Source organism: Macaca mulatta, chromosome 6 (genome assembly GCF_049350105.2).
Source record: "Macaca mulatta isolate MMU2019108-1 chromosome 6, T2T-MMU8v2.0, whole genome shotgun sequence".
Taxonomy (NCBI): domain Eukaryota; kingdom Metazoa; phylum Chordata; class Mammalia; order Primates; family Cercopithecidae; genus Macaca; species Macaca mulatta.
In genome coordinates, this window is record NC_133411.1 from 182748050 (window position 1) to 182892228 (window position 144179).

General features: G+C 40.1%; 2 protein-coding genes across 4 annotated transcripts; both read left to right on the forward strand.

Moving 5' to 3' along the window:
• The first annotated feature begins 18252 nt into the window (after nt 1-18252).
• CPEB4 (cytoplasmic polyadenylation element binding protein 4) lies at nt 18253-90470 on the forward strand. 3 transcript variants are annotated; one of them, XM_001098122.5, is made up of 10 exons: nt 18253-20769; nt 40647-40728; nt 62069-62119; nt 72858-72881; nt 75121-75294; nt 79551-79640; nt 80005-80123; nt 81995-82109; nt 83225-83406; nt 86058-90470. In XM_001098122.5, exons 1-10 carry the CDS (start codon nt 19645-19647, stop codon nt 86283-86285), a joined length of 2190 nt encoding a protein of 729 aa, XP_001098122.2. In that variant the 5' UTR covers nt 18253-19644; the 3' UTR covers nt 86286-90470. The 3 variants fall into 3 exon arrangements, with proteins under 3 accessions (XP_001098122.2, XP_014996915.1, XP_001097847.3); XM_015141429.3 differs by lacking the exon at nt 72858-72881; XM_001097847.5 differs by lacking the exons at nt 62069-62119; nt 72858-72881.
• Nucleotides 90471-120029: 29559 nt separating this feature from the next.
• Nucleotides 120030-129192, forward strand: C6H5orf47 (chromosome 6 C5orf47 homolog). The gene is made up of 2 exons (XM_078004374.1): nt 120030-120435; nt 129083-129192. The coding sequence occupies exons 1-2, from the start codon at nt 120111-120113 to the stop codon at nt 129190-129192; spliced, it is 435 nt and encodes a 144-aa protein (XP_077860500.1). The 5' UTR covers nt 120030-120110.
• Nucleotides 129193-144179: the final 14987 nt, after the last annotated feature.

Sequence of the window (144179 nt, forward strand, 5' to 3'; positions counted from 1 at the left end):
AAGCGAACAATGAAAATACAGAAGAGGCCTGGGCGTGATGGCTCACGCCTGTAATCCCAGCACTTTGGGAGGCCGAGGTGGGTGGATCACCTGAGTGATCAGGAGTTCGAGACCAGCCTGACCAACATGGTGAAATCCCGTCTCTACTAAAAATATAAAAATTAGCTGGGCATGGTGGCAGACACTTGTAATCCCAGCTACTTGGAAGGCTGAGATGGGAGAATCACTCGAACCCAGGAGGCAGAGGTTGCAGTGAGTGGAGATCACATCATTGCACTCCAGCCTGGGTGACAGAGCAAGACTCTGTCTCAAAAAAGAAAAAAAAAAAAAAAGACAAGACACTAATAGAGCAAAGGAAATATACATAGAGTGGGGAGGGGGCAGGTGGGATCACAGGGGATTTTCACAATATGTTACCACTGGTACTAACTGACCAGAGAGAATGATTACCTGACCCATTGGAATGGACTCCAGCCTTTACATGGGATTTGGTGACTATCAGCTCATGGTAGAATAAGAGAAAGCTTCATGGAGGAGGTAAAGACTGAGCTGAGTTGCAAAGGACATGTTTGTGAGGCAGACATATTTGAGATGTGGCAGTTTCAGGCCAAGGGAAGAGTAAAGGCAGAGAGGCAGGAGAGAAAGTCCATTAGGGGATCTATCAGGACCTCTCCACCTCTGATCCCTCGGAGGCCCAGAGTGGTCAGTAGATATCTGTTGAATTAATAAAAGAATAATGAGTGAATGGATGAAGTGGAGAAAGTGTGGTTGGGAGGCATGGAGGGTGAGGCTGAAGGGCAGCAGGGAGGCAATAAGATAGCTACCATTTATTGCAGTCTGAGATGTGCCAGAACTTTACACAAATTATATTATTCCCTCCTTCCAATCAGGGCTAGCTAAATTGTTTATGTTGGATGAGTGAAGAACCTAGAGCAGTCCCAGGCACAGAGAGAGTATTATATAGGTATTAGTATTACTCCAGAGTTACAGATATGCAAGTTGAAACTCAGAGAAATAAGGTAACAGTTTGTACAGCCAGGTCTTTCTGACCCCAAATCTCATTCTCTTATCCCAAATCCTAGAGGAGAGTAGGGCCATTTAACTTACGTGAATTTCACTATACACATTTTGGGGGTTGGTGGGAAAGGAAATTTTAAGAACATGGGCCATTCTTCTCATCATGATTTATGCCATGGAGTGCATGTGGGGCAGAGTCTGAATCTAAAAAGGTTGCCTTCATTCCTCTCTGTTCCTTTGGGCTTCTCATGGCCAATGTGTGTAGGTGCCCACATGATTTCCATACAACAAGGTTCCTAAATGCAAGCCCACTACTTTACTGGGGCTCAATCAAAGAAACAGTGATGTATCTCAGCCAACCATGGATGTTAAACAATCACTCTTCCTATATCATGCACAGTGATGGACAAGTTAGGAAATTTTTGAAGGTGATTTTTACAATATCACTGCGGTCCATGTTGTCTTTGGAATGTACTAACCCCAGTGCAATTATGCCCAGGGCAGCCTCCAGGTTAGGAATGGCCAGCTAGTCTGTGGGTTAAAGACCCTTGCCTTGGCAGCCATCTTCGTGCTCTTTTGTGCTTGGATTGCCAAGTGTCTTCTGATTCTCAATGGCCAAAGCATCCAGATTTTATCTGAAACCCAAGAGTGGTTTTCTCAGCTATGGGAACATGATGAAGACCAAATAGACTACACTCTGGTATTGTGGATGCCGTCCCTTGGCTTTCCACCACTGTGGTCTTTCTGTAATTAATTTTTGGCTCCCAGAAAGGAAGGCTCCATAACGGAGCTGGAAAGTTCTCTTCTGGGCAAGAAGGAGCTGCTGAGATGAGACCTTTCTCTTGACATCTGAACATCAGAACCTAATCAAGTATGAGGACCGCTGCTTGGACCCATATTTCTAAGGTGACTCAGCCTGACAAGGCGCTAAATAACATCCAAATATTATCCCACAGAGGGAGAAAGAAAGAAAAATAAAATCAGGCTACTTCATCATTTGTCTCTCATGAATGCATCTTATGAATATTTTCCTTTAAAAGACTAATCTGCTGAGGACTTGGAAGAACGTATTTGTGTGCATTCATTAAGTCTCCAACTTAGAGGCACATTCTGCGACTAATTATTTTTTAACTAACTAATCAGCATGTTTCATTCATAAATTGGGATTTATCAGTATAGCACATGAAAGGAGAGAACATATTATTATTTTAATTTGGTTAATATGCAAAAACGTGCTGTGTTTGTAATGACCTGCTTTCACTGAATAGACACAGCCTGGAAATAGTAGCAGCTTCCTCTAATGAGGGTTCTGGCTCCTGGCCCCAGCTGCTCGGCACTAGAAACTCAGTTTGCTCGCTGACCCGTCAGCGTTTGCGCTTCTCTGGTGAGGAGGCAGGAGTGATTTCCTCACAAGCAGAAAAACCAAAGGCCTTGTGTTTGTTCTGCTGATAGAACCAGTTACACCCGCTTTGTTAGTGGGAAGAAAAAGCATGGGGGCGGGGCGGAGAGTGGTGGTTGGAAGGGGTTATCTCACACACACACACACACACACACACACACACACACACACACACACACGCTCCCAGAGGCCCAACTCCACTAATAAGAGATTCCACCATAATCTAGTGATTCTTGTGTCTTCTGACTCTGTTGTGCCCATCATCCACGTACAGCTTGTCTACCATGCAAATACGTCCTCTGTTCTGAAATCCCTTGATAAAGGGATTTATTTACCAGCCTGAACTGGTTATCCCATTTGCTCCTGCAAATGTGTGGTTCCTCCTTGCCTCTGAGCTGTCACACACGCTGGTTTAGAGCCACCGAGCCACGGCCTCAGGTTCCCCCAGCCTGTCGGGAGCCTGTGTTATCTCCCAGACCCCTGCAAACATTCGGCCCAGCTTTGAACCTGAATCATCTTGCCCCCCTGGCCGATGGCATTGCCCTGGCCTCACCTAGAAGGGCAATGTGGGGCATGAGTCACCGCTGGCCTTTCTGTGACACCCTGGAGCAGGGTCCAGCTGCATGTTTTCTGTCCAGCCCTGGTGCCAGCCTGCTGAGGTCTCCACCCAGACACATCCTGATGCGGCACATTTTAGAGCCAGGCACTGCTTTTGTGTTTTAAAGGTGGACACTTCCTCTTCTGTTTTTGTTTTGGTTTGGTTTGGTTTGTTTTTTTTCACTGTAGAAGCTCTTTTTACATTCTGAAAGAAATACGCATGCTCATTGTAGAAGATTTAGAAAAAGCAGAAAGCTATCCATTAAAATTAAATCTACAATCCCATTACCAAGAGACCACCTGCGTGCACACTGACATTTGGGGTGTTTGGTCTTCTCCAAGAGGGACAGTGACCTGGGCTTCCTCTATTTGTGAATCTCTGGGTGTGACGCAATACTAAAACAGAATGAAAACCATTGTGCTGTATTTTAAATGTGTATACTCTTGATATACTGTGCACAGATATACTCTTGCCATTTATCATGTGACTCTTACAACAGTATATCTGTGACTGTGTGAAACAGTGTGTAGAGTATTCCTGTGATGATTGTATAACTGCATTTACAGGTCACATCCAAAGTCTTAATTAGTGAACATGAGACCTGGTCAAATGGCTCTCCTGGATCCCTTCCCATAACCCCATGGGCATTTGTACTTACATCACATTGGAGATCATACTGCCTTCATATTTTTATATTCTGACTTAGTATTATTTTGTTAACCTTTTTACACTTTAATAAAAATTCTTCCACAACAAACTTTTAGTGGGTACTCAGCATTCTACTATGTAAACTTACTACCTAAGCTTTCGCCCATTATTGAACATTTCAAATGGCTCCATTTTTTCACCATTATAAATAATACTGCATTAAACATCTTTCTGTGAAAATCTTTGCAGCCTCTGGGGTTATTTCCTTTGGATGGAGTCCTAAAAGGAAAACGAATGGACCACAGGGTAGGAACATCTAAGAGTATCTTGTTTCATGTTGCTCGATTTGTTTCCAAATAGGTGCTACTGATTTATCCTGAAAGTTAGAACATTTACACTTTTTTAATTAGTCTCTAATTGCACAAGCAATTCACAGGAATACACTCTCCTTGTACAAAATTTAAGAAAGTAAGGCCTAAGTCTCTTTTAACCACCCCCTCTAATCCCTGAGGTAGCCACAGTTTTCAGCTGAACTAAAGTCCTCTAACAATGCATTTATTTAGTTATCTGTGTTCTTATATAAAATTGCATTATCTATAAAGTATTAAAAACTTGCATACTTCTATAACCGTAGAAAACAGTATTTTTCTGTGTGAATTTTTTACATAAATGGTGTCATAATGTATAAGTATTATGTGACTTGTTTTTTGCCTTCTGCTCTCTGTCTTGGAGTTCTTCCTTTGTACATATAAATCTACCTCATGCTGTCTAACTTTCCATATGTTTCCATGGACTACATATAGCCTACATATTTGGATCCTCCCAATTTTTTCACGTTTACAAACAGTGATGCAATATTTACACTTTTACACAAGCGATTTGAATAAGATTTTTCTCTACTTGAAACCAAATGGTAGAATTTCTGGGTCATGGGATATGCACACTTTTAATTTTAATAGATGCCAAATTAGGCTGGGCATGGTGGCTCACACCTGTAATCCCAGCACTTTGGGAGGCTGAGGTGAGCAGATCACTTCAGGTCAGGAGTTCGAGACCTGCCTGGCCAACATGGTGAAACCCTGCCTCTACTAAAAATGCAAAAATTAGCCAGGCATGGTGGTGCGCACCTGTAATCCCAGCTGCTCAGGAGGCTGAGGCAGGAAGATCGCTTGAACCCAGGAGGAGGAGATTGCAGTGAGCCGAGATCGCGCCACTGCACTCCAGCCTGGGCAACAGAGCGAAATTCCATCCAAAAAAAAAAAAAAAAAAACCATAGAGGCCACGTCATAGAGGACATTTTAAATTACTTTTATTAGGATATTCTAGAATGCTGTGGATTGGGGCCTAATTATCAAGGATGTAGTTCTGTGTTCTATTATGTAGGACATCACCCAAAGGTCTTTTCATGTCTGCATTCATTCCCTCCATCTCCATCTGCTGCAGGCCCAGGGTGGCCACTTACCTGGAGTACACAGTCAATGAATGTGGGTTAGGCACGTTCCCCTTCACCCAGCCCCACCCTTTCAGAGCCCCAACCTGACATCTGATTCCCTTCAGCACCTGCCAAGACCCTGCTCATCTTTCTAGATAGAGCTCACATGTCCCATCTTCTTGGAAGCCCTCCCTAGAGTGCAGGCTATGTAAAGCAACCTCTCTTCAGTGTCCCCATGGCACCCTTATTTATTGGCTTGTCATGCTTATTGCGATTTGGAATTTAGTCACCTCTATTCCGTTAAAATGGACAGTCTTGGGCTTTCAATGGTGCAGCATTCGGGTGTCAACTGATGAATGTGGACCACTGACTGAATGACAAATGTGCTCGAATGGCAGTCTGTCGGTTTTCAAAGGGAAGGGACCGAGCACATGCAGTTTTTTTCATAGAGAGCTTAACAGAAAAAAGTCTGCAAAAACATTAGATGGCTAATAATGGACCCTTCATGGTGACCATGATCTTAATAAAAATGATAAACAGTTGGTGAGTAAAGTAAATCACAAACTCTCACACGTACAAAAATTGAGAACCATATTCTCCTCTCTGGAAAGTGTTTATATCACTTCTTGCTTCAATATTTCTTCATGAAATCTAGAAGCTTTTTATACAACTTATTTTTTAAAATGCATCACAGGGAATGATAAACAGCAGCAAGAAAGCCACTCAAATAGTTGGAATATGGTGATTGTATTGTCATAAATCTCTGGGTAGAATCTCAATTATGAAAACAAACGTATGAAAAAAAGACTGGAAATAAATATAACAAAATGTTAATAATGGTTGCTCCAGTGGGACTGGGATGCTGTGCAAATTTCTTTTCTTTTCTTTTTTTTTTTCAAACTTTTGTGATTATTTTACCATGAACATAAATTCATTTTGTATTAATTTTCTATTTTTTTGGAGACAGGTGTCACTGTGTCACTCAGGCTGGAGTGCAGGGGTGTAATCATGGCTCACTGCAGCCTCAACCTCCAGGGTGCAAATGATCCTCCCACTTCAGCCACCTGAGTAGCTGGAACTACAGGCACACCACCATGCCCAGCTAATTTTTGTATTTTTCGTAGAGACTGGGTTTTGCTGTGTTGCTCAAGCTGGTCTCGAACTCCTGGGCTCAAGCGATTCACCTGCCTCGGCCTCCCAAAGTGCTAGGATTTATAGGCTCAAGCCACCATGCCCAGCCATAAATAGAAATAACCAAAAATTTTTTCAGCAATTAATCAAGCTTCTAAAGAGAAAAGTTTACACACTCTGATTTGCATACATATATGACAGGATAAAATAATTCCAAGAGAACTAGTCAAAAATATCAACTCTCAGATTAGATAGTCACTCATTCAGGATTTACTGGGTACCCTGTGACGTGCCAGGGACTATACTGGGGGAAAGGGTATAGCGCTAAACAAGTCAAGTGCTCTTCTCACCCTCAGGAAGCTCATAATTTAGTAAAAGTCACAAACTCAAATATCAACAGATGCCAGGCAGCAAGGGGAAAGCAGTGAAATCCACCAACAGGCCCATTCTCAATATTTCCTAATATTTGCAGGTCTAGGGAAAGAATATAAATGGAAGCCCGCTCAACATAGTCTAAATACTTACAAGCTCTAAATCAAGTTATCAAATTTAATTAATTAATTTTTTTTTTTGAGATGGAGTTTCGCTCTTGTTGCCCAGGCTGGAGTACAATGGCACGATTTCGGCTCACTGCAACCTCCGCCTCCCGGGTTCAAGCAATTCTCCTGCCTCAACCTCCCAAGTAGCTGGGATTACAGGCATGCACCACCATGCCCAGCTAGTTTTATATTTTTAGTAGAGTCAGGGTTTCTCCATGTGGGTCAGGCTGGTCTCGAACTCCTGATCTCAGGTGATCTGCCCACCTCGGCCTCTAAAAGTGCTGGGATTACAGGTGTGAGCCATTGTGCCTGGCCAAATTTAAGTAATCTCTTATCTTGACAAATATACCTTTATAACCACCCGGAAGGTCAAGTTCAAATTTAGAATTCTCCCTTGCCTAAAGATGATGACTTAGGAAAAACTGGTCCCCAGTCTAGGGTCCTCCCTCTTCAACACACCATCTGCTCTTCTTCTCTTCTCATGTTTGACTCCATTTCACACAGCAGGGGGCTTTGCGCAGGTGGGTGGACACTCTGGCCTGCACATCCAAGCATCATCCTCTTCCTCAACAGATAATAATAATAATAATAATAATAATAATAATAATAATAAAAGAGCTTTTCATTGCCACCCCTTGGGTCCCAGGGTGTGCACCCTGGCAGTGCTGGGTGAATTAACCAAGAAAATAGGTCTCTGCAGGCTCCAGAAGCAGGCTCGGCTTATGTGGGCTGGGCATTCAGGGTCTCTTGGTACCTGCAGTATGGTGTAGAAGAGGCAGTGCAGGCCTCTATTGGCTCCTCAGACTTCTTGCAGCATGGAGAAGGTCCAGGGTGGACCCTCTAAAGCAGGCCAAGGGCAGGGGCCCCACTTCTCTGGGCCTTTGGTCAACACCAAAGACTGGATAGAGACTACGGAGAATTGGAGAGCAAACGCCCCATCTTACAACAGCAGCAGCTGCTCAACTCCAGCCCCAAATTATCATACGTAGGAACATGTATCCAGATGGCCACATCTTATACTTTTTGAAGAAAAGACACAAATCTGGGTTTTCTTATGAAATTGCATAATTTTTATATGTTAGCAGGTAATAAGAATAAAAATGTAAATTACTCTGCAGGCCAAACTAAAAATATCTGTGAACCACCTGTCTGTGACTTCTATGGAAGGAAAGCAAACCAAAATTCTGTTTACACGTTGCTTGACCACCATTTAGTTTTGAAAATGATATTCTCCAACTCATTAATGTCATTTGAGCCCATAAGTAAATGATGATGGCTCCATGGCTGTATATACGTTTGAATTTCATGCATATCTTGTTCCCCAGCAGAAATCCAATTTACCTGGCACCTTCCAGTACTGATGTATGTCCCTGTGAGCCATCAGAAAAGATCTGATGTATGGATCCACACATCTGTCTTCCCTGATGCTGACTTTGATCATGCTCTCCTTTCTAACCTTCCATCTTAACCTGCACACAAAGCTCTCACTGCACTGCATGTATCTCTTTACGTGGCTGCTTAAATACCATTATCTCCTTACATGGCTGTTACTTTGAAAATTATCTCCATGTCCCCAGGGCCTACCACAGAGCCCGTCATGTGGTAGACACCTAGTACATTTTGTTTGTTCTGGAACTGAATTCATTGGTGTTTTGTTCTCCACGATGACCCACATCTCCCCAATCACAAATGAATAATAATTATAACTGATAGTTCTTGGACATTTGCTGTGGGCTAGGTGCTATGCTAAGAGCTTTATACATATTACCTCATATAATCCTTTCAACTAACTGCTCAAAAAATTTTATCCTCATTTTCCAGATGCTGAATCTGAGGTTCAGAAAGACAAAAAGACCTGCTCACAAGTCTCTCAGCTGGCAAATGGGAGACGTGGGACTTGAGCCAATCCTGCCTGCTCTGAAAGGTCTGCGTTCTTAACCAGGAAGTCAACGCTTCCCTAAATGTCCTTGAGCTCTTTCGGATAGTACACAGAGGAACTGTCTCTTATTTTGATTTCTAGACATTTGTTCCACTCGATATGCATTTATTTCAGTGTATATTAGGAAAAATAAATAACAGTAACTTCTTATGGCATATATTGATTTTTCATTTACATTAGTAATACAGAATTTTCCTTTTAACATTTACTTAGGTTCTAAAATATTGAGTCCATTTATAAGCAATGTTGAATGAATAATAAATATGATATGTAGTACAATAATACAATACGAATTATGTATCTAAGTATATACAAAGGACTAGGATTTGAAAAATCCTGCCTCAGAAACCACCATATATGGGTTTAAAAGAAACACACACACAATGAAACTAATATTTAAACTCTCACCACTCTCACTTGGAACTTGCATTTCCAAGTTTGCAGAATGTTGCTTAAAAAAAATATTCCAGACCCTGCCTAAAGAAGACTCCAAGCAGTCTCTAAACTTCTAACTTTGAAGCGTGTTTATTTCTTTTTCCTGTTTCTATTTCTGGAACTTAAATTGCTGAATGGATTTTTAAAAATTGCCTCTAAATAAAAAATGAGCCAGGGGCCTGGAGCTCTCCTCTGTCTCATTTGAACTCTGAGCAAATGGTGAATTACAACACCCCTGGTCATAGTGGTTTCTAACTACCAAGCTGCCAGCCTTTTAAATAACAGCAGCACAGAATTGTGGCCATAATGCTACCTATTTCCCTTGCTAAATTATTTATGCATTTATTATATTTTACATGGACTGCTGAACCTGAAGGTACTTCTTCAGGGGCCAGGTCATTTCAAGAAGCCCATTACTAAGAATCAACTCAACAACATTAGAAACTAGCACATCCAATTGCACGTGATATTGCTCATTAATATTCTATCATTACTGCCTCAGCAGTTGTTTTGGGTGGTGATAACTTTATGTGTGTGTGTGTGTGTGTGTGTGTGTGTGTGTGCATGCACTATACAAAAGCTTCAAGGCAATCCACTTCATTAAGAAGCTGTTTAACATTGAGGGTACATCAATAAAAACTAGCTTAATGCAATCGTGGAACTGTACCTAAGATGAGTCGGCCAAATGAAGCTATTACCCGTATAATGTGTTTTACACAAGATGGAAATGGTTTACTAAGTTTATAAAATCACTCTCCAGGATTTACAGTGACTGATTTGCTGTAAGATCAGCAGTGTGGTAGAAGTTTTATTTTAACAGTAACTTCACATATGCTCTTAGGAAATTGCTATATTTTCTTCCAAAACAACACAAAACAGCAATGAAATAGAGAGCACTGTTTATCAAATGTTCCAAAGCATGCTTGTAATTCACCCTAACATTTAGTATTTGGACTTTTTTTGTGACTTGCATAGAAGAAGAAACACATTAATTAATTCAGCCTTAATTCAACAAACACTCATTAAAGACTTACTATGTGCTGGACACAATGCTGGGCCCAGGGAACACCAAAGAGAAAAGAAAAGAGTTCCTGACCTGGTGGAGGAGCAACTCCAGTAGGTAGGAGCTAAATGGTCAATTCCATAATTGCCAATTAAGCAGCTAAGTGTCCATGCCAACCTAGGAGAACCTTCTGTTCAAAGGGCAGAGAAGGCCATGCATGCTTAAGTAGGAGCTCCCTGGGCAAACAAAGCAGGTGAGACCTATGGTAATTTTATGGTGGGCATGCAATACACTTGTTGATTCCTCCAGAGCCTTTCCCTCCTCCTTTGCTAGCTGAGTCGTGATTTGGTTTATGTTTTAGGTGGAGCTCCTTTGGTCTCAGGGAAGGTGGGTCCATGTCTGATCTAGATCAAGGAATGTGACCCAGCTCTGACCAAAAAGATGTAACAGGGAGTGAGCAAGTGGAAAAGGCCTTTCCTATCTCATCAGAGGAATGTTCATGATGAGAAACTCTAGGCTCTTTGCAGCCCTTTTCCTCTAGCTTCTGAATGCCTGTATGATGACAGGGACTGTGGCAGATTTCTTAAGACCTTGGAGGGAAGACCAAAAACATCTACAGATTCCAACCTAGATCCCTGACATCACTGGCCTGCCAGCACCAGCAACCACCCACCTCCAGCCTTCTTGGTGTGTGAGAGAAGTAACCTCCCATTGTTTAAGGCACTGTGTTACTTGCTGCAAATAGCATTCATGACTTATTGCAAGTTTGTGGGAACACACGTTTTTCAATGTGCTTGGAGCAATACTCTTAAAAGGTTGCAAGAGATGATGCTGAGACGTCAAGCAGGTGCCAGGCTGTTGATGGCCCTGATGCCACATTAAAGGAGTTTAGCAGCGCTTTCCAGGCAATGGGTCCTTTCCCAGTGGGATACATGAGATGACTGGAGGCAGCACACATATAAGGCAATGCATAATCTTGAATCATACAAGACATTTAGCTCTGTCCCCATTTTCTTTCAGTCCTAATTACATAAAGAAGATCTTTCAAAATTGGCCTAGGGTCTGGCCACCGTGGCTCACGTCTTAATCCCAACAGTTTGGGAGGCCAAGGTGGAAGGATCACTTGAGCCCAGGAGTTCAAGACCAACCTGTGCAATATGGTGAGACTCTGCCTCTACAAAAAAATTAAAAAATTATTAGCCGGGCATGGTGATGCACACCTGTGGTTCCAGCTACTCGGGAGGTTGAGGTGAGAGGATGGCTTGAGCCTGGGAAGGGGAGGCAGCAGTGAGACAAGGTGAGAGAGCCGTTGTACTCTCTCTGGGTGACAGAGACCCTGTCTGTTAAGCAAAGGAAAAAGAAATTGACTTAGGAAGTCTTTACTCTCTCCAACCTTATTAATCTTCCTTTTCAACAAAGAGAAATAATTTTGATAATTACCTTTTGGTTATAGCAAGTGGTAGCTGTTTTTCATTTTGGTTGGTGAATCAAGTTTCCTTGAATGTATACTTATTCAAATTTTTTAAAAAGTGAGCCAACTTACCGAAAAATATTGAATAGGTGATAGTGCAGGAGCTACACTTACATGGCAAAAACGGCAACGCTGTAATGGAAAACACTGAAGTTTGAAAAATACAGTTGAGTACATCAGGGAGCCACTCAAAACTGTTTAAGCAATGGAGTGATGTAATTAGACTCCCCATTTACAAAGATTCAGTGGACAAAGCCAGACATTAAGCCTGAAAATGACTTTTGAAAAAAAAAAATTTTCAGATGAGAAATGATCAGACTTAAAGCAAAGCTCGAGACAGGGAGAAAAGGAGATGCTAAGGCGGGAAAAGGAGGAAAACTTAGGGACCAACAGTAAAAGGATGGAGAGAGAGAGGGAGGAGTTTGGGATGATTCCACAGTTTGGCTTAGGTAACCGAAAGAATGAATCATGGCACCATTAAATGAGCTAGAGAAAATGGGAGGAGGACTAGGGCTGGAGGGAGGGTGATGGGTGCAGTGGGCCACATTGAATTCATTGGCCTCTCATTAAACCCAGATGGTGCTGTAGACCAATGGTTCTCAAAGTGTGTTCACCAAACCATCAGTATAGCCTGGAAACTTGCTAGAAATGCAAAGTTTTGGCGCCACCCATACTTATTGAATGAGAAATTCTAGTCTGGTTTCACTAGCTCTTCAGGTGATTCTGATGCATGATTAAAATTCAAGGACCACTGGGCAGGAGACAGAATTCTGAGTCAAGATACCTGGACAAAAAAAAAAACCTCGATTATTTTAGACAAAGCCTTTCCTTGGGCCTCAGTTTCCTCAGTTGCAAAATGAGGGATTGACTGCGCTATAAGATCTCCAGGAAGTCACCAAACCTCACTGGGTCTCAGTACTTTACACCTAAATTACCATCTCCCCCTTCTTCTTTAGTAATAGAACCCCAATTTTTAACTAAGTACTTGGGAGTCCAGAATAAAGACCATACTTTCCAATGTCTTTTGCCACTAGGTATGTGACTAAGTTATGACCGATGTACAGAGAATGGAAGTAACGTGTGTGTCGTCTGAAACGTTCCCTCAAAGAGAACAGTTCTGTCCTTTTTCATCTTTTCCTCTGTCCTCTGGTCTGGAATGCAGACATAATGGCTGGAGCTTGATCAGCCATCTTGTATCATGAGGGAGAAATCATACTTGGAGGAGAGAAGAGCAATGAGTTAGAAGGAAGCTGGGTTTCTGAAGACTCATTGAAACCACCCACTGGCTCTATGTTAACTCTTCTAAAATTTTTTAAAGTGAGAAAGGAAATATTTTATTCTAGCCATTTTTATTTTTGACTTTCTCTGCTCTTACATTATTACTAGAAAATCCCTTGTACCTTACACTTTTATTAAAAAATACTATGAGAAAGCTGAATCAGAATATTTGGGAGCAGGGCTTAGGAATCTGCATTTGATGACCTCCCTTGGGAACTGATGAACTCTAAAGTTTGAGGTTGGGTGCCTAGGAATTAACTAATATTATTGTTTTATAGTAATATATATATACTCCAAGGACAAGGGAGTAAGAAATTTGGATATTAAAAAGATTATTTTGGTTTTTGTTTTTGCACATATTGATGACTTTCTTTGCACTTCTTTTGCTTAGGGGTTCAGAATTGAAACTCTTTATAGTACAAATTCTGGCCATAAGGAAACCATCAGACAAACTGGACCAGTGCCTGTGAGCTTATGGCTATGTTAGGGCTAGAATTTTGATCCCTGACTCCCAGCTATCTGACCTCTGAACCCTGCAGCTTCCCTGCAATCTCTGAAAAGTTACTTTTTTCCCAGCATTGCAGGTGAAAATCCTCCAGCCTAGCCACAAAGTGTTACAGGGCAGCTGTTCAGCAGCATGGCCACAGTTTTGATAGAGAAAGCGAAGTATGTCCAATCAAAACAGCAAAGGGTAATCTAGGTCAGCAGTCTGGCCACATAGGTGGCTGGAGCCACAAAAGAATCCAACTCATCCCAAAGTGATGCGTGTCACAGTTTGGAGGGTCAACTCCCTGCTCTAGCTCACCTAAATCTTTGCCAGCATACGACAATTTCAAGTGAAGCATATCTGTGTCCTGGACCTTTCCAAACCATTTATTCAATAACAATGCATTGGAGGGACTGGCTTCACAACTCACTATCAAAATAGTTTGTTAACTATTCACTCTGTGTTAATGATAATACCTCAAATGGGAAGGCAGGAAGAAAATCATGTTTAAAATGCAAAGGGCTTAAACAGGTTGCAAAACAACAAACAAAAGAAGAACACACGACCCAGCATTAGTTGTAAAAAAAAAAAATTGGTTATTTCTAAGTATATATGCATACTTTCCAATACTGAAAGAGAGTGAAGATCAGAAGTGGGGTTTAATAAAACCTGCTTTCACGACTTGGTTTTGTTTCTATCAAGCTTGCCTTATGGTAGTGAGTTTCCAGGTACTCTTGGAGAAGAGGATATTCCAAAGGTAATTTCTTCCCCTACCTTCAGAGGCCCTGCCTTTGAATATTATTATTATTTTTTTAGTTTCATTAAACATATATTCCACCACTACATCGGAATGCTTATTAACGTTGCCAGGCAAAGTAACTGCTGGGTATTAATCTCTTGGAGGCCTGGACCATATGCTTGTCCAGACTTGTCTTCTCAGTACAGCTCACTAACCAAAACCAACACCAAGGACACAGTGTCCTTCAATTCAATTACAGAAAGTTCCTGGGCCGCTAACTCTAAGAGGATCGAGTGCTTTAAATATTTCTTCATGCAATAAGCATGGCTCATGCAATGAGCCTTTTTCATATGCGTGTCAAATTTGTATAATGTGCCCCTGTGTCTGATGTAAAGGAACTGAAACAAGGCCACTGCCTTGTACAACTCCACTGGATGCATACACATACTAGTCTGTGGTGCCTTACAGAGTTGCACAGTGCACAACCCGGGCAGCCTTGGGTAGTGGTCCTGATTGTTGATCATTAGACAGGCCTCTGGGGAGCTTGGGTGTGGGCTATTGGGAGAAGGCTGACAATGTATGCTTCAAGGAAAGTAGGGGGGACATTAGAGCTGGATTGGGGCAGAGTTCACCCTGTGTGATGATGGGGTGGGATTTATACTGCTTGCCAAGCTTTAAAAAAGGCTGATGAAGGAGATATTAATGCCCTGCTTCCTGGGAGGCTGTAGGTTCTGGGTGTGGTTGACCTCAAACCCCAGAGGGGGCTGGGCAGTAGCCAGCAGGTTACAGGCATTCCCCAGCCTACAACTTCTCTGAAGGTGTGTTAGCCCTCACTGTACTAGATAGGGATGAAGCTGTTTATTATTATTATTTTTTAACTAGTAGCACCTTAATGTTTGGGCAGAACTTGCTTTCCCTGCAACCCAAAAACTTTCTGGTGAGCACACCTCATGAGAAGGGTTCTCTTCTGCCAGCAGAGTGCTCAAGCCAGCGCTCACCTACATCTGTAGATCCTTTTGGAGATCCTAAATGGAGCTGCTGAATTGTTGTCATAGTTACCATGGGAAGTTTCTGAGGTCAGAATGTTTAAAAGGAGCGCCGCCCTGGGCTCTGGGTATCCTGGGTTCCTGAGTAGGCAACTGATGCAAAAAAAAAAAAAAAAAAAAAAGAAAGAAAGAAAGAAAATAATAGGTTTCCCCTTCCTTCTTCCATATTTCCAGTCTCTAAGCAAAAGTCTGATGTCTCAGTGGTCATCCTAGCTCCAAACCATCCCAAATCTACTACCCACACCTGACTTAGCCTTAAAAGATTAGCCTGACCTGGCAGCACCTGACTGTGGCCCTGGGTGTCTCCACCTTTTATCAACCAAGACAAGTTCCTGGATTCCCTTGTGCAGGCAGCTGCTTCTAGGCAAAAGACACTTGCGAAGGAATTCCCTGCATTTAATGTGTTACAAAGGAAGTGATATTTTTGAACACCTCTGATATGGTTTGGCTCTGTGTCCCCACCCAAATCTTATCGCAAATTGTAATCCCTACGTGTAGAGAGAGGGAAGTGATTGGATCAAGGGGGCAGTTTCCCCATGCTGTTCTCTTGATAGTGAGTTCTTATGAGATCTGATGGTTTTATAAGTGTTTGACAGTTCTTCTTTCACTCTGGTCTCTCCTGCCGCCTTGTGAAGAAAGTGCTTGCTTCCTCTTCACCTTCCGGCATGATTGTAAGTTTCCTGAGGCTTCCCCAGTCATGTGGAACTGTGAGTGAATTAAACCTCTTTCGTTTATAAATTACCCAGTCTTGAGTATTTCTTTATAGCAGTGTGAAAATGGACTAATACAACTTTTTAGGAGTCTAGCACTTCACATGTATCTCATGTAATTTACAAACTTAGCAAGAGAGGAAATATCATTCACATTTTATCTAGGAGGAACCAAGGGCTTATAGAGGTGATGCCCAGGTCTGCACAGCTAGGAAGCAGCAGAGCTGGTATTCAAATTCAGGGCTGTTTGGTTCCAAAGGTGCTCTTTTTTCCAAGTCATGGCTGCCATTTTAGCCACTGATAATTAGTAGCTCTGAGGGACCCTCAACCATCTACGGGGCATGGAACATTCATTTGTTCATTCCATAAATGTATTTTGAGTCTGCTCTGTGCCAGACCCTCTTCTGGCCACTGGGGACATAAAGCTAAATCAGACACAACCTCTGCCCTTAAGAAACTAACCCACTGACAACCAGCAGTAATTAAAAGAGAGGAATCTACAAGATACTAGAGAGAGGGCCAGTCAAGGAAACCATTCTGGAGGAAATGACGCCTGACGGAACCAGCTAAGTTTCCAGGCATGTCCAGTTGTAGGGAATAAACAGCAGGTAAGACCCAATCTCTATGCTCAAAGAATCCATAGAAGAGTTACAGAGACACGACTCATGCTCATGACACAATGAAAGAGAATAAAATCACCAATTGAAGGCCCTCAGGTGTTCTACATGGAAGTGATGGAGGACTGACAGACTGAGGCAGAAGTTGAGACCATTAGAGGAAGGCTATGGAAAATGAAATGGAAGCCACCTTTGTTCACACTATTCTTCATTAATCTTGGTATCTTACTTTTCCCTCTAGTTTTGCCAGTTACTTCTGGCTCTACCCTGATTTCTTTGTTCATTTTCCTTCCTGCTAAAGGAAAATACTTATTAACATCTTTAAAGCTGTGCTGAGAGCAAAGTATTATCCTAAGCCCTGATGGTGGTCATAGCATTGGAAATGTACAAAGATAAACAAGACATTAAAGCCCTTGAGTAGCAAACAAATAATGAAAAGTCTGATATGTGAGCTCCAAACCAAATGGCAAAAGGAAGGAAATAATTAATTCAGACTTGGAAACAGGGGTGAGGGGTGGGGGATGGGTGATGGGTGGAAGGCGTGGTGGTGGGGTGGGGGACTGTCACCAGGAAAGACTTCATTGTCGCTGGTTTGTTCATTCACATTTTCAGGATTCATTCACTGATGTCTCCTATCTACAGTGTCTGCTCCTCAAAGAGCCCACAGTCCAGCACAGGTCTGGAAGACATAAACCATCACAATGTAGTGTGAGAAATAAGCACGAGACCTAAACAGGGCCGTGGAGGCTTATAAGAGAGAATTCAGAAGATACTGTTGGTGGCTTTTGAACTGATTCCTAAAAATAAATAGGAAATTACCGAAGGAGAAGAGTGGAAAAGGCATGTAAAAAGGCATCGAGAGTGTGTTTGGAGGGGGATGAGGCACTAAGATATATTACCCATTAGGTAGAAAGACTTGAATACCAGACTAACAAGTTTGGCCTTTATCTTCGAAATAATGGGCAACCATAGAAGAAATAGGAGCATATGAGGGCCAAGATAAAATTTTAGTTTTGGAATTTTCCCTTTGGTATTGCGTGTAAGGTGTACTAGAACGAGATGATACCGGGGCTTAGCCACAGACGCCTCAGCTGCATCTCTGCGCCTGGGAGACGGCACCACATGCGAGCCTAGCTGAATGGGAGAGTGGGAGGTGCGGGCGAGTGCTTGGAAGGTTAAGGGAGAGTCCCTCCTGAGGTCTACATTCTGGGCAAGGGCAAACGCAGTTCTAGGCACCGCACAGCTGCTGGGAAGACCCGCCTCCCCTTCCAGATCCCTCTGGGGCGGAGCTCGGGCCAGAGCACGTGATGCTTGGAGCACCACCTTTACTGTGGGCACTCTTCTCATTCATCCGCGGTTTCACGGGCCACCACTTCGATCTCCAACACCTTGACCGTATGCCTTCGTGAGCGAGGAATCCGTTCTCCTTGACATGTCCCTATTACTCCTCCTGCAAAGCCCAGTTAGGGAAGAGAAATATCAAAGAAGTCCCTTGCCCACACAAAAGATGGCGACCTGCTGCGCTCACTCTGGGTGGGGAGAGCGGGTTCCAGGCGCCCGGCCTCACTAGGCGAGGCGCAGACGGAAGAGGCGTCTCTGGAGGTAACTTTTCGACCTTCCTGGGAGTAGCTCTGAAGCGAGGGGGCGTGGTCTAGTCTGAGTTCTAACAGATGATTGGTCTTCCGGCAGGTAGGTGGGGTATGCGCGCTACCCCACCCCTCTCTCTTCGAACCGGAAGTGTCTCTGGGTCTTTCCAGCTGGTTGTCATTTCACTCGGCTCGGTCCTGAGGAGAAGGACTCAGCCGCGGCTGCGGGACCCGGGCACCGGGAGGCGGTGGCGGCGGCGGCGGCAGCAGCAGCAGCGGCGACAGCAGAGGAGGAAGAGGAGGAAGAAGGAAAGAAAAAGAAGAACCAGGAGGAGTCCTCAACAACGACAGCGGGGACTGCGGGACCAGGGTAAAGCGGCGACGGCGGCGACGGCCCAGCAACCGTGAGGAGAAACAAAAGCCTTCTAAATTATAGTTTAAAAAAAATTCTGGGAGAAAGAGAGAGAAAGCCGAGGGGGGAGGCCCTTCTCCTTTAAAATAACTACGGTAGTGGGTTTTTCCTTTTTTTCCTCTTTTTTCCCTCTCTGCGGAGAATCGAACTGAGGGAACTGAACAAACCGCCCCTGGGTCCCATGAGGGAAAAAAACCCCGGAGCCGCAGAGAGGGGAAGAGGCAGAAACCGCAGGACCTTCCAGGTCGCCCCCTCGGTCCCCGCACCCCCGGGCCGCCCGCTCCCCCTCGTCGAGTCTCGCTAACCCCTCCTGATCGCGACCCCCACAAGAGGGAGAAACGGGTGTTTCCAACCCCTTTCATGGGGGAGAGGAAGCCGCGGGGAGCCCAGGAACAGCGACCGCAGCAAGATCTGCACCCGGAGCCTCAGGAACAGCCCCAGAGGCCAAAACTGCACCCTGCGAAAGAGCAGAAAACAGGACCAGGAACAGCAGAAACCTCCCTGCGATCATCTTTCCATTAGTCAATGCTGATTTCCTCTCCCGAAACCAGGAATTCACTTCCCACCCCAGATAACCTAATATAATCTATATATATAAATATATAATATATAATGTTCTTAAATTATTCCTGATTTTTTTTTAACCAAGCTGCCAAGAAAAGAACGTATTCCCCTCTTAGCCCTATTCTAATTTTTATGTGAGTGAATCTAAACTGCTGAGGAAAACCATATGTGATTGTTAAATTATATATATCTATATTTTTACTCCGCGCAAGGCTTATTCTTCTACATCCATAGATGCTTGAGAAGCTCTGTTTTTGTCATTCATGTACATTTTCCTTTGGAAAAAGAAAGCGCCTATTTTACTAACCAAAGACTTGATTTTTACCCTCTTCATTTTTATTCCCTCCTAAAAATAAGCCCAATTGGATCCATGTCAATGTTTTAAGAGATTTTTTTGAGTTGTTTTTTTCTGTCAGAGACCAGAATTCCAAATCAGAACAATTTAAGGTGATAAGCTGCGATCTTTGAGCTAGCTATAAATAAGACATTTCAAGCAGGCAAGCAAACAACTTAAATTTTGGGTAGAGGAAAAAAAGGCGTGAGGCATCACGTTGTCATTTTTTATTGTGAGATTCTGCTCCCAAAAATAATAAATGGGGGATTACGGGTTTGGAGTGCTAGTGCAAAGCAATACTGGGAATAAATCTGCTTTTCCAGTCAGATTCCATCCACATCTGCAGCCTCCACACCATCACCAAAATGCCACCCCCAGCCCTGCTGCTTTTATAAATAATAACACAGCTGCCAATGGCAGCAGTGCTGGGTCAGCGTGGCTTTTTCCTGCTCCAGCTACCCATAACATTCAGGATGAGATCTTGGGGTCAGAAAAAGCAAAAAGTCAGCAACAGGAACAGCAAGACCCTTTAGAAAAGCAGCAGCTTTCCCCCAGTCCAGGTCAGGAAGCTGGAATACTGCCTGAAACCGAGAAGGCAAAATCAGAAGAAAATCAAGGGGACAATTCTTCGGAAAATGGCAATGGGAAGGAGAAAATAAGAATCGAATCTCCAGTGTTGACAGGGTTTGACTATCAAGAAGCCACTGGGCTGGGTACTTCAACCCAACCCTTGACATCTAGTGCATCGTCTCTTACTGGTTTCAGCAACTGGTCAGCAGCGATAGCGCCTTCCTCCTCTACAATAATCAATGAAGATGCAAGTTTCTTTCACCAGGGAGGGGTCCCTGCTGCTTCGGCTAATAACGGTGCTCTGTTGTTTCAAAATTTTCCCCATCATGTCAGCCCTGGCTTTGGAGGCAGCTTCTCTCCTCAGATCGGGCCTCTCTCACAGCACCACCCACATCACCCTCATTTCCAGCATCATCACAGCCAGCATCAGCAGCAAAGGAGGTCTCCTGCCAGTCCCCATCCCCCACCCTTCACACATAGAAATGCTGCTTTTAACCAGCTGCCTCATTTGGCGAATAATCTTAACAAACCCCCGTCTCCATGGAGCAGTTACCAGAGTCCGTCACCAACACCCTCCTCTTCCTGGAGCCCGGGCGGTGGTGGATATGGTGGCTGGGGAGGTTCCCAAGGCCGAGATCACCGCAGAGGGCTGAATGGTGGAATAACGCCACTGAACTCCATCTCGCCTTTGAAGAAAAATTTTGCAAGCAATCATATTCAGCTCCAGAAGTATGCTCGCCCCAGCTCTGCCTTTGCACCTAAATCCTGGATGGAAGATAGCTTGAACAGGGCTGACAACATTTTTCCTTTTCCGGTAAGATTATGTTCCGTTAATAGATTAGGATGAATAAGGAAATAGCATGGTGTGATATCTGTGTAACTAGAGTTTGAAGTGCCTGTATTCACATCAGAGCTTTTCTTAGATCGAAAAGGATTCAATCACCAGACTTTATTTTAGCAGGAGTGTAATTGGAACAAAATATTCAGCTGTTTCTTTGGCAGTTTTCTAAATTGTAGCCTTAATCTTGTCATAGATAATTATGAATACCTAGTAGCTGGTGATGTAATAATTATTAACTCTAATACCTTTCTTGCCTGACATGAGAATCAGGGTCAGTTTTTTCCCTACTTATTTAGATGAGAATAAATAATATGTAGATATAAATATATTTTATTGCAGAAACTAATGAATGTTTTCTGAAGTAACTATATAACTAAACAAATTTCTTTTGACACTGTAAGGTAGTGACTCACTGACAACCAGCTATTGAATTACAGTTTTCTCTCTGGTTGGTTGCATTTTAAAACTGGAAACTCTGAACCTTGTAGGTCTGAACAGCCTGAATTGATGGATTTGGCAATTCCTCTTAAACCTCTTCAAATTTTGGCCTACCTTGCATGAGTAAGGACTATCTAGTGAGAGAAATTATCTAAATGTTTTCTTCATCCCCATTTATTTTTGAACACTGTGAAACTGTTCATCTCAGAGTGACTCTTTATGCCTTTCACCCATTTGCTTATTTTCCAATGTTAACATTGGTGGTATAGATAATTAAACCATTCCTAAAAATAGATCCAGGCAAAGATCATTTGTCTTTCTTGCTACCAGAATATCTTTATTCTGGCAAGAGTCATTGATGTTTTTGAATTAATGAGCAGCAAGTTAGGTTGATATGAACAAGATAAAGGGAATTTCATAGGTGGTTGAATGTCAGATGCTCCACTAAATGTGTATACTTTGAGGGTATGATTGTATGTGTTTAGGAAATTTATAAGGAGTAAGAATCTAGCATTGAATCTAGTTTTCCCAGCAACCTCACAGGGTGAATTCTGTTATTATCCCGATTTTACAGATGCAGAAATTGAATATGAGAAATATATAATAACTTAGCCAAGGGTACACAGCTGGTCAGAGTACAAATTCTAAGTTAAAAAAGACAAGGATTGAAAATATGTATACATACATGTGTTCACATACACATATGCTATAGCTAGAGGGTTGCTTTAGAAATATTTCTGCAAAGGCTAAAACAGATTACAGAATCATTGCACTGTTCCCAAATATGATGTTAGCCCTAGCAGAATTATCTGTTTTAATTAATAATTGGCTGAGAGGCAGGGGAAGTTTGCTAAGAGAATCCTATATCATTCCTTCCCTGAGGATTCAGGTGCAGTGCATCTTAAAATATGTGGATATATTTAGTTTTTGACTTTTAAAAATGATTTTTTTTTTCCTATCAAAAAGCTATTGGCATTTGCTTTAAAGAGTTTCAGTTGTTAAAACCAAAGATCAATTACTGTGCTTTAGTGGTCAGGTAAAAAGGCTGTTTAAGAAGTCCGTTTTTAAAAAGTTGTCTTTGATATTCCTTTGAACATAAATTTAAAGAAAATTTAATGCAAAGGTAAGTTTTACGAATTATTCTTATACTGCTAATTTTAAAAAATGTAAGTTAACATTCAATACATTTTAACTGGATTAAGATTTGACTCAAAATCAAAATAAGAAAAAATACACCTTTTTTTCTTATTTTGCTGCCATATGCTGGCACAGTGAATTTATGTGGCCTCACGGTTTGGTTCCCATTCTCAGCTTACTGACTTTTGATAAAGATTGCTTTAGGAAAAATGAAAAGTTCAGACAATGAAAAAAATATACATGTATGCACATTAATATTTTTTTCTGTTGGGCTAATAGAGTGTGTGTTATGTGTGAAATCTTTTTGAACAGTTTCTTTGGAGATTACGTTGATTTATGAAATAATAGTTAGACTAAGATTGATACTAAATATATTGTTAGAAACTACTCTTCCCTTAGAATTGCTGTCTTTTATATTGATTATGGGAAAAGGATGGGTCAGTGTACCTGACTTCAAATATGGTAAGATTCAAAAATAAATTGTTAATTCTGCTCCCCATCCCCACCATTTGTAGCTGTGTGTGTGTGTGTGTGTGTGTGTGTGTGTGTGTGTGTGTGGGAGAGAGAGAGAGAGAGAGACAGAGTGCATGCACACACGTTTGAGGAGAGAGAGCTAGCAGTGGGGTGATTTGAAAGTCACAAGAGAAATAAGTGGTTTGAAAAAAATATGACAAGAAACTCCTAATAGGGTTTTGAAAGTCTAAAGAAGTAAGTAAACTGACTACTGTGATTCTTACTTAAATGAATGCTGTTCATTTTGCTTTTTAAAAACCAATAATTCTTCTGAATTAGTTATTTTTGAGAAAAAGTATCATTTTAAGTTGGTATAAGTAACTTGGTTAAATTTGTCTTATTTAAATTTATAACTTATAGGCACATGCCTGTAAGTAATCCCAGCTGCTTGGGAGGCTGAGGCAGGAGGATTACATGAGCCCAGGAGTTTGGGACCAACCTGGGCAACATAGTGAGACCCCTGTCTCAAAAAAATAAATAATTTATAACTTAAACACTACTAATTTTAGGAAAGAAATTTTATAGATATTACCACTTCAATTTAATTACTATTAAAAAGAATTCCTTTCTTCTGCAATATTTCTCATAGGGAAAAAAAAGAATAAAAAGAATTCCTTAGGTGCGATAGAGAAATCTTGAAACTTACCACAGACATTAAAGGATAGTGCTCACATGAGTACATTATAATAATGGTATTCAATCAGAGGCCAGCACGTTATTGTTATATTAAAAGGAAATAATTTACCTGAAGTGTAACCGATAGTAGGCAATGTTTATTTTAATTTGAGATGAACCAGAATGATTTTTACATTTGTTTACTGCAGTTTGGGCATATATAATAAATTAAAATTAATAACCTTTTAAATTCATAATCCCCCCCTCCCAATAACTGATAGGGGAAGACATTTTATTTGGAGGATTTTTGTATATTAAAATGTGTTTCTAAGTTATTTTTGCTTAGCTTAAAGCTTCATTACATGAATTCAGAGGGCATCCCTCAAATCCTGATTTTGTTTGTTTTTTTGAGACAGGGTCTCGCTTTGTCACTCAGGCTAGAGTGCAGTGACATAATCACAGCTCACTGCAGCCTTGACCTCCCTGGGCTCAAGAGATCCTCCCACCTCAGCTTCCCCAGTAGCTGGGACTATAGGCACACACTACTATGTCCGGCTACTTTTTGTATTTAGAGACAGGGTTTCACCATGTTGTCCAGGCTGGTTTCAAACTCCTGAGCTCAAGCAACCCACTTGCCGTGCTGAGATTACAGGTGTGAGCCACTGTGCCTGGCCGAAATCCTGTTTTTAGACACAGCTAAAGTAATATGTATATAATAATAGCTAACATGTGGCCGGGTGTGGTAGCTCACGCCTGTAATCCCAGCACTTTGGGAGGCTGAGGTGGGCAGATCACTTGAGGTCAAGAGTTCAAGACCGGCTTGGCCAACATGGTGAAACCCTGTCTCTACTGAAAATACAAAAGTTAGCCGGGCGTCGTGGTGGTTGCCTGTAATCCCAGCTACTCCAGAGGCTGAGGCAGAATCACTTGATCCCTGGAGGCAGAGGTTGCAGTGAGCTGAGATCATGCCACTACTCCCTAGCCTAGGGGACAGAGTGAGACTCCATCTCAAAAAAAAAAAAAAAAAAAAAAAATCTAACATGCCTCCTGTGTTCTAAATGTTTTACGTGTATTGATTCATTTAATTCGTTCAACAATCCTATGGAGCAGAAATTACTATTTTTATTCACAGACAAGATTTGGCTGTTAATCATTAGACTACAGTGCCTCTTCACATAATGATAATATGGCAGGGGGATAGTGGGTGCAGGTGGGACCGGAAGGGAGAGTGCCTCCCAGATGCATGTAAGATGAGAGGAAAAATTTTACAGTGATACATGATGATCAAAGGCTGATTGTAGATAGGGTATTGAAAGGGGAAAATAATTGAGTATACTTGTTTATCAACTTTAAATGTTAAACTTAGATAATATTTAGATCAATGCTTTTGTTTTACATTTTGAGCACATGTTATATACCAGGCACTGGGCTAGGTGCTTTCAAATATGTTATTTCACTTCCTATGTAGGATTTCTCAGCCCTGTGACATGTGGTTTTATTGTTCCAATTTCAAAATGAAGGTCTATATTCATGCGACTACAGGCATGATTTGACCCTTACCGTAAGCAGAAAAAAAAAATCCTGTCTTACCAAACATATCTTAGAATTCTGACATCCAAAGCAGATAATATATTGGGGCACCTGCCAGTAATTATATTTGAATATAGCATTTCTTTGGAGGGGTGCCTAGATCTTCTGTCCTTACAGGAAAGTAAAGGAGAATTACTTAGTATATGTGCTGACATCCTCTTAACTGCAGCTCAATTATGTTGCCACTTTCATTAGCTAAGAGTCAGGTTGGAAGGAAAAAGACAAAATCTGTATGTCACAAAGACTATCCTAAAATTTGTTTGATAGGGAAACAAGTGTATAGATCCTCAGACTTATATACTGCATCTTATATTTGCAAACGGAACACCGCTGCAGTGCTTCAGTTCTGAAAGTCATGGTGGATTATTAAAATTGTCTAATGTGCAACCTCATTACATTTTCTTGTTTCTTAATACAGTATCGTTCCAAGAGGGATCTTTGCATAGGAAACATTTTCTTTGACTTAGAAAGGGAGAAACCAATTTTTTCACAGTAAATTATGGGTCGGATGTTCTAGATCTAGCAGAATTGACATATTGGAAAAATCTTCCTCTTTGTAGAAGGTTGTTTAACTAGGTTAGATAGCTTTTCTGATGAAATTAAAACTAATTCCAGGGTAGAGTTTTTTTTATTTTTTTTTATGTTCAGAGAAGCATGGCATATGATCAGCACATTGTTCCAACACCTTTCAGGAAAAACCTGTTTATTGCAAGCCTAATGAATGTGGTTGTTGCTAATTGCAACTAGAAAGATGCTACTTACTTCATGAGTTTAAGTTTTTGAAAGTCATCCTTGTTGGTGTTCATAAGAAAGAAATGGGGAACGTAGTTTTTAAATTAATATATGCCTCGGTTTGGATTTGACAGTCTCAGTTTATTTTCCTTATGACTTTTTCTCTGTTTTGCTAGGAGGAAAATAAGCTTGATAATTCACTGTTGTATTTCTTCAATGCTGTATTGTACCTCAGTTTTTGGTTTCATCACACATAAGATAATGTGAATAAATAATGTGTTTCTCTTTAAGGCAGAGAACCTATAATGTGAGCATTTTAACTTTTTGTGACAAAATTCATTTTATTTTATGTTTAATTGTTCAAAACTGCCTTGCAGAAATTAAAAGTACATTTTACCATGATAAATTTAGAGCAGTATATTTTTTAAAATTCGATTTTATTGTAGATTCCCATCCATTTTTTTCTCATCACATTTTATCTTATTGAAACAGAATGAGTTCCACCTTTAAGTTTTTAAAAAATACTTAGTAGATAGAAAGATAAAGGTGTTGATACTATTTTCGATCAATTTCTGAAGGTGAAAAGTGAATAATTATTGAGAAAGGCAATTTTGTGAGCCCAAAAATGTAGAGTGAAGCATAGGCTGTGGACTCAGACTTAAGTTTGACTCTGAATTTGAATATAATTATTTACTGTATGAAGCTGTTGTAAAAATAAACAAAATGCATATATAAAGCTTTAAAAATTTGTCTCTGAGCTCTAATGAGCAGTGTGACCTTGAGTAAATCTTTTAAATTCCAGAAGAAAATACAATATCAAGAAAATAATACCTGACCAGGCATGGTGGCTCACACCTGTAATCCTAGCACTTTGGGAGGCTGAGGTGGGCGGATCACTTGAGCCCAGGAATTTGAGACCAGGCCTGGGCAACATGGTCAGACCCCGTCTCTACAAAAAATACAAATACTTTTTCTAAAATATAATAATACCTAACAGTGAAAGGTAATGTGAGGCCCCTTATGTATGTGGCCATATTAGGTTGGTTAACTTTTAAAATTTAAAATATGGCTTTCTAATATTGAATAAAGTTATGAAATTAGTTACAAATATAGCTGTGTTACTGTAAAATATTTTAGTCATGCTTATCTTGCTATATATGCTTTATTGAATAAGCTATAGATACAACCCCAGACAGATAAAATATTTAGCAGAATTGTCGATTTTCTTGAAGAGAAGTTTTCTAATTCAATATAAGCTTAAACTTTGATTAGCATTGACAGCCTGTTTCTTTCAGTATTTTGAAAGATTTTGGCTACAGTTGTTTTATTAAGAACTTTAGAACATGTGATTGCTTTTGCATACATTAGAGGAGACTACATTTTAATGGAGAATTTATGATTTTTCAGTAAGAGATATGAAAGGGTGCCATAGTTTTGAATCGAGAATAGTTTGGCTTTTATCCTGGAATCAAGAGTTTAAAAAAATATATTGTAATGTATTTAGCACACATTTATTGGAGCACCTACTATGTTATAGACTAGGCACAGGACTGTCATAAAAAATAAATTAGTAACATGGTTTGTAATGTGTTTTTGACCTGTGCTAATCTTTGAGTAAGACTGAACATGCATTTTTTTCTCATTATAAACAAATTATCAACTAGCCCAATAGTTTCATTTCATTTTAATCTATAAGTTGTTTAATCTTTAAGGCAAACTAACAGATTCAATTTTAGCTATAACAAAAAATTGTATAAATGGCATTTCCAAACACTTTTATTAACGTAGTCATTAATGTGTTTATAAATGTATGCTTATATTTGGAAATTTTAAATTTTTAGAAAATTTATGATTTTTTTGGAAAAATATTTGGAAAGTGTAATTATCAATTACAAATACACACTTGTATAAGTTACCTGTATATTTATATATAACGTGCTTATTTACATTCTATGACAAAATGGTACTATAAAAGGCAAACTTTAACTTGGATAGCAGAATTCTGGTCCCATTACATGCCAAAGAAAAACTCCATCGGCTATCTATAGGTGCTTATTCATGTTTACAAATGGAATTATTCAAGTTCAAAGCTCTAAGCTGTACAAGCACATTTTATATTGTAGGTATTTTGGTTGGGCAATTTCTATTTGCTGAAGATTTATCAGATATATTCCAATCATTTTTTAGTAGACCAAAACTAAGTTATAATTAGTTTCTCAGTATTATATATTTTAAGTCTATATTTATTTAAAAATACCGTGTAACAATTTAAATAATAATTCTTCCAGGTATTCTTGAGGAATGCATCTAGTCAATAGGATTATGGTACTAGTCAGTAAAATAGTTGCCGCCATTTTATTGTCTATGAGACCTTAAAAAAATAAAACTCAATATAAGAACGTGACTCAGAATGTTCATATACTCTGAAAAAATGTTATTAGAAAAATATCTTAGTTAATGGAAGTCAGATCTGGGTTCCAGGTATGGCTCGGCCACTCATTAGCTATGTGACCTAGGCAAGCTACACCACCTTCTGGGTCCTTTATTTTCTCATTTCTTTTGTCTGGTATTTTTGAGGATAAAATGAGATATGTCTAATGTTTGACTTCTAGAAGATTCTATTGTTTTAAGAAAGCAAGTCGTCAAACAGAAATATTAAGTCACAGTTTTATTCAAAGTATAGCACAATTTCTTAAAATCTGAAAACCCGTGTATAACTGGTGTGTGATAATTTGAACTTAATTTTATTTTTTGAGACAAGGTCTCATTCTGTCACTCAGACTGGAGTACAGTAGCGCGATCTTGGTTCACTGCAACCACCACCTCCCAGGTTCAAGCAATTCTCGTTCCTCAGCCTCTCCAGTAGCTGGAACTATAGGCATGTGCCACCAGGCCCATCTAATTTTTGTACTTTTTAGTTCACCATGTTGGCCAGGCTGGTCTCGAACTCTTGACCTCAGGTGATTCACTCGCTTTGGCCTCTGGAAGTGCTGGGATTATAGGCGTGAGCCACTGCACCTGGCCTGAACTTAATTTTAAAAAAATAAAATACAATTCCTAAAGTCACTATACTTAAATAATAGTGGGACTGAGGCAAGATGACACACTGATTTTCTTGAACACTGCTGAAAGTGACCAACTGGTGATATCTTTTTTTCTCTGTTGGTAAAGCACCCCCTGACCCATGTCTTCTTAAATTTTTATTATGGAAAAATTTAAACATATTCCATGGTAGATAGAATAGTCTGGTGAACTCCCATGTACATGTCACCTGGCTTCAACAATTACCAGCTCCTGGACAGTCCTGTTTCATCTATACCCTTAACCTTCTCTCTCCCCTTTTGTATTATTTTGAAGCAGTTGCCTCATACATTATTTCATCTGTAAATGATTTAGTATGTGTCTGTAGGAGGAGTCTTTAAAAGAAAACATTAACGATTTTTTCAAGTTGTTTTTTTAAAGAAGGGTAGTGAGAAAATGAAGCAAGGCCCACGTTTGTGTTGTACCTGCTCAGCCTGTTTCACTGCTCAACCTGCTGCCAACAGTGGTGGACCACTATTGGCTTCATCTCCTCCTTCTGTAACATAGAAAAATAGGTGATCCAGGTAAAGCACCCAAATACCACCTGGTGATTCGAAATTTGGGAGGAGAGTATACCATTTTCCTCCCTTCATCTTACCCTTTCTCTAGGTTCACACTTCTGTGGACTTGTGGGTAAGACCTCTGAAAGGAAAGATGAGAGAGATAACAGGACAGGACTGAGCTTTTATGGTTGTTGTCTTTTTTGTTTTTCTGTTTTTTTAAGAGGAATGTAGAGGTTTGGGGTCCTTTGCAGACTTTTAGACTGAGTCAACTTTTTAAATTTCTTGTTTGCTTTCAGTGCACAAATGTTTGATGCTTTTGAAGGGCCATGGGCTGAGGATACTTAACTATGGCAAACGTGATCCTTCTGCTCCTGAAGTGTACTGGCCGGTGACCTCCTCTTTGTGCCTGAGTGTTGGGGAGTGCCTTCTGCCCAGGAGATTCTGGAGAACTATGGATGGGGGTCGGGGGGGTGGGTTGTGAGAGTCTGGAAATGTGGAGGCTGGGCACAGGATGCTTTTTGAGATCACTGTCAAGGCTCACAAAAGAGAAGAGATGCCGAGGGTTACAAGACATAAGCTTCAGTTTAGGAATACAGATTGTGCATTGGCCAGGCGTGGCTCACACCTGTCATCCCAGCACTTCAAGAGGCCAAGGTGGGCGGATCACCTGAGGTCGGGAGTTAAGAGACCAACCTGACCAAAATGGAGAAACCCCGTCTCTACTAAAAATACAAAATTAGCCTGGTGTGGTGGCGGGCGCCTGTAGTTTCAGCTACTCGGGAGACTGAGGCAGAAGAATCACTTGAACCCAGGAGACAGAGGTTGCGGTGAGCCGAGATTGCGCCACTGCACTCCAGCCTTGACAGCAACAGCAAAACTCTGTCTCAAAAAAAAAAAAAAAAAAAAAGGTTGTGCATTAGGGTGGACTCTTCTGCCTGCTGACTCTGTACCTTGCTCAGGCCTAGCAGACATGGAGAAGAGGAACTCTAACAGCCAGCTGAGGTCAAATGACTTCATTCCTCAAGGCTGAGTGTTAATATTGTTTACCTGCTTGCCTGCTTTCCTTGAACTAATGACTTCTTGCCCTGAATAGCTTATTAGAGAGAAGAAGTCTTATACTGATAGTTTTGGGGTCATAGGTTTGAACTTATTTTGATTATCTCTATGAAAAGAGGTTATAGAAAATAGCACAGAATGGCTGACTTATTCGGATACAACTGATATCTAATTTAAAATGTGAGTTTCCTGCTTTTTTCATTGCACCATAGAGAGAAGGGGCAGAGAAATGTTTATTGAATGAGTTCACCAGCTGCCATGCCTTGTGCTCCTGCTGCCCTTATACCTTATCTCATTGGCTTTTCACCACAGTTTTATAAGGGAGGTGCTGTTATCCTCATTTTGCTGATGAAATTAAGGTTCAATGATGTTGCAGCATCAAGATCACTTGCTTAGTATGTTTGATACTTAGTATCACAAGTATCAAAGCTTGTGATAGATTTTAATTATTTCTCTCTGCTAGGCAAGATTAGTATGAACAAATTGTCAAGAAGAAGAAAAGGTCTGTTGATTCAGGAACTGACTAATCAAGCCTACAATGGTCATTTGGTTTTTTAATACAAATAAGTGATGACAAGAAATGTTTATCATTTTAAGGATTTATAATGCTCAAAATGAATGTGATTTATTTAGTGAAGGTGCAATAAAAAATGTTCTCAGAGGCTTTCTGTAGAGAGCTTATTTGTCAATTCACATGGCAACCAAATGGAGCTGTTGATCCAAGGTAATATACTGAAGACATTCGTTCATTTAGTTATAGGTTATAATTCTATTAGGGAACATGTGGTAACCTAAGATCTGTTAGACTCTACCTTCATTACAGGAGTCATAATGAAAAAGTACTGATTGAAGAGGGAACTTGCTAAGAAATATGAGATGCTGTTAAATGTGGTCCCTGCTGCTTCAGATAATTACTGCTTTAACTTTAATCTCTGATGCTCGTTGTCTTCATTCAGGCCACGTATATATAGTGAAGGATTTCATACCTTGCAGGTAACAATAGAGCAAAAATTCTAGGCCCAAACAAAACTTCACTTAAACCACTTTTCCTGAGCATCTGCTCTGAAGTCAGACTCTACCACTTACTGTGTGACTTTGTAGGGCAATTAGTTAACTTCTCCTAGCTTCATTTGCCTACAATGGGGATAATAAATGACAGTACTGACTTCACATGATGGTTGTGAGGAACGAATATAGGTAAATGTTATGTAATTCATGTAAGATGCACAACACAGAGCTAGGAGGAACATATTAGCCGCTTTCTATATCGGTGATGATGGCTTTATGGCATGCTACAAGCTGTGGATATGAAAATGAGTGAAGCTCATGGTGCGTGGTGATAGCGATAAGCTCTGTATAACAGAGCTTATCACTGCCTTGTGGGATGTCAGAATGCTAGGGAGACATAAGGGAAAAGGGATTTGCTGCCTGCGTAGGGATGTGAGGGTCATTTGGAAGTGGAAACTTGAAACCTGACTGGATAGTCCACTCTTGATAATCTGTGAATTTACATATTATTTAATTCAAGAGGAATATTTACATTTTGGCAAACCTTGAACTGAAACTTCCATAGTTACCTTTGATTAATTATGGGCTCTACTGGCATCTCAAAATTTCTATTTATTTTGGCAGCTGACACACTGGCGTACACTTTCCTTTCAAACCAAAATATTTTCCCTCCCTTCTTTACCAGGGAAAGTTTAAGCCAGAAAGAGAAACTTCCATAGCCTGGTACAGATATATAGCAGTCTGAGAAGTGATGATCACAGTAATAGATGTTTTTATAGAAATAGAATGAGTCAAGGGATAGCTGAATTTTGGCTTCGGTTCTTAATAATGTGGTTACATTCAGTTAATTACATTTTGTGTTTTAGACTCAGTCTAGTAATGCCAAAACATACTAGCTCAAGTATAAAAAGAAGCAATAATAGGGTGGTGGTGGTGGGTAGCATGGGTTATATTTAGATGAGAACATTTAAGCTCAGTACAGTTATTGCCTCTGAGCACATAACCTAACTGTGAACATCCCAGCATCCAAGAGAAAAATGTAACATGATGGGTGATGTAAATCTCATTCTCTAATGAAAATAAGCATACTTTTAAACAAGAGTGAAATAGTTTTGAGAGAAATTTGCCTCGCAGGTTTCTAATCATGGGGCATTGACAGACAATGAATTTTTCTGTTGCTGACAAATTTTACAAGAAAATTCATAGATGTTTAACAAATGGCAGTTACTAATATTTTCTGCTTATTAAAATCTGAGATCACGCTGTTAAGCCATAGTTCTATAAAAGCAAGTCAAAAGGGACCAGTATATACTATGTATTTTCTGATGATGTGACTTGATAAATAGTTTGAATCTGAAGGAATGAGTAATTAGCATGTCCTTTGTTTAGACTGTTTATCTTGGCTTATAGGGCATTTGACCAGTTGTGAGAGAGAGAAGACCTGTCAGTAGTAAATACCTGAAGGGCAGGTATTCCATGTCGCTGAATGAAAAATAAAAAGGCTATATTCTTAAGATATGGGGTATATGAATGCCAGCTACCCCATTATTGTGAAAATTCAAGCACCAAATTTGTATTTTGTTTGTTCTTAATGGTGAGCCACTCACCTCTTGATGCTTTTTCTCAAGGAATTTTGTTTTGGTGAAATTGAACTTTATTTTAATCTTTCCAAAGGTATGGACCTCAGAACTTGAAAGACAGAGCTGTTTCAGGTTTTGAGAGCAAAGCCCTTCTCTTCATAAGGAAATCTTAAAATAGTTCCTGTAGAATATTTAAACTGGACTACATCATAGCTGGCCAACTAGGATACAAGCTATAGAGCACACCCCTAAGGATCTAATGAAGTTAACCTGTTGAATGGATTTGCTTAACTCAGTGGTTCTCAAAGAGTAATCCCTGGTGTCATTTGGAAACTTGTCAGAAATGCGAAACCTTGAACCCGACCCATGCTGAATGAGACTGTGGGGATGGACCCAGTCATCTGTATTTTAACAAGACCTCCAGGTGATTCTGACGTACTCTCAAGTATGAGAAATGCTGGCTTAGATCAACCATCTGGATGTTAAAAAAAAAAAAAAAAAAAAAAAAAAAAAGGCCACAAATGATTATTTTGGTCTGTGGTATAATTACAATTTAGTTGTTTTTCCTGATAGGACAGACCAGCAGGTTCACGTGCTGCTTGGGGCAGCTTCTGGAATGTTATGAAAAGCGTTGTCATTAGCTATGTACTGATGTAGGTCTTCCCATTTTGCCCTGGCAGGCAGTATCATTCAGGTGTATACTAAAAACAAGGGTCCTCTCTGAAACATTCATTTTGTTTTGTCAGAAGTTTATTTTTATCAACTTTGATTTTCATAGTGGTATCATAAGGCTTTTCCTTTAGAAATTGTCCTGTGAAGTAGGGATGACAGAAACTGAAACTAACCAGTTACTGACATTCAACTCAGTATATTAAATATAATAATTAAGACTACAAAATAAGATAAGGTTTAAGCATTGTGATAAAGTTTGCTTTGCTTAGCTTTGAAAATCATTGGTGATCTTATATTTTCCTTCATGATTACTAAGCTCACATGTTCTAGAGTCAGAAGGCCTGGGTGCACATTCTGCCTCCACTTACCTGACATTGATGGAATTATTTAATTACTCGAAGCTTCAGTTTCTTCATCTGTGAAGTGGGATAATAACTGAACATACCTAATTGTATCAGGGTTTTGTGAGGAATAAATGAGCTTATGAATGTAACCCATAATGTCAGCTGCTGATAGCAATCCTATTATTACTGTTACTACCACCAGTACTACTGTGGTTAATAGATAACCCAGAGATGCATTTATGATAGATTTCTAATTTGTGTGCCACTCTGTCATCTCAGTGGGGAGAAGGAAGATAAGGTTTCTCTTTCTCTTCTTATGGTTTTAGTACCTCTGATATATATCATTTGTATAGGTAAAATATAAAAGGTAACATTTGTATAAGTAAAATATAAGTAACATTTGAGTGCCTACTGTTTGCCAGGCACTAGCCAGCATGTTCATACCCTCAGAACCCTTAGAGTGCCTCCTTTATTCAAATGTATGTCTTAATTAGTGTGGTTCTTTGACTGCCATGATCATTACCCTACCCAAGGAAGGATCACTTGGTTTATAGTAAGACTTGGGTTTGAATCCTAACTATGCCACTAAACTATGCAGTAACGAATCTGTGTAGTAAATTGTGTAAGTTTTCTTTAGTCTCAGTTTTTATTATTCAAATAGGAATAATAAGCTGGGTGCAGTAGCTCATGCCTGTCGTGCCAGCTACTTGGGAGGCTGAGGCCAGAGGATCACTGGAGCCCAGGAGTTTTGATGCCGTGGTGAGCTGTGATTGTGCCACTGCACTCCAGCTTGGGCGACAGAGTGAGACCCTGTCTCAAAAAAAAAAAAGGAATAATAATAATAATGTAACTTAGGAGGTTTGAGGATTAATTAAGACAGTATTAATAAAGTGCTTAGTAGATGCTCAATAAAAGGTGGATCTGCTTTTCTAATTTCTCCCTTTAGGGTGCCAGGAGAAACTGGCAGTGGGGTTGAAGCAAACTGAGTTGTCAGTATCTTTTGTTTTATAAGAGATTCTTTAATCATCTATCTGAAACCACACTTAACTTTCCCCAGCGAATTTTTTAAGTAGATTTTTTTTTTTTTGAGAGAAGCTTATTTTATGTTTTGTGTAGCGTAATTAAAATGCCATGATTGTCCTTTTTTTCTTTTTCTTTTTTTTTTTTGAGACAGAGTCTTGCTCTGTCACCAGGCTGGAGTGCAACGGTGTGATCTCAGCTCACTACAACCTCCGCCTCCCAGGTTCAAATGATTCTCCTGCCTCAGCTTCCCAAGTAGCTGGGATTACAGGTGCCTGCCACCAAGCCCAGCTAATTTTTGTATTTTTTCACCATGTTAGGCAGGCTGGTCTCGAACTCCAGACCTCATGATCTGCCCACCTCGGCCTCCCAAAGTGCTGGGATTACAGGTGTGAGCCACCGCACCTGGCCATGATTGTCCTTTTAAGACTCTAAGTGATCATTTTCTTGCTAATTGATCACTGACCCTTGCGTTTTTGTGGACAAAAGTGATGGACTTTGATTAATAAATTCTCATCCTTATTTTTGGTTCCTGCCATAATTGTCATAATTTAAACTGTAAATCTTGAAAGAGCAAGATATGTTAGGATATCAAAAAGCTAGAATACAAATGTGTTTTGGAATTAGGACAGGGACATTAGAGATCCAATCAAACCACTCCTTTTATGGACCAGGGAAGAGGTCTAAAGGACGAAAGTGCCCAAGCTCATATAATACGACAGGCAGAGTTGAAGCTTCCTAGTGTCTAATGCCCATTCCACTCATTTATGCTAATGTTCATGTTTTGGTCATTAGCTCAAATTCAATCAAGAAGAGCATCACCTAACAAGGTTTCTATTTTACAGTTAGTTTAATCTTTGGAATCTTTGGGAAATGGAGCCTAGAAAATAGGTCAGTGGTTATATTTGATCCAATTAACAGTTTAAAAAGGCAAAATCGAAGAATGAAATATGGAAATCAAAGCGCTCTTACACTTTTGATTTGACTCTTTAATTGTTGCGTAGGAAAACCAGCATTGTTTGTACTGTTCTTATACTTTGGGTTTATTTATCTGTGTCCCCCTTACCTATTTCCTAATGGTACAGACACATTTTAGGATTTTTTAAATTAGATGTTAAAAATGGACAGAAAAGATCAGTGAGGGAGTAAATCAAGAATGACCTTAAAACCTGCTCTGAGAACAGAATGCTTACTTGACAAAATATGTGGCTTTTGCACTCTTTGAATTACCAAAGCGTCATAAACAAAATGTTTATAGTAGCTATACTTGCTAATAAGTTTGGGTCCTGGGGAAGAATACATATTAGACTAGATTTAGCAAGAATGAAGTACTTGTGCTGTTGGACCTTCTACCTTGTAGCAGTCTGTGGAGGCAGTTTCCTTCTGAGTCCCTGTGGAGTCTGAGAATCCTTCTCAAAACACCTTGCATCTAATAGTCAGTACCAATTGAACAAACTTTATGTATTTGTATTTACTTGTCGTCCCTGTATTGTAACAAATTATAGGAAAAAATTAGTATCATTACTAAAAGTTAATGTAAAAAGGGTGAATAAATTTTTTTTTTCATTTCATAAAACATTACTGAAAATTTAAAATTTAATTTAGGATTTTAGTTTTAATGTACTTTACCAGTTAGAGGTCAGCAAAAATCTTTGTTTCCCGCAATATGCTTGGGGTGCCCGTGGGGCAGGCTAGTGGGAGGAAGGTGTGGAATCGTTTACTAAATTCCATTCATAATACGACGTTTAAAAATCCCAGCACTTTGGGAGGCCGAGACGGGCGGATCACGAGGTCAGGAGATGGAGACCATCCTGGCTGACATGGTGAAACCCCGTCTCTACTTTAAAAATACAAAAAACTAGCCGGGCGAGGTGGCGGGAGCCTATAGTCCCAGCTACTCGGGAGGCTGAGGCAGGAGAATGGCGTGAACCCGGGAGGCGGAGCTTGCAGTGAGCTGAGATCCGGCCACTGCACTCCAGCCTGGACGGCAGAGCGAGACTCTGTCTCAACAACAACAAAAAAAAAACCTGTAGGTTGCCAGGTGCAGTGGCTTACACCTGCAATCCCAGCACTTTGGCCAAGGTAGGCGGATCACGAGGTGAAGAGATCAAGACCATGCTGGCCAACATAGTGAAACCCCATCTCTACTAAAAAATATAGAAATTACCTGAACATGGTGGCACACACCTTTAGTCCCAGCTACTCAGGAGGCTGAGGCAGGAGTATCGCTTGAACCTGAGAGACGGAGGTTGCAGTGAGCGAGATCATGTCACTGCACTCCAGCCTGGCGACAGAGCGAGACTCTGTCTCAAAAAAAAAAAAAAAAAAAAACAAACCTATAGGTAAAAAAACAAAAACAAAAACTTACAGGTAAAATGGAGGCTTCTTGACTTACTGGAAATAGTTCTTATAAAGCAAACCAAACAAAAATAGTCTGTGTTATATTTTTTATCAATTGCTTCTTTTCAGTGCTCTTGTCATTCAGTGATTGACAAAATGCATGTTTCAGAAATTCATTAGGTTGCTTACTCTGTTGGTTGCATGAAAAACAACACTAAACTTAATTCCTCCCCTCCCCCAAAAGAAAACAGACAGCTCTTTAGAGGGAAAGGAGGAAATATAAAGACAAATCTTAAGGAAGTAGCAGAGAATAAAGATTTTAAATGTTTAGAAATTACATGAAGGAATACATCCATTCATTGATTTAGCAAACATTTGCGTGCTTTCTACCTGCCAAGACCTATGTGAGGCAGAGTGATACAGAAATACAGGACAGTGCTTCTTAACCTGTTTTACAGCATGACACACATAGAAAATGATAATTTTTAAACAGAGATCATCTGCCAGGAAGCTCCTGCCACCTCAGGATCTTTTGGGTAGTCTCGTGGGCTTAGGACATGACTGACTTGGCACACCATCACCCCGCTGTGGTAGGCACACTGGAAATATTTGATGTGAGACATAGTTCCTGTTCTTGGGAAGCTCACAGTCAGTGAACGGACACCAGGAATTAGTGCCTCCAAGACCGGTTTGTATTGGAGATGGAAATGGATGGTCCTTTTAAAGGTGTGGTTCATTGCTGAAAGAGAACATATCCAGCAACTACAGAATGAGATAGTGTAATTTTATATTAACTTCTAAACCTCAAATTATGCCTCAAGTCTACTTGGCTTCTGAAAGAATATGCAGGTTTTGATTTAATTTAGTGCTTGAGATGAGGAAGTGTAAACACAGAACAGCTTCTCTCTTTTGGGAATACTAACCCTTAGTCTGATCCTGGCCATGTGTACTCCTGCCTCTCGTTAGATAGATCTTTTTCAGGAGATGAGGATAATGAGGAAAGAATCTGGTGGAAGAGGTGAGGCAAAGATGTTCTGGAGGGAGTCATACCAGTTTAGAGCAGTATAAGATGGTAAGGCACCTGTTCACTCTTCCCCATCCTCATCCTCACCCTAACCTTCCAACCCCTGGGGGAGAACTTGAAATACTGTCTCTTACCTGTAATATTGGATTCTACCTAAATATACTGTCCTTGGACTCCTCAAATTGCAGTTGTATTATAAAACCACTCAGTGCACATTACTGAATATCTGCATGATGAGATGGGATCAGGAGGATTGGTCCCTATTTCAGGGAAGCAGAATAATCCTGTGGGTAAGATGTGTTATAAAAGCACAGAGGAGAAATGTTAGGTCCATCCAAAAAGAATAAAAATGCTCTCAAGTGGAGGACATCCTCTGTCAGCTTAGAGGTTCTAGAAGTTAGCTAGGAAAGTAGAAAAATGAAGGGGATACAATTAGGAGGTGATTTTTTTTAAAGAAAAGTCAAAGCTTTGAATTTAAATAGTAATGTAAAAGGAAACATAATTGAATAGAAGCTTTTAGAAATCTCCTTGCAGATTCCTTTGGGATCCCCTTTTTCTTTAATATTCTTGCAGCGGCCTTTGTGTGTTTATGTACAGTATCCTTAAGGTGGGTCAGAACATGTATTATTGCTTCGTCTCAGTTTAATTTTAAAATGTTTTCATCTCCTACTTCTAATTTATCAAGCTAAACCTTAATTTTAGTTGTCTCTAGTACTCTTCATCCTGAGGAATGTCAGAGCACTTGGGATGTTGTATATTTTAGGATTCCATTCCCACTCTCGAAATGCACTTGGTTAAGCCAGGGGTTTAGGTCAGCAATGTACCCCACACTCTTCCTTCCTTTTAATTTTAATGGCAACAAAATCAAGCCTAATTTTGCAAGTTGAGAGTAAATAAGAATTGAGATTTTGTTTTGTTTTGTTTTGCTTTCTCATCTAGGTTCTAACTCTTATTCTAACTCTGATCCTTTTATCCTTTATTTACCAAAAGTAATGACTGGGTTGTTTGGGGACCTAATAACATGTTGCATTGGGGGCAGGGAGGGACAGAACATGCTTCAGCAGTTCTCTATTGCTATTCTCATCCTTCTCCTTAGAGAAAGCCTCGTGACAGTAATGAGAGCAGCTTCTGTGCTTCATTATTCCAGATTTATTTTTATGTTGGGGGAAGGGAGAGTCTACCAAAAATTTTTTTTACATGTTTTTTGGAAGGAAGGAGGTTTTTTTTCAACTTTCTATATACATTATTAGTTTTAAAAACAAATCTTCAGAGAAAGCAAATCATTAATAGTCAAGAACAACTTTGATAATACATAGAGATGGATAAATCAATATTTTTATTTTCATAAAATAAGTATATAATTTATCTTGGCTGGATCCAGTGGCTCATGCCTGTAATCCTAGCACTTTGGGAGGCTGAGGCAGGTGGATCCCTTGAGGTCAGGAGTTCAAGACCAGCCTGGACAACATGATGAAACCCCATTTCTACTAAAAATACAAAAAATTAGCTGGGCATGATGGCGGGTGCCGGTAATCCCAGCTGCTCTGGAGGCTGAGGCACAAGAATCACTTGAACCTGGGAGGCAGAGGTTGTAGTGAGCTGAGATTACACCACAATACTCCAGCCCAGAACAGCGTGAAACTCTGTCTCAAAAAAAAAAAAAAAAAAAAAAAAAAAGATTTCTCTCATTTGTTTTTGTATACTTTACCATTTAGTAGTCTTACAATCATTTGATGACTGTTTTTAAACCTTGCCTTATAAGAAAATATAGCTATTTTGAACGGCACATATAGGTACCAGTCTAGCAGATAACTAATGGGACAAGTTTGGAAAGCTTTGCCACGTTTTTGCAATCTTAAGTGATGGGAAAGAATAATGATTTTTTTTTTCTTTTTACATTTATGTAGTGTTCTTAACTAATACAGAAAATAGTTTTAATGGTTTTGGCTTTCTGAATAGACGTGATGCTTTTGTTGAAATTATTATTAGAAATCAAATCACTCTTTGCTGAGCCCTGTACATGCACTTTTGTGGTTTTTGATGTTTGGTGTTAATAATAACATTTAGTTATAATGTGCCTTATATAGAGAGTAAAATTGCTACTTTGTGATCTGTGTCCCATCTAATGAAACTTACTGTCCTGTTTTATATTTAAATGCTATTTTAAAAAGTGGTTTGTGGCTGTTTGTGTCTACAGGATCGCCCCAGGACATTCGACATGCACTCACTGGAGAGTTCACTCATTGACATAATGAGAGCTGAAAATGATACCATTAAAGGTAAGTTTAGAAATATACCCAATTGATTTTAGACAATAGCTTTAAATGTGTATTAACTATTTAATCTGATACACAGTATGGCAAGTATTATGGAGTCACTTTGTATGCAGTAAGTTCTATCAATTTTACACATATACCTCTTTTTGTTAAAATATCCAACATATTTGATGAACCTCTACAGTGGAGCCATCGTGATACCAGTTAAGAGTACTACGTTCATACTAATTGCCAAGAATGGGCAATTAGCTCAAAGATACCAACCACATCCCTTATTATTATTATTTTTTTAATATCTCAGGCAATAACTTCTCAGTGCCTCAATTGTTTATGTCTACCTACTTATGACAGTGATTATATCCCAGGAAGAGTTCACATGTTGGTAGAATTTTTGCCTAGTTTCATATTTTAAAAAATAACCAATAGTTTCAAAGTTAAAATGAAGTTTCATAGTTCTCAGAATGTTTTTCTATGTATTATGTTAAAAAAAGTACTATTTCTACATGGATTCTGGTCTCATGTTACTGACAAGTTGTGTTACCTTGAATAAGACATTCTGTTTGACTAGGCCTCCATTTCTTCATCTTTGTAAAGACATAGAGTTACCTCGGGTACTTTAAAAATAAAATGTGGATGTCTGGACCCCATTCCATACGTGGGGTGCGGGCTTAGCATGGTATTTTTTTAATATCTTAGGTGATGCTAACGTCTAGCCAGGAATGAAAATTACAAGACTAGATATTTCCTAAGGGCCTTTCCTCTGACGTTGGGAAAAGTATCTCACAAAACATTTTTCTGGATAAAAATATCAGTTTATTAGAAAGCAGGTATTTTTTTTTTGTTTTGTTTTTTTTAGAAACTGAGAATGTTTGGTTTATTTGGTCATCCCACTTAAGTTGTTGGCTGATTCATTCATTCAGTGATTCAATGTTTATGACACTGCTTTGTGCCAGACATAGAACTTTGCACTGAGGTCAAAGGTGACAAGGCAGCCTGTTGTTTCAACTGGTGACCCGCTTAGCCTAGTTTCCCTTTGAGTTTGGCTTATCATGTTACTGATGCAGAAAAACATTTTATGTATTTTTCAGTAGACCAATGGTGACAATTTTTTTTAATGAGGAAAGCTTTTAGGTGTCTGGAGAGAGGGAAAATAAAATAATGTGTAAAAAGTAGGCATCCATCTGATGTGATACCTTTGAAATAAGAATTATTTGGAAGGTCTTTACTGAATTTCTCATGGAATTCTGGTGGATGACTCTAGTGCAGATGCATGCTAAATAGCTGTGGAGAGATGATCTCTCACTCAGAATTGGCTTTATTTTTGCTACTTTTTAGCACTCTGACTTTGGCTAGTCTTCAGCCTCTTGGACCCTTTGTTTTCTCTTCAGAAAAACGGAGAGTCTAAGGTGCTATTTCTAGCACCAGAAAAATTGTACACTCTTAAAAAATAGCTAAAGGAAAAATATGAATAAGGTCTGTGGGTTGTACCAATGTCAATTTCCTGGTTTTGTATTATAGTTATGTAAAATGTTACCTTTTGAGAACACTGGATAAAGGGTACATGAGGCTTTCTCTGTACTACTTTTCCAACTTGCTGTGAATCTATAGCACTTTGGGAGGGAAAGGAGGGAGAATCACTTGAGCCCAGGAGTTCGAGACCAGCCTGGGCAACATGACAGGACCCTGTCTCTATATAATAATTTGAAAAAGGAGAAAACATGGTGAGACCCTGTCTTTATATAATAAAGTAATTTTTTTTTTTTTTTTAAGTTAAGGTCTGGTGTGGTCGCTCACACTTGTAATCCCAGCACTTTGGGAGGCCAAGGTGGAGGGTGGCTGGAGCCCAGGAGTTCAAGACCAGCCTGGGCAAGATGGTGAGACCTGGTCGCTACAAACATTAAAAAAATAAAAATAAAAAATTAGCCAGTTGTGGCAACCCACATCTATGTTCCCAGTTACATGGGATGCTGAGGCAGGAGGATCACTTGGGCCGGGAAGGTTGAGGCTGCAGTGAGCTGTGTTCCTGCTCTTCAAGACCCTGTCTCAAAAAAAAAAAAAAAATATGGAAAAAGTGGTTAAAGAACATTTGTATATTCTTAATGTGTTTAATTCTTTCAGCAAATTTTAAAAGAGCTTCCCATACACTAGGTACTACAGATAATAAGTAATTAGAAATCATTTTCTAAGTGCCTATGTTTTTTATCACAGAAAACATAGGCTACAAACAGCAGTGGATAGAAACAACTTGTTATGTGACATTTTAAGAAGCAAGCCTCTAACTAATACTTAGGTTAGATAAAAGAGTTGGCATACATTATTATTATTATTATTTTATTTTATTTTATTTTTTGAGACAGAGTCTTGGTCTGTTGTGCAGTGGCGCGATGTCAGCTCACTGCAACCTCTGCCTCCTGGGTTTAAGCAATTCTCCTGTCTCAGCCTCCTGAGTAGCTGGGACTACAGGCGCCTGCCACCACGCCTGGCTAATTTTTGTATTTTTAGTAGAGATGGAGTTTCACCTTGTTGGTTGGGCTGGTCTTGAACTCCTAACTTCAGGTGATCCACCCGCCTTGGCCTCTCAAAGTGCTGGGATTACAGGTGTGAGCCACTGTGCCCGGCCAGCACACGGTATTCTGATACGATTGACAATAGAATTTCCTTGGCCATCAGTTTTAGCCAGGACATCTCTATCAGATTTTTTTCTTCTAGTTTGCTCAACGGGTAATTGTTTAAAGTTCTGCCTTTATTCTATATTCTCTTTTTAAGTTCTCCTTACCAATTTTTACTAAGTTAAGTTTCTTTAAGCTGATATTATAGGGATAATCAAAAGTTAGGTCTGATGACAGAATAAATTAAGTCTGATTGATCTAATCTGGGAACATACAGATTTTGTAAAATAGTGATTTATAGACTGCAGCATGACGGAATAGAAAGACAGTGGGTTTTGGAATCAGATCTGGTTAAACTGCCACTCTGTCACTACAGTCTCTGGTGGCTGTGAGGATGACATGATATGATGCAGCTACAGATTTCAGCATATTGCCTAGTTCATAGAAGACACTAAAGAAATTACATGTATTATTACTAAACATCTAAGTCCGCTTTCATGCTCATCAAAAAAGCCAGCTTCAGTTTAAGTTTAGGTGCCAGTCTGACTTGAGTATATTACAGGAACCTTGTGTGTTTTTTCCTACAAAGAGCAGTGAAGAATTCACAGATGAGTGCATGGATCTAAAATGCCAGATTATAGTTATGCTTGTTTTCTTTTTCAAACAAGATCACGACCTTTGTATCACCATAGCCTATCACTGCCAAGACATTGTTTTTGCTCAGGGCAGCATTTCATTTCTTGTCGAACTACCTTCTGATTTAGATAGCTATTTTAGGAATACTATGCTTGATTTTAACAGTGGTTCATTCTATTGTGAAATTTTGTTTAAAGGTAATAAAAATAAAATTTGAATAACAAAATTATCATTTTGAAATAGGTGTCTAACACCTACCAATTCATTTTGAAAATAAATAAAATACTTTTCCAGTGGTCTGCTTCCTTAGAAACAGAAAATAGAAAATTGACATTAGCCAGGTGTGGTAGCGTATACCTGTAACCCTAGCACTTTGGGAGGCTGAGGTAGGTGGATCACCTGAGATTAGGAGTTCGAGACCAGCCTGGCCAATATGGCAAAACCCCATCTCTACTAAAAATAGAAAAATTATCCGGGTGTAGTGGTGTGCACTTGTAGTCCCAGCTACTCCAGAGGCTGAGGCAGGAGAATTGCTTGAATCTGGCAGGCAGAGGTTGCAATGAGTCGAGATCGGGCCACTGCACTCCAACCTGGGTGACAGAAGAGAGAGACTCTGTCACCGCCCCCCCAAAAGAAAAGAAAAGAAAAGAAAATTCGTATTAATTCTGAGATTAGTAAAGAACAATATACCTCTCAGAAAAAAAAAAAAAAGATTTGATTGTTTTAAAGACTTCACAATTCAAAGACAACTTTAATAATCTTAAAAATAATTTCATAAATTATGAATGACCTCATTTGTTTTTCTCTTTCATTTCTAGTTCCTCGTAGGTATGCAGTTTGTGTGTGTATGTTTAAATAATAATGCCTAAAATTGCTACGGGAACTACAAGTTGAATCTATTGGTGTGGCTATTATTAACTTAAATTTTCAAAAGAGCTAGAAAATTTAATTTGTATTTTTCATTTGGGAACAAAAAATCTCCCTTGCTGTAATGGAGTTAAAAAATTTTATTTTTACTATCAACAAAATGCTTAACAGGCCTAGGAACCTTCAAGTACAGCTTTTGAATTTCTTTATGAATGTGTTATTGATTCCAACTGCTTTGTTGGAAAACTTACGTTTTTTTAAACAAATGTTCAAAGGAGTACCTAGCTTTCATAATTCAATTAGGTTTTCTTATAATTTATTTTTAATTGCTTTTCTAAGAATTTTGAGGCTACTACGATTTTTTCTATGTACAGGGATTTAGCTCTTTGTGCTGGGGGAAACGGTTCTCCTCATTCCTTATCTCCCTGTCCTTTCTCTGGTCAGCTGGCAAGTCTGGATGTTATTTTTATCCACGAAATTGTGTATTGCCTTCTCCATAACCAACACCAGTGACAATTCTCTTCCCTAGAGACCGAATTCATTTTCTTTACTGCACACCCAGTCTCATAAGCCTAGAGCCTGAGCTACAGGCTGATTTTGAATTTTGATCCCCCAGGTGGCAGCTTGTGCATTGCTACAATATTATTAGGCTTATCAAGTTTTTTTCTTCACCTGGACAGCAAAACTTTTTACTACTGTAGATGCCTAGATGATTATTTGGGGAATATTGTATCTTATTGTTATTCATGTTTTTTCTCGCTTGTGAAATTGGTACTTGTTACTTAGAAATGGAGCAGCATGAAACAGATTAAAACCACATGCGAGTACATCTGTTTTCAGCCTTCTGAAGCACAGGTTGGATATAGTGAAATAAAGATTCATGAGGCAGTGTTACATTCAGTGTATAGAGAGAACTCTGAAAATTAGGGAGCCTTTTTTCTTTTCTGTGTGTGAAGGGAATAAAGAGACAAAAATAGTGCTTAAAAATTATCAGATGTCACACAGAATATAACAATCCACAGTTTCATGATAGTGGTTGAGTATTTTATATCCAATATATGAAAACAACATAATATTCAATTTGCTTCATTTCACTAGAAAGCCAAAATGAGACAGCAAAATTATTGAGAGAACAAAGGCAATCTACAGACTGTCAAAACATTATAGTTGTTCTTCAGATATTAAATTATGACTCAGATATCATATTATTCCTTTGAATAGTGTGAAAATGGAGTCTTTTTCTCTTCATATTGTTGTAGAATGTATCTTGCTTTCCGTTTTTGAAAGGGAAGGCTCAACATATCCACTGCAATTCCTCTGAGTTTCAGACATTTCAAGTACTTCATTTGAATGTAAGCAATAATGATTGCATTCAGAAATGCAAGTTGTTTAAAGTGCCAGTCTTTTACATATCCCCATGGTGCCCAGGAAACCTATTGCATATGTAGAGTAAGTAGTGGAAGCATGTTATACATCACTGCCTCATGTGTTTCATGCATTGCTTTAAGAGCTGTGGATCTGCTCCAGAAATGCTATGTATTTAATTCCTGACTGCCAAAGGTGGTGTGACCTTGCATTTTAAAACACTTTCATATTTTTCTTGCTTTATCTACATGTTAAATTTAGAGACCCTTCGCTGACTATTTTTCATTGCTGTAAATTTGTTTGAAACAAATGCTTAAATGAGTGGGCAAGTGATGATTCCATCTGTGCTTCTTTTCTTTGTTGCTAAGCAAAAGAATTTATAATAGCCTTTCTAGAAGAAGATCATGAAACTCAAGTTGAAAGTTTAGTACACAAAGCTTGTTTCATCAGTTTTATAAAAGTTTTTTTTTTTATATCATTGTAAGAGAGTGGCTGTTGGGATTATTTAAATTCTGTATCTTTACAGTTGGGGTAGAATTAATTTAGTGCTACTTAAAAATATGTAATAAATAATAGGAAACCTTAACTTTTCTTTTGATACACCATTTTACTAATATTCCTATATTCCAAATTGCAGTCACTTAGTTGACTTAGAGAACACATGTTGTACCCTGGTACAGAGACATTAGAACAAGTATTTTATACAGATACTGACTTGATGCAGGCTGAAATAGCTCTAGAAACCTGCTATGAGAGTTGCTAAATGTTGTCACTTATTTATTTCATAGGTTATAAATTTGAAGTAATTTGGGAATAAGTACAATTTTTTCAAAACAAAAGGAAGTCCTACTAAAATAGGTTCTGTTGCTTTAATATTAGAATGATTTATTTCAGGTAGGAATGGTGGGGAGGGTCTATAATTTCTTACAGTATTTAACCTTTTTCTATTTAAATTGGTTTGCCTATGGCAAAATAAGAACAGATTACTGGTACCCTAACCTCCAACTTTTTTAAAGGATTAGATGGACATTTTCCTTTAAGGGACATTTAATGGGGCATGATTCAAAGTACCATAAGGAAGAAATGGATAGGCCAGGCATGGTGGCTTACACCTGTAATCCCAGGGCTTTGGGAGGCCAAAGCAGGTGGATCACCTGAGGTCAGGAGTTCAAGACCAGCCTGGCCAACGTGGTGAAGCCCGTCTCTACTAAAAATGTAAAAATTAGCTGGGCGCAGTGGCAGGCGCCTGTAATCCTAGCTATTTGGGAGGCTGAGGCAGGAGAACCGCTTGAACCTGGCAGGCGAAGGTTGCAGTGAGCCAAGATCAAGCCATTGCACTCCAGCCTGGGCGACAAGAGTGAAACTCCATCTCAAAGAAATGAAGAAATGGATAATGCAAACCGGTTAATTTTACTTGGATTTATAATCAAATTTCTCCTTCCAAGTAAATTATTAGTATGTGGTACCAAATGTGTCTGGCGAATCGAGGGATCTTTAAATATCATTAAGTCTTTAGGATTCAGAGTTGGCCGGCAGCTGCCTGCGTGTCTGGCTGAAGCTTTCCTGAACCTGGCTGGCTCTTTCTCGCTCGGTTTGGATGATACCAAGTAATTCAAAGTAGCGTAACAGGGGAGTGACTTAAGTCTCCTAAGAATTAAAAAGTTGCCTTACTTCTCAAAGCCTCATAGTAATGTAGGACGTTAAATAGCAAAGAGTATAATTTACACTGGGCTACAATTAATTGCGTGTGTGGCTATATAGGAATGAAGTGTGTTTCCTCTCCTCCTGTACTCTCCCTCTCTTGACTGTGGAAATGGAACATCCTAAACAGTCTTTCTCTTGCCTTGGCTTAGCTGTGCTGTAGGATGGGACCTGGGCTTCTGTGTTGAGGTAACTTCTATTGTGAGGAAGAAGAGGGCGAAGTTGTGTGGCATGATTTTTTTGTATGAAAAGTGAAGGGTCTATTCTTAATTTTGAACAACTGCCTGCTTTCTGTTTTACTTTTGATCCGGATTTGTTGGATTCCTCACTGGACTGTGTAGGTTGAGCTTACAAAGATGTGGATTTTGAGCAGTGTGATTACCCCCTTTCGGATTTGGGGTTGCTGTTGTTTTTGTCTTTTGGGTTTTTATAAGCGGGGGAGGGGAAGGGGAAATGCCTAGGAAAGAAAATCATGTGATGTATGTGAATGCCGACGTGGTCATAGGATCGGACTGAAGTCTTCCTCGCTCTAGCCTCTGAATGGAAATCAACTCGGTTCAAACTAAATGCATCTTGTGTGTGGGCCAGATCCTCATCTGCCCCGTTTACTTACATAACACATACTAGTCCATCGAAAATAGTGATCCTCTGCCCTCTACCTGCTACACGTTTGTAACTGAATATTTAACCCTTGTTTTTATTTGGTCTGAAAATCAAATAAGCAGTTGCCACAAAGGGGGAGTTTGTCTTATGTCATTCATGATGTGGGTCCGTAATTACTTAAGCAGCCCCTTTATCTTAATCCTGAACATTGAACATAAGGAATCCTATCTTGAGGCCATGACAATTGGTTATCGTTTTATTCTTTGTTACCTGAGTGAGAGGTGAGGGTAACGGTGGGTGGGTGGGGGAAGTATTATAGTAAACTTTTTATGTTATTAGAAGGTTAAACACACATTTAAAAGATTTTTTAACCCATTAACATTATTTTTTCTTTTCAGTTGTAGTAAAGCTCTCTTATTCTATGGTTATTATGACTTAATATTGTTTGACATCCATTCAGGGCAGGGATTTAACTACGTGTGGTAGTTAAAAACTTAGAGATAAATCAGAAAACAAGCAACAATCAGGTAACAAATTAACAAGTACTTTTCTTTAATGTTTTACTTTGTCATGTTAAGTTTTGTGTACAATTTAAGCTTATGTTTTACCATCTGGACAGGCAAAAATAGTAATCTCCACTCAGAAATGAAATCAGAATGACAATTAAGTAGTAAGATTATCAGACTTTGTCCACAGTTTGTCAATGATAAATATTAGGGACCTTCCTACTGTAAAAAAGAGAAGGGGGCCCACAACATTTATGGTGATCCATGCCATTCATGTGCCACATCTCAATTAATAGAGTGTATTGTGCACCTTTAATAATGTCACTTTGTTTTTCTATGTTTTCCTTCTATAGTAAAATTCTGTAGAGGTGACTCTTGCTGTCTCATTTCCTGACAGCTACAAAAACAGCCCAAATATCTGCTTAATAAAAAAGCCCTTCGTTTTCTATGAAGGTCTTAAGGCTTTCCTTGATCCTGTTATATAATCCATGACTATGTTATTTGCTGACTTTGGGGGAGGGGAAGAAATGCTGCCTGATTCATAGTTGTCATAAAAATATCCAAGATTCTCTGCATTTAGTTTAGCAACAGGAAGGAGGGAACAGTTCACAATTGTGCCACAGAATTATTACTTCCCAAAACTCCTGCATGGACTTTCTACCTGAATATTGTATGCAGTTGATTCATTTATCAGCTGTATGTGCCTGAATTGTGAATTTCTTGTTTTCCCCCTCACATTCCCATTATCCTCACTACCAAAACTAAAAAGGGGGGGAGAGAAAACTCTGAAATTGTTCTTGCTAGCCCTGTACAATTAGTCATACAATTTGTAAAAGGAATACTTTTTAAGAAGGTTTAAACTAGTTACTACTTTTTGAATCAGACATTGAGATGGTCAGACTGCCTCTGGGCTTCATTATTTTGTCTAACTCACTGATTCTAAATTCAGTCCTACACCAGTGCACTCAGTTCTAAAAGCAAGGCTTTGTTTTATTCTGGGTATTACCTGGTAACCAGTCAATTAAGAACATTAGTGGAACTCTGAAGGGAAAGCAGTTCCATAATCTCTTTGGAATCCAGTTGGGCTGATGCCAGTTGCTGTATATTGGAAAAGAGAAGGAGGAATCAACCAATTAGGGTTCCCTTTTAGTGCCCTGAGAAACCAACGATAAAGAGCAAGTCTTAATTCTGAAGAGCAGCCGTGATTAATTGAAATATAAATAACTTTTTAAAAATCTAACTTCTGCCGGCTATAATATTCCAAATAATAAATGTCTGGCATGGTTGACTAAATAGAGGTATTTAAACCAGCTGCCTGATTTCTTTATTGTAAGGATCCGAAGTTGTTAGCATATAACAGACTTTTCCAAATGTTACGAAATAAAAGGAGAAGTGTTTAGGGTTGTATTCAAACCTGGTTTGGCCACTAGTAGTGCCTTAGGTTGCTCACTTCTCTCTAGACCTCAATTTCCTCACCTGTAAACGGAGGGGTTGAACTTAATGATCTTTACCTTACCATCAGCAATTCAGTCTTACATTACAAAACTGAAGGTACAGTTTTACATTTTAAAACTGAAGGTTTTTATGGTGTAATGACTGAAAGTAGCCCATGAATATCATGTGAGTCTGGGTGTGGCAGTATTTCATATGGAGTAGTTTGTGTAAGGGATATAATCAGAAATCAGATTTAGTTGGTTGTGTGAAGGCTTTGGGTCTAAACTACATCTTTTCTTTTTGAGATAGACCTAAAAATATTATGTTTAGAAAACAGTTGTTTAAACTTGGCCTCATGAAATGTTTTTGTTCTCCATTTGTGAACCATGTGCCTCTTCAGCCATGGGAATTATTTGATAGAGCCTGTGAACCCATTAGTGACCAGGCATTCCAGTTAGATGATAGATGTCACTTATGTATGCATGATTATCTTCCAAAAGCATGTGGATGCTGATGTAATGCAATTAAAATACATTTAAAGGTGTTGCTGAATTCATAGTAGCCTTCTGATATTAAGATTTTTGTTGTTGTTCTGTTTTACTTGTAGCATTCATTAGGGTAGAGGTAGGGGTAGGAGTCTTCAGTTATTATTATGGAGGAAAGCCTCTCTGAAATATTTTGATCAAAGTAGATTTTAATAGTTGTTATAACAGATTATGAAATACTGCTCTAGAGAACTTCCCTAATTTTTCTGCTTTGTACTCCTGCCATTAGAATGCTCCTCTTTACAAAAAAGAACATAACATAAAAAAGGAATTTAACAGAGGAATTGGTGAGGAGGAGGAGGACAGGGAGGAGTGAGGAGGCTACTTACCCTCTCCCAGATTGTCCTCTCCACCAAGTAGCATTTTGAAGCTTCCTGACATCTGAAGCCATCTTTATTCCTTTGTGGCAGGGTTAAGAATATGGGCTGCTGAGGCTCTATCCTCCATGATGCCGGGGGTAGAGGGAGCCATCTGACGTGATGGGTGCGCTTCACGTAGTATAACATGGCAGCTCTTGTTAGGCAGGGAAAGCAGGTGCTCCTAAAGCCTCTTTAAGCCACGTGGTTTGGAATAGTCTTATATTTTAGCTTCTGCTTATACTCCACCTGCACAAATATTTGAACATATTCGATGTGTCAGGTGGGTTGAAGGATAGTTTTGATGCTGGGCTGCGTTTTTCCTTTTCAAGGTAGACTTGGACCTTCTGTATGGGAAGCAGCGTTAACAACCAGTATCAAGTGAAAGGCTGCTTACTTCTGATACCATTTCTCTTTTATTCAGTGACCCTTCTGAGAATGATTTCTTACCCAGATCCTTATAGTAAACTTTTATGTGAGTTTTGTGGTCTTCATTTTATAGTTGAAAAAAATTGGAGATCCCAGAGATGCAACAGCTTCTGTAAAGTCACTCAGATTCCTGGTACCTCCAAGGGTCAATACAGGAGGAACACACAGCTTCTGGCTCCTGGTTCAATGGCCTGAGTATTTATTGTGTAGCCTCTGAGAAGGAAACAAACATAAGAAAACGTAAACATTTTTGTCTAGTATGCTTTGACAGAGGGTAGGCATTCAATTTTTTTTTTCCTCTTTTTCTTTCTTTCTTTCTTTTTTGAGACAGGGTCTAGCTCTGTTGTCCATCCTGGAGTGCAGTGGCACAATCTTGGCTCACTGCAGCCTCCACCTCCTGGCTCAAATGCTTCTCCCACTTCAGCCTCCCAAGTAGCTGGTACTACAGGTGCCTGCCAGCACCTGGATAATTTTTGTATTTTTTGCAGAAATGGGGCTTTGCCATGTTGCCTAGGCTGGTCTCAAACTCCTGGGCTCAAGCAATTCACCCACCTTGGCCTCCCAAAGTGCTGGGATTACAGACATGAGCCATCATGCCTGGCCAAGATTTCTTAATTTCAATTTAGGAGATTGTACAAAATTTTAAAATCTGTATGTTATCATAATCTATGAAAGATTCAGACCTCACATTTGGCTGGTTTCATACTGAAGTGCACCTTTTTGGGAGTGGAAACTTTTCCAAGTTGACTTGTTCTCTTCCCTGATTCTGATTCACCAGATTTGCCATGGGACTTAAGCATGTGTGTTCTTCATGTGATTCAGAGACACTTCTTCCCTTCCCACCCCCACTTTTGCACCACTTTGGATGTATACGTAAAGTCAAAAAAAGCTGTCTGAGGTCATTCATATAACAAATATACATCAGGCATCTACTGTGCACCAGGCACTATGGTTGTTGGGATATATCAGGGACTAACTAAAAGCAAAGGTTCCTGGCTACATGCAGCTTGTTTTCCAAATAATTACCAGACATCTTTGAATATCCTGTTTATTATTTAATTTAGAAGATTAATAAGAGGAAAAGTAAGAACGCTGAGTGAGTATTGATAGGAGAAAATAGGTAGTGGGCCTTCTGAAAAATAACAAAAGGTAAAATTCTTGTATCAAATATAAAATGCAAGTCCATTCTTCATTAAGGTTCAGAAAAGTTGTCAGAATTCCTGTTAAGTAAGTGACTAGAGTTAATGATAGTTCTGTATGCAGAAAGCGAACTAGTGACTTTACAGATTGCTTTTTGGGGTTTGGACTTCAGTAAACAGTTTTAAGGCAGCTTTTTATCAGTATAGTAGTATTCTATTTTATAAAATAATGGTTATAAATAAGAAACTCAGTCTTAATTCTTTTTAGTTTCTGTAGTCAGAGAAAAGTCTAATTAGATTTCTTGTGGCTTCTCTCTCTTATCTCTAAAGTTCTCAGTCATTTACACTGACTTAGCTTGTGGTCCCTAGAGACTTCATAAGTTTATCTTGGTGTTTTTTTTATGTTCATGTCAGTACAGAGAGCCATTTGTCAAACTTATTTTCACCTTGGGGCCAGTTCTTTATGTTTATTTATTGGTTCTTTTAATATATGTATCTTGTAACATGCGCTTCTTTTAATCAAACTTTTTGCAAGGTAGGAGAATTTTAATTTACTGCCTTGGGTTTTTTTCTGGATTGCTTTAATTTTTTTCTACTACTCGGTCTGTTTTTCCACTTTTCTTTCCATTATATTTTTTTCACCCTTTTTTTCCAACTGACTTTGGCTGGCTTAGTTTGGACAAAAACTACACCTAGTTTTGCTGAGTTTTTTAGAGCTTAAAAAATTGCCATTAATCACTGGTATCATAACATCCTCTTAAGGCAAGTTATCTTGTTGCTCTGTCCTCTAAATGTAGCATCTAGAGTCAGAAGGCTTCTGGCAAGGATAAAAATAGCCTTCCTGCTTGCTGGTTTGTTGTTAGCTTTACTGGCAGTAGGAAATCTTTTGAATTCCTTAATTGGGTCAGCTTCTTACTAGTTTCTCTCTAGACATCCCCTCCTGCCTGAAATTCTTAGATGCTTTTAGATCTTGCAGCTTCACACCTGCCCCGAGTTGTAGTCAAAGCAGTCCTTCCTTCATATGAAACCTTCCTCCCATCTGTAGAAACATACTCCATTGACCTCACCCATCTTACACATAAGTGTTATTTTATTTTGCCACTATTACAATCATCATACCACAACTGAAACATTAAATTTGGGGTTTTGGTTCAAAATGAAGATCTTTCCTGGTTTTATTGAAAAGAAAAAATTTAGGTTGAATTTTTGAAGTTTTTATTAAAATTCTTTTGTATCTTTGCCAGTTTGGCTTTGATAAAAGTAAGGGGTTAGGTTTTGTTCTTTTCTCTCTTCCTGAGAAGACTTATATCCCTGTTTTTAACCAAGGATACTAGCAAATTCTCATTTCTCTGAAGCTGAAATATCCCATAGATTTGCCACTCCCTTCTCCAAGGTGCCAGTTTGGAACTTTTTGGCCAAAAGAAATCCTCCCTGTCCTTTCTCTTACAAGTGGAAAACTGTTGGTTATCTTTGGCTTATTACTGGGGAAGGGAAAGGAATTAATTTGGTTAAGTACCTACTGCATATCGAGAAACTTTTCTTGGCATTCTGAAAACATTATCTCAAGACTGTCTCACAACAGCTTTGTGAAGTCGATGGAATTATCTCTGTTTTCCTGAGGTTCAACAAAGCTAAATAATTTGACCTAGGTCACAAGATGATACAGCTTGACTCTACCCGTTACACTGCATCTTCCATGGCAGAGAGACCATCAGCTGCTGACTTTGCTTCATTCGTTTTCCACAGCTGTTTATTGAGCACCTTTCTCTGCTCCAGGCTCTGGGATATCAGACCCAAAATCCATAAAGATCTCATTGCCCTACAGCAAGAGATTAAAACAAGTAATGTAAATGCAGTGTAATAAGTGTGACGAATACTGAAAGGAGTACAGAGGGTTATCTGAATCACAGCAAGGATGATGTAGGGCAGGGAAGGCTTCTCATAAGATGTGAGGCCTAATAGGGGAACTGCCTGGACAAAAGTGTGGAGGCTTGAGTGGTAAGACATTGAGGGGCAGAGAGAGAGAGGAGGGCATTCTAGGTAGAGGGAGTAACCCAGAAGTTGAAGTTACAGGCCAGCAGTTCTGAATGGCTGGAGTGCCTGATGTGGGAAGCGAAATGGCAGTGTGGAGAGTTAAGAAAGCCATTAATTCAAAGATTTTTGTAAGCACTGGCTTTTGAGCTGAAAGCCAAATCTGTAGCAGAGAAGGGTTTTGTTTAGCCTAAACTCTGTGTGTGTTTAGTGAATTTTAAGTGGCTCTTTGGGAGGGGACAAGACTCTTCAGTTGATAACAGTTTCAGCCAGTTCCTTCTTTGTGATTTTGCATGGGAATGTCTTTGTTGGAGTTGGTTGTAGCACAGATAGATAAGGGGGTAGAATAAGCTTACTGATTTTGATTTGGGGAGTTATTTTTGTGTCAATAGACTAAATTATTAAAAATTAAATTTATACCATTAAGTTATAGAACATATTGAATGCTGTTTTGTTCATATTGATATGTCTTTTGCATTTGTGTAAGTATAAAGTTGGCATTCATAACCAGTGGATTTATTACACATTTCTTGAGCTTTGCTGTCCAGTGTCCAGGTCCCCACAGCACCATCTTGCTTCAAGCCTCAAGTGGGGTTTGTAAAAACAGAAGATGTGCAGGGCTAGGAGGACTACCTCCTTTAAAATATTACTTATGACACTATAGTTTTGATTCACTTAGGTGTGAGCTAAACAAAAGTAGCAGGAGCAGAGGCGGGAGCAGAGGCGGGAGCAGCACTTCTAGTTAGGTAGTCAACAACAACACATGTATGTGTGTGTATATTTGTGTGTATATTAGAAATTTTTAATGGTGCTCACTGAAGACTGCTCTGCAAACACCCTGCTTTTCTTTGGAGTATCCACATTTTTATAGGGTGAATCAATCAAAAGTTGATCCTTAAAATTTTTATGCCACTTGTCATTTTATAGGACTGTCTGTATGTTTTGGAGAACCTTGCAGAGTTATTTCCTATTATCCTTCCTTGGCCTGTACCGTGTTGTCAACACTGTTGTCATGACTGGAAGAGAAAAGGTTATAGATAGCGTGAAATCGAATTGCGCTGCAGATACATTTGGTACTTTTCGGTGTTTGTGTGTTTGAAATGGCAGCATTTATTTTATTATTTCCTGTTGAATTATCGGTAGTGGTAATATCTGGATTATTCTTTAGAAAATAACTTATTGTACCTAATTAATTAAAGTAATACTTATATATACTGCTAATGTAAAGGAAGATTTCCTCTAGTCTTTTCTCCTTTTATTTTTTGACTTGGTTACTTTAGTTAGTGTCTTAAAAGGATGTGATACTACATACTGTTCTTTTTAGCACCTCCTCCCCCAACCTATTCTCAGTCAGTCTGTTGGTAAATATTGGTTCTTCCAACTGGCAAATGCTTAGCATAGAATTGCCTAGTTGACGTATGGATCTTTTCTAGGTTGTAGGATTTGGTAGTGTAGATCCCCAGAGTCACTCTGTATCTGTTGCCTATATTTGGCTAGGTTGAGTCATGTCACCAAATATAGCCTATGCCTTCGGCATGATGTATGCCAGGCTTCTGGTTCCAAATTCTGCAGCTGGCCTCCAGAGACTACTACTTTTCCTGTCATAATGTTCCTTAAGATTAGGGCTGCTGACCAGGCGGTATTTTTTATATTTATAACACAGTCAATACCAAGAGCTTTCGAAGATTGAATTTTGCCTATCAAATAGGTTCACATGCTGAAATCCGAATCCTTTCCTTCACCCTTGAGAAATTAATTCTGAATGTGCCCAAACCTGGTTAATGATTAAAGATAGATGAGTTCTTGGCCAGGCGCCATGGCTCATGCCTGTAATCCCAGCACTTTGGGAGGCCGAGGCAGGGGCATCACCTGAGGTCAGAAGTTCAAGATCAGCCTGGCCAACATGGTGAAATCCCATCTCTACAAAAATACAAAAAAAAATTACCCGGGCATGATGGCGGGTGCCAGTAATCCCAGCTACTCAGGAGGCTGAGGTGGGGGAATCACTTGAACCTGGGAGGCGGAGGTTGCAGTGAACCAAGATCACGCCATTGCATTGCAGCCTGGGAGACAGAGCGAGACTCCATCTGAAAAAATAAAATAAAGATGAGTTCTCAAAAATCCAACCAAACAAAACAGCAGGCAGGTACTGGGTTATATTAATATTCAGACATCTCAATTTTTATTTTATTATACTTTATTTATGAAATACTGATGTTTTGAGTTCAGTGGAATTAACTCATCAAATGCTCACCTGGTACCCAAACAGGAAACTCAAGATGCCTAGGTATTAAAAGCTCTAATTCCAAAGGGGGCTTTAATGTAAAAGAGATAAGAAGGTTAGCCAGAAGCTGAAATGATTAGGTAAGCAAGTTAGTTGTTGCTTTGTAGCTACAAATAAAATTTGGTGAGTTCGTTAAAAAATGTTTCTGGCCAGGCATGGTGGCTCACACCTGTAATCCTAGCACTTTGGGAGGCCGAGGCGGGAGGATCACAAGGTCAGGAGTTCAAGACCAGCCTGGCCAATATGGTGAAACCCTGTCTCTACTGAAAATACAAAAATTAGCTGGGTGTGGTGGCGCGTGCCTGTAGTCCCAGCTACTCAGGAGGCTGAGGCAGAAGAATCGCTTGAACCCAGGAGGCAGAGGTTGCAGTAAGCCAAGATCGCGCTACTGTGCTGCAGCCTGGGCAACAGAATGAGACTCTGTCTCAAAAAAAAAAAAAAAAGAAGATGTTTCCTCGTTGGGAAAGCTGTTTTGGAAAAAGGTGAATCTGAAAAAAAAAATACATTTGAAAAAATCCTTGAGAAAATTTATGCCTACGCAAAAGCCTGCATGCCCATAGATGTTTACGGAAGCTTTATTCATAATTGTGAAAACTTGGAAAAACCAAGATACCCTTCAGTAGGTGCATATAGATTAGTAAACTGTGATCCATCCAAACAATGGACTGTTATCAAGCACTACAAAGAAATGAGCTATGAAACCATGAAAAGATGTGGAGGAACCTTAAATGCATATGACTAAGTGAAAGATGGCAATCTGGAAGGCTGCATACTTTATGATTCCAACTGCATGATAGTCTGGAAAAGGCAAGTCTGTGAGACAATAAAAATGCTAGGGGTTGGGGGCTGGCAAAGAGGGATGAAACTACTTTGTGTGATACCATAATGGGTGGACACATGTCATTATACATTTGTCCAAACCCACAGAATGAACACCAAGAGTGAACCCTCATGTAAACTATGAACTTTGGGTGTAACAAATGTATAGGTTGGTGCAAAAGTAATTGCAGTTTTTGCCATCAACCTATACCACTCTGGTGGGGATGTTGATAATGGGGTAAAGCTATGCATATGTGGGGGCAGGGGGATATCAGAAATCTCTGTATCTTCCTCTCCATTCTTCTGTGAACCTAAAATGCTCTAAAAAATAACATGTATATATTTATTTATAAGTATGCAAATATGCTTATATGTAAGCACACATTTATATATCAACATAAAAATATATATTTATATATAAACTACATACACACCCTTCATTGGGAACATGGAGTGAGGGCCACTGTCTCAGGCATGGGAGGGGATTATCAACTAGCTAGCCATGGAATAGAAAATCTATAGAAATTTACACCAATGCAGCAGAAAGGATATTAGAACAGAAATAAAGGAAAGAGTACAAGGAGAGTGCAAAAAGGTTGTAGATAACCAAATTCCCATGGCACTTTTAATAGGAGCTTTTGGAAGATATCCAGAAAGGAAATGATATGTGTTATCCATAATAGATTATGGACAGCTCTGTAGATATTTTAGTTATGGAGAGAATTTACAGAAGAGTAGGGCACACAGGTTAGGCAAGCATTATGAAAGTTAAAAAAAAAACAGTTTCTTAATGTCACTGCCTATATGTTAAAATTTAAGTAGAAAGAATAGCTGATTGTTTAACAGAATGTCACAGGTGTGTTTGCTACTAGAGCCCACAATTGATTCTAACCTGACAACAGGAATCATATCACAAGGCCGGACCAAAAAAATTAAAAACAAGTATCACTTTCAGAGTTCAGCTATGAACTTTGCCAGTAATTCTTCATTGTCGCATTGTGTCTTAGCTGGAGGGTAGAATGACTGTAACTTATAAGGCCAAGGGACAGCGAAAATGTTAAAGGTCACTACTTTGGTTGCGGGAGGTCTCTCCAGGAGATATGTGATGAGTTAATCTCATAATTGAGTTAAAGGACCGTTTTGTTACTGTCAAGTTCAAATTTTCTTTTTAAAAGGTACCCAAAACATGAGTTTGTGATAAAGTGGAACTTCATTTGTGAAACTTCATTGTGAAACCAGCCTGTTTAGTAATTGTCTTTTGGATTCTCATTGTTGATTATCCTCCCTTAGGGCTGGGTGAGGTGGCTCATTCCTGTAAACCCAGCACTTTAAGAGGCTGAGGTGGGAGGATTGCTTGAGCCCAAAAGTTCAAGACCAGCCTGGGTAACATAGGGAGACCCCCATCTCTACAAAAAATAAAAAATTAGCCAGGCGTGGTGGCATGCGTCTGTCGTCCCAGTTACTTGGGAGACTCGAGATGGTAGGATCACTTGAGCCTGGGAGGTCAAGGCTGGAACTGAGATAGCACCATCCTGCACTCCAGCCTGGGAGACAGAGTAAGACCCTGTCTCAAAAATTAAAGTAATAATAATAATAATCCTTTCTTGGCATCAAATAAGAGGCATTATCGTTCATATAGAACAGCCTTAGTTTCTATTGCAATGTTAGCATTAAATAATTAGAATATCTTCTTGAAGATAATAAGACATTTCCTCTTAACATTTCAACAAATGTTATCATATATTTTTGTCTCTATATTGATTTAGTCTTTCTTCTGAAAATGTTTTATGATAAATGAAAGTGTGTGATAGCTCTTATTCATTTACTAGAGAGTTTTAGAAGTATAAAATCTGTATATATGTTCCATTACAGAAAATCAGCTTCTACTTTTAGTTGTAATTCAGAAACAGTACTCTGTTCCCACCTCCCAAGTTTGTTTGTTTGTTTGTTTGTTTGTTTTGAGACGGAGTTTTGTCTTTGTCATCCAGGCTGGAGAGCAATAGCGAGATCTCAGCTCACTGCAACCCCCACCTCCCGGGTTCAAGCGATTCTCCTGCCTCAGCCTCCCCAGTAGCTGGAAATGATTGCAAACGTGCACCACCATGCCTGGCTAATTTTTGTATTTTTAGTAGAGACGGGGTTTCACCACCTTGACCAGGCTGGTCTCGAGCTCCTGACCTCAGGTGATCTGCCCACCTTGGCCTCTCAAAGTGCTGGGATTACAGGCATGAGCCACTTCACCTGGCCCTCCATCCCCCAAGTTTTTAACAGGGTCATGTTCTTGCTCCTAGCATCTCAAGTTTATCCTTTTAAAAATATATATTTGTGACAGGCCATAGATCCAGGCTTTAGTTAAAAAGCAGCCTAAGATAGAATTCAGTAGATTTGGGTGCTTGGCTATGTACATTAGCATTAAATAATGAAACTAATTTTTAGGAATAAATTGAAATATCAAAATTAATTTTTACCTTTTTTTCTTCCATCTCCATTCCTACCTCCACTCCCTATATGGGAACAAGCTGAAATTTAAATGGAACAATTACCAACTTAATTTCTTTTAAATCCTTTCATTTGGTTTTAAAATTGTAGGAAAATTATAAAATTTAGAGTTCCAGACTTCAAGTTTTGGATATGGATTAATTAAAGCTGTTGGCAATAGAGAATAGTCTCCTCTTTTCATTACATGAGTTCATTACTATGAGACTATTTCAAAAAAGCAGCATTTTAAAACATTGAAGACCTTAAGTTCCTTTCTAAAGAGTTGTTAATATGTAGCTGTTGGATTGATGGGACCCCTTGTTAGCTCTGGTTCTCAGAGTGTTCAGTGGAACTAGGTGGAGTCCTTGCAGGCATCCTGGAAGGCCTGCCCCAGCCGCAAGTCATCGGAGAACCTATGTTTATCCGTTTTTCCTTAGCCTTTGAGAGTCATGGTTCTGTGGGGTCAAAATTCAGACTGCTGTTTCCTAAAGGAATGTTTGTAGTTCTGAGTCACTTTAAAATTCCTGTTCTAAATCCTGATTTATAGAGGGCGGGACTATCATAGAGAACTACCAGCCAGGTTCCCCTATCCATTCCTTAGATGAGGAAGACCTGTTGAAGGTTCTTCAGTCATTCTTCTCAAGGTGGGTGCAGATGGCATATGAGGTTTGGACACTTAAAAGTGTTACATGATGATTCTTATTTTATAACTTATAGTTTAGAACTAGGTCCATATGTGTACTCAGTAAGGATTTGTAGTGTAGATAACTCAACTTACATGTTGAAACTCTTCCAAAACAGAAATGTAATTCCTTCAAGATAGAGAAATCCCAGTGCCATTCCCCCTCATGTGTTATTTGTGGCTACCAATTTGGAAGACAGTTCATCTGACAAAAATTTTAGTACCTTCACAAATTCTTTTTTGAGAGATATCTTGGGTGCCCATTTTAGTTTCAAAAGTAGATTTTGACACACTTCAAAATTCAGAGGAAAGTAACCCAGCATTTAGTGAGTGCCTACTGTGCCCTGGGCTTTTGATGTTTTTCATCATATGTAAGTTCGGTGAAATGTTCTTCTTCCCTCTGAGAATATTTCGCCAAACCTGAAATTAAACCCATTAGCCTGTCTCTACATGTAGGCATAAGCGTGGCACTTTTCTTATGAGTCACATAGGAAAATATTACTGCCAATTACATACTTTCAAAAGTAACAAAACACTACACAAATGAAGAAAAATTTTTACATTTATTGGGGCAGAAATGTGAAGATTGTCATAATGAGTTGCTATTACATAATGGTATAAAGAAAATTACCTTGGATGGGGATTTGCAAATTAGAAGCACCTAGTTAAATATGAGAAATATTTTCTTTTCCTACTTTCAAACTTTTCCTTTTCGAATATTGATGAACATACTGATTGATATATCCTCTGATTCAAATACCTTGCCTATTTGAAAGCAAGTCAATTAGCTCTGTTATTGAATAAGTTTAAACCATCTATGAAAACAGCAAATTTAGTAACGGCCTTCTTTTACCTTCAGGTCGTCTAAACTATTCATATCCAGGATCCGATAGCTCTCTGCTTATTAATGGTAAGTGATAATTGATTTACCCTAGTGAAGTGCACAAAGCTGATACAGTAGTTGTGCTTCAGCAGTGGAGAAATGACATTAGTTTGTTCCGTAATGGTAACTGTAAGTTGCTATTAAACTATCAGCTATTTTAAGAATAATTCTTTTACCTCAAAATTGTGGCAGAAACTTTTCTTTTTAATTTGAGGGCCAACTGATTCCCTGTCCTGAACTTGGTGACAATCAGAATAAATGAAAATCCCATAATGATACCTAAAGACTGGCTTTATCTAATGTTAGCTTCTGTAGAGTGTCCTTTGAAATGTTAACATAAAAGCCATTTCCACGTGGCTGGAAAAATGTTCCAAGAGGAAAGGATAAGCAGAGATCTAAAACCAGAAAAAGGCGGTCTAAAACCACAGTGCTTGACATTGCATAGGACAAGGTCATTTGCTGTTTGCTGTCTAACAAAAACAAGAAAAATGAAGTTTTGTTGGCTTTCCATTGCCTTCATTAGATTCTCCTTTCCTGTGCTAATGTTCTGTTGAGTTCTCTTTTTACGTGCATAGTGAAGCAAGCTAAGTTTCACCAGGAGGAGGGAACATCCACTCACAAGAATTTTAGTGTCTGTTTTTTTAGTATCATGGTCTAAAACAATTGGATGAAATACAGAGGTCTTGTTTACTTACTTTCTACTAATTTACTTTGGAATGTGGATTTCAAATTTCTGTGTGTAGAAAATGCCTTCCATTTGTCAAAGCTCATTTTAAGTTCCACAACCCCTAACAAGTGTTATGGACTAAATAGCTATATTCTCATCATTCCCAAAACAAATAAAAATAAAAATTCTTCCATTCCTTGATTTTAGTATGTTGTGAATAAGGAGTTAAAAAATATTTTTATCACTGGATCTCCTTTTTGACTAGTGTTTGAAATCAATATGTTGTAGAACTTAGAAATTGCTGGGTACATCAGATCTTCTGGAGACTAAATAGCTTATAAAATCTTACTTGGTCATCAGATGTAGGTCTTTTCATGCTACAGTGCCAGAAATAATACCATAATATAGTGTTCTAGCATAAATGTATTAGGCCAAAAACCAAACCCAGTGGCGACAGTGGCATCAGGATAAGGAGAACATAAGGGATATATATACATGTAGAAGAGTTTACCTTTTCCTTTGGAACTAGTTCGAGTCAGTTCCAGGTACTGGAAATTGTAGTGAAACAAGATTTGGGATATTGCTGTGTCATCTTAGGCAAAGTGATCAACTCTTCTTTGTCAGAGTTTCCTTATGAAGGTGTTCCTGTTGGATTAGTTGCCTCTGGGGCCCATCTTTGTTGAGGGTTGTCAAGAAAAATACGCTCTCTCTAGTGGGTTTTCCTTAAAGCTAAATTCACTTAACTAGGAAAAAAAGTCAGCACTTTGGGAGGTTGAAGCAGGAGGATTCCTTGAGCCCAGGAATTCAAGAGCAGCCTGGGCAACATGGGGAAACCTTGTCTCTACAAATGATTTTTAAAAACTCACGAGGTGTGTTGGCACATGCTTGTAGTCCCAACTACTTGGGAGGCTGAGGTGGGAGGATTGCTTGGGATGGGGAGGTCAAGGGTGCAGTGAGCCATGATTGCACCACTGCACTCCAGCCAGAGTGACAGAGTGACACCCTGTCTCAAAAAAAGAAAAAAAGTATACTATTATGAGATTGCCTTTCCTTTTTTCTTCATTACTATCCTTTCTTTCTTAAATAGATTATTTTTAGTGATCTTGTCAATGAAAAAATAAAAGTAACTTTTTCCCAGAATATTTATGTTTTCAAATTTTACTGGTCTATGAACTCTAAGAGAAGACTAGTTTTTAATGTTGCATACATGGAAATTTTGTTTATTATAAAGACATACTGACTTGGGTTAACATTGCCTCAAACTGAAAGACATGAAGATAAGGGACAAAGAGAGATGTCTTTCTTTTGAGAAACATCTCTTGCTGGCTCCTTAAGCAAGACCCAGGAGCGTGGGGCTACGATTGCCATGGTCTCGGGTCTGGTATTGAGCTTCGTGAGGCCCCAAAACTTGATTTTGTCAGATTTGATGAAGGATTAGTTTTTTAGTAACCAACCAGTTAGGACCAGATGCCAATTTATTCATTTATAATGAAGCATAAAACTTCCAGGTAGACCAGATACCGGGGATGACTGCTCGACTGACGTATTCTCTCTGCAGTAGCAATGTCCGGATTAGAGCAGAAGATTGCTTGAAAGTCATGAAATTAGATCTAGGTAGGGAGGAGAGGTGTTGAGACAATTTTTTAGTGACCTTGATCAAGATATGCACATTGTCCATTCTGTCAGTCATGTTTGTAAAATATCTTCTAGAGTGGATCACATCTGTAGACAAATTAATCTCATTGATGTATTCATTATTAGTAGTTTTGCTCTCACTTTAGCTCAGGTTTTGGGGGTACCTGTATTGCAAATCTGGCATAATGAATCGTGCTTAGTGAAGATTAATTAAAGAATTACAAATACTACCCATCACATTTTGTTGTGGTGAAGATGTGTGGAAGTCACTTAGCATAGCACCTGGCACATAGTAAGTCAAAATAAGAGAATTAGAATAAGCAATATTTTTGGTTAGGAATTAATCTCATTCATGTGTTGATTCTTAATAGCTGAAAATATATAAGGAAAAAAATATAGAACAAAGGATTAATATGAGTTTGTAAAAACTGTTGAAAGTTGAACATGCTTTCGTTGTCTGTCATTAAGGTAGATAATCTAAAACTATGCACTTTCAAATGCATTCCCTTCATGTCTTGTGTCCATACAGCCTTTTCTTAAAACTGAAAATAAAAGCCTAATTTATTTATTATGTCACTTTATAGTCATTGTTTAATTTTAAGACTGAAAGGTGCTGTAAGGAGCAGTTCTTCCTTGTCCACCATTATCTATTCAGGCTTCTAAAAACCTTTAATAAGGTGATTATATAACCACTCTGCTTTGTTTCAATGGTAACTTTCAGAGCTTTTTCTTCCAAGTATCTGTTGAAAGCCCTTTCTTGTTTTGTTTCGATAAAAATGTAGAGCAGCTGTTTATTCTCTTTCTCACATGAATGTTTGAATTTTGACTATCTGATTTTTATTTTATGCTTTATTTTGAAATTTTCGAGCAACCTCAATGCTTTTAGAAAGAGGTTTAAATCCTCAATAAATAAAAAGAAAATCCCCTAACCAGCCTCTTATTGGAAAAATAATAACAATAATTAAAAGAAAAAAAGTCAGAGTCACCAACCAGTTTTCAGTGGCTTATATTGGACTAAGGTTGTAATTTGCCTTTACAAAGATAAATAGGTTGTATTCATCCATGGATCAAATTATTTTTTTGCCCTGCTCAATCATCAATTTCCTACAGTTTCATACAGTGACTTTCATGTACCACTCATGTTAAAAGGCAGTGCCAATATAATTCAACAGTGATTGGTAATTGTGTTAAGAATGTTACAGTTCACACTCTAGGGAATTTCTCAATTTATTGTTGTGTTAATAGTTGTAGAGATTTTTTTGAGGGGCTGTCTTGGGGAGAGTTCTTGGATTTTCAGTGTATTTTTAAAACCAAACTCCCTAAAGCTACTTTTTGGGTGCTGCATTAGTTTGCTAGGGCTGCTATAATAAGTACTGCTGACTACTGGCTTAAACAGAAATTTATTTCATCACAGTTCTGGAGGCTAAAGTACAAAGCAAGGTGTCATCAGGGTTCATTTCTTCTGAGGCATCTCTCTGTGGCTTATAGATAGCTGTGTCACCACATGGTTTTCCCTCTGTGCACGTCCATGTCCTAAGCTCTCCTTATAAAGACACCAGTCATATTGGATTAGGGCCTACCCCACTGACCTCATTTAACCTTAATTACCTTTGTAAAGACCCTGTCTCCAGATATAGTCACATTCTGAGGTACTGGAGGTTAGGACTTCAACAGATGAATTTGGACAGGAGGGTGGGGGTAGAGGGTGACCACAAAATTCCGCCCGTAATAGATGCCTTTCACTAGTAAATTTCATGTAGTAGGGATACAGTTAAAATGCCCATTTTATGGTTATGAGAAGCAAGCCTAAAACTTAGTTTCCCAGTTAAGTGACAAGAAGTGCTAAACATAGGCCAGTTACCCCAAATTCCTCTGGAGTATCTTGGCTTAGCTCTGAGATAGACATTGGATTAAAAGATTACTTTTCCTCTAACCCAGCTTGAAGTTTTATTTTACCCAAGAAACCACCACCACGTCTGTATAGAAATGCTTGTGCATTATACTTTTTTTTCTCTAACCTTTCATTCCACTGCTCTAGCCCTCAGGATCAGCTACTTCAAAAATGAACCTTGTGGTAGGAGAAAGTTATAGAGCAAAAAAAACCTGTTAAGTTTTAACAACTCGTGTATTTTCTTTCCTTTGAGGAAGAGATTAATAAGGGATCTATTAAGGGTAGCACAGAACAACACTTCTTTCTTTCTTTCTTTCTTTCTTTTTTTTTTTTTTCTTTTGAGATGAAGTCTGCTCTGTCATCCAGGCTGGAGTGCAGTGGCTCCATCTCGGCTCACTGTAGCCTCCACCTCCCAGGTTCAAGCGATTCTCCTGCCTCACCTTCCCAAGTAGCTGAGATTACAGGCACCTGCCACCATACCCAGCTAATTTTAGTATTTTTGGCAGAGATGGGGTTTCACTATATTGGCCAGGCTGGTCTTGAACTCCTGACCTCAAGTGATCGGCCTGCCTCGGCCTCCCAAAGTGCTGGGATTACAGGCGTGAGCCACCACACCTGGCCCAACATCTCTTAATTATAGTTTTTTGGAATGAAAGGAAGAAGATTGTTTGCTTGGGAGGGGGAAGAAATCTATCAAAAAGGAAGGTATAATTTACTCAAGAGAAATGTAGATGATGATCACTTACCGAAAATGTATGTAATATGGTTCTAGTTGCTACAATAATAAGCATGTTGAAAGATCCCTTCGTTGAAAAGATAATATGAAAACAAATTGTAAACTCTAAAGTGCTCTACAATTGTTAACCTTAAAATGCTAATGAAAAGCTAATTGTTGAAGAGATCATACTAAGAATATATGCATATGACTTTACTTTTGGGAAAGGGAGGAGATTATTTATTGAGTATGTGACTGACCACTACATATACACATTGTGTTTTTCATTATTCTCTCATTTGCTCCCCATTTTTATAAATAAAGAAACTGAGGGTTAGGGACATAAGGAAACTAGAGTTGCATTCTCTGCTCTTTTCTAAGGTAGGCCTTACAAAGAATAGTGTCTTTATCGTATCTTAGGAGCATTCTTTGAATGTTGTTGTGCCAACAAACTAATGTAGACATAAGCCAAAGTGATAGGAATTTCTAACCATAAAGCAAATGTAAATTAATTTTGTGGCAGTGAGCCTATTAAATTAGGTATTAATTTATAAAATCATTTAAAATGTTTCTTTGCATCTTTGTTGAATTGTATACTTTGATCTTTGTAATGATTGTGTCTGCTTTTTGGTTCTACCATCTTTATACTTTTGTTCACAGATTAATTCCTTTTAGCTTCAAACCTTTGATTTATATATTTTCAGCTGATTTACTAATTTGGCTAATTTCCCCACCCCTCTCCCCATATTTTTCTTTTAGTCCTCCTGGAAAAGTCAGGTTGTTTTGTTTTGTGTTTGGAGACTGAGTCTCACTCTGTTGCCCAGGCTGGAGTGCAGTGGTCAGTCTCAGCTCACTGCAACCTTTACCTCCCGGGTTGAAGCAGTTCTCTTGCCTTAGCCTACCAAGTAGCCGCAATTACAGGCGTGCACCACCACACCCAGCTAATTTTTATATTTTTAGTAGAGATGAGGTTTTATCATATTGACCAGGCTGGTCTTGAACTCCTGACCTCAAATGATCCGCCCACCTCAACCTCCCAAAGTGCTGGGGTTATAGGTGTGAGCCACCATGCCTAGCCAGAAGTCAGTTATTTGATAACATCTTATCATCTGAGTTACACCCCTCCCCTTTTTTTCCAAATAGCATTGCTATTTGTCTTCTCACTGTGGGGCGTTGAGAGGTGCACAGATGGAGAGCTTAAGGTAGATCAGCGTAACCCGAATAGGATCCATTGTTTCATTGTCCACTAAAACATAGTAATATCTGATCCTTCATGGCCTAAAGTCCTATTCGTGACAGAATTGATTAGGTGCTCTCATGTAGCAAAGTATGCTTTTGTATGAAAGCAATAATGTCATTTGTTCATTTTTAATATTAGTACCAAGGAGAAAACCAAAAAGGGTTCATTAACAAATATAGCAATATAGCATATGCAATAATAATAAATTCAAATGGTACAGAAAGGGATAAAACAAGAAGTGAATGCCTTCTTTCCTCTTTCTAGAAGTTTCTGTCTCCAAAGGTTCTTGTGGTTATTTCTAGAAAAAATATTTCATGGCCAGTCACAATGGCTCATGCCTGCAATCCTAGCACTTGGGGAGACCCAGGTGGGTGGATTGCTTGAGCCCAGGTGTTGAGACAAGCCTGGGCAACATGGCAAAACCCCATCTCTGTAAAAATAAAAATAAAATAAAAAGTAAAAATTTTATGCGTATTCCTACATATCTGTTTATATTTTCTTTATTTTTAAATGTACACAATAAGGATTCTACAATACACACTTAGACACTGCATGCAGGCCGACATCTTAGAGAGCTTTAGGTACATGAACATGAGCTACATTTAAAAACGCCACATGCTCAGTTAATAGGGTTGCTCCTTTGAAATAAATGCATACATATATATGTACATACATAAAATAAAAAATGCCACATACTAGATGTTTCTTCTTTTGAATGTGTGGGTACTTTGTTTCTTTTTGATTATTACAAATGTTGCAACAAATGAGAAAAAAGTACTTTTTATGGGATAAATAATAATTTATTTTTATAATAAAGTATGTGGGGAGGAAGAAAGTCGGGGGAGCCCTGACAAGTCTTTCTGTACCTTCTTCGTAAGTCTGGCATTACAGATTAATGGAATATTTTGCTAGAGGGAATTTGATTCTGTATATAAGGATAATAACAAAGAAAGGAAGCATTTGTAAGGAATCCTATAAAGATGTTTTAGAAATAAAGTATATCAACAGATCTAATAGCAGGTATCCAGAAGTTATAAAAATTTATGGCCATAATATTTTGAGCCTTTTTTTTTTTTAACATTCTTGAATCCTGTTAGTTCTGAACGTTAAATTATTGAGGACTTTATAAATCAAAACTAGGCTGGGCACGGTGGCTCATGCCTGTAATCCTAGCACTTTGGGAGGCTGAAGTGGGCAGATTGCCTGAGCTCAGGAGTTTGAGACCAGCCTGTTCAACAGGGTGAAACCACGTCTCTACTAAAATACAAAAAAAAAAAAAAAAAAAAAAAAGCTGGGTGTGGTGACATACACCTGTAGTCCCAGGGAGACTGAGGCAGAAGAATTGCTTGAATCTGGGAGGCAGAGGTTGCAGTGAGCCGAGATCGCACCACTGCACTCCAGCCTGGGCAAGACTCCATCTCCAAAAATAAAAATAAAATAAATCAAAACTAAGAAATAATAAAAGTGGATAAACATATAAATAGTATTCATTAAAACTTTGGTGGGACCGGGAGATTTTTATTCAGTGGTAATGGCATGCATCTAAAAAATCTTTTAAGAGTCTACTTTTTGGTAACTAACAGAGTTAGTTTTGCTGACTTAGAACTTTTCCAAAATGTAGATTTCTTTGAACATAATTAAAGTCATTTCTTAACTTACACTTCCTCAGACATTTGAGAAACATCAAATAACGAGCAACACTTGCTGGTCATGAAATTGGAAATCCGTCTGACATTTTCCTCAGGAAAGCAGAGAGGTTCTATGTTGCAAGAATTTCATCATAAAGTGTGTGCCAATATACTTTGAAATAAGTGAGGAAAAGTGCTTAGTACATCTTTTTTATGTAAGATAAAGTGACATTATTTAGCATTATATTAATGTCTGGGTTCCGGTTACATAGATCTGTTCAATTTGTAGAAAATTCATTGAACTTATTATGATTTGTTTATTTTTGTGTATGTATCTTGTGTCAAAATTTACATGAAAAATAATGTATAAGGACACATGCTCGTTTTGAATGTTCCAGAATGTCATTGTTTTTATTTCTTCAGTATTAATTTACATTAATTTCCTGATTTGATTGGGCAACTTTTATAGTTGTAAACATTGTTCACTTATAACCTGTTTTCCCTTAATATGAGAAAATGTCTACGTAGCTTTCAGAATTTAATCTCGGAATTTAACCATGAATTATTTTATATTGACCAGTTTAATTTTATAGTATATAATCAAAGTTTGAGAGTATACATTTGAAGATTTCAAGAGTATTTGATTGTAACTTTTGATCCACAGCCCTTACTATTCTGGCAATTATTTATTTTTGAAATAATGGAAGCCATGAGAGTTTTCATGTTAATTTTGTAGTTATATTATAAAAGCTTATTCTTTTCAAATATCTGTTTTCTCAGAAATCCAAGCAGCATCAATCAACTTTTTAAGATTGACAGCACTAAGATTTTCAAATCATTACTTTGTTTCCCCAGACTCCCTTATCTTTGAAGCAGTTGTATGAATAGAATGTTCTTTTTTTTTTTTTGAGACGGGAGTCTCGCTCTGTCTCCCAGGCTGGAGTGCAGTGGCGAGATCTCGGCTCACTGCAAGTTCCGCCTCCTGGGTTCACGCCATTCTCCTGCCTCAGCCTCCCAAGTGGCTGGGACTACAGGCGCCTGCCACCACACCCGGCTAATTTTTTGTATTTTTAGTAGAGACGGGGTCTCACCGTGTTAGCCAGGATGGTCTCAATCTCCTGACCTCGTGATCCACCGGCCTTGGCCTCCCAAAGTGCTGGGATTACAGGCATGAACCACCGCGCCCGGCCGAATAGAATGTTCTTAAACAAGCATCTGCTTTTGTGATGCTGTTTGTCTTTCTAACCTCTGTCTGATTAAGTCAGAAAATACCTACCTCTCCCCAACCCCCTAAACTTAAGACCTATTAAAGTGAAAGCACTACTGCTTGTGGGAGATTGTATGTTGTGTGAATCCATTTGCTCAAATACTTTGGTGAAATCTGGGGCTATCTAAGTGTGGCAGAAATGTATTTTGGTTTGAGATATAATTTCACTTTGGAAGATAATCACATAATATTTCTGAGTTATACTTAGTTAGCATTTATCTAGAAGAATAAGAATAAAAACCTTGACTAGTTTGTGAGTCTGGGTAGTGATTTCTTAAAGGAGCTATACCTTCTAACTCAAAAACCTATCCCAGGCAGTAACCCCGGGACTTTGGGAGGCTGAGGTGGGCAGATCACTTAAGATCAGGAGTTCGAGACCAATCTTGCCAACATGGTGAAACCCCATCTCTGCTGAAAAAATACAAAAATTAGCTGGGCGTGGTGGCACGTCCCTGTGGTCCCAGGTATTGGGAAGGCTGAGGCACGAGAATCGCTTGAACCCGGGAGGCAGAGGCTGCAGTGAGCTGAGATCACACCACTGCAGCCTGGGTGAGAGAGCTAGATTCTGTCTCCAAAAAGAAAAAACCCATCCCAGTTTCCTGTTGAAACCTCATCCCCAGCCAAGTCCCCACTTGTTCTACATGCTTCTGTTCTGGCCACCTTTCCCTGAATGCTACAGCAGCACCCCTGCCTGTAACCCTGCTGAGCCTGGAGCCCTTCCTCTGTTTTTCCTTTAAGGACCACCTCAAATTCCCTACCCCCACCCCCAACTTTTTCATCAGAGCCAGTTCTTCCTCCTCTATTCCTGTTATGCCTACCACGTAACTAGCATAACAATAGGCATGCCACACTGTTGTTTGCTTATGTGGCCTTCTGGCATTAAAAGCTGCTAGTTCTGGAGGTCAGGGACATGCTCTATTTACTATTTATCCACAAGATCAGGCATTCAAGAAATGTTTGTTGGATAGAATTGAGGTGTTTGGACAGGCTGGGCTTCTAAGTGCCAGTTTGTTTCAGGGAAGACATTTTCTCAAAGGTTTTCTGATTTAGTTTATACTGTCGTTTCCTGAGTATTCCAGTGGATTATTAATTACCTTTACTTTGCCACTTGGCTACAACCTACTTGGCAATAAAAATACCAAACCTTTTACTTTTCAACATTTAGGACTTGGTAAAAGACTTAATTAGGCATAGGGAACTGTTGGCTAAAAGGAAGTTGATGAATTGCTTAAAGATTTCATTTGTTATGATTTTCTCTTATAAAGGATTAACTGAGGAATACTGTAAAATTGTTATTTCTCTTCTGGTGGTGAAAAAGTCATGAATTAAATATGGGTATATCTACTAAGTTGCTAGTTAGCAGGGAATTCTGAGAGAAAACGTTATTAATATGGTAATAGTTGGTTCTGATCATGTTGTATACTGCCTTCGTTTCATAATAGTTTGAACCTTGGGCAACAATTACAGCAAAAAGCTTCCCCTAAAACAAATAAGATTCAATAAAGTTTTACAGTGTCCCTGAAGAAATTTTAAAAATGCACAAAATTGACCTCTTACCATCCAGTTCCTTGTTTTTTCAGACATTTACCAGGAAATGAAGAATGTAGTCACAGTTTTTCATTTTCAAAAGCTGGTAGATGAAATCACAGTTGATTCTTTTGACAATGTTTGAAAGGTTGTTTTGTTTTTTTTGTTTTTGTTTTTTTCTCATTTGACATGCAGCAAGGACATATGGGCGAAGGAGAGGTAACATTGTTTTTAACTTTTAAATGTATCACTTGTATTTGGAGACGACCCAAGCTTGTTTAATTTCTAACCTTTGTGGGGAAGGGGAGAGGGGAAATTAAGCATAGCTTTGATCCTAACATAATTTTTGTGTTACAGTTAACATTTTAGACATAATTTGAAGGAGTTAAGGAGCTCTAAAGAAATTTATCAGAATGGTGGGATTTGGATTTGAATCAAAATGATTTCCCTGTGTTATATTAGAAACTCAACTTATATCTAAAGATTGGCTTTTTTTCCTTTCTAAAAGGAATTTCTTAGAAAAAAATTAAGAATCTTTAAAAAGAAAAATACAGTCACACTAGTCCCAAAATACCTCATTATCTTGGAGGTTTAATTATACTTACACGCCTTATGTCGACTTCTTTTTTCTTTTTTACTAAGTAAACGATACATGTGGTTTAAAATGAGATGAGCTAAATAAATGACTAATCCTATAAATTTCAAACATTTGGGGGAAAAGCTCTAGAAATTTTAGGTAATTCTAAAGAATCATTTCCTAGAGGTACCTGAATAACTTATTCTTGGCACCTATATTTTGTCTTTTTATAAGAAAGTAAGACAGTTAAAGAGCTTAAATTTAAAGGATAAGTGATTTTTTAAGATCGTTCACGAAATAAGCTCCAGTTTTATAATCAGCTCGTGTCTTCACTTGACATATGCTATTATAGGATAAATTTATAAAAAATATACTGTTATTATTTGTGTTTAGTAATAGAAATTGAAGACAAGTATGGCAAAACCTGGAATGTTTCTATTAAAGTAAGAGCACTTGAGATACATTTCTAGAGGATCCATTAACAAATTCCTCAAGTAGTACCTAGAAGTAAATTGGCAGCCAGAAAAGTGATAAAACAGTGCTTGGGAGATTGTGCAGCTGTTTGTAGCTCTGTGTTTTCCTTATGATTTAAAAGTTTATATTTTGCTCTCAGGTAAATATGTAAGGACTGTTACACATATTGGCATCTCTGGTGTTTCCTGCATATATATTCTGGATGATAAGATTTTCATATAGCAAATTTTTTTTTTTTTTTTTTTTTTTTTTTTTTTGAGACAGAGTCTCGCTCTGTCGCCCAGGCTGGAGTGCAATGGCCGGATCTCAGCTCACTGCAAGCTCCGCCTCCCGGGTTCATGCCATTCTCCTGCCTCAGCCTCCCGAGTAGCTGGGATTACAGGCACCTGCCACCACGCCCAGCTAGTTTTTTGTATTTTTTAGTAGAGACGGGGTTTCACCATGTAAGCCAGGATGGTCTCGATCTCCTGACCTCGTGATTCGCCCGTCTCGGCCTCCCAAAGTGCTGGGATTACAGGCTTGAGCCACCGCGCCCGGCCTCAAATAGCAAATTTAATGACTAGTTTTTAGAAATAGATAATACCCTTAGCAAGCTGATAATACCCTTACCCAGCTAATAATAAATATATCTTTAGCATGCCTAATAATCTGAAATTCCATAAGACTACACAATGAAGTTGGAATGTAACATTAAGTGGGTTTTGATTATATCCCATTAGTTAAGGTAAACAAAAATGAGTGGTCACTTTAAAAATCTACCTGTTATGTTAGCCACATGTCATGGCATGTGCCTCTAGCCCCAGCTACTTGGGAGGTTGAGGTGGGAGGATCACTTGAGCACAAGAGTTTGAGGCTGCAGTGAGCTATGATTATACCACTGTACTCCAGTCTGGGTAAAACAGCGAGACGCTGTCTCAGGAAAAAAAAAAAAAAAATCTACCTGTTCGTTTTAAGCACATTCGTAGAGGAAATCGTGCAGGCTATATTGTTTGATTTTTTAAAGAAATGTAAGTGATTCAATGTCTTATAGCCAAATTTAATACTTAGTGTACATGTCTAGGTTGCCAATAGCCATGGGGCCCTGCCAAGGGAGTACAGTCTGCTGCCGACTGCTTGCTAAAGCGTGCTCTCTCCTCCTGTACTTCAGTTCACTTCACTGAAGTTTCTGGGATCCCAGTGGGATACTTGAGTCGCCCTCTATTAATATTTAACCATGTGCTTTCTCTCTGACTCAGTTGGGACTTTAAGTTGGTGGGAATTCAAGAGTATAGCTAAGTGTTTCTATTATTCAGTGAGAAAACAAAAGCAGCAGTTTTATTGAATCTGCTGTTTCCTTGTTTCTTGTGCATTATAATCAGTGACAAGGAACGTTTTCTGTTACCGTTTTTTCCCTGCTTTCTATTCCAGGTCAGTCTTCACTGTTTCCAATGGAAGATGGATTCTTGGATGATGGCCGTGGGGATCAACCTCTTCATAGTGGCCTGGGTTCACCTCACTGTTTCAGTCACCAGAATGGGGAAAGAGTGGAACGATATTCTCGCAAGGTGTTTGTAGGCGGATTGCCTCCAGACATTGATGAAGGTATATTTAGAACTGTTTATAGCAGGATGCCCAGATGGTGGCACATAGTAGGAAACTCATAGATAGTGTTACAATAACAGTCTTATCTGGTTCCAGTCGTTAGCCCTGATTGCATTATTCTCTTGTCCTATCCTCCTATCATGGCATATAAGATTAATTCATAGAAGGGAGGGGAGCAGAGCTGTGCCAACCAACTAAAGCAAGGGACTGGACTATATGAAAAGGAGTAAACATCACTGGGAAAGCTTCCAAGGGATTTGATTGTTGGGTGCATACATGGGTACTAACTCCCTTTTTGTCTGTGTGTGCTAACTTTGGACAAATTCAGTGATGTATTTTCCTTTGTTTTCCCCACCTTTTATGAGTGCTCCACAAATGTGTAGCTCATTGTTTAAAATCTTAGACTAAGCATGAACTTTTGAAAAATAGAGGCTACAGTTGTACTACAAAGATAATCTTATTTGAGGTAGCATACAAGATGGAAGGTCCCTGCTTACATAGAGGTTACATTTTATTGGGAGAAGGCCCATAAACAATGTATAAATATGCCAGAAAATACTAGAGAGCAAATGTTGAAAAGCACACAGCAGGATGATGTAAAATAGTGACACAGGGGTTTTTTTAAAATTAGGTGGATAAGAAAAGCCTCTTTGAGGAATTGATATTTAAGCTGAGACCTGAATAAGGAGCCAGCCATGCAAAGACTTAGAGGGACTTGTTCAGGAATATGCTATTCATCCATGGGTCTGAGTGACCCTGATAAAAATCAGAGTAGCAGACCTTATACCAATCACATATTCTTGATTGCTTTCCTAATTTCTTTTGTCTTCATTTCCTGAGTGAAAATGGAAATCCACTAAATCATGTTATGGAGAATAGAATAGATTTCTTTACACATGTATAAGATCTAATAAATAATAAGGTTTAGTATCTTCACATTTAGATTGGGATCAGACTTACCAAGTCACTTCATTTTCTTTAAGATGATTTATCCTTTGGAAGGTTGAGACACAAGTGGTTCTAAAAAGCCAAAGATCGAAATAAACTGAGGTTTTTGCTTTTTCTTTTTGTCTACAATAAAATGTCTTGGTGGAAGCTATGCTGAAATTTCAGGGTTGTCTGAATCAGTCTCCATCCTGCTCTCAGCATAGCTTGAAGAATATTGTGTTCTGCAGAATTGTGCACTAAAAATTACAGGGTTTATGGGGGAAAATAAGGTTAAAGACAAATCATTTAAAACCTAATGAACTTTGTACCTAAAGCACTAACAAGAAGAGAATTAGTACCTTGGAGATAACTTGGACAATTCAGGCAGGTAGCTCAACATGCTTGGGGCTGCTTCAGGGAATATTGAAAATGTACAAAACCAGTAAAGCAGAAATGTTGGCTTGCAAGCATGGAGACAATGCAGATGGAAACCGACCTTTGAACACCTGAGGAAGCGCAAACTAAACTGTCAGGAGATAAGAGCCCCGCAAGGTTAGGGGCATAGCTCTCTGACAAGAGAATTCTGGTTGCTGCACTTATTTTTAATTTTCTTATAACAGAGCTGGGAGGGTTTGTGCCTGTACATCAGACAAGTGGGGGGGCTTTTTCCTTTCCTGGTGAAGTTTATAGTTCTTTCCTCAAACTATGCTAGCTCACCTTGCCTAGGAAAAATCATTTATGAACCAGTACAACTTCCATGTTATACTGACATTGTTCCCTGTTTACTAGACTCACACAAACTAAACTTACCGTAGAAACAGATATCGGAGCAGAGCAGATTAGACTGTTTCACAGTCTGGGGAAGATGAAAACAGCTCTATCAGACTGGAATTTAGACATACTCCTCATCTTTCTTTTCTGTTCCTTTACCCTGCCCTATTATCATGTCTTATCTACACATGCTTACCTACTCTTTCTAGAAGTCTCTTTGAAATGTATCTTTCCGTAATCTCATTAGTGTCCAAATGTATAATGTAGCATAATTTGTATCATTTAAATTAATAGCAAAATATGGTCAGGCCTTCCTTGTCTATCATTTTTTCCCATTCGTCCCTTTTTCCTCTCCCTTCCTCTAAGGCTGAGATATTGCTGTCAAGGAAGTGGATTGGTGACAGGGAAGAGGTCTCAAGAGGAGGGATGTGTATACATGTATGTGGAGGAGGCTTGCTCAGAGGACTGAGCAGCAGCACGTATAGTATCCAAGAAATAAGGGCGAGAAGACCCAAGGCACAAAGGTAGAAGGTAGAGGAGGCTAGCAGGGTAGGGGAAAGATTGGTTGCACTGAGCAAATTAGTAAATGTCTTTACAGGTATTGGGAGCTAAGTTTCTCCCTGCAAAAAGAGAATATAAAAATAGAAAGGCGGAAGGCTCAGAAAAGCCATGAGATGTTGGAGTCATATTGAAAATATCAGTATGAACTCATTAGTTTTTGTAAGTACATACACAGATACGGAAATAGTTATAAATGTGTGTTTGTGTGTGTATTTATTTATTTCCTAGCTTCATTCACTGTGAAGACTTAGAAATAATGAATACTCATTAGCAGTGAGCATATAGAGCACCTGTATTTTAGTTTCTAAATATCTTTTGCCACTAAGATGATCAATACATCTTGAAAAAAAAAGACTGATTCTTGGGCTGGGACAGGGAAAGAATAATATGAGCCTGGAGTATCTTCTTAGGCCAGAAAGCATGAAAGTGCTTAAGAATGGTGGCAAGAAGTACGAAGGACATAGGAGCCTCCCACGCCTATGGGACAAGCGGGGACAAATTGTCCCTGACAGTTTGACAATTAGAGCCAAATTAGGGACAATTTTTGGGACAAATTGAGCATCAAAATAAATGAGTGAATTGGATCACAACCCATTGAATAAAATAGACCCAAACTGATATCAATAAATGAATAAATCAATGGGACAGATGGAAAACTCTTCCCTACTGCACAATACTAATACATGTAGAAGGAATGATGGAAACAGATAATCATTATTTGGCAACCATTATTGTGGTAGTTAATATAGGCAGGAGTCTTCAATGGATGCCAAGGCTCATGAAGGAACAGGATATTGGTGAGCAACACAATATACTCTTGTAAAACACTAATTGAGTACAAAAGGAGAAAAGGTTTCCTTGTGGTAGAGAAACCAGGCGATCAAGATTAACACGCCCTCCAGGGGTGATGGTATGCACCTGTAGTCCCAGCTACTTGGGAATTTGAGGCGGCAGGATCACTTAAGTTCAAGACCAGCCTGAGCAACATAGTGAACCCTTATCTTGGGGGGAGAAAAGATTAACATGCACATGGTAGGACAGGATGGCATTGCACCATTAGGGTGATATTCCAGTTTGGAATACATAGCATGATTCTGGTCATAGGAGGCAGAGCACAGACCCAGGTTGAGGGTCACTATCTTAAATCTGTTCAGGTTGCTATAAAAAAATACCATAGACTTAGTGGCTTATAAACAACTGAAATTTTTATTTCTCACCATTCTGGAGGCTGGGAATTCCAAGATCAAGGCGCCAGCAAATTCAGTGTCTGCTGAGGGCCTGCTTCCCAATAAAGAATAATCTTCTCGTTGTACCCTCACATGGCAGAAGGAGTGAAGGGTCTCTCCGGAGCCTCTTTTATAAGGGCACTAACCCCACTGAAAGATTCCACCCCCATGACCTAATCACCTACCAAAGACCCCAGCTCCAAATACCCTCACACTGGGGAACAGGTTTCAACTTATGAATTTTGAGGGAACATAAATGTTTAGACCATAGCAGTCATTCTATAGAATGACTATGAAAGACAAGAAAGCACATGGAGCTGTTCCAAATCGGAAAAAGACTGATGCTCTGAGGATATGATAATTAAGTACGACCTATGTTCTGGATAGCAGTGTGGATCAGAAAGGATTTTGAAATTTAAATGAACTCTGTGAATCACTAATAGTGTGATATCAAAATCGTTATATAAGGGAGTGGCCTTGCTTTGAACAGATACCAGTAGTTGTGTTTGGGATTACAGGGCACCATTTCAGAAAAAGATGCTGGCTAGATGGCAAGATTGATTTATATGTACAGATAGAGGGAGAAAGAGGAAGAGAGAAGAAAGAGGGTGAAGGCAGATGTGCAAATTATTAACAGTTGGAGAATCTAGATGAAGGGGATAAAGGAGTTCTTTTTACTGTTCTTGTAAATAGTAGATATGAAACTTAAAAAAAAACTTTCAAAAAATGATCATAAAAACATTTAAATCTACTGTTTTGCTTTGTTATTAGATGAGATCACAGCTAGTTTTCGTCGCTTTGGCCCTTTGATTGTGGATTGGCCTCATAAAGCCGAGAGCAAATCGTATTTTCCTCCTAAAGGTAATTCTCAAGATTCATTATACTTATGTAATTTATTCTTACATTGTTTAATGTGTAGCCTTTTCATAAATGTTCACCTTCACTGTGAAATGTTTCATTGTTAAACTTGCATTTTCCCAAATGCTCTTTAAAATTTCAACCTAATATTCTTTTAATTCAAATTTAATTTTACTCTAAAAGATGTTTCAAGATACTACCAAAAGGAACTGTATGTTGATGTTATCAGACTTTTGGTATAAATATTGTTTTAATTTTTTTTCCTATTCCCTTTTCCTTTCTTTAGTTTTAGTGCATGATTCCTTTCCCCTGAAGAATTACCAAAAGATAGGAAAACATGTAAGCCTTCTTTCCCCCTTTTTTTCAGGCTATGCGTTTCTGCTTTTTCAAGATGAAAGCTCTGTGCAGGCTCTCATTGATGCATGCATTGAAGAAGATGGAAAACTCTACCTTTGTGTATCAAGTCCCACCATCAAGGATAAGCCAGTAAGTATAGTTTAGCATAAAATAGCTTCTTGTTTTTGCCTCCATTCATCTATTCTGTGTGAAAAACCCATAGACAACTTGATGTGTTTCGGGTACTTAATTGACACGTTTGTAAGCAGACTAAGTAAAGTCTTGTGAAATTCTTAACATTGGCATTCTATATATTTGCACATATCAATATGACATTTAATTTTTGGTTAGTTGAAATATAATTGGTAAATCTTTATTTTTAAAAGACTTCACGGCTGGGCGTGGTGGCTCACACCTGTTACCCCAGCACTTTGGGAGGCCGAAGCAGGTGGATCACATGAGGTCAGGAGTTCGAGACCAGCCTGGCCAACATGGTGAAATGCAGTCTCTACTGAAAATACAAAAATTAGCCAGGCTAATTTTTCCTGTAGTCCCAGCTACTTGGGAGGCTGAGGCACGACAATTACCTGAACCCAGGAGGCAGAGATTGCAGTGAGCAGAGATCACACCGCTGCAACTCCAGCCTGGGTGAAGAGTGAGACTCTTTCTCAAAAAATAAAATAAAATAAAATAAAATAAAGACTTTACTTGATAATGCATTTAATAAAATAGCTGAATTGCCTCTGAATAACAGAACTCAAATCACAAATACTATATGCGTGTCTTTCTAGCTTTTTCCTCACTTTGATAAAGATTTTACCCAATATTGTCCTTAACTTTATATGTGGTACTCTCCAAAGTAGAGTGAATCGTGTATATACGTGTATAGATACATTGCATAGCATACTGTTTTTTCTTTTTGGAAAAGTTTATCATAAAATTTAGCCTTTAGGAAGGGGAGCAACTGGCATGTTTTGATGAATCTGGCAAAGCAGCAGATTATTATCACTCAGCCAGCACCCAATGAATGATGGGATATAGTGCAGAAAGGAGTTGTCAGTGGGCCCAGCTTAAGCAAATAACATTTGTGGAGCTTCTCTTGATGTCTTGTGGTTGTCTAGGTCAGAAACTTTCTAAGAGTTCCTGTGGTCTGGACTCTTGCTGCTTGACTTGTTTATGTTCCCTGCCAATCCCCATCCGTATTTGAATTTGGGACCTTTGACCTAGGACTCTATTGGTGTGTGTATTTGGGTATACACCGCTGTCAACCCATAGCCGTTGGCGTGGGCATTTGTGATAGTTAGAAAATGTAAACAGTTTTAAATGAGGTACATGATTCTTGATTGACCAATCTAATGGATACACTGAAGTATTTGTCATATAAAAAAAATATTGCAAATATCATCAGTATTTTTACTTTCAAAACCATTTTGAAATAATGCATCAGATTTGATAGTATCAGGAGTAGTTTGCATTTCCTGGACATACACTGATTGGACACACAATTCGAGTTTACTTAGCATTGTATGTTGATTGGCATTGGATACCATGCTAAACATTTAAATTATGTAGATATTGGGGCACTGGACAGACTAAAGGCCCAAATAAGCTTAAAAACACTGATTGGACACACAATTCGAGTTTACTTAGCATTGTATATTGATTGGCATTGGATACCATGCTAAACATTTAAATTATGTAGATATTGGGGCACTGGACAGACTAAAGGCCCAAATAAGCTAAATAAGTGATTTAACTTACAAATAATTACGGACATGTTAAGTAATTTGGCTTATAATAGAGAATCAAATTGAACTTTCCACCTTGGTTTAGTTTATTCCTAAAAATAAAATGATGGGTTGGGATACACGATTTTTAAATCTTCTAGTTTCCCAGCTTTATTGACTTGTAATGATAGGATTATTGCTTTTAGAAATAAAATACTTTGTAATAATTTTTAACTTTTTTGCCCATGAATTGTCTGTTTGAGAATGAGACGTTTTGGTTTGCACGTTCCCTAGGTCCAGATTCGGCCTTGGAATCTCAGTGACAGTGACTTTGTGATGGATGGTTCACAGCCACTTGACCCACGAAAAACTATATTTGTTGGTGGTGTTCCTCGGCCATTACGAGCTGGTATGATGAAACAGACAACAAACTCTCTATCCCATAGCACAGAAATATAAAGATCTTCGGGAGAAATTTTTCCTAAGAATTTGAGTTAACATCCAAAAGTGAGAGTTCTAGAATCAAAGTATCTGGGTTTGAATTCATGTGCTCTAATAGTTAAGTGACCTTGGACAAATTCCATGACTTTTCTAATTCCCAGTTTCCCCATCTGTCAAGTAGGGGAAACACTTTTCCTAGTGTTATTTTGAGGGTTGAATGAGATGACCAGTGCAAAGTACTTAGTCTAGTGCTGCATAATGCTAATTATTACTCTCATCATCGTCTGAAAAGAAAACAAGCCCTTCAAGAATAGACTCTGTATTGAGATTGTCAGTATTTGTTTCCCACATCCTCATTTGCTCAGCAGCCACTGACTGAGCTCTGGGATATAATAGACTTCTCAGCAATGCATCGTATTTTTAGAGTAGTACTTACAGAACAAATTAAATTCCTAACTTCAAGTAATTTGAGGTTTAATAGCGTAAATAAGATTAAAAGAAACATAACATGAACAGGAATGTAGCTGCACGATTTTAACACTTCATAAAGAAGAACATGCAGTCATTACTTCAAGGTTTTTTTAAATGAAAAATTGGTGAACCGACTGTGGGGGAAAGGGTTTTGATGGAAATAAGCCAGGAGGGCCCCCAAAGAATCTACCAGTTAGTTTTCTCGTGTTCAAGTAATTATTACATTAATCAATCCATTATTAACTGGTAAATCTATGGCAGCAACATGGCATAGAGCAGGCAAACATGGGAGTACTATCACTTAATGACCTGTGACCTTGGACAGATGGATCGCCCCTCAGCGCCTCAATTTCCTTGGGAAATTACTGCCTACTTCATAGAGTTGTGAGAATAATAAAGAGAACATACTAGAAAACACCTAGCAACCCCTTGCCCACAATTAAAAGATTAAGGCTTAACACAATGGATGACTGGTTGTAGTAATGTTTCATTTTAATAATTATTATAATGATGTGAGCTGAGAGTACAGATGAATTGCTTTTGATGAAACAGTTGGTGAGCCAGATGAATTTTCCTAATTTTAAATATCCTCTTTGCTCCTTTCTTAATTAGTGGAGCTTGCGATGATAATGGATCGGCTATATGGAGGTGTGTGCTACGCTGGGATTGATACTGACCCTGAGCTAAAATACCCAAAAGGAGCTGGGAGAGTTGCGTTCTCTAATCAACAGAGTTACATAGCTGCTATCAGTGCCCGCTTTGTTCAGCTGCAGCATGGAGAGATAGATAAACGGGTAAGCCTTATACTACATTTTGGAAAATTCTAGAAATGGTCCTCTAAATGTGCGATTACCAATATTAGAATGAGAGAATTTTATGACAGTAAAGTGACAGCTGACAATTTTGCCTATAGAGTTAGTTATGCTCTATAATACATGAAATAATTTCCTATGAATTTCTTTTATCTTTTAGTTTTTTGAGTAGCCTAATCAGAACACTATAATTTACCTGAGTTAATTTAATCTTCTCTAAACTGTAGCTTCCCTTCAGTCTCAATCCATGCATCCATTCATTCACTTAGTTTGTCATTCATTCAATAAATATTTAGGGAATCCTTTGTACTGTGTTATATCAGGTATACAAACAGGAATGCCCTTGAGGTTTCCTGCTCTTTTTGTTTGTTTGTTTTTTAATCCTGGGACATAGCGAAGACCTCAGCAAGCCCCTATTTCTCAATGAATTGCACTCATAGATTTCTCTCTTTTTTTTTTTTTCTTTTTCCACAGCCGCCATCTCTCACTGATTTATTTCTTAGCTTGGTGTTTCATGCATTCAACAAATGTTTTAGTGCTTAGGGCAAGAAGTTCCTGTCCTCATGAGTTTGTTTCCTAGAAGATAGAACTATATCACTTGCCCTTACTACTCGAAGTGTGGCCTGTGGACTGAACGCCAGTCTGCAAACTTAGTTTGTAGTGAGATAGGAATTTAGACCAGAATGTGTAATCAGCTACATTACTGGGCACTATGTTTGGTCCAGCTGGCAATTTTTTTTCATAGAAAGCCTTTATTGATGAGGGAAGCAATATATTGCTTTATATTTTGGTGTCTCCTTTTTATTTCATGGCACACTGGCACTTTCATGCACGCTGACTTTGATATCCAACACTCTGAGGCATTGTGCTAAAATAGATTGATTTGATCGTGTTGTTCTCAATTCAAGATGTAAAAATGATCAAGTCAGTAGTGGTTTCTGCTTTTTATGTTTCATGTCATGTATAGTCTACTTCATTGGCAGTAAAAAAATTTAAGATAGTGGTGGTCATCCTACAAACTGTGAATATATTAAAGAGAAAAGTAGCTATTCTATTATAAGCATCGGGGAGGGACAAGGTTAGTATGTTAACATACCAACTTTGTTTGTTTGTTTTTTGAGATGGAGTCTCTCTCCATCACCCAGGCTGGAGTGGAGTGGTACAATCTCGACTCACTCCAACCTCTGCCTTCCAGGTTCAAGTGATTCTCCTGTCTTAGCCTTCCGAGTAGATGGGATTACAGGCACACACCACCATGCCCACCAAATTTTTGTATTTTTAGTAGAGACAGGGTTTCACCATGTTGGTCAGGCTGGTTTCGAACTCCTGACCTCAATGGATCTGCCTGCCTCGGTTTCCCAAAGTGCTGGGATTACAGGTATGAGCCACCCACCACTCCCGGCCTACTTGGTTTTTTATGCACACTAAAAAATACCTACATCTCACTGCCTCATTCCAACATAAGTTTCAGAGCTGTGGGGGTGGCCATTAGAAATTCAGACTGAATTTGTGTTCCTCTGCAATGAAACCCTTTGCCCAGGGTTCTCGTCACTCTGTAGACATTATGGAGCAGCCTGGAGGCCAGAAGCCCAGTGCTGTCCTTACGCCTGCTCTTCCTGGCCTTCATGGCACTCTTCTTCTTTTGTACTTTTATTTTTTTAGTTAACAATATTTTTTTAGAGGCAGGGTCTCACTCTGTCACCCAGGCGGGAGCACAGAGGCACACTCGTGACTCACTGCATGTTCTTCTCCTTTTGTTCATGGCTAATCTTGGTCGGGATTCCTTGTCAGAGCTGGATGCCACCAGTGGTGGTGACAGCCTGCTGTAAGGGAGTTTCAGCCATGAATCTCTCCAGACTAAAAATAACCAGCTCTTTTCTAGCTGATGAATTAATAACCAGGTGACTGTTAATGCTTGAAAGGTTCACATGACAGGTTGGCCGACAGAACGCTGGAACAGGCCCAGTTTTAGAAATTGACCTCTGACTTTTAGACTCAGGTGAACCATATTCTTACTGAGAAAGAACAAAGCAGGGTTTTAGACTGTGAATCCTATGGCTGCATCTTTTTTTTTTTTTTAACAGAGTTCCAGGTTTGTGATTATAACCCAACATGTGTACACTATAAATAGAAACCACGAGCCAGGCTTTACGACAGCTCAGAATCTTGTGACGCAGTAGTCAGGCGTCTTCCCACCAACTTGAATATTGAAGTGCAATTGTGTGGAACTTGGATCCTCTTGGTTGATTTTGTTTAAATTATGATTCCACATATGACAAAAATCCAGATCCACTAATTAAAATGAGGGTTTGTATCTATGAAAAATCTCCTGTGGGTTTAATCTCATGACGTTCTAGTCTCAACAGTTGGCTTCACTTCATGATGTCTGCTGAAATCCTTTTTCCTTTGAAGGATGTTTATTTAATAAGAAAAATATATAAAATGATAGATAATAAAAGCCTTACTAGGTTCTTAAAAGATGAACTATCCATATTTCAGTAAATGGATAATTGGTCCTTCCTCTTTGGGCACCTTCTAACAGACTCATTCAAATAGTGGGTGGAAATGTACATGTGTGGTGAGCATTGCTGGTCTCGTCACTGAAAAATGTAAACTCCTATTTTTGATTGCAGGTGGAAGTTAAGCCATATGTCTTGGATGATCAGCTGTGTGATGAATGTCAGGGGGCCCGTTGTGGGGGAAAATTTGCTCCATTTTTCTGTGCTAATGTTACCTGTCTGCAGTATTACTGTGAATATTGCTGGGCTGCTATCCATTCTCGCGCTGGCAGGGAATTCCACAAGCCCCTGGTGAAGGAAGGAGGTGACCGCCCTCGGCATATTTCATTCCGCTGGAACTAAAGGATAACTACAGTGCTCATTTTCAGGCCTCAGAATAAGTGCACTCTTCTGTTAATTCTGACCCCTTCCTCAACCTCTTCACGCTGGCATGTCCTTTTGTAGCAGTCTGTAACTTAACTATAGTATAATGAAAAGAATGACCTATAATATAGGTGTTTTGTAGATTCTTGTGTCACTGCAAACAATATGAACTCCTTTTTCGTATTGCCATCGGATTGCATGGAAGTTTTATTCTCTTGTTTTGCTGGAGACCAAGAGGATCCAAACTTCCTGCAACATTTTCTTAGAGGAGAGAGAGAAATATTAAAAGAGAAATGAAACAATAGAGTATTTTGGGTTTTTAATTAAATTATTGTTAATAATATAACATATAAGAATACTTTTATTAAAATAACCATGCAACAATAACACTATCGGTCTATCTGACAGTTTTTCCCCCAGGGAAGTGCTTTTGCCTTTTTCTTTCTTTTTTTTTTTTCATCTTTTTTGTCTCTCTCTTTTTTCCATCCCTTTTTAATTTTTTTAACAGCAATAGAGGAAGTTAACAATTTTTAATGGAAAGAGCATGTTAGAGCAAACAAATGCATAAGCAAGATTGAGCAGCATTATAATTAATTTTCAGGGTTTTGAGGCTGAACATAATTTCATTATCCCTCAAAAAATTACCACCACATCAGAAAAAATAAACAACAACAACAACAAAAAAAGTAAAGTAGGCAGAGCTAGGTTTATTTTCTCTTAAACAATTTTTAAAATTCAGAATGTAAAAATTGGGTAAATTTACTACTGAGAGGAGTGCACTTATTTATTTAATTTACTTATCTGGTCAAAGCCCCAGGAAACCTACCAAAGCTAGAATTAATGACAACTGGTGGGAAACCTAGCATTTCCTCTCCTGAAGAACAAATGTATAAATTTTATTTTTGATGTTTATATATAAACTCTATATCCTAATTTACTAACACTCATCAGGTGTCAGCCTTTGCTCTCCATTTTGATGTTAAAAAACAACAGATCTAGAGATACCTCAAGGATATAATTTTTGATTTTGTGTTACAGTACACTTGTAGCCAAAACTGGAAGACAAAACCAATATATAATTTGGCTGCTGATTGGCTTACTTTTAGATTTAAAGTTACTTTGGGTATCCTGTAATTTAGTTGTAACATAGAAAATGAAAAAAAAAAAAGTTTAAAAAAAGTAGTTGCAAAGTGTTTTGCACTGTTGAACTAAGTAACTGTGTAAATCTGTGCAAAGGTACGTATGTTTATCTTACTCTTCCTATAAACTAAAATAACAATACAGTTTCAGAATTTAGCATGGGACATAGTCAGTGTTTGAAGTGCCAACTTCATCAAGTAATGCATGCTTTATTATAAGTAAAATTCTAGCTTTGAAAGGCGTTATGTGTTGAACAGTATGCTTCAGGGGTAAATTTAAAATAGTCTCTTGAAGCCCTAGTCATGGAAGTAACTTTTATTTTAATTGACATTCTCTTATTAAATGCCCTATCCATCATTAAAAGGATTATTATCAGTGGGCAAAACATGAAATAAAATGATCGAATGGCAATCTTGCTAGTTGTGCTACCTAACAGTACCATCTTGGATCCTTCAAAACCAAAGACTTGCCCCAGCACTGCTGTGGAACCACCTGGCTTATGACCCCTATGGACGATCTTTAGGAAAAGCAGCCCTTTATTTTTAATACAGGCTTTAATGAACTATACCTGTTAAGTTCCAAAGGTCAAAATGGAGGCATTTGCTGTCTAATATTCAAACATAGAAAGGGAGCTGCTTTTAAAGAATTCCCTGCAAATATTGAAAGCAGTCATGCGAATGGAGGGTGCTCTTGTGTAGCTGGTCAGGGACTTTTTTTTCTTTTCTCCTGAACTACATGATTCTAATTGGAATGTTCATTTGCCTCTTTTTACTCTTTTAAATGCTTGTAGGTGGCTTGGGGTGTGCTATCGTGCTGTTCCTACTCAGTAAACAGGTGTGATGAGTTAACAAGAAATAACACTGTTTGAGAACTAGCTTTGAATAATAATTTTTCCCTTTGTACATGACCTGCTGAATTTCGGTACAGTGTTTTTGTAGCTAACTTATTTTGTCATGCACATAATGTATATTTGTTATGCACTACTTTTGTATATCTTGTTTTTCCAACAGTGAACATTTTTAGGCACACTTTTCACTGACGGGATATCTCTTTATGCAATACCTCAATTTTTCATATTGCAAAGAGTAGCTTTTTGTACTTTTATTACTGAGAGATCTTCATATACTTCATTTTTTAATATAAATAATTTTAATAAATTTTATTTTCTTATATTCTGCTTTTTATACATTTCAGTGCTCTGCATACATTTTAAATTATGAATGTCGTGCACTGGCAATGCTATTTTAGAGTCTGCAGAGAAGAGAAAGCATGTTGCTTAAACATCCTTCCCCAGCACCAGCTATTGGTGTACCTATAATTTAAGAAATAGTCTATGTAAAGTCACAAATTAATGAAAAAAAATTCGCATGAAAATGACAGATAACACTGTAGTTCCTTAAAAAAAAAAAAACTAAATGCATAAGCATAGGGTAGAAATTTAAAATAACAAAATTGTCTACAGCTTCTTACTAAGTTTTTAAAATTATTCATAAAACGCAGACATTTTTGGTGAATGTTTAGCCATTTTTAATATTAATAAATTGATGTTAAGTGTTTGATTCAGAGATGTCTGCTCTTTTAAATTATATATAAGGAAAAAAAATAGCCTGCCTTGGGACAGGTCTGTAATGTTAGTATGCATGATTAATGTAAGAAATTGTTATTCTACTAATATTTACTTGTGATTGTGTGACAAGCGTGTTTACAGATTATTTGGTTACACTTCAATTTACAGGGCATAAACAATGATTATCTATTACTCTGAACTTTATTGATTACATGTTCTTCAGATTACATGGGATTGTAGTTGGGAGTTACCATGTAACTCAAACATAATTAACATGTAATTAGTTTACAGATTTTAGGGCATCACTTCAATTCACCAAGCATGTAGTTCTAGCGCACTAGCATGGCACCAGCCATGTACTTACAATGTAGTTACAGAGTAATTACATGGTTATTTTTGCAATGTAAAATAAAGTGTTTCTGATTATTTTCTATGTAAAGGAACCCTCTCCTTTCCCCTCTGGTCCCCGCGCTTTGGTATAATATATATACTTCTCCATACACAGACCTCTGCAGAATGCAAAATAAAACTTGCAGTGAATGAATTTAGCATTTTATGAGAGTGCTGTTGGAAAGACTTGATAATTCACCCCTTTTGTTTTGAAGAGTTGAATCTTCTGTTAAAAGGTGATTTAAAACTTGAATGTGATGAATTGTGGCAAGTTAACTTCAAGTTATGTGCAATACTTATTTCAAACTTTTGAAAGATCTTTGCAGTGTAATTCTTTGTTTTTAATTGCAGACATTTAAAAATGTCATTTTCTACTGTTAAGAGTAATCCTCTTTCTTGCTGGTGTTTCTAAAGAAAAGAATCAGAAATCAATCTTTCTACTAATGTAAATTTGAGATTATTTTTAAAAATGGAATAAAAGAGGTTTTGGTCATTTGCTTTATTTTATTATTTTAAAGCTACTGTGATTGATAGCATTGTAAGAATCGGGACAATATTGTATTCAACTGTTTTATTTTTTATATTTTTAAAATTTAAAGTATAATTAGTTTTTATAATTTTCATCAGATTTTTGTTATATTTTTTGGAAGTGAAACTTTTAGCAAGTGGTTGTCTAGTTTTTACTAATCCCTAATTTTTTTTTCCAGTGTATTGCTCATATTATCAGAAGGAAAAGTTATTTAAGTATGTCAGTTAATTGTACTACTTGGCTGAATTTCCATATAGTTTTTACTGTGTATGGGGAGGTTGTAGTATTTATTATAGCATTTTAAATAAGGGTAATTCATTTTTTATTAAAGTCATTTTCACGTTAAGTTCCTATTTTTGTATGTTCTACTCTTAAGTTATATAACACAGTTCCTTTTTTAAAAGAATTCATTTGTTGAAGTGCTAGTGGAAAATTAATGTTATTAAATAGTTTGCAAATGACTATTTATACCAGTATGCATATAATTTTTAAATATTTGTAATGTGAGATGTTGAATGAATAAAACTTTTAACTCAGATTTCTTTTAATATACTTATTTCTTTTTAACACAAGTAGATTATGCTTTCTTGATTGGGAATATTAACATTTTAAAATATTAGGACTATACTGTTGAGCTAATGCAGCACAAACCAATATGAAAAAATCTTCAGTCATATAAGTACTGTGGCCACTGTGCATTCTTATGTAAGCCTATAAGTGTCGGTGGGTGGTTGTGTCTTTGGCCTGTACTGTTAGTGCACCTGCTGCCTGCCCCGCAGAGTTCTTTTTATTTGTAGCCTTCAATATGTATACGGGCTGTAAGCCCAGGATCTCAGCATTCAGGCGTCAGTTGAAGGCCAAATGCCCAACAAAAGTGAAAAACCCAATGTTTAGTTAATAACGAAAGTCCGTATCCGGGAGGTTCAGTTTTGAGTCTTTGTCAATGAATCTTGATTTGTGACCAGACTACCAAAGGGCTTGAAAACACGTCTCTTTTGACTTCTAATTCCCATTTCCTCCCCAGACCTTAGTGTCATAGGATACGGTGTGCGGGATTATCATCTCTATGGCATGTCAATTGAAAATACTATCTTTGATTTGACCCATTAATCATGTGGACTGCCAAGTACTGTAATGTGTTAGTGTTTATATTTTAAACTGCATTCTCAAACTTTTAACATAAGGATTTATTGTAACAAAATATAACACTGAGAATATCCTGTTTTGTCTAATTTGGTATCTGTTCTTTCTTGAGTATAGTATTCTCAAGACTAGAAGAGGTTCTTGTCCTGAGAGAAATGGACTATGAGATCTTTTGCTTCTAAATTGCCTTTCCCAACATGCAGCTCTTCCAACTGTAGAGATTACTGAGGGAAAGGGCAGGCTGGACAACTTCCTCTTTCTCTTATCCGGCAATTCCCAAACCTTATGTCGAGCATTCAATGAAGGGCCTTGAGGAAACCCCAGGGATGGGACACTGGAGATATGGGTGGCATTTGGTTACCACGTCTATAATATTCCTAGGCATTCTGGGATGGTTTCACTATTTTAAGAAAAAAAAAGCCCAAGCATATTTATTTTAGGAAATGTTTATTTCAGGTAAGTGAGATATCAATGATGCTTGATATAACAACTCTATCTTGAAATTATATAGGTGCATTGCGTTGGGTGTTTTAAATCACAGAATGGTGCATCTGGAAAGGGTGTAAGAGGCTTCCTGGGCTATATTTCTTTATTCACTGATTGCCTAAACCTACCAACAAGAAAAATTCTTTTTATTTTTACCTTTTGTTTTTACTATCTAACCAGATGAATAAACAATGGAAATTCTCTACCACATTCTTAACAATCAAGTTATTTCATAACCCCTTTTGGTAATGGGTTTGTGTCCATAGCTAGGTCAGAAAGTAATTTTTCTAGGGTTTTTTTTTTTTTTTTTTTTTTTTTTAAGTTTGGGAAATACTCAGTTTGATCAAAGGTCATGGGGAAAGTAATCTCTGATTTTAAAAATTGAAGAATATTGAAGGTGTCAATGAAGTGAGTTAGAAATTTTTAAGGAGTAATTATTTTCTGAAATGTGTAATAACCAAATAATAAACAAGATGAAACTCTAATATTTCATACTGTGATCTTCAGAGGACTAGGATAGTCCTTGCCACAAGAAAAAGACAAAAAATAAGAAGTTTTACCATTACATACACTTAGAAAATGGTCACCTTGTATCTTGCAAAGTCAAAATAATGCACATTTGTACATTAGCTTATTAAGACTTCGAGAAGTTCTACAATGAAGAAACCTTTTTTGTTTGTTTGTTTTTGTTTTTGAGATGGAGCTTTGCTCTTGTTGCCCAGGCTGGAGTTCAATGGTGCGATCTCGGCTCACTGCAACCTCTGCTTCCCGGGTTCAAGCCATTCTCCTGCCTCAGTCTCCCAAGTGGCTGGAATTACAGGCATACACCACCATGCCCAGCTAATTATTATTGTATTTTTAGTAAAGACGGGGTTTCTCCATGTTGGTCAGGCGGGTCTCAAACTCCCGACCTCAGGTGATCCGCCTGCCTTGGCCTCCCAAAGTGTTGGGATTACAGGCGTGAGCCACTGTGCCCAACCAGAAACCTATTTGTTGAAAGTGTCCCCCTTACCCCAATTTCTCTGACTACAGATTCTGTTTATGGGTAACACAGGATCCCCTGGAACATACTTTGGGATATACCACTGTAACATTTTAGTATGTTTCAAGAAACTTTGAAACCCCATTTTGTTTTTTGGCATCCATACATGTGTTCTGGAAGGGTGCTTGGCCCTGCCACTTGCGAGCCACATTCAGAGCTGTTTTCATTGCCCACACATACTTTACCGGAGTTCTAGGTATTTGCCTAGCTTCTAACCCCTGTCCTAGTTCCAGTGCATCCTCCTAATTCTGTCCTCCCTCTACTCCCATCCCAGAAGAAAGAAAAATAAAAGCTACTTTGCACAATAAAGCTATTTTGATTATGCTTTTCCCTGGCTCAGACCAGCCCTTGTTTCTCATGAGTGCCTCAAATGCCACTTCAGACAAGCAGCTCGTGCTTTGAATCTGCCATTCTGTGATCTGCTGTGTCTCCCTTTCTCATTATTCCTATATCCTCCTTCAAATTTTTCTTCTGCAAACTTCCCTCAGCACCCCTCACCCACCGATTCTCTTGAGAATAGGGGCCACTGGCTTAGAATAAATTCTAAGAATTTAGAAAATGAACATTTGCGCCTCACTCGGAACTCTTATCTAGCAATACCAATTCAGTCGTTCTCATTTTATTTTGCCGTGCCTTGAGTCTTCTCCGGATATTTTGAGTTATCTTTCTCTAGTCAAGTTGGGTGTCATTGTTGGCTGTCTGGAAAAAGTGTCTTATTGTGATTCAGCGTGGTGACCAGAGTTGGAAAAGTACACATTGTCTCAGGGAAGTTAAAAATGAACAGCAGCATCCCAAATCAGAATGTGAGCAAACCTCCAGCCTTTAGTATTGCGTGTAATTTGATTCAGTGTCAGGGAAAAACTGCCTGTGGGTAGCTGGGCTGGAGGTGGTGAATCAGTGCATGCAAATGCCAGCAGCTAAGCTGGAGCTTTCTTTATCCTTTTCATCGGAGTTCTATTTCAGGAAGCCCGGCTTTGATACCATAAAAATGTCAATGTGATCAAGCAAATGTCACCATTTTAAAGAGATTATTTTCAACTCTTCTCTCACCTCCCTGTGAGACCTAGGAGTGACTCCCCAGAACCCACCAAAGGCAATAGAGCATTTTAAACTCGTGAAATAAGTTACCCAGGAAAAGAACCAGGAGGGGTGGTGGTAAAATAAATATGTGAGGCTGCAAAGAATGTTTTAGGTAGGATCCAGGAAAGACCTGGCGCTTCCTTATTTGGAGGAATGAAGGTGATACAGGAGCTGAAAGGAAATTATTTAGGCGGTGAGTGAGGGTAAGAGAGTCCTCAGTAAGGCTTCCCTTTTAACAAAACGCAGCCCCAAAATCGTTTCTTTTCTAACAAAGAGCAGCCTGTAAAATCGAGCTGCAGACATAAATAAGCAAGCTGGAAGCCGGCATAGGTAAATGCCGGCAGCTGTGCCAGCAGGAAAAGGCTAGCTGGGGACCAGGCATGTTCAATGCGGAGGCTCCCTCTTCCTTTTCTTTGTCGCTATGTGTGCAGTAGAAAGGCAGGCAACATGGCGTTGGCCAGGCAGAGACCCCATCTGCATAATACAAGATTAGGGTGGGATGGCCAGCTTCTTTGTGCGTGATGCAAGTGTCACACCTGGTCCGACCAATCTCTCTGGCCCTACGTGAATCAGACACGCCTCCTCAAGCTCATGTATAAAACCCACGCATTTCACTCGGGAGCCCTTCTCGCTTGTGAGAGAGCGAGCTATTCTCTTTAACCTCCACTGTTAAACTCACTTCTTGTACGTCCGCGTTGTTGATTTCCCTGGCGTGAGATGACGAACCTCGGGTATTTCCCCCAGACAACGACGCCGCTTCAAAGGCACAATTCCCCTTTCATGTTTGGGGCAAAAGTGCTGTGGGCCCTTGCGTGTTTGGTGATAGAAGGTTTGGTTCCAACAGCAGGCTGCGTGGGGTGGGGTGAGGGTGGCGTGGGGTGGGGTGAGGGTGGGGTGGGGTGGGGTGGGGTAGGGTGGAGTGAGGGTAGGGTAGGGTGGAGTGAGGGTAGGGTGGGGTGAGGGTAGGGTGGGGTGGGGTGGGGTGGGGTGGGGTGGGGTGGGGTAGGGTGGAGTGAGGGTAGGGTGGGGTGAGGGTAGGGTGGGGTGGGGTGGGGTGGGGTGGGGTGGAGTGAGGGTAGGGTGGGGTGAGGGTAGGGTGGGGTGGGGTGGGGTGGGGTGGGAATGTGGAATAGTCACATCCATCATGTGACTCTCAGCACTCCTGACTACAATGACGGAATGATTTGGTTCAGAAGAAACTAGTAAATGCCGATCACCTGTTACATATCAGGCCTTACATACATTAGCAAGGATAACACTTCCATGAGGTATTGAACAGATCATAGAGCTGTCTCATGGAGAAGGTGGGTGATTTGACCAAGGCTGGGATGTGCCTAGGTCCCAATTCTCATCTACTAATCTCAAATCTTCTCCTTTAAACCTTCTTGCCGCTGGATTAGCAATGAACAGGATCAGGGCTTTTTATCTAAGTTGGGTTTTGTTTTTAAAACAGAAGTTTCATTCCTAAACCTAATCTGGATGTAAGTGTCATATTTGAAAGTATAGAGATAGGATGATAAAACAAAAGTTGTAAGATGGCCGGGCACGGTGGCTCACGCCTGTCATCCCAACACTCCAGGAGGCCTAGGTGCGAGGATCAGTTGAGCCCAGGAGTTCAAGACCAACCTGGGCAACATGGCAAAACCACGTCTCTACAAAAAAACAAACGAACAAACAAAAAACGTAGCTCGGCATGGTGGTGTGTGCCTGTAGTTCCAGCTGCTGGAGGATCGCTTGAGGCTGCAGGTTGAGGCTGCAGTGAGCTACAATGGTACCATGGCACTCCAGCCTGAGCAACAGAGTGAGACCCTGTCTTGGGGGATAAAACTAAAACAAAAACACCACAAAAGAAAACCAAAAAAAACCTCAGCTACTCGGGAGGCTGAGGCAGGAGAATGGCGTAAACCCGGGAGGCGGAGCTTGCAGTGAGCTGAGATCTGGCCACTGCACTCCAGCCTGGGTGACAGAGCGAGACTCCGTCTCAAAAAAAAAAAAAAAAGAAACCTCAAAAGTTGTACAATGGCTGAGAACAATGACTCATGCCTGTAATCCCAGAACTTTGGAAGCTGGGAGGATCCCTTGAGGCTAGGAGTTCTAGACGAGTTTGGGCAGCATGGCAAGACCCTGTCTCTAATTTAAAAAATAAAAAACTTTATATGAACAAATGTGAGTTTTGATTGGGAGTCCTAAAATGTGGCCATTTCCTCTCAGCTAAGAGAGTTGCTCTAGGTCGTGTAATTAGTTAGTAGGAAGGCGGATAAGGAGGCCAGAGGGAAGCCCTTGAGCTCTGTCAAGCTCAGATGGCTCAGGCAGGCCTACCTCTGCAGTTCTTGTCTGCCTTACTGGCCTCCATTAAGCCCATGAGTATGGCTCAGAGGCCAGAACTGGGTATGACATTTTAGGAGTAGGGACAAGGTAGTTGAAATGACATTTCTATTCACTTTGACGAAGTACAGTACAGGCTTCTTAGTACATATTCTTTCTCTTTGATCCAACCACCAAGAGAGACGCATCAGTTTGGGGTAGGAAACAAAGAAAAAGGAGGGCCCTTTTCTCTAGTATTGTAAACCCAAGAATTCCAGAAACACGATCTTAGGAGTGAGAATAATAATAATAATAATAATAATAATAATAAGGCTGGGGACAATGGCTCACACCTGTAATCCCAGCACTTTGAGAGGCCAAGGTGGGTGGATCACGAGGTTAGGAGTTCGAGACCAGCCTGATCAACATGGTGAAACCCCATGTCTACTAAAAATGAAAAATTAGCTGGGCGTGGTGGCGTACACCTATAATCCCAGCTACTCAGGAGGCTGAGGCAGGAGAATCTCTTGAACCCAGGAGGCAGAGGTTGCAGTGAGCTGAGATCGCACCACTGCACTCTAGCCTGGGTGACAGAGCAAGACACCATCTCAAAATAATAATAATAACTACAACACTAGTGGAGTGCTTTCCAAGTGCGAGGCATTTGATATAGGGATCTCCTTTCTACCTCCCCACAATCCTATGTCATAGATACTGTCATTATACAGTATCTCATTTTAAGGTGACCAAGGTTCAAAAATGTTAACTCATCTGCAAAGCCAGGATTCAAATCCAGGCACACAGGTCCTGCCTGTTTCACAGCCCTTAGAAATGTCCAACCTAAAGAGAAATTTTATTAAAATTTCATTTATCCCCCTGCATTGGTTAAAAACTCACCAAGGAAAAATGTGACAGCTAATCTGTGCTGTAGTTATACCATCCCCAAATAATCAAAGGACTAAGATGTGGCCCAACTAACCAAAATCACATGGGTGCCGAGGAAGGCTATCCAGCTTGCTAAATGGATGAACAGATAGATAGATAGGTGGATGGAGGGATATATATATTTTTTATATTTAAAAATATATATTAAATATATATATTTATATATATATTAAAAATATATATATATATGTATATTTTTTTGAGACAGGGTCTCACTTTGTCACCCAGGCTGGAGTGCAGTGGTACCATCATGGCTCACTGCAGCTTTGACCTCCTGGGCTTAAGTGATCCTCCCACCTTAGCTTCCTGAGTAGCTGGGACCACAGACGAGCATCACCACACCCAGCTAATTTTTTATTTCTTGTAGAGACAGGGTCTCTATATGTGTATCTACATATCTATGTGTATATAGATATACATACATCTCAGATATATATTTTTTAGATGCAAAGAAAAATCCCACCAAGAAGAAAGGGTTTTACTTTTTTCTATAGAACTATAATTGACCAACATGCTCTATATAGAAAATCAAGCCTCCTCTCATGCATCTGATCCTTTGATATCTGCACAGTCTATGTAATCTCACAAAAATAGTCCTGAAATCCAAAGGAATGGGGGAGAGACTTAGGGATGTGTCCTTGTGAATTTCAAAACAGCACTTGAACGTTTTGCTTTTGGATTCGGATGTCAGAAGCATCAAAATAGATTTCTACGGAGAATTTATATTCCTAATTTTATATATGTGTGTGTGTGTGTGTGTGTATATGCATATATATGTAAAGAGAGGCAGTGTCTGCCATTTTTAGCGCACCGGAGCTTTGAATTACGCATGGCTTTGATCCTTGCCGCAGCCTAAACAGCTGTTCTTGAGCAGATGTGATGCTGTAGAGCGTGGAAGAATCAACTTAGAATCTCTGAACCTAGATTTGCAGCAAACACCCTTCTCAGGAGACGTTAAGACCATGGTCAAATACAGTCATCAGCAACTTCCTTTTTCTTTGCCCCTTCCCAAAGTTCAACTCCTATAAAGACCAAACATGAAATTCTAAAGCTGGAGAAGATGCACCTGGGAAATCAGATTTAGTCTCCTAAGTGTGGTACTTAAGTCAGGATCAGCAGCCCTCCGTGAGGGGTGTCGGAGGGGGAGGAGGGGGAGTTGAAGGGAGAGAGTAGGGAGAATTAGGAGGTCAAGAAGAGAGAGGAGCAGAATTTAACTACTGCATGCAATTTTGTGTCCAGAAGGCAACAGCACGCTCTACACACATGGCCCATAACTAGGGATCTAAGGCCTTCCTCACACTTCTGATCACACCCTCATCGCTCTCCCCAGGGTGGGGCAATTTTACATTAGCACAGTTATCACCCATAATGGGGAAAAACTGGAATTTTTTCTTGGCTTTCCTTATACACGTTTTGTCATATTCTTTCCTTTGAATTCTACATGGAGAGTGGAGCTCCATAATGGTTGGAAGTCAGGGTCCATCATCTGATTCTGGTAGCACATAGCACTGTGTTTAGTACAGAGTAAGCACTCAGTAAGTGTTAACTCATCATCATTGTTGTTTGCTACTATTATCTATCCACTTACAAAGTGCCAGTCCCAGTGCTGAGTTGAGGGCAGAGGTGGGTGGCAGGGTCACTGCCCAGTGCAGGGAGTAGGAACCCCGGGATGCCCCTCTCCCACGTTCCTTTCCTCCTGTGGATTCTCCGGCTCCCACCCCATCCAGCCTACAACAGTTGCCATGGTGACCGAGAAGGCTCTGTGACTCCAGGCCCTGCTGCTACCGCAGTGCCCAGCTCTCGCTGTCTCCCTCTTTCCATCTTAGGAACTGGTGGATTCTTCCCATGTCCGGGAGTCATGAGTGGCAGCAGAGGGGGTTGAACGTGTGCTACCAAACTGGACATAAACTCCAGAGGGGCTGTGTCCTGGGACTGGTCTTCTGGAAACTTTGGATAAGCCCCAAATCTTTCCCTTTAGGGAAAGAATCAGGAGATGGGAAGAGGAGTTGGAAATTAGGCCCTGTGTCCTTCAGCGATAACTCAGTGATACTGCCTTTGAGGAAACAGAATTTTTAGTTCTGCGATTATTTCCCCTTTGTCCTTATAAACTGCAAAAGGTGGGTGGAGGGAGCCCAGACACCATGTGGGATAGTAGACCTGACTTGCGTCTGGGAGTTAGGCATAGCTGGGCTGAAATGCCAAAGACAGGAAGCATTGTGGTTAGGGGCTTGGCTTTGGGGTGACACCAATGGGGTTTTTATCCTTGGACTACCGCTGACTGACCCAGTGACCTTGACCACATTAGGTGACCTCTAAGAATCGGCTTTCCCATGCATTAGAAGGGACAAATAATATCTTCATCACTGGTTTGAAGTTAGGATTCAACAAGGTATTCATGAAAAATGTGCTTCAGTCATAATCATTAGGGGCCCCCAGTATCATAAACATTATTGCTCCAGACCTGACCATTGTTGCACCTAAGGAAAGTCCCCTCACCTCTCCGAGAGATGGAGATGCGGCCTCCAGCCTCCACCCCCTGCAGCTAGGGTGGAACAGAAACCTGACTGCCTCTGCCCTTGCCTTGCGAAACACCCCCAGCTGCGTCTCATTGCCCTGGAAATAAAATCTGCCCCAAGGCTTTGCAATATCTGGCTCTGGCTCAAAACCTGCCCTTCTATTGCTCCTTCTTGATGATGGGTGGTTGCCACTCTGCCTGGGCCACCGTTCTGGTAACGTAGGTCCCCTTCCCTGGTGCAGGGTCTTCTCACCTCCCTCCTAGGAAAGTGTCTGCCTGCTCCTGCCCTCCCCTTTCCTTGCTCCTCGCTTCTCCTTCTGCAGTCAGCTGGCACGTTACCACCACCTCCTCCCTCTGAGAGGACTTCCTGGGTCTCTCTGAAGTCCTCCTGGTCATCACTTTTTATTTGTTATCAGAAGCACCCCTTCTGACTCAGCACTAAATACTACGTGTACTTGTCACTGCCTATCATTTGTTTGCCTTTCTTGGGGGAGGAGACACATATTCTCCAGCTTGCCTGTGTCCTCAGGGCCCATCATGTGCCTTGCTCCTGGTAAGCGCTTACTAAATGTTTGCTGAATGAGTGACTAACAGGATCCCTACCTGAGCTCTCTTTCTTAGGCCGGCTTTCAAAATTGCCATTAAGAGGAGGGCAATTTTGTGCTTCAGGAGTAGAGGCCCACAGCTTATGGGGCCCCAAGGCTGGATGTTTCACAAGGAAAATGGAGATCAGAATACCTGATAAAGGTAGCTTGGAGCACTCAGAGAAGTACAGGCAAAAAGTTCACCTGGGGATCTTGTCAAAACACAGGTGCTGAGTCAGTAGCGCTGGGGGCCTGAGACTACATCTCTGACAAGCTGTCCAGTGGGCTCCATGCTACTGCTTCTCCATAGAAGTCAGTTCTTGAGAAAGCCGTGAACTTTCAGACCTCGGAGTAGCATGGTTGGTCAGAATGAGTGCAGGGGCCGGGAGAGCAGAGCCTGAGTGGGTTGTGGGTGGCCTCCTGCCTGACCCAGGCCCTAGGGGCAGGGAAGACAAAAGCAGAGGAAGGGCTGGCTCCTCTCTATGCCTGAGCAGACCAGCCGGATGAGGCTGGAATCTGTTTTCTAGAATTTGCCTTAGTCCCAGGCAAAGATTTCCATCCAGGAGTTTGCTCATTCATTCATCTATTTATTTCTTCAATCAATATTTGTTATTCTTAGGCCCTGAGGATGCTGTGGGGACAAGACAGGCAAAGGCTCTGTCCTCTTGGCATTTGTGTCCTGGAAACAAAGGCCTGGATTTGAGCCCTGGGATATATATATGTGTGTGTGTGTGTGTGTGTGTATGTGTGTGTATGTGTGTGTGTGTGTATGTGTGTGTGTATGTGTGTGTATGTGTGTATGTGTGTGTGTATGTGTGTGTGTATGTGTGTATGTGTGTGTGTTGCGTGTGTGTGTATGTGTGTGTATGTGTGTGTGTATGTGTGTGTATGTGTGTGTGTTGCGTGTGTGTGTATGTGTGTGTGTATGTGTGTATGTGTGTGTATGTGTGTGTGTATGTGTGTGTGTGTATGTGTGTGTGTTGCGTGTGTGTGTATGTGTGTGTGTATGTGTGTATGTGTGTGTATGTGTGTATGTGTGTGTGTGTGTGTTGCGTGTGTGTGTGTGTGTGTGTATGTGTGTGTGTGTGTTGCGTGTGTGTGTGTATGTGTGTGTATGTGTGTGTGTGTGTATATGTGTGTGTGTGTGTGTGTGTGTTGCTGTGTCTGATTTTGATGAGTCACTTCAGCTTCAGCAATGGGGCCTTAGTGAAATGTGATGGGTGTTATTGGGAAGATCTCGGGAAATAATGCCTTGAAAAGATAAGGCATTACTGTTCTGCATAGAACCACCCATCTGAATGTCCAACTTTATAACTGTTACCCAAAGTTGTTGATCTGCAAAAGAGCATTGCATCAGGGAGTTTCTTTATTCATTCAGTCATTCATCCAACAAGTATCTGCACTGTCCCAGGCTCTGGGGACGTTGTGGGGACAAATCCAGCAAAATCCCTGTTCCCTTGGCATTTATGTCCTGGGAAAGGGAACCCATCAGATGGTCACCAAGTAAACATGTACATAAGTAGGAAAATATTAGTGCTAAGCCTTGAGGAAATTAAAACAGCGAATACAGTGCAGACTAGGAAGAAGTGGGGCTATGTTAACTGGGGGATTAGAGGAGACCTCCCTGACAGGTGAGATTTAAACAGATCTGAATAATGAGAAAACACAAGCCGTGCTGAAGTGTGAGGGGAAAGTATTCTGGACAGAGGAAATAGCACGTGCAAGTGTCCTGGGGCAAGACTGAGCTTGATAAATGTGCAGGGAAGAGCAGTGTGGCCCCGGCACAGTGAGCCAGGGGGGCGCCAGGAGCTGAGCTCAGAGAGGTCAGGGGCGGGGTGGGGGGTGGCGGTGGGGGGTGCTGCACAAGACAAGACCTTGTTAGCCCAGTAGAGACTTAAGATTTTATTTTTAATTACATAGAGGGAGAGTCAGTGAAGAGTAGCTGCAAGGGGAGGGATAGGACTGATTTGCGATCACTGGGACAACTGTGGGAAGAATAGATTGTAAAGGAGTCCGAGTGGGGCAGGAGAAACCCTTAGGAGGGGGTAGCAGTGGCGCTGGTGTCGCTGGTGTCGGTGGGGGATGGCAGCAGAACCGGGCCAAGTTAGCTCTTCCTGTCAGAGAGAACGTGGGCAGTGAGGAAGACACGTGCGCGTGACTTGAGAGTTGGCAAAGTCCCAAATGCCCTACTATTTTGGGAGGAAACACGATTTACAACGCTTACTCATCTCGTTCCCTGGGAACACTTCAGCAAAGGCAAAACCTTCATGAAGTCGGAAGGAAACAAGGCCAGTTCTAATCCTGCCTAGACACACAGAACCTTCAAAAGGAAGGTATCGATTACAAAGGGAGACTGTTACCCCAGTTCCCTCCCTGTCCTCTGAAGTCTCATTGAAATTCTTTGCTTATCTGAAAGGGTACGAGATCCTGCTTCAACAAGTAAGGAGTGGTATTCACACTGAGTTGCATGAAACAGACTCTAATTCTGATCAAGCATTGCTCTAATGTGGCGGGGGCGGCGGGCGGTTCTGGAAGGAAAATGAGATAGAAGTGATGATGCAGGCAATTTAATTAATTTAGAGACTGGGCGCAAAACCCAGGAGCCAAGGTGTGTGTCTGTGTTGGTTTAGTGGTGTGGAGGCAGCAGGGGGAGGGAGGAAGCACTCAGTTTTCCGGCTACCAGGTCTAGAGAATTGTATCTCAGTTCCCCGTAGGGGTGGGGCCCTCCCATTGCTTCAGGGTTGAGCCAGGTCCCCTGGGCCCAGAGTCTTTTCATTACAAAGGACTGAAAATGGAGACAGCTGACATTATCTGCATTAAACAATAGCCATAGAGCTCCACTGCCTAGTGTCATAGAATTGAGCCCTGAACACCTTTAAACGCGGTACCATTATCACACCTTCTCCGGTAACCCACCAAGAATCCGGTCTTCCCCTAATCCTCAAGAAGAGCACAATGATGTTACATTGTACTTTGAGGCTTAATAGCATTTATTTATTTGTTTAACATACACATTTAAAATATATCACAATTTCTGGGTTTTTTTGTTTTTGTTTTTGTTTTGAGATGGAGCCTTGTTCTGTCGCCCAGGTTGGAATGCAGTGGCGCCATCTCGGGTCACTGCAACCTCTGCCTCCCAGGTTCAAGCGATTCTCCCGCCCCAGGCTCCTGAGCAGGTGGGATAACAGGCGTGTGCCACCACACCTGGCTAATTTTTATATTTTTAGTTGAGACGTAGTTTCGCCATGTTGGCCAGGCTGGTCTCGAATTCTTGACCTCAGGTGATCCGCCTGCCTCGGTCTCCCAGAGTGCCGGGATTTAGAGGCGTGAGCCACCGCGCCCGGCCCTCAATTTCTTTATTATAAGAAAGGAAATCTCTCTTCCCCTCAACCCATGGAATTGGCCTGGGGCTCCTTCCTTCACAGAGCAGTCCTGGGGTTAGCATTTTGCAAGCTGGGGGACTTAGGAGCAAGGTGTGTTCCAGCTCCCCACCACCCCCCCGGAATCAGTCCCCTTTCCACTCTTGGGAACACACTGGAAGCTGCCAGAAGCCGTGGCAGAACCAGCGGAGGGTGAAGGAACAGCATTTCAGGCAGATGAGGCGGGAAGGCCCTTTCCTGACAGCCATCCCCGAGGTGTCCTCAGACGACCGTATGTCCCAGACCTGCTGCTGGCCAAATGGATTTCATGACTAGGAATATGCACCGTTTGGTTAACTCTGGGCTCCTGCAGCTGTCTGATGAGGGGCCGCGAGGGAGGAGCCAGTCACCTCATTTGTGGGCTGAAATTCCATCTCCCGTCATGGATCCTGGGCTCCCGGGCTGCGCATCCCCAAGCACCCGCAAGGTCCGCTTGCGCCGCGGCTCAAAGGGGTTGGAGACGTACCTTCTCCAAGTGCTGTTTTCAAAAAGCTCAGGCAGGGAGCCGTGTTTTGAATTGAGGCTACTCACTTCATTTCTTGGTAATAATAAAAATTCAGGGAGGCGGCGTCGGGGGAAAAAAAGGGTTTGCTTCTTAAAGGGGAAGCGGGGAATGAAAGGGAACGACTTTATCCGGGAGCTGTGACTGCCACCTGCTGGACGATGTCAGCTGAGCAAGACAAAGGCTCCCTCCTTCCAATCAGCCGTCCTGCATTTCAGGAGAGGCTCGGGGGGAGGGAAAAAGAGAAACAGCCACACGCAGCGTCATGGATGCTGTGATAGGCGCGCTCTCGAACAGGGGCTCCGGGTGTGGATGCTGCAGCCACACACAGCCTGGGTTTGAGTCCCTGCCCCGGGACTTCCATGCAGTGACTTTGGCTGAGCGACTTAACCTCTCTTGTGCCTGGTCCTTCTTATCTGTAAAATGAGGCTCACGGCTCCTGGCTCACAGAATGGCAGTCCCTGTCTCCTAGGTCGTAAGGGTGGAATGACGCACTCCACGTACACACCGAGCACGGGTCTGGCTCAGAGACAGGGCTCAGAAGTTGGCTGGTAGCATGAAGCCTGGAGCCACGGGAACCTCTGGATGGTGTCAGGTGCTCTGCGGCCCACGGGGGCGGGAGTGGGGGGAAGAACTAGTGAGCAGAAACATTCCTCCTCGCCTCATCAGGTGAGGGAGACAGGCATGACCACTTGAATGAAGAATAGAAAAGGCTGGTGCCTGCCCCCGTGGTCTCCTTGGGGAGGGAGACCTGAACACAGGTGATTAGAATTTGTAATAAGCATATTCTGGGATGGGATTCAGTGCCGCAGGAGCTGTCCCACCTGGGGAGTGGGCAGACTTCGGGGAAACAGTGGAGGTGGCGCACCTGGCACTGAGGGTTGGCCCCTTGCTGTAGGTGAAGGAGATGCTGGAGATGATGTCTAAGTGTTGAGATGAGCCACGGTCCTCTCCCCCTCTTACCAGAACACTTGAGTCCCAAGAGGCTGGTGGTCGGGGGGTGGGTGCTGATATGAGGCTGAGGTGGGGGAAGGTGACAATAAAGAAGTAAACAGTAAATAAGAGAGAATTTCAGAGCATGGTAGAGTCAATGTGTGAGGGAGGGTGCCAGGACAGAGCTGCTTTGGAGACGGGTCCAAGGTGGCAGCTCCCAGGAGGGGCCTTTAGGCTGAAATCGGAATCGTGAGAAGGTGTGAGCTGGGAGCACCAAGCTCATGAGGCTCTCGCGTCATCCTGCTGGGATGTTAGCAGCCCCGCGTGCTGACTGGAGAACAGGGAAGGCCCCAGGTGACAGGGACGGTGAGACAGCTGTGATTGTTCCACATGGACAGGCCAAAACAGGGTTTTAAGGCACAGTAGCCTCAGTTTCCTCTGTTCCCTACATCTCCTCCTTCCCTATTCTTCTAAAGGGAAAGAGTTATATCAGATTTGATGTCTCTCCTACCAAGATAAAAAAGAACACTAGATTAAAAGATAGATATTTTATATTTATAAAAATATATACTCAAAAGGACTGAAGAGCTACTGAGGTGGTAAAACCGTGAGGCGGGTGGTGCACAAGTCTAGGCAGAAGACAAGCACCAGGGTGATGCAATATTCAGCATGACTTCTCCTCCGGACATTGGCTGATTGTGAGTGGCAGCCTAGAGACTAAGACATGGCCTCATGGGGTGTGAGGGACAAAAATAAGACCAGGGCCAGAGAGGGCCCTGATAAACACCCTGGACTTTAAACTGGGGCATTTAAGAGCTAGAGTCTAGAGAGTCAGACCAAACAAGACATACATTAGCCTTCGTAAAGTCTGAACCCAGCTGTAAATCAGCTTGATCCCAGATAGGGAATTAAGATGAACTTCCTCTACCTCAACTGGCCACTAGAAACAAAAGTAAATTCTCTCTGGAGAATGGTAACATTATCTGGAGCTTCAAATAATCTCTACAATTTTTATTACACACCATCTGGTATTTGATTTTAAAGAATTTTCCAGCACACCAGAATTCAAAATCCAATGACTAAAAAATAAGAGAAACAAACGGCTTCAGTTACCATAATGGTATTTTTAAAATTTCAATAGTTTTTTTGGGGAACAGGTGGTGTTTGGTTACATGAATAAGTGCTTTAGTGGTGATTTCTGAGATTTTGGTGCATCCATCACCCAAGCAGTGTACACTGTTGCTGCTACCCCCGGAGCAGTGTAGTAGACTACCCAATGTGTAGTATTTTATCCCTCACCCTCACTCCCACCCTTTCCCCTGAGTTACCAAAGTGCACTGTATCATCGTTATGCCTCTGTCCTCATAATTTAGCTCCAATTTCTAAATGAGAATATGTAATGTTTGGTTTTCCATTCCTGAGTTACTTCACTTAGAATAATGGTCTCCAACTCCATCCAGGTTGCCGTGAATGCCATTATTTTATTCCTTTTTATGGCTGAGTAGCATTCCATGGTATATATATATTCCACATTTTCTTTATCCACTCATTGTTGAATGGACATTTGGACTGGTTCCATATTTTTGCAATTGCAAATTGTATGGCTATAAACATGCATGTGCAAGTGTCTTTTTTTTTTTTTTAAATAAAATGACTTCTTTTCTTTTTGGAAAATATACAGTAGTGGGATTGCTGGATCAAATGGTAGATCTACTTTTGGTTCTTTAAGAAATCACCACACTGTTTTCCATAGTGGTTGTACTAGTTCACATTCCCATCAGCAATGTAAAACGGTTTCCTTTTCACCACATCCACAGCAACATTATTTATTTTTAAATTATGGCCATTCTTGCAGGACTACAGTGGTATCGCACTGTGGTTTTGATTTGCAGTTCCCTGATCACTAGTGATGTTGAGCATGTTTTCATGTTTGTTGGCCATTTGTGCATCTTCTTTTGACAACTGTTTCTTCATGTCCTTAGTCCACTTTTTGATGGGATTATTTGTTTATTTTTTCTTGTTGAATTGAGTTGCTTGTAGATTCCGGATATTAGTCCTTTGTTTGAAGTATAGATTGTAAAGATTTTCTCCCACTCTGTGGGTTGTCTGTGTACTCCGCTGATTATTTCTTTCTTTTTAGTTTACTTAAGTACCATCTATTTATCTTTGATGCATTTGTTTTAGGGTTCTTGGTCATGAAGTCTTTGCTTAAGCTAATGTCTAGCAAGGTTTTTTCCCAATGTTATCTTCTAGAATATTTATGGTTTCAGGTCTTAGATTTAAGTCCTTGATCCATCTTGAGTTGATTTTTGCATAAGGTGAGAGATGAGCATCCAGTTTCCTTCTTCTACATGTGGCTTGCCAATTATCCCAGCATCATTTGTTGAATAGGGTGTCCTTTCCCCACTTTTTTTGTTTGCTTTGTCAAAGATCAGCTGGGCTGTATTCGACTTTATTTCTGAGTTCTCTATTCTGTTCTGTTGGTCTATGTACCTTTTTTTTTTTTACCAGTACCATATTGTTTTGGTGACTATACGCTTATAGTATAGCTTGAAGTTGGGTAATGTGATGCCTCCAGATTTTTTTTTTTTTTTGGTCCCATATGAATTTTAGGATTGCTTTTTCTAGTTCTGTGAAGAACGATGATGGTATTTTGATGGGAATTGCATTTAATTTGGCAGTATGGTCATTTTCACAATATTGATTCTACTCATCCATGAGCATGTGATGTGTTTCCATTTGTTTGTGCCATCTATGATTTCTTTCAGTAGCATTTTGTAGTTTTCCTCGTAGAGGTCTTTCGCCTCCTTGGTGTATTCCTAAGTATTTTTTACTTTTTATAGCAATTGTAAAAGGGGTTGAGTTCTTGTTCTGATTCTCAGCTTGGTTGCTGTTGGTGTATAGCGGTGCTATTAATTTGTGTACATTGGTTTTATATCCTTAAACTTTACTGAATTCATTTATCAGATCTAGGTTCTTGTCGGATGAGTCTTTAGGGTTTTCTAGGTATATGATCATATCATTGGCGAACAGTGACAATTTGATTTCTTCTTTACCAATTTGTGTGCCCTTTATTTCTTTCTCTTGTCTGATTGCTCTGGCTAGGACTTCTAGTACTATGTTGAATACAAGTGGTGAAAGTGGGCATCCTTGTCTTGTTCCAGGTCTTAGGGGGAATGCTTTCAACTTCCCCCATTCAGTATAATGTTGGCTGTAAGTTTGTCATAGATGGCTTTTATTACCTTAAGGTATGTCCCTTCTATGTCAGTTTTGCTGAGGGTTTTAATCATAAAGTGATGCTGGATTTTGTCAAATGCTTTTTCTGTGTCTATTGAGATGATGGTGTGATTTTTGTTTTTAATTCTGTTTATGTGGTGCATCACATTTATTGACTTGTGTATGTTAAACTATCCCTGCATCCCTGGTATGAAACCCACTTGATCATGGTGGATTATCGTGTTGATATGTTGTTGGATTTGGTTAGCTAGTATTTTGTTGAGGATTTTTGCATCTATGTTTATCAGGAATATTGGTCTGTAGTTTTCTTTTTTTACTATGTCCTTTTCTGGTCTTGGTGTTAGGGTAATACTGGCCTCATAGAATGATTTAGGGAGCATTCCCTCTTTCTCTATGTTTTGGAAGTGTCAATAGCATTGGTACCAATTCTTCTTTGAATGTCTGATAGAATTCAGTTGTGAAACTATCTGCTCCTGAACTTTTTGTTGTTGTTCTTGGCCATTTTAAAATTACCATTTCAATTTTTCTGCTTGTTATTAGTCTGTTCAGTTTTTTTTGTTTGTTTGTTTGTTTGAGACAGTCTCACTCTGCCCCCCGGGCTGCAGTGCAGTGATGCCATCTTGGCTCACTGCAACCTCTGCCTCCCAGGTTCAAGTGATTCTCCTGCCTCAGCCTCCCAAGTAGCTAGGATTACATGCACCTGCCACCATGCCTGGCTATTTTTTGTATTTTTAGTAGAGACAGGGTTTAGCCATGTTGGCCAGGCTGGTCTTGAACTCCTGACCTCAAGTGATCCGCCTGACTTGGCCTCTCAAAGTGCAGGGATTACAGGCATGAGCCAGTGTGCCCGGCCTGTTCAGAGTTTTTATTTCCTCTTGGTTTAATCCAGTAGGGTTGTATATTCCAGGAATTTATCCATCTCCTCTAGGTTTTCTAGTTTGTGCATGTAAAGGTGTTCATAGTAGCCTTGAATGATCTTTTATATTTCTGTGGTATAGGCTGTAATATCATTTGCTTCTTTTGTAATTGAACTTATCTGGATCTTCTCTCTTCTTGGTTAATGTCACTAATGGTCTATCAATTCTGTTTATCTTTTCAAAGAACCAGCTTTTTGTTTCATTTATCTTTTGTATTTTTTTTGTTTCAATTTCATGTAGTTGTGCTCTGATTTTTGTTATTTCTTTTCTTCTGCTGGGTTTGGGTTTAGTTTGTTCTTGTTTCTATAGTTCCTTGAGGTGACCTTAGATTGTCTATTTGTGCCCTTTCAGACTTTTTGATGTAGGCATTTAATGCTAAGAACTTTCGTCTTAGCACCACTTTTGCTGTAGTCCCAGACAATTTCATAGGTTGTGTCACTATTATCATTCAGTGCAAAAAAATGTTTAATTTCTATCTTCATTTGACTGTTGACTCAGTGATCATTCAGGAGCAGATTATTTAATTTCCATGTATTTGCATGGTTTGAGGGTTCCCTTTGGAGTTTCTAATTTTATTTCACTGTGGTCTGAGAGAGTACTTGATATAATTTTGACTTTCTTAAATTTATTGAGACTCGTTTTGTGGGCAATCATATGGGCTATTCTGAAGAATGTTCCATGTGCTGATGAATATAATATATATTCTGCAGCTGTTGGAAAGAATGTTCTGTAAATATCTGTTAAGTCCATTTGTTCTAGGGTATAGTTTAAGTCTGTTGTTTCTTTGGTGACTTTTTGTCTTGATGACCTGTCTAGTGCTATCAGTGGAGTATTCAAGTCCCCCACTATTGTTGTGTTGCCGTCTGTCTCATTTCTTAGGTCTAGTAGTAATTGTTTATAAATTTGGGAGCTCCAGTGTTAGGTGCATATATATCTAGAATTGTGATATTTTCCTTTTGGACTAGTCCTTTTATTAGTATATAATTTCCCTCCTTGTCTTTTTTAACTGTTTAAGTCTGTTTTGTCTAAAAGAATAGCTACTCCTGCTGACTTTTGGTGTCCATTTGCATGGAATATCTTTTTCCACTCCTTTACCTTAGGTTTATATGAGTCCTTATGTATTAGGTGAGTCTCTTGAAGACAGAAGATACTTGGTTGGTGAATTCTTACCCATTCTGCCATTTTGTATCTTTTAAGTGGAGCATTTAAGCCATTTACATTCAATGTTAATATGGGGGTGTGAGGTACTATTCTATTCATTATGCTAGTTGTTGCCTGAATACCTTGGTTTTTCTTTGTGTTACTGTTTATAGGCCCTGTGAGATTTATGCTTTAAGTAGGTTCTATTTTGGCATATTTTGAGGTTTTGTTTCAAGATTTATAACTCCTTTTTGTATTTCTTGTACTGCTGGCTTGGTAGTAGCAAATTCTCCCTGCATTTGTTTGTCTGAGAAATACTTTTCCTTCATTTATGAAGCTTAGTTTTGCTGGATACAAAATTCTTGGCTGATATTTGTTTTGTTTAAGGAGGCTAAAGATAGGAAGGACCCCAATCCCTTCTAGCTTGTAGGGTTTCTGCTGAGAAATCTGCTGTTAATCCGATAGGCTTCCCTTTGTAGGCTACCTGATGCTTTTTGCCTCACAACACTTAAGATTGTTTCCTTCATCATGACTTTAGATAACCTGATGATTATGTGCCTATGTGATCTTTTTGTGATGAATTTCCCAAGTGTTCTTTAAGCTTCTTGTATTTGGATGTCTAGATCCCTGGCAAGGCCAGGGAAGTTTTCCTTGATTATTCCCTCAAACATGTTTTCCAAACTTTCAGATTACTCTTCTTCCTTGGAACCACCAATTATTCTTAGATTTGGTCATTTAACATCAGCTCAGACTTCTTGGAGGCTTTGTCCATTTTTTAAAAATTCTTTTTTCTTTGTCTTTGTCAGATTGGGTTAATTTGAAAGCCCTGTCTTCAAGTTCTGAAGTTCTTTCTCCTACTTGTTTGATTCTATGTTGAGACTTTCCAGTGCATTTTGCATTTCTCTGTGTCTTTCATTTCCAGAAGTTGTGATTGTTTTTTATTTATGCTGTTTATTTCTCTGGAGTTTTTAAAATCCATGTCCTGTATTATTTATTAAAAAAAAATTTTAAGTTATTTTTCACCTTTCTTTGGTGCCTCCTTGAGTAGCTCAGTAATTGACCTTCTGAATTCTTTTTCTGGCAATTCAGAGATTTCTTCTTGGTTTGGATCCATTGCAGGTGAGTTAGTGTGATCTTTGGGGGGCATTAAAAAACCTTGTTTTGTCATATGACCAGAATTGTTTTTCTGGTTCCTTCTTACTTGGATAGACTATGTCAGAGGAAAGATATGGGGTTCTAGGACTGCTGTTCAGACTCTTTTGTCCCACGGGCCCTTAATGTGGTATTCTCTCCCCTAAGGATGGGGCTTTCCGAGAGCCACACTGCAGTAATTGTTTTTGCTCTTCTGGGTCTAGCCACTCAGCTGAGCTGCCAGGCTCAGTGTCTGCAAAGAGTCCCGTGATGTGATCCGTCTTCAGGTCTCTCAGCTGTGGATACCAGCTCCTGCTCTGGTGAGGGTCCTTGGTGAGGATCCTTAGCTGTAGTTTCATTTAGTGTGCTAGCCCTCTTGAATGCTGGTTGTATTAGCAGTGAAGTTGTCACATGGACAGACTCAAGACCTCTGGTTATCCAGTATGTTGCAGATAGTAGAATTAGCTGTTGTCTTCTCCCTTCTTGGAGAAGGGTTTTTATGAGTTGCCATAACAGCATGAGTTGCTTGACTACCAGCCAGGAGGTGGCATAGGGGAATGCAAGCTTGCCCTCAAGTCACCTGGATAAGTATTCGGCTTTCTCAGGCAATGGGCGGGGTCAAAGAGATCCCACAAGTTAAGGTCTTTTGTCTTCAGCTACCAGGGTGAGTAGAGAAAGACGATCAGGTGGGGGCAGGGCCTGCGTGTCTGAGCTCTTCTTGGGCAGGGGCTTGCTGTGGCTGCTGTGGGGATTGGGTGTAGGTCTCAGGCCAATGGAGTTATGTTCCCAGGGGGATTATGGCTGCCTCCACTGCATCATCCAGGTTGCCAGGGAAGTCAGGGGAAGCTGGCCATGACAGGCCTCACTCAGCTCCCATGCAGTCAGCAAGGCCAGTGTCACTCCCTGCCTGCCCCACCAACAACACACAAAGTTTATATCCAGGCGGCCAGTGAGCAGGGCTGAGATCTTACCCCAGACTGCAAGCCTCTCTGCTAAGAAAACAAGCAGGGCTTTGAGGCTTTACCCCTCTCTGCTTGCTGCAGCTTCTGTGCTCATATCTGCACTTCCCATTCGCCCTCCTCCTCCCCGCTTGATTCTGCCCTGGAAGATTCATGTTTGGTCGAAAGTATAACAAAGTTCAGCTGGAAGTTTCCTTCTCCCTGTGGTCCTTCCCCAATTCCACTGGCAGCCCTCCCCAAGGACCCCATGAGAGAAAGTCAGAAATGGCTTCCCGGGGAACCAGGAGTACCTTGAGGGCTCTTTCTGCTGCTGCTTCTACTTTTAAGTTTTGCTCAGCTCCCTAAACTCATTCCAGCTCTAGGTAAGGTTATATCCTTTTCCTGAGATCTGGATTTCCAGGTTTCCCGGTGAGGATGTGTGTCTGGAAGTGGACTTTCCCCCTCTCACACGTTGGGCACTCACAGCTTTTCAGCCGTCTCACAGAGTTTGCAGCAGCTAGCGCTTCTTTCAAAGGATCTGTGAATTCTGTTTTCCTGGTATGTTCCTGCAGTAGTTCTTGGAGCAAAAGTTCATGATGTGAGTCTCCACATGCTGCTCTGTTCATCTAAGTGGGAGCTGCAAGTTAGTTCTGCCTCCTACTTGTCATTTTTTCCCCAGTAGGTCTTCTTCTGTGTGTCCCATAATAGTATTGACAATAACTTTGATCAATATATTCTAGAAAATATTCTGAAGGAATTATGAATAAGAAACTCAGCAAAATGGGCCAGGCGCGGTGGCTCATGCCTGTAATCCCAGCACTTTGGGAGGCTGAGGCAGGCAAATCACAAGGTCAGGAGATTGAGACCATCCTGGCTAACACGGTGAAACCCCATCTCTACTAAAAATACAAAAAAATTAGCCGGGCATGGTGGCGGGTGCCTGTAGTCCCAGCTGTTGGGGAGGCTGAGACAGGAGAATGGCATGAACCCGGGAGGTGGAGCTTGCAGTGAGCTGAGATCGCACCACCGCACTCCAGCCTGGGCGACACAGTGAGACTCTGTCTCAAAAAAAAAAAAAAAAAAAAAAAAAGAAACTTAGCAAAATGGAAATGGAAATTCCAGCAGTGGGACATATAACTGAAATTAAGAACTTAGGCTAGGTGTGGTGGCTCACACCTGTAATCACAGCACTTTGGGAGGCAAAGGCAGGAGACCACTTGAGCCTAGGAGTTCAAACCTGGCAACAAAGTGAAACCCTGTTTCTACAAAAAATCAAAAATTAAGCCAGGTATGGTGGCACGTGCCCGTGGTCCCACTATACAGGAGGCAGGATTGGAGGGTTACTTGAGCCCAGGAGTTCAAGGCTGCAGTGAGCCATGATCGTGCCAGCCTAGGCGACAGAGTGAGACCCTGTCTCAAAAACATAACAAAACAAAAGAACTTAATAGAGGGTTTAATAGCAGATTAGATAGTGCTGAAGAGAAGATTAGTGAACTGGTATATAAGTCAGTAGAAAATAATCAGACAGAAGATTAAGAGAAAGAAGTGTGGAAACTACAGAAGAGCAGAAGACATCTATGAAGCAGAGTAAAAATATTTAACGTATGTGTAGTGGAGTCTCAGAAAAGAAGACAAAGAATAGAACAGAGGCAATAGCTGAAGAAAAATGGCCTAGAATTTACCAAAGCTGACAAGTGCTATCAAGCTGCATATTCAAGAAGCACCAATAAGCCCAAACACAGTAGAGACAAAAACTCCACACCTAGTCACTTCATGGTGAAACTGTTGAAAAGCAATGAAAAAAGAAAATCTGAAAAACATGCAGAGGAAAAAAGACACATTACTTTGAAAAGGGCAGTAATATGACTAATAGCTGACTTCTCAAAAGCAATACTAGAAACAAGAAGACAATAGAATATCTTCAAAGTGCTGAAAGAAAATAGTTGGCAACACGAGTTCAATACCCAGCAGAAATATATATATATATATGTGTGTGTGTATGTATGTATACACACACACACACATATACAGTTTAAAATGAATGAAATGAAAAAAAGAATGAAAAGCAATGGAAAGAGTAAATATATCAGTAAACCTAAATGAAGCCTGACCGCATACAACAATAGTAATACTGATGTCTCATGATGCTTAGAATATGCTATAAAATTACCAAAAACTCTATATGCGCTTACATAAAACATAGGAAGGAAGAAAAGTTGAGAGTCGAGTCACCAAAATGGCAGAGTAGAAGCAATCTGGCTTCCCTCTCCCCCACAGAAAACTAAAACCAATATCAGTGCAAAGCTTATCACCAGCAATATCCTAGAACTTAAATATGAAGCAGAAATGATCCCCAAGGCCACAGAGAAGTGAAAAAACCTCCAACTGGAGGGTAAGAGAAATGGACTTCTTTATCCTTGATGACTGTGCCCCAAGCTGCCAGTCACCACACAGAAAATTGCCCTGAGAATCATTTTGCTGTTTTCTCTTTCAGAATTTCTTCAGAATATTTTGTAGAATATGTTGATCAGAGTTATTGTCAATATTATTATAGGACACATAGAAAAACACCTACTGGGGGAAAATGGCAGATAGAAGGCAGGATTAATTTGCAGCTGCCACTCAGATGAACCGAACAGTATGTGGACACTCACATCATGCACTTTTGCTCCACCGGTGACAGTGAAGTAGATGGCAGCTTTCACATTATCCTGGGTTCCTGTGTCAACCCATAGGAAGTGTCATGAGTGCCTGAAGGGAGAAAAACCCTTGAGGGCAGCTTGAGACTAAGAGGGGAGGATGGCAGTTCAGTGGCTCTCCAGCAGCACCACCCTGTGAGAGGCATGCTCCACAGGTCCCTGGGCACGACCCCCTCCCAGCCTTCCCACATGGCTGGGGTGTTTCATTTGGGACCCATCACCCTCCATCCCAGTCTGGCAGCGCTACTAATGCTTGTGAAAGTGAGGCAAACCTGGGGTTAAGGGGCCATCTAGTGTGGAAAAGGAGGCAGTGTCCTAGTGGAAACGGGATTCAACAGGTGGACTACAAAGAATCTCTAAGCAAACATACCCTAGAAAGACAAAAACAAGCTGGATGTGAAGACTGGAAAATATAACCTTTCATGCAAAGACATGGATGCACATCCACAACAAACAACAGCAAACAGGGAACCATGACCTTCTCAAACAGACAAAGCAAAGTGCCAGTTACCAACCCTAACGAGACAGTGATGTGTGTTTCTGTGAGGTATTTCTTTTTTCTTAGTGAGATTAACATTTAAGCTAGTAGACTTGGAGTAAAGCAGATTACCCTCCATAATATGTGTGAGCCTCATCCAATCATTGGAAGGCCTGTGTATTAGTCCATTCTCATACTGCTCATAAAGACATATCCAAGACTGCGTAATTTGTAAAAGAAAGAGGTTTAATTGACTCACCGTTTGGCACGGTTGGAGAGGCCTCAGAAAACTTACAATCATGGTGGAAGCAGAAGCAAACATGTCCTTCTTCACATTACAGCAGCAAAGAGAAATGCTGAGCAAAAGGTGGAAGAGCACCTGATAAAACCATCAGAATCTTGTGAGAACTCACTCGCTATCATGAGAAAAGCAACATGGGGATAACTTCCCCCACAGTTGAATTACTTCCCACTGGGTCTCTCCCACAACGTGGGGATCATGGGAACAACAATTCAAGACGAGACTGGGTGGGGACACAGCCAAACCATATCAGCCTGGAAGAAACAGACTGGGCTCACTTGAAGAGGGGGGAATTCTGCCAGCAGAGGACCTTTAGACTGGAACTGCAGCATCAATTCTTCCCTAGATCTCTTAGTTTGCTGGTGTACCTTGTAGTTTCTCTCTCTCTCTCACACACAGTCTTTTGCTTCTGCTTCTCTGGAAAACCCTAATACGCATATCCATGAGAATAGCTAAAATGAAGACGACAATGCCAAGTGGGGGTGAACAAGTGGAGCAAGTGGAACCCTCATACTTGGCTGGAGGAGTGTAAATTGGTACAACCATTTTGGATACCTGTTTTGTCAGCAGCACCTATAGCTGGATGTATGAACACCCTAAGCAACCCCACACTAACATATATAGCCTATAACCTGTTTCCACAAAAGGTATGTATGAGATTCTTCTTAGCCACACTAATAATGCACCAAACTGGAAACAACTAAATGTCCATCAATAAGTGGAAAGGATTAAAAATGGTGACATAGTCAAATGATATGCAAACTTCTACAGTTGTTAACTAACCAAGTTCATTCTGCCCTCAGGCAGCAAGCCAATCACTGAGGTGATGATGGGTTTTGCAAGGGAGAAAAGATTTCATTTGCAAGGCTACTGTGTGAGAAGACAGGAGAACAAACCTGAAATCCACCTCCCCAAATACAGGGCTTGAGGGTATTTAAGGAATAGAAAGCAGGGTGGTTTAAAGTGTGGGGAAAGATGATTGGTAGGGAGGAAAGGTTAGGTAATTGGGGTTTCTGCAAGAGTGTAATCAAGCTACATCATTCTTCACACGTGTGCAGAAAATGGCTGCATTGGCATGATCTGAGGGTGAGGTTTTTGGGCCTCTGACTTCAAAAGGTCATTCTTCGGGCATCCATGCAGGCCCAGTTGGTCTTAACCTACTGGAAATGACCAAGAGCTACCTTCCAGTTCCTGAAAAACAACCTTTAAGCACCTGTTACTATAGCGACCAACATCCAGAGATGTTATCTATAAGGAAGCTTGTAGGAGTTTAGCTATGTATTGTTTGGCTACATGACTTAATAGTGGGATTTTTTTTTCTTTCTTTCTCATCCATGGACTCAGGTCATAGCTAGCATTAGTTTTTTTTTGTTTTTCTTTTTTTTGGTTGTTGTTGTTCTTTTTTGAGACAGAGTCTTGCTCTGTCTCTCAGGCTGGAGTGCAGTGGCATGATCTTGGCTCACTGCAACTTCTGCCTCCTGGGTTTAAGCAGTTCTCCCACCTTGGCCTTCCGAGTAGCTTGGATTACAGGTGCCCACTACCACGCCGACTAATTTTTGTATTTTTAGTAGAGACGGGGTTTCACCATGTTGGCCAGTCTGATCTTGAACTCCTGACCTCAAGTGATCTGCCCACCTCGTTTTAAGAACAACCAGAAGCAAGCAATGTAAAGCAAGCAAGGCAGGTTAAGTTTTGTGAGTTTATTCAGGTTAGTTCTCGGTTTCACAATAACATGTATCTCACTGACATAACTTGAGTGAAAGAAGTAAATTAGGGCCAGGCGCGGTGGCTCACGGCTGTAATCCCAGCACTTTGGGAGGCTAAGGCAGGCGGATCATGAGGTCAAGAGATGGAGACCATCCTGGCTATCATGGTGAAACCTGTCTCTACTAAAAAATACAAAAAATTAGCCGGGCGTGGTGGCAGGTGCCTACAGTACCAGCTACTCAGGAGGCTGAGGCAGGAGAATGGCATGAACCTGGGAGGCGGAGGTTGCAGTGAGCCGAGATTGCGCCACTGCACTCCAGCTTGTGCGACAGCGAGACTCCGTCTCAAAAAAAAAAAAAAAAAAAAAAAAACTAAATGAAATGGATAAACCTAACTGACGACTTTTTTTTTTTTTTTTTTTTTTTTGGAGAAAGGGTCTTGCTGCATTGCCCAGGGGGAGTGATGTGGTGTGATCAGGGCTCACTGCAGCCTTGACCTCTATAGCTGAAGCGCCCTCCTCAGCCTCCCAAAGTCCTGGTATTACTGGCATCTGGCCACTGATGACATCTGAAACCAAAAAAAGGAAAAGGATGGTGACTGGGTGAGGACATGAGGTGTTTCTGTGGTGCACCATTTCTTAACCTTGATGGATCTTACACAAGTATATTCACTGTGTAAAGATTCAGCCATCTCCATAGTGATGATTTGTGCAGCTTTCTGCATATAATTCAATAACAAATGTTTGAGAAAGTATGTTTCTGTCACTGCCTATTACTTTGGGGAAGTAACTTCACATTTTGGAGTCCCAGTTCCTCTGGCATAAAATGGTACATGATTTAAAGAGATGGTCAGGTGGGCGCAGTGGTTCACACCTCTAATCTCAGCATTTTGGGAGGCCAAGGCTGGCAGATTGCTTGAGCCCAGGAGGTCAAGACCAGCTTGACCAACATAGCAAAACCTTATTTCTACTAAAAATACAAAAATTAGCCAAGCCAAAAATTAGCTGGGTGTGGTGGTGCACACCTGCAGTCTCCGGAGGTTGAGGCAGGTGAGTCGCTTAAACATGGGAGGCAGAGATTGCAATGAGCTAAGATTGCATCACTGGACTCCAGCCCTGGCACTGGATTCCAGCCCTGGCGAAAGAGCAAGACTCTGACAAAGGTGGGGGGGGGGGGCGGGAAGAAAGGGTTAGCGGGAAACCTATTTGTAAAGTTTAAATGTAAAGAAATTACAATATGCACCTCACAGGTTATGTCCTGAATGGACAACTATCTCTCGCTGTGTGCCAGATGCTGAATATACACCTTATTTTGATTCATCCTCACAACTCAGTTCTCCTGAGTTTACATCTGAAGACACTGGAGGCTCAGAAAAGGAAAGCGGCTGGGCGCGGTGGCTCACACCTGTAATCCCAGCACTTTGGGAGGCCAAGGCCGGCGGATCACCTGAAATTAGGAGTTCAAGACCAGCCTGGCCAACATGGTGAAACCTGATCTCTACTAAAAATACAAAAATAAGTGGGGTGTGGTGGCTCATCCTTGTAATCCCAGCTACTCGGGAGGCTGAGGCAGGAGAACCGCTTGAACCTGGGTCGTGGAGGTTACAGTGAGCCGAGATCGCACCACTGCACTCCAGCCTGGGTGACAGAGGGAGACTCCATCTCAAAAAAAAAAAAAAAAAAAAAAAAAGGAAAAAGGAGAGAGGGTAAAGGGCTTGCCCAAATAACCCAGCTGGCCAGTGCCTAACGAGGTTGGGCCTCACATCCCTGTCCCCTCAGCCCTTGGGGATCATGGCTCCATCACCACCACCTGCCAGGCCAAGGGCATACTGGAACCTTCCGGCAGCCAAGGGCTCTGTGTTCTCCCCGAGGCTCCCAGATTCACGTGGCTGGTGCTCCAGGCTGCTCAAGTCCTGTGTGAGTTCCTCACTCTGAAATCCTCCTGTACCCAAGCATGGGGGTGTCTCCCTAGTAGTGACCTGGTCCCTTTCTCCCACCCTGTTCTTGGAGTAGCTCATTTCCTCTGAGGGGTCTGTACCTCATCATCGTCCCCAACCCAGCACCCGCCCTCTTTCCATTTCTCTCCATCTCTCCTGTGCCTCTCACTTCCCAGCAGCATGCCCTTCCCCGACTCCTGCAGCCCACACAGTGACCAGCTCCCTCGCTCCTCAAGCCCAGCTTTCTCCCTCCAGCCCCCAGCAGTGGTCCGGCCCTAACCTCCCTGCCCCACCCTGCATGGTGGTCCCCGCCACCCCCATGTGGTGATCTGGCCTTAACCCCGTCACCCCATCCCTAGTGGGTGGTCCTGCCCTAGCGCCATCCCCCCCATCCCTGTGGGATGGTCCAGCCTTAACCTCCTCCCCCGCATCCCCATGCAGTGATCTGGCCCTAACCCCGTCACAGCATCCCTACGGGGTGGTCCGGCCCTAAACCTGTCCCCCTCATCCCGGCGCCATGGTCTGGCCCTAACCCTGTGCCTCCCCCATCCCCACGGGGTGGTCTGGTCCTAACCCCCTCCCGCATCCTTGCAGGGTGATCCGGCCCTAACTCCCTCCCCGCAATCCCCGCAGGGTGGTCTGGCCCTAACCGCTCCCCGCACCCCTCGACTGCACAGTGGGCCGTCCGGCGCCTGGAGCATCGTGTTTGCTGAGGGCCGGGCAGCCGTTGACTGAGGCTGTGATGGCGGCGGCAGGCCGGGGTCGGGAGCAGGACTCGGCGCGCTTCGTCTATGTGACGCGCTTCGGCTCGCATCAGTGCGGTGGCGTCCTGCAGCTAGGCGGCCGCGGAGCTCAAGGCCTTTCGGGTCAGGGGTCCAGGGCTGGCTGTCGCCAGGAGAAGCCGAGGGCAGCACCGGCGGTGGCGGGAGTCCAGGGTGGCAGTGAATTGCCCTCTGGTTCCCGGCCCAGGGTTGCCACGACCCGTGGTGTGGAGGCCGCGGCCCCTGCCTCCTCCCAGCTGCGGACGTCGAGTGTGCGAAGCGGCACCAGACCGTCGGCGCGTGCAGGTGGCACGGTGGGACGTGGCGCGGCGGGGCCGGATGGGGCGCGGCGGGACGGGGCGGGACCGGGAGCGGCGGGGCGGGACGGGGCGCGGCGGGACGGGGCGGGGCGCGGCGGGGCGGGGCGGGGCGGGGCGGGGCGGGGCGGGGCGGGGCGCGGCGGGGCGGGGAGGGGCGCGGCGGGGCGGGGAGGGGCGCGGCGGGGCGGGGAGGGGCGCGGCGGGGCGGGGCGGGGCGGGGTCACCTGGTGGGCGCCATCTTGCGGCACGTGGGAGGTTGGGGGCCGCTTTCCTGTCAAGCCGTGTTGAGCAAGCGCGGGCAAAGTAGAAGCCCAGTAATTCCCTTCAGAGGACTAGCGGTAGCCGGGACGGACACCTGATATAAGAGGAGAGGCTGTTGAATGGAGCCTTTACGGCCCCCTCACGGAGGCTTTGTCCTGCGTGTTGCCGTTCTGGCGGAGGGAGATTGGTTGACTTCGTGAACCCCCCTCACCTGGAGGACTGACTTCTGGGTGCTGTTGAGTCATCCTAACTAAAAACAGCATGAGCTTTACGTTTAAATCAGGAAATGTCTTAAATTCAAAAATTAGCCTCCCATAGGTTTTGCATATGTCTTGATCAATTTATTCCTAAATATTTAATCTTCTTTGCTGTTGTAAATGGAGTTTCTTTTTACGTAATGTCCTCTAAATGCTTATTGTGTATAGGAAGCCAGTTTATTTTTTTTTGAGACGGGTTCTTGCTGTGTCACTCAGTCTGGAGTGTGGTGGTCCAATCACAGGCTCACTGAAGCCTTGACCTCAGCCTCCCGGGTAGCTGGGACCACAGGTGGGCACCCCCATGCCCAGCTACTTTTTTATCTTTTGTAGACATGGGGGTCTCCCTATGTTACCCAGGCTGGTCTTGAACTCCTGGGCCCAAGTGATCCTCCTGCCTCAGCCTCCCAGCCCTGGGATTACATGCATGAGCCACTGGGCCAGGCCTCTCTTGGTTTTTCCTTTTCCTTGCTTTTGAGACAGAGTCTTGCCCTCTTGCCCAGGCTAGAGTGCAATGACATGATCTTGGCTCACTGCAACCTCTGCTCTCCTAGTTCAAGTGGTTCTTCTGCCTCAGCCTCCCAAGTAGCTGGGATTACAGGCACCTGCCACCGCGCCCAGCTAATTTTTTTTCTATTTTTAGTAGGGATGGAGTTTCACCATGTTGGCCAGGCTGGTCTCAAACTCTTGACCTCAGGCGATCCACCCGCCTCAGCCTCCCCAAGTGTTGGAATTACAGACATGAGCCACCAAGCCCAGCCCTCTCTTGGTTTTTCTAAATCAACTTTACTGAGGATTAATTTACATGTGTTTTGAAGAGGTTTGCCAGATTTATACACACCCTGGTAACTGCCACCATAATCGAGATATAGAACATTTCCATCACCTGTACTCATAAAATAACAACTTTATTAAACTGTAGTTCACAGTGCATGCAGTTCACTCATTTTGCATGCATAGTTGACATATTCATGGTTGTGTAACCATCACCACTATTTTAGAATATTTTTAACCCCAAGAGAACCCCTGTATCCATTAAACATTGCTCACCATTCTCCCTATTTGCCCTCCTTTATGCATAAGCTCAGCCCTAACCAAGTACTAATCTGTTTTCTGTCTCCATAGATTTAACCATTTTGGACATTTCATAGATGTTGAGTCATAGAGTATGTGGGCTTTTGTGACTGGCTTCTTTCACTTAGCCTATTGGTTTTTGCATGCTAATTTTAGATCCTATTAACTCACTGGACACTTTTATTATTAGTTTTATCCTTGATTCTCAGGATTTTCCAGGTATCAATATATATTATTTGTAAAGAGATATCATTTTGTTTCTTTTTCAACCATTCTTTGCCTGCAATAGATTTGTCTAATTGCATTTGCTAATACCTCAAGGGCAATGTTGAATACTATTGGAGATAGCGGGCACCTTAGCCTTGTTCCTGACCGTAGGGGAGATGCCTATAGTGTTTCCCCATTAAATAAGGTGCTGGCTATCTGTCTAAGGATTATATATTTCAAATATTACAAAGTATCCCTCAATACTTATTTTTTCAGTTTTTCTTTAGATTTATTTATTAATATGGAATGTAATATAAATGGATTTCTGATTATTGTACCAACCTTGCATTCCTGAAGTAAATTCTACTTGGTTTTAGTGTGTTATTTTCCTAATATAGTGTTGGACTCTGCTAATTTGTTTATAATTTTTGCATCAGTATTCAGGAGGGATAGTGATCTTTAGTTTTTCTTTGTACTCCTTTATCGGGTTTAGGTATCAGAGCTGTTTTTACTTCATAAAAGGAATCAGGAATTTTTCCTTTTCTATGCTCTTGGATAATTTATAGAATGTTGGGATTATCTTGTCTTTGAAGTTTAGGTAGAATTCTTCTGTAACTATTAGGACCTAGTGCTTTTTGTGGGATAATTCCTTAATAACCTTCTCTATATTTTCTATGGAGATTGACCTTTGTAGGCTTCCTAACTCTAATAGGTCAATTTTAGTAACCTGTATTTCCTTAAGGAATTATCTGTTTCATCTGGGTTTCCAAATTCGTTTGCATAGATGTCTGCAAAGTAGTGTCTTATGATGTTTAAACATTTTCTTGCGTTTTAATGGTTATTTCCCTCTTGTCGTTTCTTTTCCTGTATATACATGCACTCTCCCTTTTTTGTGATCAAATTAGCCAACATTTTGTCTGTTTTGTTAATTTTTTTTTAAACTAAGATTTTGGCCAGGTACAGTGCCTCACGCCTCTAAGTTTACCACTTTGGGAGGCTGAGATGGGAGGATTGCTTAAGGCCAGCAGTTCAAGGCTTTAGTGAGCTATGATATGGCCTTCAGCCTGGAGAGACAGAATGAGAACCTGTCTCTAAAAAAGAAAAATCAAAGTTCTGATTTATTAATTAGATATTTTGTTTCTCTAGTCTCTTCCTCATTAATTTCTGCTTTTAATATTATTATTTCTTGTTCTTTCTTTGGGTTTACTTTGTTCTTATACTTTTTTTGTGAGCAGGACATTTAATTCATTTATTTTTATTCTTGTTATTAAGTGTTTAGTGCAATGAATTTTATTCTAACCACTACTTTAAATACATCCCATAGTTTCCAATATGTAGTGTTTTCATTGTTACTATTTTTAAAAGAAATTCTGTAATTTTTAACTCTTTTCCATAGAGTTACTTAATAGATTTAAAATTTTTAAGTTTTCAGAGCGTCTCAGAGTTTTATTTTTAAATTTTGCTAGTAAACGGTGGGTTTATTGTGATCAAGAGTATTGTTTGTGATGCCTTCATTTTATGGATGTTACTGGTGTTTTCTCTGTAACCTAACTTATCATCCTTTTTGCTCTTTTCACCTCAGAAACCATGCCATTGGAAGACTGCTCCTTTAAATCTTGCTTGCCCCTTTAAACTGAGTCTGTCCATTATATTGTATGCTTGGCATTCTGTGTTGTGTCTGTCTCTTTAAATTTCTTCCGTATAGTCTGTACTCTGATTTGCCTAGTTATTTTTTTAGTATTTTCAGATTTAGAATGCATGTAATCTTAATATTGGTCACTTCAGCTCTTCTGAGGCATTTTTGTAGTGTTTCTAGTTTCTCTTCCCTGCTGGCCAGAGCCCCTGTAGGTCTAGGGCATATGGGATCATAGAGCAGCAATTTAATGTTTTTCTCTCATTTTACTTACAGTTATTTTGCAGCTTCAACATCCTTTGTCTTAAAGTAATGCTGAGGGTGTGGTTTTTGCTTGCTGTTGTCTTCAGCTACCCAGAAGCCCTGCATTAAAAGATTGTGAATAAGAAAAGTGATAGGAGCCGGGCACGGTGGCTCAAGCCTGTAATCCCAACACTTTGGGAGGCCAAGGCGGGCAGATCACGAGGTCAGGAGTTTGAGACCAGCCTGGCCAACATGGTGAAACCCCGTCTCTACTAAAAATAAAAAATTAGCCGGGTGTGGTGGTACGCGTGTGTTATCCTAGCGACTGAGGAGGCTGAGGCAGGAGAATGGCTTGAACCCAGGAGGCGGAGGTTGCAGTGAGTCGAGATCGTGCCACTGCACTCCAGCCTGGGTGACAAGCAAGACTTTGTCTCAAAAAAAAAAAAAAAAAAAAGACAAGTGATGGGGTCAGGTTTATTAGTCCGTGCTGTGCAGGAGAGAGTGACTTAGAGGCACGTTAGACTGAAAAAAATCTCCGATTGAAAACTATGTAAATATTTTGTTTGCTGTTCTTTCAGAACTAAATTTACTTTGATAATTTGTTAGGTTGGTGCAAAAGTAATGGTGGTTTTGGACCTTGACTTTTAAGTCATTATAACTAGGCTCAAACACATCTTTATTAATCAAAATAGGAACCATTACAATCAACACATTTTTGCCAACAAGAAATGAGTGTTTATTCTTGTGGTGTGAAAGTCCACACTTTGCGATGTGATGAACACCGGGGAAGCATTTTCTGTGTTCTGCTGGCTGTGGAAGCGTTTTCCCTGCAAAAAGTTGTCCAGATGCCTGAAGCAGTGGTAGTTGGTTGGCAAGAGATCAGGTGAATATGGTGGATGAGGCAAAACTTTGTAGCCCAATTTGTGCAACTTTTGAAGCGTTGGTTGTGCAGTGTATGGTCTGTCATCGTTGTGGAGAATTGGGCCCTTACTGTTGACCGGTGCTGCCTCCAGGCATTGCAGTTTTTGGTGCATCTCGTCGATTTGCTGAGCATGCTTCTCAGATGTAATGGTTTTGCCAGGATTCAGAAAGCTATAGTGGATCTGACTGGCAGCAGACCACCAAACAGTAACCATGATCTTTTTTTTGGTGCAAGTTTGGCTTTGGGAAGTGTTTTGGAGCTTCTTCTCGGTCCAGCGTCCTAGTTCTCCTTCCTCTGGATCTGATCATGTTACCCCTGCCACAAAGGAATTGGGGGGTGGGAGAGACTGGAGGCCAGAGAACAGTTACGAGGCAGTTACGGTAGTCCAGTGGAAAGAGTGAAGGCCTGAACTAAGGCATTGGCAGTGGAGGCAGAATGGACAGGATCGCATAGCTTACTGAGAGAGAAGGAAGAATTGTGGTCGAGTCTGAAGTCTCTGTGCTGGGCAACTGGATGGATAATGGAGCTACTAACGTCAGTGACCACCCTGCTGTGCTTGCGAAGTCAAGGATATAGTCAAGGGAAGGGGGTCCTGGGGTAGACTTATATTTAAACCAAGCCAGAAAGTGCTTAAGTGCTTAGGTTTTACTCAGTCTTGGGTGTACTTAATGTTTGTTTTTGTTCTGAGACAGTGTCTGGCACTGTCTCCCAGGATGAAGTGCAGTGGTGTGATCTCAGCTCACTGCAACCTCTGCCTCCCAGGTTCAAGTGATTCTCCTGACTCAGCTTCCCAAGTAGCTGGGACCACAGACATGTGCCACTATGCCTAGCTAATTTTGTATTTTTAGTAGAGACGGGATTTCACCATGTTGGCCAGGCTAGTCTTGAACTCTTGACCTCAGGTGATCTACCCACCTTGGCCTCCCAAAGTGCTGGGATTACAGGTGTGAACCACCACACCCAGCCCTTAATGTTAATATTAAGTAGACATTAATTAAATGTGTCACCCTCTATGGGGGAAAAATGAATTATTTTTTCAGTAACATTTACTTAAAACTTATGTTGTGGGCCCTAGGTCAGGTGTTAGTGACACAGATGTGTCAGACAAGTAGTCTGCTCTCAAGGGACTTATTAATGAATAATGGGAATATAAACTAGTAGATATGAGTGTTGTAAGAGTGAGCTGAGAATAGCTTTGATAGTCAAGTTCAAGGAAAGAAGAGGCATAGATGCAGAAAATCAGGGGACATGAATAGAGAAATCACTAGTGGGACAGTAGAGGTTATCAAGAGCATTGGCTTTGAAGTCAGAAAGACATAATCCTTGGTTCTGTCATTTGTCAGCAGGATAATATTGGCCAAGTTAGTTAACCACTATTATTCTCAGTGTCCTTATCTGTAAAATGGGGGTAATGGTTCCTACCTTAAAGGGTTGCTGTGAAGGTTAAATGAAGTAATACCTGCAGAGTGCCTAGCATAGTGTTTGGCACAGAATAAGTGCCCAGTAAATGCTGGCACATTGAACAGAGATGGCTTGAAGGGAAGATGGTGATTAGCATGTCTAGCACACAGTGGACATGTACTGTTTATTGAATGAATGAAAAGTAAGTTTTGGACCACATTATGGAATACCTTGAAGACTGTCATTTTTATCGTCACTGAAGATTTTTGAATGGTGGGGTGGAGTAAAGTTATCAGAGACAGCTGCACTTTTGGAAGATAAACTATAAGCTGTTTGGAAAATGTACTGAAGTTTAGAGATTCAGGAGTAGGCAAATCAACTCTTCTAACATTTCAAATAAGACTAATAAATCAGGCCAGTTCCCTGTCCTTACAGAACTTGAAAGCTACATTTATAATTTATACATAATGGAAGATGATGAATGCTATTGTGGAAGTACAAATGAATCCTTTGGAAGTGGTGAATAATTTGGGGAATGAGAGAATCAGGGAAGGCTTCATGGTGGTGGAAGCTCCATGAGATTTACACGTGGGGCTAAGATAGGAGAATTAGGTGGGGAAAACATGTGAACAAAGTGCTGAGTATGGATCAGTGATGGACAGCGATTAGGAAGAATGACTGAGTCAGAGTGGGTGGAAAGAGGACTAGAGAAAGATTTGAAACATAAGTCAGGACGAAATCCATGAAATACAATGGAGCTAGTCTCAGTACAATACACAAAATGAGTGAAGAAATATGTCTTTTTTCTTTTTCATATCTTCTGTACTTGTTGTATTTTAGATCCCCAAGTAATTACAGGTAGACTTGATGACTCCTGTGCTTTCTCAAGGAGTATAGGTTTATGTTGGGTAAGGCTTACAAACAAGAAGCATTTGGGAATGATGCAAATATAGTATTCCAAAGGTTGTAGGCATTTAGAGGGAACGATAGATATGGGTACGTGGAGAGCAGAGTTTCCCAAACTTATTTTCCTATGGCATACCTACATATCATCTGTACTGTTATTTACTTAATATATTTATTTAAATAGGTACATTTTCCCTTTTAATTAAATTTCTTTTTAGAATACTTTAAATCATTACTTCAGTGGAAAACCTGTACCATTTGCTATAAATATAAATTAATTAGAAACAAATATAATAAAGGCAAAACAGTATTATTAAATTCTAGCTAAGTAGGTTGTCTGCTGAGAGCTGTCTGTGGTCACAAAGGGAGACGAACAAGTCTTAGAGAAGTCTTAATGACATGCTGGTACCAAACTTAGCCTTTCTCCCAAAAGTAATCAGAAGATTGAAAAACACTGGAAAGGGAATGAGTTTCTCACCACGAGTTAATATTCCTTAGTGCTATGTCTGTATGTCTGTGACCTGCTCCAAATCAGTGGCATGTTTCTCACAAATTCAGAAATGCCATTTTAGAACATATTCTAGTTTATTCAATAAATGGAATACTTGTTGTATAGCTGATATCTATAGAAGTGGATACTGGATCTCCAGTGAAGAATAAAACACTCTCCTCAAGTAAATGGTGTCATAAATCCTATGATACCTGAGCAGAGGGTGCTTTGTCAGATCAGAGAAGGCTCCCTGGAAAGCTAAGTATTGAATGAGTAGAAGCAAGTGAGGTATAGAGCAGTGGTAGGGCAGGAACAAGGTGGGGAAGGGTTGAGGTGAGGGAATATTCTAGACAAAATGAGAGCCAATAGAAAGGCTTTCGGGGAACACATGCTCATTATTTTATAATTTTGTCTTTGGAAAAACAAACCCTTGGGTTTTCTTCTAACAGTTAACGTTTGGGAAGGCAGCATGGTTTAGTGAGTATTCAGGAAGCCCGTTCACTCTGGATAACCCTTATTATACTACTGTGTGCGTGGTAGTGTGAGTGGGAAGATGAGTAAGACACACATGACCACTGCCCTCCAGGAGGTCAGAGCCTAGTGGAGGAAACGCGTGATAAAAAGGTGGGCTGAGTGCTGTGAAGAAGGTGTTCTGGGAGCCAGTGCTGGGTGTTGAGCTGCGTGTGCTTGAGGGAAGGCTGTAGAGAAGAGGTACGTGTGAGCTGAGTCTTGAAGAACAGGTAGAAATTTGCCTGGGAGGTGTGTGGGGGTGTGTGTGTTTGTGTGTGTGTGTGTGTGTGTGTGTGTGCTGAAAGTCTTAGGAATTAGACACATTTGAGGAACCACAAGGTATTGTGTAGTATTGTGTAGTTGGAAGTGTAGTGTCTGTCTGGAGTTGCACTGAGAAGAATGGAGACTGTAGAGATACACTGGGGCAAGATATGTTATCTGGTATTTGTTCATTCTGTTGTTGGTCTTTTTGGGACTAGCCTTACAAACCAGAAAAGGAAGACTGAACTAGCTGGATGATTTTCTAGGTACTTGCCCGATTATGTCTAGTTTTCTTGGTTGTTTTCAACATGTTGTTAGTGAACTGGTAAACCAGTATTACCTGGTGATCAGAAATATACCAACAAGTATAAAAATCCTCAAAGAGACCTCAGGAAACATTTATATGGCCTCTATTTTCAAATAGTAAATCCTTACATATGTTGACCTTTTCACTTTCTTCTTAAATATTAGGTTTAATCCAGAAGGATGCAGCTAAAAAGTTTGATTTTCCCATACCATTGAATGAAGCTTCCAAAATAATGAAGAAAAAGAAAAAGGTATATTGCTATGAAGGAGAATGAGCAATATCTGAATTTTAGATTATCCTCTCTAAATACAAATGTGTAAAGATATTCAAGACAGTGAAAATAGTTCCATCTTTTGAATAATTTAATTTTCTGAAATGAGAAATAGAAGTAATTCAGCAGAAATGGAACTGGGTTTGGAAATATTTATTAACCATAAAGAATTGTCCTTCCAGTGTTATACCAGTGAAGGTATAAAACACATTTTAATCAAAATGTAACCCCATTGGAGGATTTTTCAAAGCATGATATATGTTCCATAGAAGATAATAGACTGTGACAGATAATGTAGTATAAGAAGAAAATCACAGATTTCATAGAAAGTAATAATGTATCTATAGTGGTCTTTTTAAAGACAAGGAATATGTAATAGGTTTCTAGCAGGCAATCTGAGAAGGATGATCCACTGCTGCTGAACTGTTCTCGCTGCTAGTTGTCCAAATGTCATGGTAACTTGAGTGTTTTGAACATATTCAAGATCAGATGCTCTGCAAATCTTTGATTGCCACTGTATGTTTATACTTCACAGCATCATTAATATTCAGTTTAAAGAAATTATTGGTTGATAGTGACACATAACATTGTGTTGTTTCTGAGCTTTGAGTTGTTTGATATCTGTGTATGGTACAAAATAGCATTAGAGGTTACTAACTCTTGTACCAAATATATTTTGAGTGAGCATCTAATTTTCCTACTGTACTAAGAGGTGTTTCTTCTGAGAACCAGTTCCTTTTAGGTGAGGAGAAAAGAGCAGTAACCAATACTTCCTTTTAATTAGTGTGTGCCAGATACTGGGGTAAGTGCTTTACATATGTATTAAATATTTTTTCCTTAATTCTTATAATCCAGTGTATGAAGTTATTCCTAGATGAGATTAAAATACTCTCCCATTGTCAGGCAACTGGAAAATGGCAAAGCCAGAATTTGAGCCTAGATGTATTTGTTTGATTCTATAATCCTTGTTCTTTCTCTACCAGTATATTTACATTCTCTAGTCCTATTGCTTTGGTGTGTCCTGGGAGAAATACTTAGTTCTTAACTGGAATAAAATACATTTAAAAATAAAATCATTGCCCAATGGTTTAATCGTGGGAATATAAATTCACAATTTTTAAAAATTGCCTTTCAGAATGGAATGTGTTAGAATCACTTAGGTTGGACTTTATAGTCATTGCCTTTGAAAGGCAACTTCATCCAGGACTGTTAATTTAAATACTACGGGGGGAAATTCTAGGAATTTCAAAGAAAAGAACAGATATTTCAGTGATTGTGGGTAAACAATTACACTTAGGTTTTAGTTCTCTAAATGCTGATATAGGCTTATAATGATGATATCAATTGACATACAACACAATTGAGTCATTCCCGGTTGCCTCCATGAAAATATATTCCTACTTTTCTGCTCAGCATTCTTTTACTGTGCTTATCTTTTTAAGGTTTTAGTATGGAATAGAGTATACAAAGTCATTTCAAGAATGCTTGAAGAAAATGAAAATTATAGACACAGGCTGAAATGCCAAAGGTTATCTAGTGAAAGTAAGTTAACATAATTTTTATTGTGTTAAAAAGAGTGGCCTCTGTAACAGTTTAGTTATCTTGGGATCGCATGAGATCAGCAGTTTTCTTAATTGTCACATTCAATATACAGAACTATAGAAATGAGACTAGCATATTATCACTGTTCATCATAATTACAAGTACAGAGTACCTAGAAGCAGTGAGTGCAGAGAGCACAGGTATAGGAGTGAGTGGAGGAATGTAGAAGGAATGACTGGAATTTACTTAGCAAAGGGAACATACTTTTCTGTTAAATGTGAATCTTAATGGCAATTAAAAAATAGAAATTACAAAGCTCATCAGTATTGATGAAGAAAAACATTTTAACTGCAATATAAAATTATACATTGTATCACTTGGTGAAGTCATTTCCTATCCATGGAAGCTACACTCCTGCTTAATGCATTTTACAAAATCTGCCCTTGAGTTATGGCCTTGATGTCATTATTTCATTCCTGGAAAACAACTCATGAATTAAACCGTGCTCTAAAGCTGCATCACTATTGAGTTGATATCGTGGTCAGAGCAAAATTAGATGTAGTCTGGTGTGTTTATTAAAATAATTTGTAGTTCTGGATTTTCAAAAAATTAAGTTGGATAAAATTTATGTAACTAATAATGCCATGTGAATTGATAAATCACAAGTTATTTTCTTTCCTTGACATACATTTCTTTCCTTAACATGTCTTTCTTTCCTGCACATGCTATCATGAATGTTTCTGTGAGTTCTTAGTACAGTCATTCTATGGCAACTTCTGTTTCATAGTCAGTAAAACTGCAATATTTAATTTCATGAAGAATATTTTCATAAGATAATCATGAAAACAGAATGCCATTTTGCAAGCAGTGGAAACTTACGGTTCATATAATATTGCATCAGTGGTAGCATGAATTGTTTGCAATAATGGCAGATTAGTGAAAATGTGTTTCACGTTTCTTATCCGGAAAGGAGGAGAATGAGGTGGGGGGTAGATAGGAAAAAGAAAAGTAGTCAGAGATGTCTTAACCGAAAAGGATGTTTGAATAGGCAGAGCAGTGTGCACAAAACCTGGACATGCTTCTGAGTGCTAGTTCAGATCACCGCATAACTTTGAACTTGTTGGATTCTTTTCTGCCTCAGCAAGAAGCCTTCTCTTAAATGTAATCTTGTAAGGATTATTTAACAACTTAAAATGATACGCTGTGGTTTCCATAAATAGCCTCTTCCAAACAAGTTCACTATTTTACATTACAGTGTTAAACTAGATTACAGAACTTCTTTATAAAACTCATAATTATGTTTAAAAATGTATTATAACTTGTATTCCATAATATGTATTTATTAATGGGAAAACCAGTGCTAGAGGCCATCTTAAATTTTCCTTATTCTTTATGTTGTTTGCAGGCTCAAATTATACGAGATGAATCTTCTTATCTTCTGGTAAGACTCTATTTAGGTAATAATTATAGAGTATAGATTTTTTTCCCTTCCCTTCTATATTCTCCCTTCTCCAAACATTAGTGTATAACCAACTGTTGCTAATTCCAGCCAATTTCCTTTCTTAAATCCAATGTTTGGCACATAGTAGGTGCTCGTTAAAATACTTCCTGACCTTTAAAACTTCATATGGGCCCCATGTCCGTCATGCTGTTATGCTCCATGTTTTTCCTTCTTCTTCTTCTTTTTTTCTATTGTACCCTCTGAGGGCAGAATCTTCTTCTTTTTGTTTATACCTCTACTTAGTTCTCTTTTCCTTTGAATATATTGTCGTATTTCATGCTATTTTACTACTGCTCCTTTTTATTTCTTAGTGTCCTGCACTGCAGGCTGTGTTATGGCCCTTGTCCTGCCTCACTTACCATATTTACCTTTGCTACCACCTAATAACAAATGCTGTCCTAGGAGTAATTGTTGTCCCCATTCTCTCTTTACATATTCACTCTGAGATAACTCACAGATTTTTATAGCTTCAACTACTCTTCCTGGGTATATTACCCTTAAATCTCCATCCTACCCTTGACCTCTGGTCATGTACCTCTGATTTTCTTTAGGCTGTCTACTGCTACTTTCTTTTTTGTCACCTCTACTGATCTACTGAAATCTACACACAGTTATCCTTTTTTTAAAATTTTTTTATTTTAAAGAGACAGGGTTTCACTCTGTACCCAGCCTGGAATATAGTCACTCGATCATAGCTCACTACTGCCTCTAACTCCTGGGCTCAAGTGATCCTCCCACTTCAGCATTCCCTCCCAAGTAGATAGAACTGCAAGTATGCACCACCATGCCTGGCCAGTTAAATTTTTATTTTGTATAGTTGGGGATCTAGCTATGTTGCCCAGGTTGGTCTAGAACTCCTAGCCTCAAGTAATCCTGCTGCCTCAGCTTTCCAAAGTGTTGGAATTGCAGACATGAGCCACTGTGTCCAGCTGAGAGTATATTTTAGACATGAACATGAGCAAATTCATGGAGTCAAGAAAACATTTAGAGAATGTACGTGTAGGGAGTGTACACTTTGATTAAAGATTGTTTGACACAGTAACCTAAGAAAGTTATAAAAGTATACTGAGATAGTATTTCTAAGAGTCTAACTTGAATTTTGGGCAGAGGATTTGTACTTCATTCAGTAGGGAATGAAGAAATGGACCATTTTCTTAATCTTTTATTCTAAATGATTTCGAATCTACAGAAAGATTATTAGGCTAATACAAAGCACTCCAATATACTCTTTACTAAGATATGCTGTTTTTTAACATCTTGCCACATTTGCTTGCTCATTCTTCTTCTCTCTCTGTGTATAAATACTTCAGTGTGTGTAACCTAAGAGCAGGGGTATCTTTTTGTGTAACCACACTACAGTTATCAAATTCAGGAAATTGAACATCAATATGAAACATAATTTATAACCTACATTTCACTTTTTTCGTATTGCCCCTAATAGTGTCTTTAATAGGAATTTTAAAAAAATTTTGCTACTAGATATACAGTTCAGGATCATGTATTGTGTTTAGTTGTCGTGTCTCTTTGGTCTTCTGTAATCTGTAGCAGTTTTTCAGGCTTTCCTTGTCTTTTTTAATATTGATATTTTTGAAGAATACAGGCCAGTCATTTTTTCAGGCTATTTCTCAAGACTTGCTGATGCCTACTTATGATTTGATTCATGTCATGCATTTTTTGGCTGGAACGTTGTATATGTAATATAACTTTCCAAAGGATCGCATCTTGAGTTACGTGATCTTCACTGATCCCTTATTGATAATGTTAACTTTGAGCTCTTGGTTAAGTTGTTACCCATTTATAGTTACTATTTTTCCTTTTGTAATTAATAAGTATTTCATAGGAAGATAATAAGGGTATGCAAATATCTTGTTTCTTTATGAATATGAAGAACATTTTAAAGCAGTGGAGCTATCAGATTTGCATTTTAGAAAGAATATGATGTCCTTTGTGGAAATATTTGGAATGGAGGTGAAATAGGAGGTGAAAAAGAAAATCTGGGGATTGTAATAGCATCCAAGTGAAAAGTAAAATGCACTTAAATGAGGGTTGCAGAGGGTGCAGAGAGAAGACAAATGATCAGGTATGGGGATAAGATGATACTGAGTTTTGAGAGTGAATAAGAAATAAGGAAGTCAGGAGAAAGGACTCATTTCATGAAGGTACTGAGTTTTACTTTTGGTATGTTGAATTTTAGGTAATAGTGAGGTACCCAGGCAAAAATGCTAAGCAAGTTATTGGAAGTGTTGTAAGGGAGGTAGTGTGATATCTGCAGTGCATAAAGGTCATATGTAGTTCTAACAGTAGATGTAGATGAAAACTTTAATGTGAAGATGAAGAGAGAGGAGAGGACTGAGTACAGAGTATCAGGCAATGCTGAGGATAAAGAGGAATTTTCAGTTTTGGAGTCGGGGATTATAGGGATTACAGGGATTATTTGGAGTCAGGAGTAATGAGAGAGATTATTGTGGGGCTGAGAAGGGAGACAAATGAAACTTGCAGAAGATCACGGGATTGGGAGTTCGAAGGAGGGCAGAGACCTTGCTTAGTGAGAGTATAGGGGTCTAAAAAGATAGGAGCATAAAAATATGTTATCTAGGAACATTTGAAAAGTTTCAGCACCTAGAGGTAAAGCACAGGTTCCAGTGATGACTGTCTAGGCAATGGCCTTGGTTGTGAGTAAGTGGCCTGGAGGTGAAGGCCTGTGATACAATGTTTCTGTGACACATTTCTTGTAAATGGGACTGTTGAAGTCACCAAAGGTATTGGCAGGAGTTGGAGTTGAAAAGAAGAATATGAGTTACACACTGAGTGTGTTGGAAACTTTTTATGTTCAACTAGAGAAAGTAAAAGTCATTAAAACAATTAAGTACAGGGAGTTTCTTTTTTTTTTTTTTTTTTTTGAGACGGAGTCTTGCTCTGTAGCCCGGGCTGGAGTGCAGTGGCCGGATCTCGGCTCACTGCAAGCTCTGCCTCCCGGGTTCACGCCATTCTCCTGCCTCAGCCTCCTGAGTAGCTGGGACTACAGGCGCCCGCCACCTCGCCCGGCTAGTTTTTTGTATTTTTAGTAGAGACGGGGTTTCACCGTGTTAGCCAGGATGGTCTCGATCTCCTGACCTCGTGATCCGCCCGTCTCGGCCTCCCAAAGTGCTGGGATTACAGGCTTGAGCCACCGCGCCCGGCCAAGTACAGGGAGTTTCTAACTGTTGCTTTATAGCCTTAGAAATGCTAAAAAATTTCAGTGACTACTGATGATGATATTTTATATTAACAAGAATTCAATTTTGTCATTTTTTAATTTAGATTAACCTATCTTTGGATGTTTCCCAAAGAAGATTATGAAGAACCTAAAGATGAAACATTAAATGAATCATAATTATTTAATTTATGCTGCATAAAGTTTTGTAGTGAATGTGAATGAGGATTTTAGGTTTGCTTCAATGTATGTTAATTTTGATGTGTTTTATTAGAATTGGGACTTTAGTAGTTGAATAGAAAAACTACCTTCTTTATAAATTAATAGTATTTCTTTGCTATTTAATAATACCTTTAGTTAAATATTGTTACCATATGCATGCAAGTGTTATTGTCAGAATTAATACTTATTCTACATACCTTTAAATTAACTTTATACATAAAATTTAGATTAGCATATCGATGCAATTACATGAATTTTCTAATTACCAGCTTTTCCATTTTATTAATGAGTCTACAACTGCTGCTTTGTACATCTCTTCTTTTAGATGTAACTTTTAAATTAAACTTGGATTCATTTAAATTATTTTTGGCTTCCTGTAAACTTCTTTATTATTTTATGGGAAAAAACCTTAGAATTTACATAGCAACCATTATTTTGGGTGTTAAAACTAAGCGAATGATTATTTAAGCCATCTTTTCATCCTAAGGAAAGTTAGTAAATATATGCATTTATAATATGGATATATTATAATGGACTATATTATAATATGGAGTATTTTAGGAAAATTTTTGGGCAAAGATCAGAGGAGATGCCCTTTACCTTGCCAGACCCCTAAGTAATAGATACATTATTTTTAAGTCAATGAATGAGAGGATTAGAATTCTGAAAATCATTTAGAAGTATTGCTTAATAAGTCCTTATTTTCTGCTCAACGTTAAGTAGTGATCAACTTTCACCTCCGCCAGTTTTTCTGCTTTTTTGCTGGTATGGTCTCTCTTTCTGAATTGAATCAAAGGCCTAGGTGAACTGGAAACTTAGGAGGGAAAGACAAAATGAGGCTTGTTCATGATCAAATTCTGTGTACTCTGGTTGCTTCTTCCCCCTGGAGTGGCAGGTGCTTCTTTATCCAGGATGATTACAGTGATGACATCCATTCTTTTTGGGGGGCATTGAGAGGGTGGGCTTCCAAATTATTTACAAAGGTATTACAAAGTGTTAATATACAAAATTCTCAGGAAATAGTACAAGTTGTAAGGACTGTAAAATAATTCATAGTTTTGTTTCTTCCTCTAATAGTTATAACTTAATTACTTCATGAGGCTACAACAGTGTATAATTTGTGGTAACATGATCTTCTAGTGACTATTTATCAAATCCACCTGTTTCCAGATGGAAGGACACATTGCTTGGGGAAATGGCCTAGGTTTTTTTTTGCCATGTGGGCTCTCAAGTTTCCCTGCATGGAGGGTAACACAACTTCTTTATATTATGCTGGGTAAATTTCAGGCTGCTAAATCCTTGGGTGAAGCTTCAAGTTTTACCTTATGCAACTGAAGTCTATTGCAAAATGAGACATATTTACAGTGTTTATACTGTAATTTATGCTGCATAAAGTTTTGTAGTGAATGTGAATGAGGATTTTAGGTTTGCTTCAATGTATGTTTACATTTATGTGACTTATACAACTTGGCATAGTAGTCTGTTTTAATTTATTAGGTATATCACTATTTATTAGATTTAAAATAAGAGTCTAGCACTGGATACAAACTCAGTTTATTTTGCTATTCTAGAACCATGGAGGAATGAAGACTGTCACTGAAATGAATGTTCTAAATATTTGTTCTAAATCTTTTAATTTTTGTTTAAGAATTTCTAGTGAATATGTGTTCAATCTGTTATGTTAAATAGATAATAAACATAAGACTTTACTGATACATCACTGAACATTAGCTGCAATACTGTAACTTATTTCTGTTCTATAATTTCGGTAGGGGCTAATGACCCACCCCCACTACGTTAAAGACTTCAGACTACATTGTGGTCCTGCCTTCTCTTCATCTCCAGGCCATAGTGTCATTTGTCTAGTTTTCATGAGTTGAAACATTCACTCACCAAATCTATATCTGACTCCTTCCTCTGTGTAGATGAAAGGCATTTTATTTTAGCCCGGTAGTCTAATATTTGCAACTTATGTTTTGGGTTCTGCCGTGATTGTTTCATGCTTAGTTGTGCAGGGAGGGGAGGGAAGAGATCTTCTCGTGTTTTAAATGAAAAATTTTGGTGAGTGCAGAATAGAGAAGAAACGTCAATACTTCAAAATATCATTCAGCCATTTATTCCAGGTCACCTGAAAGATTTCAGGTGAACTTTCATGAGAAAAGAAAAGAAAAGAAAACAAAAAACAGTGGAATCTTTAAGCATAGGAACTAATTAAATTCAGGGTATTTTTACATCCAGTATAAGCTGAGGAAATGTTAAAATTTGGGAAAAGTCTTGGGTAATCTAGGAATCTTATGGGAGTAAATTTATAAAATAGTTAAATAATGGTCTTGAGATGAGGAGTGGGTCTGTGCGAGTAGGATGGCTGGACAGCCTGGGAGTAGAGGGGGAACAGCACTACTAGTGCAGCGTTTTATTTTAGGGAGAATGCCAGGTTAGGTGGTGGTATGCTGCTGCAGTAGTATTCCAGTTCCTGACTCATGGACTGTACCTATGGCAACCATGAAAATGTGCTGCTCAGATTTCCCACCACAGGGGCATAGTTTACTGATAGCCCAGCTGTGCTGTATTGTGAATTCTGCTACATTTGTATGAAGCCATTCTTCCTAACAAGTTGCTCCCAAGCCAGTGATTAAGCATGGTAAGGATTTTAAGGCAGGTATGTTTCTGCAAGACAGGCCTCAAAGGTTCTCCATTTGTCTTCCTGAAAATTTCTTAGAACTGCACCAGAGATAGCCTGAGACTTTTCTTACCCAACCCTCTTTCCTTCTCTTCCCTACTAAGCGTCTAGTTCTTCATCATGGTGTGATGACTCTCCCAGGCTCCCGTGGCTCCCTCTCAGTTTTCCTCACAGACATTTTCCCTGTAAATATGTTGCGCATCTAATTCTTTCTTGGTTTTGGCTTCTGGAGGACCCAAACTAACACAGGCAATGTCAGGAATGGTCTGAGATAATGGGCAGTGAGATGGGACACTGACTTGGCACATTCACCATCCAGCTGTCAGAGACGCCTTCCTGTGTGGTATGGATAGTACCTGGCACATAGCGGTAGTCCTGTTTTTAAAGGTTTCATCTGACATGATTTGGAAAAACTTCCTAGTTGAGGGCAGTGCTTTTGCAGGTGTGATTATGCAGGCATTTGAAAAATACGGGCGAATAATGCCTTCAAAGATAGTTCACTGCACTAGCTACTGCTAAGTTGTATTAACACGCTGCTGAGAGGATAGTAAAAAATATATATCCATTAGCAAGCAGTTACAGCATAAATGGGAGGACCACTCTGCTAGTGAAGCTGCAGTGGGAGATCAGACCTAAGGAGTGGCAAATAGAACATCTTATAGAGCTGCAGAGCTCCAGAGATGTATAAAAGGTCAGTCAAGGCACATCTGCTATGCCAAAATCAGGGCCCAGGTTAGGGAAATCTGAGACTGGAATGTGTAGTAAGTAACTTCTGCATGGATTCCCATGAGCTCTTCAAGTTCACAGAGTTGGCCCACTCTTCTCCTGTGTTGGAAGGTACTGCGGAAGCCCTCCCACCTTCAAGGCAACCGTTTCTCTCCTCAGTAGCTTTCCTCACCCCCTTTCCTGGCCAATAGGCATTCAACTAAGATTAAATCCCAGTGTAACCCAACTGGAAAAGTGCCTGGGTCAGATAAGGAAGGAGAGAGAGAATACACAGAAAGAGCTCTAAGAATTAGCATATATTGGCATAAGCAAGGGGGTTGGCCAGTCTGATCAGATATTGGATTTTGAGGTGAGGTGCTTGATCAAAGGGGATAAAATATAAGACTGTAGATCATCAATGATTTCTAGACTTGGGGGCACTTTTTTGGGAAACTTGTGAAAATAGAACACTCAGGATTATTGGACATAGATTCTAAGTTCACATTGATACCTAGAGCACCAAAATATCTAATGGCACCCCTGTTAGAGTGGAAGCTTCTAGGGACCAGGTAATAGATGGAATCCTGGTTAGAGTCTGGCTTACAATGGGCCCACCGGGTTTAGAAACCTACCCAATAGCCATCTCCCCAGGCCCTGGGTATATAATTGGAATTGATATACCTGGCAGTTGGAGTAACTCCTACACAGGATGCTTGTCTGGTGGAGTAAGAGTTATAACAGTGAGGAAGGACAAGTAGAAATGCCTAAAACTGCCTCCTTTCTCCCAGCCAAGATAATAATAATAATAATAATAATAAAAAAACAAGATCACATTCTGTGGAATGGGAGGAGGGTGATAGATTATTGCTACCATTAAAGACCCAAAGGACTGTAGACTACTGCAGAGTTAATTGAATAGTAGCCCTGAACACAGCTGCTTTGCTAGACAGATGCTATTGTTAGAGCAGTAGCATGGTATATAGCAATTGATACGGCAAATGCATGCTTTTCCATTTCAATCAGAAAAGGTCAAACAGTTGTATTCACATGGGCAGACAATATTTACTTAAGGTTTTGCCTCAGGGCTATGTTAACTCTCCTACCTTTTTTTTTTTTTTTTGAGACGGAGTCTCGCTCTGTTGCTGAGGCTGGAGTGCAGTGATGCGATCTTGGCTCACTGGAACCTCTGCTCCCTGGGCTCAAGCAATTCTGCTGCCTTAGCCTCCTGAGTAGCTGGTACTACAGACATGTGCCACCATACTCGGCTAATTTTTTTGTGTTTTTAGTAGAGACGGAGTTTCACCGTGTTAGCCAGGCTGGTCTCGAACTCTTGACCTCAGGTGATCCTCCTGTCTCAGCCTCCCATAGTGCTGGGATTACAGGCGTGAGCCATCGCACCCAGCCCTCTTCTACCTTTCATAAGAATGTAGTCCAAAGAGATCTGTACTGTTTTTTCATCCCACAGAATTTCATACTGATCATTACATTAGTAACTTTATGCTGATCAGCAGAACAAGCAACAGGTGGCTCATACACTGGAGGCCTTGGTAAAAGACGTGTGTGCTCCCAAGGGTGGAAGATAAATGCTACAAAGATTCAGGGACCTGCCTGGATTTTCGGTGAAGATTTTAGGAGTCCAATGTAGACAGCTTGAGTGATATTTTTAGGGGTCCAATGGCCATGGGTATGCTAGGATATAGCCTCCAGAGTAAAAATCATTGCTCACATCTTGAATCCCTCACCACAAAAACTGAAGCACATGCATGGTAGGCCTCTTTGTATTTCTGGAAGTAATATATTGTTCATCTAGGAATATTGATGTGGCGCATATATTACACCTAATATATGACACAGAAGGTGGTTAACTTTGTGTGAGTGCGACACAGTGCAGGAAAGGGCTCTGCAGTAGGTTCAGGCTGTGTTGTAAGCAGTCCTGCTGCTGGAGTCATATGATCTGGAAGACCTTATGATGTTAGAGATGTCAGTAGTGATAAAAGATGTAGTATGTTGCTTATGGAAAGCCTAACATGGGCCCTGTAATGGGATTATGGATCAGGGTCATGCAGTCCATGGCATAGAATTAAATGCCTTTTGAAAAACAGCTTCTGGGCCAGGTGCGGTGGCTCAAGCCTGTAATCCCAGCATTTTGCGAGGCCAAGGTGGGCGGATCACGACGTCAGGAGATGGAGACCATCCTGGCTAACACAGTGAAACCCCATCTCTACTAAAAATACAAAAAATTAGCCGGGCGTAAGTCCCAGCTACTCAGGAGGCTGAGGCAGTAGAATGGCGTGAACCTGGAGGTGGAGCTGGCAGTGAGCCGAGATCGTGCCACTGCACTCCAGCCTGGGTGACTCCGTCTCAAAGAAAAAGAAAACAAGAAAAAGAAAAACAGCTTCTGACATGATTCTGGATTCTGGTAGAGACAGATTGCTTGGCCTTGAGGCACCAAATGACTATGGATCTGAGACTTCACTTTATAAATAGGATTCTATCAGACTTATCAAGTAAAAAAATTGAAGTACTAGCAGTAGACAATCATAAAATGGAAATAGTGCATCTGGGATTGAAGACTGAGCAGGACCAGAGAGCACAAGCAAGTTACTTGAGCAGGTAGTCTAATCCCCATATCATCCACTTCGGTTGCACTAGCTAGAAATGCCCGCTAGAAAGCCTCCAGTGTCCTGGAGGTTGCAGTGAACCGAGATTGCACCACTGTACTCCAGCCTGGGTGGCAGAGCAAGACTTGAATGTCTTAAAAAAAAAAAAAAAAGAAATCCTCCAGTGTCCTGGAGAGACACTGGACAATTAAGAAGACAGAATGATGGCCAGATGATTTTGCCATCCTTCATTTACCCAGGAACTCTCATTTTTCTGTTTTCAGTTTCTTTCATTTCTACTTACTATTTCCCTTCTTGTGTTTGCTTTGGTTTTATTTTGTTCTTCTTTTTTATATTCTTGAAAAGAAATGCCTAGATTATTAATTTGAGACTTTTCATCTTTTCTACTATATGCATTTGGTGTGACAAGTTTTTCTATCAGCACTGCTTTAGCTGTATCCCACAGATTTTGATACATTGTGTTTTCTTTTTTTTCCTTCCTGATGGAATAGCTCAGATTCTAAGTGTTTCCATTTTGGTTTACTTAAATGTCTTTTTTGATTTTCCTTGAAATTTCCTCTTTGACTTGTAGATTATCTAGAAATACATTGTTTACTTTCTAATGGTTGAGATTTTCCTGTTATTCTTTATTGATATCTAGCATGATTCCATTGTGCTCAGAGAACACACACTGTATGAATTTGGTTCCTTTACATTTGTTGAGGTTTGTTTGATGGCCAATGATATGGCCTATCTTGGTATAGGTTTCATGGGCACTTGAAAAGAATATATATTCTACTGTTGGTAAGTGTTCAACATGTTCAGCAAATGTCTATTAGATTCTCTTGGTTGATAACTGAGTTCTTCTGTATTCTTGATGATTACCTGTCTAGTTATTCTAACAGTTGTTAAAAGAGGTGTGTTGATGTCTCCAGTTACATGTTTTTCTATTCTTTAGGTTCTCACAGTTTTTACATCACATATTTTGCAGCTTTATTATTTGGTGCATACATATTTAGGACTGCTAAATCTTCTTGGTAATTGATCCTTTATATAATGCCCTTTTTTGTCTGGTAATTTTCTTTGTTCTTAAGTCTGTTTTATCTGATAATAACATAAATAATCCTGCTTTCATTTTATTATATCTTTTTCCATTCTTTTACTTTCAACCTGCCTATATCATTATATTTGAAATGAGTTTTTTATAGATAACGTATAGCTGGGTCATGTTTGAATCTACTCTGCCAATGTCAGTCTTTTATTGGTATGCATATATTTAGATCATTTACATTTAATGTAGTTAATGTTAGTACTTAAGTTTTCCATTTTATTTTAGTTTTTTTCTGTTTGTTATTTTTCGTCTGTGTTTTTCGGTTTTCTTTTTCCTGCCTTCTGGCTTCTCATGTGGTGTCCACTGACACTGGGTCAGCGGGGAGAGTAGGAGAATGAAGAGGAAAAAGAAGACTCATTACTGGTTAGTGGGGTAAACTTCTGGGCCCTCTAATTTCCCTTTTCTGGCTTCACCCCACTGGGGGTGTTGGGGCACATGGGCACAGCTTCATGAGTGTGAAAGCCTGGGCTTCCTACTAAGCCCTTACTGCTGTTAAGGTGGTTGGGGCCCCAGTTTTTTCTGTGGTATTTGACTAGTTGAGTGGTTATCATCGTAAAGTTTTCTGTCTTGCTCAGCTGTTCCTTTCCTGGTCCTTCACATAGAGAGAGCTGGTTTTTGTTGGGCCTTTTTAAATTGTCTATGCCTTTTGGCATTTCCAGGTTCCTGGCTTCTTAAGCTTCAAGTCTGGAATATATGAAAGAAAAAGAAAGCCTAAGAACTCACTTCTGTGTTGTTCCCTGGGCTTTGAGGTTCTTAACTGGTCTGTTCTCTATAGCTTTCAGAGTGTTCTTATGTTTGTTTTATATATAATGTTCCAAGTTTTTAGTTTCTAATACTTGGAGACAGGAATAGGGAAAAGTATGTCTACTGAATTTCCCTGGAAGCATAAGTCTCAGCTGACATTTTATAAAGGAAATGTGCAAATGCAATTCAGTAAAGAAAGGGTAGTCATTTCAATACATGGTGTTGGAACAATTGGATATCCATGTGCGAAAAAGTAAACGTTTCCTAAACCTCACCTTTTTTTTTGTTTTGAGACAGGGTCTCACTCTGGCCTAGCCTGGAGTGCAGTGGTGTGATGATGGCTCACCGCAGCCTTGACCTCCCAGGCTCAAGCGATCCTTCTACTTTAGCTTGCCGAGTAACTGGGACTGCAGGCATGTGCCACAATGACCAGCCAATTTTTGTATTTTTTTTTTTTTTTTTTTTTTTTTTTTTTGTAGAGAGAAGGTTTCACCATACTGCCCAGGCTGGTCTTGAACTCCTGGGTTCAAGCAATTGCCTGGCTTGGCCTCCTAAAGGGCTGGGATTACAGGTGTTAGCCACTATGCCCAGCTTTCACATCTTATATAAAAGAAATATTCAAAATGGATCATAGATCTAAGGAGGAACAAATGCAAATTCCCTAATTTGCGTTGTTAGGGGAATGCAAATTA

Bases quoted from the DNA above. Each gene is read 5' to 3' on its own strand.
- C6H5orf47 (XM_078004374.1), top strand. From the start codon at position 120,111: ATGGCGGCGGCAGGCCGGGGTCGGGAGCAGGACTCGGCGCGCTTCGTC. The intron at 120,436-129,082 runs GTGGCACGGTGG...CTTAAATATTAG, and splicing joins CAGACCGTCGGCGCGTGCAG to GTTTAATCCAGAAGGATGCA.
- CPEB4 (XM_001098122.5), top strand. From the start codon at position 19,645: ATGGGGGATTACGGGTTTGGAGTGCTAGTGCAAAGCAATACTGGGAAT. The intron at 62,120-72,857 runs GTAAGTGATAAT...TTTGACATGCAG, and splicing joins TAGCTCTCTGCTTATTAATG to CAAGGACATATGGGCGAAGG. The intron at 82,110-83,224 runs GTATGATGAAAC...TTTCTTAATTAG, and splicing joins TCCTCGGCCATTACGAGCTG to TGGAGCTTGCGATGATAATG.